Source organism: Daldinia caldariorum (assembly GCF_022478825.1).
Source record: "Daldinia caldariorum strain CBS 122874 unplaced genomic scaffold F4812scaffold_12, whole genome shotgun sequence".
Lineage (NCBI taxonomy): Eukaryota > Fungi > Ascomycota > Sordariomycetes > Xylariales > Hypoxylaceae > Daldinia > Daldinia caldariorum.
The window spans coordinates 1-127,341 of NW_025953048.1; the positions used below are offsets into that span (position 1 = coordinate 1).

The 127,341-nt window shown below is 48.2% G+C and overlaps 40 protein-coding genes across 40 annotated transcripts in view; 19 read left to right on the forward strand and 21 right to left on the reverse strand.

The window, feature by feature from the left end:
- Positions 1-665: 665 nt before the first annotated feature.
- On the forward strand, positions 666-3,530 carry F4812DRAFT_433467 (uncharacterized protein). Its single transcript, XM_047934638.1, has one exon. It carries the CDS (start codon positions 1,246-1,248, stop codon positions 3,079-3,081), a length of 1,836 nt encoding a protein of 611 aa, XP_047788592.1. The 5' UTR covers positions 666-1,245; the 3' UTR covers positions 3,082-3,530.
- Positions 3,531-5,109: 1,579 nt separating this feature from the next.
- On the forward strand, positions 5,110-6,958 carry F4812DRAFT_433468 (Nitroreductase). Its single transcript, XM_047934639.1, has 2 exons — positions 5,110-6,049; positions 6,123-6,958. The coding sequence occupies exons 1-2, from the start codon at positions 5,522-5,524 to the stop codon at positions 6,438-6,440; spliced, it is 846 nt and encodes a 281-aa protein (XP_047788593.1). The 5' UTR covers positions 5,110-5,521; the 3' UTR covers positions 6,441-6,958.
- Positions 6,959-7,813: 855 nt separating this feature from the next.
- Positions 7,814-9,020, forward strand: F4812DRAFT_465635 (uncharacterized protein). The gene has a single exon (XM_047938463.1). The coding sequence runs from the start codon at positions 8,232-8,234 to the stop codon at positions 8,961-8,963; it is 732 nt and encodes a 243-aa protein (XP_047788594.1). The 5' UTR covers positions 7,814-8,231; the 3' UTR covers positions 8,964-9,020.
- Positions 9,021-9,887: 867 nt separating this feature from the next.
- F4812DRAFT_433474 (Metallo-dependent phosphatase) lies at positions 9,888-12,409 on the reverse strand. Its single transcript, XM_047934640.1, has 3 exons — positions 12,110-12,409; positions 10,604-11,973; positions 9,888-10,548 (listed from the first exon to the last, which is right to left on the reverse strand). The coding sequence occupies exons 1-3, from the start codon at positions 12,122-12,124 to the stop codon at positions 10,281-10,283; spliced, it is 1,653 nt and encodes a 550-aa protein (XP_047788595.1). The 5' UTR covers positions 12,125-12,409; the 3' UTR covers positions 9,888-10,280.
- A 1,105-nt stretch (positions 12,410-13,514) lies between these two features.
- On the reverse strand, positions 13,515-17,520 carry F4812DRAFT_460554 (uncharacterized protein; the record flags this gene model as incomplete). The annotated part of the gene is made up of 5 exons (XM_047937705.1): positions 13,515-15,691; positions 15,750-16,676; positions 16,745-17,048; positions 17,102-17,146; positions 17,203-17,520. The coding sequence occupies 5 exons, from the start codon at positions 17,518-17,520 to the stop codon at positions 13,515-13,517; spliced, it is 3,771 nt and encodes a 1,256-aa protein (XP_047788596.1).
- Positions 17,521-17,771: 251 nt separating this feature from the next.
- Positions 17,772-20,406, reverse strand: F4812DRAFT_433477 (CBS-domain-containing protein). Its single transcript, XM_047934641.1, has 4 exons — positions 19,552-20,406; positions 19,352-19,475; positions 19,138-19,287; positions 17,772-19,054 (listed from the first exon to the last, which is right to left on the reverse strand). The coding sequence occupies exons 1-4, from the start codon at positions 19,792-19,794 to the stop codon at positions 18,381-18,383; spliced, it is 1,191 nt and encodes a 396-aa protein (XP_047788597.1). The 5' UTR covers positions 19,795-20,406; the 3' UTR covers positions 17,772-18,380.
- A 2,877-nt stretch (positions 20,407-23,283) lies between these two features.
- F4812DRAFT_72971 (vacuolar protein 8) lies at positions 23,284-25,749 on the forward strand. The gene is made up of 7 exons (XM_047939361.1): positions 23,284-23,400; positions 23,460-23,545; positions 23,602-23,722; positions 23,858-23,971; positions 24,025-24,270; positions 24,331-25,080; positions 25,133-25,749. The coding sequence occupies exons 1-7, from the start codon at positions 23,373-23,375 to the stop codon at positions 25,462-25,464; spliced, it is 1,677 nt and encodes a 558-aa protein (XP_047788598.1). The 5' UTR covers positions 23,284-23,372; the 3' UTR covers positions 25,465-25,749.
- A 166-nt stretch (positions 25,750-25,915) lies between these two features.
- F4812DRAFT_433495 (LexA/Signal peptidase) lies at positions 25,916-26,767 on the reverse strand. Its single transcript, XM_047934642.1, has 2 exons — positions 26,292-26,767; positions 25,916-26,232 (listed from the first exon to the last, which is right to left on the reverse strand). Exons 1-2 carry the CDS (start codon positions 26,610-26,612, stop codon positions 26,035-26,037), a joined length of 519 nt encoding a protein of 172 aa, XP_047788599.1. The 5' UTR covers positions 26,613-26,767; the 3' UTR covers positions 25,916-26,034.
- Positions 26,768-26,968: 201 nt separating this feature from the next.
- Positions 26,969-28,343, forward strand: F4812DRAFT_433496 (uncharacterized protein). The gene has a single exon (XM_047934643.1). The coding sequence runs from the start codon at positions 27,150-27,152 to the stop codon at positions 28,059-28,061; it is 912 nt and encodes a 303-aa protein (XP_047788600.1). The 5' UTR covers positions 26,969-27,149; the 3' UTR covers positions 28,062-28,343.
- Positions 28,344-28,539: 196 nt separating this feature from the next.
- On the reverse strand, positions 28,540-30,272 carry F4812DRAFT_73048 (glycoside hydrolase family 76 protein). The gene is made up of 3 exons (XM_047939362.1): positions 29,992-30,272; positions 29,840-29,944; positions 28,540-29,785 (listed from the first exon to the last, which is right to left on the reverse strand). Exons 1-3 carry the CDS (start codon positions 30,074-30,076, stop codon positions 28,599-28,601), a joined length of 1,377 nt encoding a protein of 458 aa, XP_047788601.1. The 5' UTR covers positions 30,077-30,272; the 3' UTR covers positions 28,540-28,598.
- A 961-nt stretch (positions 30,273-31,233) lies between these two features.
- F4812DRAFT_433499 (uncharacterized protein) lies at positions 31,234-33,269 on the reverse strand. The gene is made up of 4 exons (XM_047934644.1): positions 32,827-33,269; positions 31,924-32,703; positions 31,779-31,866; positions 31,234-31,694 (listed from the first exon to the last, which is right to left on the reverse strand). The coding sequence occupies exons 1-3, from the start codon at positions 32,915-32,917 to the stop codon at positions 31,781-31,783; spliced, it is 957 nt and encodes a 318-aa protein (XP_047788602.1). The 5' UTR covers positions 32,918-33,269; the 3' UTR covers positions 31,234-31,694; positions 31,779-31,780.
- A 428-nt stretch (positions 33,270-33,697) lies between these two features.
- On the forward strand, positions 33,698-35,131 carry F4812DRAFT_433505 (mitochondrial import inner membrane translocase, subunit Tim17/22). The gene is made up of 3 exons (XM_047934645.1): positions 33,698-33,941; positions 34,057-34,164; positions 34,366-35,131. The coding sequence occupies exons 1-3, from the start codon at positions 33,855-33,857 to the stop codon at positions 34,720-34,722; spliced, it is 552 nt and encodes a 183-aa protein (XP_047788603.1). The 5' UTR covers positions 33,698-33,854; the 3' UTR covers positions 34,723-35,131.
- Positions 35,132-35,145: 14 nt separating this feature from the next.
- Positions 35,146-37,447, reverse strand: F4812DRAFT_73092 (glycoside hydrolase family 16 protein). The gene is made up of 4 exons (XM_047939363.1): positions 36,615-37,447; positions 36,435-36,535; positions 35,704-36,373; positions 35,146-35,641 (listed from the first exon to the last, which is right to left on the reverse strand). The coding sequence occupies exons 1-4, from the start codon at positions 36,955-36,957 to the stop codon at positions 35,544-35,546; spliced, it is 1,212 nt and encodes a 403-aa protein (XP_047788604.1). The 5' UTR covers positions 36,958-37,447; the 3' UTR covers positions 35,146-35,543.
- A 2,698-nt stretch (positions 37,448-40,145) lies between these two features.
- F4812DRAFT_73159 (cytochrome P450) lies at positions 40,146-42,450 on the forward strand. The gene is made up of 3 exons (XM_047939364.1): positions 40,146-40,465; positions 40,611-41,051; positions 41,171-42,450. The coding sequence occupies exons 1-3, from the start codon at positions 40,287-40,289 to the stop codon at positions 42,177-42,179; spliced, it is 1,629 nt and encodes a 542-aa protein (XP_047788605.1). The 5' UTR covers positions 40,146-40,286; the 3' UTR covers positions 42,180-42,450.
- Positions 42,451-42,516: 66 nt separating this feature from the next.
- Positions 42,517-44,856, reverse strand: F4812DRAFT_433512 (SKIP/SNW domain-containing protein). The gene is made up of 3 exons (XM_047934646.1): positions 44,103-44,856; positions 43,107-44,020; positions 42,517-43,044 (listed from the first exon to the last, which is right to left on the reverse strand). Exons 1-3 carry the CDS (start codon positions 44,749-44,751, stop codon positions 42,874-42,876), a joined length of 1,734 nt encoding a protein of 577 aa, XP_047788606.1. The 5' UTR covers positions 44,752-44,856; the 3' UTR covers positions 42,517-42,873.
- Positions 44,857-45,021: 165 nt separating this feature from the next.
- Positions 45,022-46,309, reverse strand: F4812DRAFT_433513 (emp24/gp25L/p24 family/GOLD-domain-containing protein). Its single transcript, XM_047934647.1, has 4 exons — positions 46,047-46,309; positions 45,801-45,989; positions 45,476-45,742; positions 45,022-45,426 (listed from the first exon to the last, which is right to left on the reverse strand). Exons 1-4 carry the CDS (start codon positions 46,197-46,199, stop codon positions 45,403-45,405), a joined length of 633 nt encoding a protein of 210 aa, XP_047788607.1. The 5' UTR covers positions 46,200-46,309; the 3' UTR covers positions 45,022-45,402.
- Positions 46,310-46,929: 620 nt separating this feature from the next.
- On the forward strand, positions 46,930-48,982 carry F4812DRAFT_460566 (PhoD-like phosphatase-domain-containing protein; the record flags this gene model as incomplete). The annotated part of the gene is made up of 4 exons (XM_047937706.1): positions 46,930-47,007; positions 47,060-47,071; positions 47,142-48,724; positions 48,775-48,982. The coding sequence occupies 4 exons, from the start codon at positions 46,930-46,932 to the stop codon at positions 48,980-48,982; spliced, it is 1,881 nt and encodes a 626-aa protein (XP_047788608.1).
- On the reverse strand, positions 48,767-51,035 carry F4812DRAFT_73179 (uncharacterized protein). Its single transcript, XM_047939365.1, has one exon. The coding sequence runs from the start codon at positions 50,833-50,835 to the stop codon at positions 49,282-49,284; it is 1,554 nt and encodes a 517-aa protein (XP_047788609.1). The 5' UTR covers positions 50,836-51,035; the 3' UTR covers positions 48,767-49,281.
- A 613-nt stretch (positions 51,036-51,648) lies between these two features.
- On the forward strand, positions 51,649-54,074 carry F4812DRAFT_73253 (Trimethyllysine dioxygenase). The gene is made up of 10 exons (XM_047939366.1): positions 51,649-51,826; positions 51,879-52,040; positions 52,112-52,129; positions 52,184-52,250; positions 52,306-52,366; positions 52,430-52,517; positions 52,572-52,689; positions 52,743-53,361; positions 53,420-53,491; positions 53,558-54,074. Exons 1-10 carry the CDS (start codon positions 51,780-51,782, stop codon positions 53,635-53,637), a joined length of 1,332 nt encoding a protein of 443 aa, XP_047788610.1. The 5' UTR covers positions 51,649-51,779; the 3' UTR covers positions 53,638-54,074.
- A 436-nt stretch (positions 54,075-54,510) lies between these two features.
- F4812DRAFT_460569 (sorbitol utilization protein SOU2) lies at positions 54,511-55,853 on the forward strand (the record flags this gene model as incomplete). The annotated part of the gene is made up of 5 exons (XM_047937707.1): positions 54,511-54,645; positions 54,928-55,021; positions 55,083-55,466; positions 55,535-55,667; positions 55,739-55,853. The coding sequence occupies 5 exons, from the start codon at positions 54,511-54,513 to the stop codon at positions 55,851-55,853; spliced, it is 861 nt and encodes a 286-aa protein (XP_047788611.1).
- An 883-nt stretch (positions 55,854-56,736) lies between these two features.
- On the forward strand, positions 56,737-59,496 carry F4812DRAFT_73453 (Serine/threonine-protein phosphatase 2B catalytic subunit). Its single transcript, XM_047939367.1, has 3 exons — positions 56,737-57,370; positions 57,469-58,058; positions 58,130-59,496. Exons 1-3 carry the CDS (start codon positions 57,184-57,186, stop codon positions 59,045-59,047), a joined length of 1,695 nt encoding a protein of 564 aa, XP_047788612.1. The 5' UTR covers positions 56,737-57,183; the 3' UTR covers positions 59,048-59,496.
- A 442-nt stretch (positions 59,497-59,938) lies between these two features.
- Positions 59,939-61,608, reverse strand: F4812DRAFT_460571 (uncharacterized protein; the record flags this gene model as incomplete). Its single annotated transcript, XM_047937708.1, has 5 exons — positions 59,939-60,150; positions 60,347-60,499; positions 60,616-60,846; positions 60,996-61,267; positions 61,412-61,608. The coding sequence occupies 5 exons, from the start codon at positions 61,606-61,608 to the stop codon at positions 59,939-59,941; spliced, it is 1,065 nt and encodes a 354-aa protein (XP_047788613.1).
- Positions 61,609-62,266: 658 nt separating this feature from the next.
- F4812DRAFT_433551 (HAD-like protein) lies at positions 62,267-63,665 on the reverse strand. The gene has a single exon (XM_047934648.1). It carries the CDS (start codon positions 63,341-63,343, stop codon positions 62,480-62,482), a length of 864 nt encoding a protein of 287 aa, XP_047788614.1. The 5' UTR covers positions 63,344-63,665; the 3' UTR covers positions 62,267-62,479.
- A 283-nt stretch (positions 63,666-63,948) lies between these two features.
- Positions 63,949-65,343, forward strand: F4812DRAFT_460573 (Clavaminate synthase-like protein; the record flags this gene model as incomplete). The annotated part of the gene is made up of 5 exons (XM_047937709.1): positions 63,949-64,440; positions 64,542-64,856; positions 64,914-65,052; positions 65,106-65,195; positions 65,246-65,343. 5 exons carry the CDS (start codon positions 63,949-63,951, stop codon positions 65,341-65,343), a joined length of 1,134 nt encoding a protein of 377 aa, XP_047788615.1.
- Positions 65,145-66,207, reverse strand: F4812DRAFT_73477 (uncharacterized protein). The gene is made up of 3 exons (XM_047939368.1): positions 65,758-66,207; positions 65,354-65,699; positions 65,145-65,227 (listed from the first exon to the last, which is right to left on the reverse strand). Exons 1-2 carry the CDS (start codon positions 65,908-65,910, stop codon positions 65,415-65,417), a joined length of 438 nt encoding a protein of 145 aa, XP_047788616.1. The 5' UTR covers positions 65,911-66,207; the 3' UTR covers positions 65,145-65,227; positions 65,354-65,414.
- Positions 66,208-66,243: 36 nt separating this feature from the next.
- Positions 66,244-70,110, forward strand: F4812DRAFT_73529 (P-loop containing nucleoside triphosphate hydrolase protein). Its single transcript, XM_047939370.1, has one exon. It carries the CDS (start codon positions 66,285-66,287, stop codon positions 69,939-69,941), a length of 3,657 nt encoding a protein of 1,218 aa, XP_047788617.1. The 5' UTR covers positions 66,244-66,284; the 3' UTR covers positions 69,942-70,110.
- A 484-nt stretch (positions 70,111-70,594) lies between these two features.
- F4812DRAFT_73525 (uncharacterized protein) lies at positions 70,595-76,145 on the reverse strand. The gene is made up of 3 exons (XM_047939369.1): positions 73,003-76,145; positions 70,805-72,936; positions 70,595-70,746 (listed from the first exon to the last, which is right to left on the reverse strand). Exons 1-3 carry the CDS (start codon positions 76,015-76,017, stop codon positions 70,602-70,604), a joined length of 5,292 nt encoding a protein of 1,763 aa, XP_047788618.1. The 5' UTR covers positions 76,018-76,145; the 3' UTR covers positions 70,595-70,601.
- Positions 76,146-76,646: 501 nt separating this feature from the next.
- F4812DRAFT_433565 (kinase phosphorylation protein-domain-containing protein) lies at positions 76,647-78,004 on the reverse strand. The gene has a single exon (XM_047934649.1). The coding sequence runs from the start codon at positions 77,796-77,798 to the stop codon at positions 77,004-77,006; it is 795 nt and encodes a 264-aa protein (XP_047788619.1). The 5' UTR covers positions 77,799-78,004; the 3' UTR covers positions 76,647-77,003.
- Positions 78,005-78,240: 236 nt separating this feature from the next.
- Positions 78,241-79,242, forward strand: F4812DRAFT_460578 (MED6-domain-containing protein; the record flags this gene model as incomplete). The annotated part of the gene is made up of 2 exons (XM_047937710.1): positions 78,241-78,666; positions 78,736-79,242. 2 exons carry the CDS (start codon positions 78,241-78,243, stop codon positions 79,240-79,242), a joined length of 933 nt encoding a protein of 310 aa, XP_047788620.1.
- A 400-nt stretch (positions 79,243-79,642) lies between these two features.
- On the reverse strand, positions 79,643-81,341 carry F4812DRAFT_460579 (FAD/NAD(P)-binding domain-containing protein; the record flags this gene model as incomplete). Its single annotated transcript, XM_047937711.1, has 5 exons — positions 79,643-79,914; positions 80,041-80,906; positions 81,091-81,125; positions 81,198-81,235; positions 81,290-81,341. 5 exons carry the CDS (start codon positions 81,339-81,341, stop codon positions 79,643-79,645), a joined length of 1,263 nt encoding a protein of 420 aa, XP_047788621.1.
- Positions 81,342-83,977: 2,636 nt separating this feature from the next.
- Positions 83,978-85,161, forward strand: F4812DRAFT_465637 (alpha-galactosidase A; the record flags this gene model as incomplete). The annotated part of the gene is made up of 2 exons (XM_047938464.1): positions 83,978-84,377; positions 84,461-85,161. The coding sequence occupies 2 exons, from the start codon at positions 83,978-83,980 to the stop codon at positions 84,691-84,693; spliced, it is 633 nt and encodes a 210-aa protein (XP_047788622.1). The 3' UTR covers positions 84,694-85,161.
- On the reverse strand, positions 85,162-86,866 carry F4812DRAFT_73562 (putative 4-hydroxybenzoate polyprenyl transferase). The gene has a single exon (XM_047939372.1). It carries the CDS (start codon positions 86,264-86,266, stop codon positions 85,226-85,228), a length of 1,041 nt encoding a protein of 346 aa, XP_047788623.1. The 5' UTR covers positions 86,267-86,866; the 3' UTR covers positions 85,162-85,225.
- A 118-nt stretch (positions 86,867-86,984) lies between these two features.
- On the forward strand, positions 86,985-88,963 carry F4812DRAFT_433602 (cytochrome P450). The gene is made up of 2 exons (XM_047934651.1): positions 86,985-88,636; positions 88,735-88,963. Exons 1-2 carry the CDS (start codon positions 87,467-87,469, stop codon positions 88,876-88,878), a joined length of 1,314 nt encoding a protein of 437 aa, XP_047788624.1. The 5' UTR covers positions 86,985-87,466; the 3' UTR covers positions 88,879-88,963.
- A 1,899-nt stretch (positions 88,964-90,862) lies between these two features.
- F4812DRAFT_74559 (putative O-methyltransferase) lies at positions 90,863-93,301 on the reverse strand. The gene is made up of 5 exons (XM_047939377.1): positions 92,758-93,301; positions 92,460-92,643; positions 92,273-92,402; positions 92,084-92,207; positions 90,863-91,735 (listed from the first exon to the last, which is right to left on the reverse strand). Exons 2-5 carry the CDS (start codon positions 92,631-92,633, stop codon positions 90,949-90,951), a joined length of 1,215 nt encoding a protein of 404 aa, XP_047788625.1. The 5' UTR covers positions 92,634-92,643; positions 92,758-93,301; the 3' UTR covers positions 90,863-90,948.
- A 555-nt stretch (positions 93,302-93,856) lies between these two features.
- F4812DRAFT_460584 (uncharacterized protein) lies at positions 93,857-95,307 on the reverse strand (the record flags this gene model as incomplete). The annotated part of the gene is made up of 5 exons (XM_047937712.1): positions 93,857-94,152; positions 94,217-94,284; positions 94,361-94,737; positions 94,799-94,897; positions 94,966-95,307. 5 exons carry the CDS (start codon positions 95,305-95,307, stop codon positions 93,857-93,859), a joined length of 1,182 nt encoding a protein of 393 aa, XP_047788626.1.
- A 666-nt stretch (positions 95,308-95,973) lies between these two features.
- F4812DRAFT_73996 (putative alcohol oxidase) lies at positions 95,974-98,512 on the forward strand. The gene is made up of 4 exons (XM_047939375.1): positions 95,974-96,210; positions 96,273-96,616; positions 96,667-97,460; positions 97,528-98,512. Exons 1-4 carry the CDS (start codon positions 96,150-96,152, stop codon positions 98,123-98,125), a joined length of 1,797 nt encoding a protein of 598 aa, XP_047788627.1. The 5' UTR covers positions 95,974-96,149; the 3' UTR covers positions 98,126-98,512.
- A 990-nt stretch (positions 98,513-99,502) lies between these two features.
- F4812DRAFT_74015 (acetyl-CoA synthetase-like protein) lies at positions 99,503-103,570 on the reverse strand. The gene is made up of 2 exons (XM_047939376.1): positions 102,959-103,570; positions 99,503-102,888 (listed from the first exon to the last, which is right to left on the reverse strand). Exons 1-2 carry the CDS (start codon positions 103,247-103,249, stop codon positions 99,847-99,849), a joined length of 3,333 nt encoding a protein of 1,110 aa, XP_047788628.1. The 5' UTR covers positions 103,250-103,570; the 3' UTR covers positions 99,503-99,846.
- Positions 103,571-103,586: 16 nt separating this feature from the next.
- On the forward strand, positions 103,587-105,758 carry F4812DRAFT_433622 (uncharacterized protein). Its single transcript, XM_047934652.1, has 6 exons — positions 103,587-104,080; positions 104,152-104,256; positions 104,328-104,710; positions 104,771-104,835; positions 104,894-105,461; positions 105,530-105,758. Exons 1-5 carry the CDS (start codon positions 103,928-103,930, stop codon positions 105,127-105,129), a joined length of 942 nt encoding a protein of 313 aa, XP_047788629.1. The 5' UTR covers positions 103,587-103,927; the 3' UTR covers positions 105,130-105,461; positions 105,530-105,758.
- Positions 105,759-117,201: 11,443 nt separating this feature from the next.
- Positions 117,202-119,896, forward strand: F4812DRAFT_75121 (uncharacterized protein). Its single transcript, XM_047939382.1, has 9 exons — positions 117,202-117,398; positions 117,495-117,569; positions 117,640-117,672; positions 117,730-117,771; positions 117,824-118,123; positions 118,176-118,403; positions 118,466-118,496; positions 118,556-119,516; positions 119,582-119,896. The coding sequence occupies exons 2-9, from the start codon at positions 117,535-117,537 to the stop codon at positions 119,704-119,706; spliced, it is 1,755 nt and encodes a 584-aa protein (XP_047788630.1). The 5' UTR covers positions 117,202-117,398; positions 117,495-117,534; the 3' UTR covers positions 119,707-119,896.
- A 6,915-nt stretch (positions 119,897-126,811) lies between these two features.
- The window catches only part of F4812DRAFT_74859 (uncharacterized protein), a 1,402-nt gene continuing 872 nt past the window's right edge, over positions 126,812-127,341 (reverse strand). Inside the window, exon 1 of the mRNA XM_047939379.1 lies at positions 126,812-127,341. This exon is cut by the window's right edge and continues 872 nt beyond it. Within this exon, the coding sequence (XP_047788631.1) occupies positions 126,980-127,341 (362 nt within the window). The 3' untranslated portion in view covers positions 126,812-126,979.

Here is a 127,341-nt window from a genome sequence, read left to right on the forward strand (position 1 = left end):
TTAAAATAAGGTAGCTTCTCGTACGCGCGTGTAACGTAATATGTAATTCGTAATGGCCATTGTGGTCAAGGTAGTAGATGCATGCTTAGAAGTAAAAACCACCACGTAGAAGTAGACCACCACGTAGAAGTAAACCACGTTCATACAAGTAAACATGTAAACGTACAAGTAACCCACCATACAAGGTGATAGTTCGAATCTAAGGTTAAGCAAATAACTCTTTTTTTTTTTTTCAATTCAACTTAGCTACTGCTACTGCTATTACTATTACCTTACTGCAGCCAAACCGCAACCTAATGGTATATATTACCTAAACGTCACATGATTTAAGCGTTTGAAAAATTTTCAAACGTTTGAGAATGTAAACGTTTATATATATATGCGTTTATTTTTTTCGTACTGTAATGCAACGGTCATAACACGGTTTACTGGGACCGTTAGATGCTGGTATGGTATCAAAGTTAGGAGCAGCCCTGGAGGTTTACACTGTCTGGCTTCTCTTGCACGTAAGACCCATACAAAGTACTCGTAAGTACACAGTATCCAGAAACCCCGTTCCACCTTTAATTGCTGCAGGTGTTAATCTGACCATCTGATAGGGCTTTTCGCTTTTTGCCCCTTCGGCCCCCTTCTTGAATCCCCTGTCATCATCACTTCAACAAAAAAAAAGATTGAAATACAGCAGATCGACACCTGAACAAGATAATTTCTTATTGACTGGACTGCTCTGATTCTGCAGGGAACCTCGTTTGCTGTCACGATATTATCGTGCACATACACTCTCCTTCTTTTTTTCTTTCCTCTTTAAACTCTTTCTCATAGTTGGATTGAGTTTATCCTATTACTTATTATTCACAGTTTATATTGTTAATCTCGGTTGATCGCTTAACTTCGACATAGTTTATATCATAGTTATATAAACGGAGGTTCCTTTGTACTCCGTGGTGCATTTTAGATATCACCACAACCTCTCTGTGAACCACCCCACATTCCCGTTGTCTACTTCGAGGCGGCCCCCAAGGAAATATTCCTTCCTCGGCAACACGACGCGTAAAGAGGAAGAGACAAAAAAGACAATTATTTCCAATTCCTTGAACCCCTGCCCCACCAATCAATTCCCCGACGAACGGTGTCAAGACTGTGGATTTTGCCTGTCACAGTTTTACTCGTTTCTGGTCGCAGCGAATTTAGTCGAATATTAGTACTTTTCAAAAAGCCGTACGAGATCACCATAATTCGATAACTATGTCGGTTGGAGTCGAGCAGCTAGTCGACCCATCGTCCGACTATGTGTTTGAGGAAGAGATTCGTACTCCTTCTATCGCACCGTCCCTGACGTATTCTGAAGACTCTGAAGATCAAGATGAACCCCAGGCACCAGAGGAAACTTCTCGAAGGCGACGTGCTTCTACAAGGCTAATTGCACAGAGCCCAGCAGACGTGCAGAGGATTACGGGAGAATCTACGCAGCAACTACTCAACCGATGCTGTGGTGGTGGATGCTGTATGAACGCACAGAAGAAAGAGCAAGGAGTCGAATATGAACGAGTTCCACTACCCGACAATGACGCTTTCCGATCTCTAGGCCTAAAGATCGATGAGATACCTACTACCCTAACTAAGGTTGCGGACATGCCTGAGCAGGTCACTTTCCTTCAGTCCATTAGACGTGTCTCGAATACCCCGTCGCCAACTGACTCGGCTGTGTCTTTCGGAAGTCAAGATAGCTCTCCCACCCTTGAGACTAAACTCCAAAACCTTAGCCTCGAGAACCTCGATACATCCATCCAACCTCCTTCTTTCGTCCAGCCTCATCATCCTTTCAATGTCTTCCCTGCGAAAATCCACAGTACCCGTGAACTGACGCGCCCCGGAGCTGAGAAGCGGACGTATCACTTTGATCTTGATATTACCGACTATCCCCATGGAGAAGGCGTCGACTTCAAGGTTGGGGGTGCCATTGGCGTCTCTGCTCCGAACGATACAGCTGCCGTGGACCAGGTCTTCGACTTGCTTTTGGTTCCGCGTTACTTGCGGGATAAGCCTGTTCTACTACGCACTACCCGTGGCCGATGGCCCACTGTTTGGGGCGAAGACAAGGCTCGCGAGCTAGTTACCACCCGACGGGATTTACTGACATGGTGTTCCGATATCCAATCTTACCCGCCCACCAAGTCGCTGCTGCGAGTTCTAGCTGAACACGCTCTCGACCCCAACGAGAAGAAGATACTCATGTTCCTCTGTTCTAGCCAGGGGCAGGGCGTTTTTTGCGACTTCCGCACTGGCCCTCACATCTCTCTTAGCCAGCTCTTGAGTGCTTTCCCCTCCGCTAAGCCACCTCTAGATTTGTTGTTCTCGGTACTCCAACAACTGATGCCACGGTTTTACTCCCTTTCCAACGACCCACACGAGTCCTACGGAATCAGGGATGGAAAGCAACACCGCCTTATTGAAATAGCTGTCACGGTTCAAGAGACTCCTGACTGGCGAGCGGGTACTCGAACTGGCGTTGGTTCTGGTTTCTTCGAACGTCAATGTCGGAAATTTTTAGAGCTCCAACGTGCGGGTGACAGCGCTCCTCAGCTATATATCCCGATGTTCAAGGGGCTTATGGCGAACCCGTTAGCCAAGGAATTTGTGTCAGATGGGCCGATGCTCCTTATTGGGGCTGGCGTCGGCATTGCACCATTCCGTGGTTTTGTCCAGCACCGGTTGAAGAATGCCAACTGTGCGAACAAGGTATGGGTCCTGCAGGGAGTCCGAGATGCCCTTGTGGATGAGCTATACGGTGGAGAATGGGGTGTTCACGAGGAAAGAGTGAAGAAGGTTGTGCAGAGTCGACGCGGCGAGAGCCGTTATGTCCAAGACGAGGTCAGCCATCAAGCAGACCTTGTATGGTCGATCATCAACTCGGTTGACGGACGCGTCTTCGTTTGCGGCAGCTCCAAGGGCATGGGAGAAGGTGTCGAAGAGGCGCTTATCAAGGTGGCTGTGAAGAAGGGCAACTTGAAATATGAGGAGGCCAAGAAATTCTGGGACTTAAAGAGAGAAGTCGGACAATACATCACTGAGACATGGTAACGACAGTGTTCCGCTGTCTTCCAACTGTCTAGACTGGGAGGGTGGACCTATAATGGGGATAGACATATGGTCACTCGGCTGGTCTCATAAAATTCGGGGGACTACAAAAGTCTGTTTTTATTATTCATAGCATGCGGCGTTATAAAATGCCTAGAGGCTGGGCGTTTGCGCAAGCTAGGCAGGGCAGGGCAAGGCAGGTCAGGTTAGGTTAGGTCAGGTTCGATTTACAGAGGGAGGGTATTTCTTTTTCAAGTTGGCGGCTTGGAAGCCTGCATGAGAGGATGCCAGGACCTCCGTGTGTACCTAAGATAAAAGCTGCAAGGCAATGCGATGCTTTACGCGATGCATTACATGATGCCTTTTCTGCCAATGAAGGGTGAAACTGTACATAAAGTTATATCGAGTACATAGATGAGTAAATCACAATATCAACCAAGATCTAATGTGTAGTCCAAGAAGCGCTTGAATGCACTGTGGGTATTAGTAAGAAGCCTAGTATAAATAAATGCTTGTAATACCAGAAACGGGGGTCAGCTCGACGTGGGATAAGCTAGAGCCGAGGAAAAATTACCACATTCGGAATTAGTTATATATATCGAGCTCGTGCCGTAGGATTATACTATTAGGTACTTTGGGTAGTTACCTTAGTTATACTATTGTTATAGTTTTTAGTCAGGCTGCGATAAGGCGTCTACGGAAAAGCCGCGTGATATGCTATGCGACAGAAATAAGGTTATGAAGCGATAGTTCGGCTACTTTTTATTAATATAAGGGTATTTGGTCACAATGTCTTGTAGCCGCGGTTAAATTTGCCGCAAAAGTAAAGTAACGGGCCGTATTGCAGAAAATATATTCCCTTCTGTACGCCAATGCCGAATAGTATACCCATGTGAGAGTAGGACTGCCGCATCGATAGTGCTCCCAACCACAATACTTGCGGCTGTACTCGCCGCCGAGACGCCGATGAGCCCAGCAGAAATTAAGAATATATTACCTTAGCGACGTAACTAAAGTGGTGTAATGGCGATAAAACAAGATGAGTTGTACCCAACTAAGCGCCATATAGCCAATATTCTCATACGAAGTTGCGACGTCAAGCGATTGCCGAACGCGCAAAGGCGGCTAATAAAGCGATAATAGTCGACTTTAGATGAATCGCGGGGTAAAACCGCGTGGTGAGACGGCGCTTTTTGTTACAAGCACTTTATACGAAAGAGCCTCACTTTCTATAGACCACTTATAGTAGTTGCGTCTATACTAAGAAAAGAACGGAAGCAAATCAAGATCAGACAAGGAAAAAAAAAAAGTCAAGTTTAAAATGTGACCAACAAACCGGGCAGCGAATCAGACAAGCCGAGGATGACGAGATCCGTAGGATGCATGGATCAGTAGGGAAATAAATGGGCCATGCTTAATTCAAAAGGAGAAAAAAAGGGGTTTTGTTAGGAATGGATTTCAAATGGCTTGGAAATCAGACCAAGACCAGTGGAAGAGGATTATGAATAAATGTGTAAGCAGTTATAGTTCGGGTCCGGCGTTATAGCATGAGCGGGTAAGGACCCACTCCGCAGCCCCTACCGAAACCTGGCCTTGGTAAGGTAAGTTTTGAACTTCCTGCTTGACCTGCCTAGTTAAACGCTTCACTTACGGATTTTGCGGATACAGGAAGGTGTTGCAACTCGTAAGATAGACTACAACCATCTTTCATGTCTATGTACCTACTCCTACCACTTTTTAGGCTTTATATTCAAAAAATAGAAAGTGCCTAAGGTACATGTAAGTTGGGTCGGGTACATACATTCTTACATCATGTGCCTAGATCACTAAAGAGGTACCTCATGTATTGTAGGATATATACTCTGTAGGATATATGCTTTGTACTACCTACCCACTAGGTACTGATGCAGGCAACCCTTTCTTTTAAGAGTGAACGGCTTACCAAAAGAGCAATTACCCATATAGAAGTGGAAATAGCCAACTGTGATAGGGGCTTAGGTACATTACGTAGGCAACTTCCGAACAGCCACTCTTGCTGGTATGTACCTACCCCTCGGTGAATTTCGTGATAGGATTACTACCTTTAAGGTATCGTGTTGGCGGGGCATTCGACACATGCTAAGGAAGTAGGGATACATATTGGCGACATAGAGCGTAGCTTCTGGACACTTCCTTCCCCCATTGTTCATGCAGCCATTCACCCTTTAGTACATCCGTTAGTACGTCGATTAGCAGCATTAGCACGTTAGAACACGTTTAGAGCACACCTCGCACTTTCTGTTTCCGATCATTAGCATAGGCACTATCTCCATAAGATCATAAGACATACCTGGTTAAGAGGTACCTAAGGCAGGTACAATCCCTTACTACCATACATTAATACAATACATACCTAGGTATAAGTGGGAAGTTCTACCTCCCCTTTTCAAATAAATAAACCACGATGCGCCCGCAGATTGTCACCTCAGCTATCTTCTCCTTCTCCAGATTCAGCACCACCTCGGCCACCACCTCTAAAACATCTAGTCTAGCCCTTAAGACCCTCGCAGCAACTTGTCCGCAGAGAGCTTTATTTACCTCCCAGTGCCCACGTCCTCAGTTGTCACAACAGGCTAACAAGACCGCCGCCACCACCTACACGCCTTCAACTCGCTTCAGCACCACCACTAAAATGGCTACTCAAGTCAAGGCCGAGTCCTTCCTGGACCACCTCAAGAACCGCCGCACCTACTATGCCCTCTCCAAGGAGCTGCCCATCTCCAAGGAGCGCATCCAGGAGATCGTTAAGCAGAGCATCTACGAGGTCCCTTCCTCTTTCAACTCCCAGTCTAACCGTGTCGTCGTCCTCTTCGGCGCCGAGCACGACAAGCTATGGGATCTCACCAGCGAGATCCTCAAGACCATCGTCCCTGCTGACGCCTGGGAGAGCACCGCTCAGCGCATGAGCGGATTCAAGGCTGGTGCCGGAACCGTAGGTTTCTGTCCTCTTCCCCTAATAATCTCTAATACGTTAGCGCAACGAGCATGGCTAATAATACAAATAGGTCCTGTTCTTCGAGGACCAGGAGGTCGTCCACAAGATGCAGGCCCAGTTCTCGCTGTACAGCGACAAGTTCCCCATCTGGGCGCAGCAGTCCGACGCCATGGCCCAGTACGCGATCTGGACCGCCTTCACCGCCGAGGGTCTCGGCGCCAACCTCCAGCACTACAACCCTCTGATCGACGCGAAGGTCGCCAGCGAGTGGGGCATCCCCGACCACTGGCAGCTCAACGCCCAGCTCGTCTTTGGCGGCCGCGCCGGCGAGCCCGGCCCCAAGGACCAGGTCCCCATCGAGGAGCGTCTCAAGGTCTTCGGTGCTTAAACGCGATACTCCCCCAACCAACCAACTGTCCAACCCATACGCATATCGTATATATATGATATGTATCCCCTATATATATCCCCAAATCCAAAACCTATAACGGTGTTTGTGTACGTCGAGAGTTCGTTACGAAATATTTTTACTTCGGAAAGAAAAGAAAGAACTCATAGACACTGGCTATTGTGGATAGAGAGAGAGAGAAAGAGAGCCGGCGGTTTTGTTTCGAGTCCTTCGCCCGCTCACACCGAGTTCCCTTTAGGTAGACTACCTCTTTACAAAGCGTTCAGCACCGATTAGAATAAACACCTAAATTAGTAAAATCAACCAAAACGAAGACTTTTCGTAATTGTTCAGAGTTTTTCGAAGTGATTTTAAAAGGATATATGATAAAAAGATGCCTAACTAACCTAATATGAAATAAAGAGCGAATACCCACCTTCTAGAGTATATAGAGTGGAAAGTTGAGCAGCACATACCTAGTATCTCCCATAGAGAACACCTCTTTATATATAAAAATCACTCATGTCCATATCACCGCCTCGTAAAGAATCGCGGTAGAAGTTAGGATGTTGAAATTAAATTAGTTGCGTAAAATAATCCCTTTTAAGAGCTGCTGTCGTTAGCCTTGAACTCTATAAAGTGGGAGAAACGTTAAACTCGTAGACGCGAGGGAATAAGAAAACTGGGGTTGTCATTACATATACAACAACCTGCACGGGAATGCATCACGGTGTATCATCAACGACGATTTATTGGGTAAGTCAAGGCTTGAGCTGCATTTACGAAGCTGGGAGGTGAGGTACTAACTACTGCCTACGTTTTTCTAAGTAGATACCTCGATATGGAAAGGTTAGAGGTTCGAGGATGATTTGGGGCTTGACGAGTACCTTAGGAGGTAGGTATAGATAGGGAGGTATTTTGAAATATGAGACACCGTCTAATGAATAGCTATTAGTGATTCTATTTTTTTTTATAAAAAAAAAAAAAAAAGCTTTCAAGTCATATGTTTGCTTATATGAGCTGCCTTCTCGATGAATAAGGGTCATTTCCCTCCCTCTATGACTCACCTCCTTCCTCGAAAGGGGGTGCAACCCTTAAAGTTGCACCTGTTCCTTACTCCTGAACATCAAATTCGAGCTGATTATGCGGGTGTGGTAATACGGAATGCAACTAACTGTCCGGGTTATGTCTCACCATGCGGCGGACCCACAATATTATCACAAGAGGGCCCCGAGATTAGACGCAGTCCGGGGTCCGGTTGGAACACAAACAAGCCGGAGCGGGGGACCCGCAAAAGACGGCCCCACTTGGATAAGGAGAGCATTTTTGATCCGATCTGCTTGGTTCACACTTGCAAAATTATGTGTCGTGCCTTCTCGTTCACTCGTTCATGGAAGTTACATGAGTCGGTACAGTGCCTGTCAGGCAGGAATACTTCCCTCCTTTTGAGGGAGGGTAGAAAAACTATAAAATAAACGCAGTCTTGTCCTCTTAGATTGTATTTCTTTTTCTCTCATTCTTCAGGGCTTTATATATTTACTCATTTACTCACTCACTCACTTGTTTGATCACCAGCAGACAAGAAGAGGTCTGTCTCAGTATTCTACTTCTGTAGAAGAAGCAAGGAATAGAGGATTAGGGACAATCAATACATACATACATACTTCTCAAGACACACAAATATCCCCTTCACGATTCCAGCAATACACTCGTTTCTTCTAAGGCCCCCTTTGTCTCTACTACCACCACCATCACCACTACTACTACTACCAAACTAGCATAGCGGCCAACATGTCGGACCGACCAAACAACGTCACCGCCGCCCCCGGCAGCAGCCGCAGATCCAACTCCGGCTTCGACTCCGGCTTCGGCTCTAACTCCAGCTCCAACCACAATGACAACACCCACAACCCTAACAACGCCAATCATAACAATACCAATACCAATAACAACAATGTCAACAATGTCAACCACTCCTCCTCCCCCTCCCCCTCCCTCTCTTCCCCCTCTTCTTCCCCCTCTTCTTCCCCCGCCTCCTCCAGCGACAACCTATCCAGCGACCCCGACACCCAGCCGGCCCTCGACGCGCGCGGCATCCCCACCTCGCGCCGCGTCCGGGTGCAGATGCACGAGTGCGAGGAGCTCGTGACGCTCTTCCGGCGCCACGTGGTGGCGGCGTACGCGTCCCTCTCCCCCTTCTCGCAGACGGGCCTGCGCGTCCCGCACGCCCGCCCCTGCCGCGTGTTCGCCGTGGCCTGCCGGCGCGGCCGCCCCGCCTTCCAGATCGCGCTCGACATGCGCGCGCTGGCCCCGCCGCCGCCGTTGCGCCGCGTCCTCCTGCGCCCCGGCGACGCCGCCGTCTGGGACGAGATCGCCGCCCGGACCGTCGACGGGGTCCGCGGCAGCGCGAGCGGCAGGCGTCGGTTCGTGGCTCTGCCGTGCGGCCGGTTCGCGGTTAGGTTTGTGAGGGTTAGGGCTGCGGATGGGGAGGAGGTGGGTGATGAGGAGTATTGGAATGCGTAGAGGGATGGGTTGGGTGTGGGTGTGGGTGTAGGTGTGTGGGAAATAGGGAAGGAGAGGGGGGGAGAGGGGAAGAAAAAAAAGGGGGGGATGAGAGATGAAAAAAAGGAAAAAAAGAAAAAAGGAAAAAAAAGGGAGAATATGTTTGGGCGCAAGCGGTTAGTATTGCAACACTTTCACTCACCATCACTACTTATCACCACGCGGTACTTACTAACTCTTATTTTCTTTCAGATGATCTTACCATGGAAAAAACCGAAAAACAAAAAAAACATTCAAATTGCTCAGCATGGCCTCATTCACTGCCCTCGGCCATGAATCGATGAATTCAAACACAGCGATCTCAATTCCATCCTACAAGCTAGAATTCGAAGCCCTGGATCAGGAAGCGGAAGCGGTATATCCATATATCTGCTAGAGCTAGCTATAGAGATAGGCACCTAGGAACTGAAAAAGGAACAAGCAAAAAAAAAAGTATTTTTAGGTCCCAAGAAGCCCTTTTTAACCATAGCCCACCTGTGATTGTACTTGTGCCCCTTAACTTGTTGCGTTCGTGAATAAAATAAGTAAACAAGCAAACAAATGAATGAATACAGTCGTAAACACGTTTGTAAGATTGCTCAACCGCAGCGTAGTTTTCGCCCTCCATGCTTCTTTCTACCTTGACGTCCTCGTGATAAGACAAGTTCATCTCTACCGCACGACAAAACGCCGTAGGTGCTTCTTTACATATAACCCTACCTAATCCATGTCAACCGTGAACCACATTCATCAAGAGGACAGACAGTCTGTCAAGGTCAAGTCTAAAAGAAGACGAAAAAAAAACCAACCGCAATCCTTGATTTTTTTATATCCACAATCCACTCGACACCTTATATATATACGCTACCCGCCAATCCCTCAATCATCGTATGTATAATACACGACAATCGGAACACTATAGCCTCCCCCCTTTCCTCCCTATTCAACCACTTCTATAGTCAGCTCCAAAAACGCCCCTGAGCACCCCCCCCCCCCTTTTTTTTTTCTTCTTATTTTTTCCACGTGTACTCGACGTATACACATACACACATACATACATACTGCCATCAACTAGCATCGTGGAACGCCAACCCGATCTTATCATAGACTAGCCCAAAAAAATCGCGAGTTACCTAGCAGTCATCATCCAAGCTCCCCGCCCGACACGAAGAGCAAAGCAGAATTGAGATGGCATTACGTCGTAAAGAGTTTTTAAAACTTCCTTCAAAAAATTTCGAGATCCTCCCGATGATTTAGGACAGGTTAGGTTTGTTTAGGTTAGATTAGGTTAGGTACTTTTTAGCTCTGTTCTTTAGGAGCTATAACGCTACCACCGTCGACGATAATTTGTTCGTCGACGCGAGCTGACGTATCGCCGTATTCGACCCGTTTGTAGGTTGTGATTCGGGCTTCGTTCATGTCGATGTCAAATAAGCGAACCCGACGAATGAAGCCACCATACCCGCCATACCCTCCAAATCCGGCGCCACCACCGTAACACATCCACAACTCGGGCTTTTTCGTCTCCTTATTAGACGAAAGCATGCAATACTCATTGGCATGATCGCTAGAAAGTTCAACGTTAGCAAGTAGTTAAAAAGGGGGGTGTAAGAAATACATACTGTCCACAGCTAAGCATAACGACACCCTGCTCGACCAAGGCATCGCGAAATCCAGAGTTGTAAGTGGGGGCCGTAACGCCTTCCCGTAGTTGACCCACATATTGCGACTCCTCATCCCTGTATTCCGGCAGAGGGATATGAATAAAGGCGATATCCATGTGGATATGAGTATACTCCTTGTGCTTCTTCTTCAGACTCTCGGAAGTATGTCTGAACCAGTCAATTTGGCTCTTTTTGATCCAATCATAGCCGCTCCATTGTCTCTCATCCGGAGAATAAGAGTGGGAATCGAGCAAGTATATCGTAAGAGCGGAATGTTGTGAGCTCCCCTGGGCGAGGACCTCGATAAAGTAATTACCAACCCCGTCAATATCGTCTGGTCCGGCTACGGATAACGAGTATGGCAACTGCTCGATCAGTGCCATCTGCCCAGCTCTGGGTAGTGATCCTTCATCGTCATGGTTGCCGAATATGGATACGTAGGGGATTTTGCGCTTGATGAGTAGCTGTGCATATTTGAAAATGGCCGATTGCGCATCGGGGGCGGTATCTCCATTCACCTGATCACCACTAAGCACAACCAGGTCCGGCTTCTCTTCGTCTAGCAACTTGGACACGAAATCCAAAGTTCGCAGATCTGCCAGGCAGGGTCCACCTGCATACTCGTCCGGAACCGCATCTCTACAATGACCAACGCCCGTGCTCAAATGAAGATCTGCCAGCTGCATTATCTTGAATTTGCCATTATCCCTCACTCGCGGTTGGGGCTTCGTAGGCGCAATAGGGCTTCCCTGGCGGACTGTGATATGGGCACTTGGTATATCTGGGCCAGTCTGAAGTAATAACGGGGTATTCTGTAACTGCCAGCCATCTCGAACTTCGACAGCGTCATCGCCGAAGACAACGTCGACGTCCGTAACAGCCTGCTTCGAGTCGCTCGCCGTCCGCTTAGACGACCTAAGTACCCATAAACCCGCTGAACGGGACTCCCACTTTTCACCCGTCTGCCCTTTAGTTCCTGTCGAAGGATCCAGTCGACCCACCGTGACACCCACGACCACCTTGTCGTCCGCCTCCAGCTCCTCCTCTTTCTTCCTCTGGACGTGGATATAGGCCTTGGAGATCCACGACTGATCCAGATAGAGGTTCTTCTCGACCCTGTGCCATTTTTGAGGGTCAAGCTTGCAGGAAGAAAACAGGTTGACTTTGGAACACTGGGTAATCGTTACGTCGGTGACGACTTGGCCATGGTGATGCTGGGGCATATACTCGTGGACGGAATTCGGGAGGAGTCGAAAGTTCCGATCTAGGAGGAAGATGACGAAGAATGCGAAGACGGCGGCAGCGGCGAGCTGGGATATGGTGCGCACCTAAGCAAGAAAAAAAAAGGGGGGGGGAGGATTGTCGTTAGCTTTTTTTTTTTTTGAGCCGGGTACCTAGCGCTTAGCTAGAAAATGCGGTGAGGCATATACTATGCTTATTAGGACTTATTAGGAATCAACTTACTATCCGTCGCGTCATGATGTTTGATATGAATAAGGTCGGCTAGATTCAGGTAAATACGGTGTGTTAACACAGTAGCGATGTCGTAGTGATGAACGCCAGGGGCCAATCATCTTCAGCCGTGCGCATTTAGATGATATTGTTTTCAAACCTTCAACTTTTACCAAGTCGTCGGTAGGAAGGTTGAAGAATACTATATTAATATGGTGGCGTTGTATAAAATGTTAAACCAAGAAAGTGTTTAAATGGTTATAAAGCAACTTCCGAGGACCTAATGTAAAGGTAAAAGCTGTACTAGGTACCTACACCTAATGGTAAAGCTAAAAAAGCTACCTAACGGCAGCTTGGAAGGAGACAGGGAAGTATTTCCGATAATCTGGGGAATCGCGGCCAAATACATGCCAAGACATGCCTATCCTTCCTAGATCTAGCTTATAGGCGCCTCGTTACACATGCATTTAGCGAGCGTCGGAGCTAAGCCCATTCACATGCTGATAAGACAAGCTCACCACCATTTCCCCTATAACGATACATACCTTAGGAGGTAGGTAAGGTAGGTATTCAATATATCAGATGGAATAATCTAGACTTTGAAGCTCACCAATAAATATCCATCTACTGCGTTGTACAATCCTACCTCTGTCTTGACACGATAGGCAGGTAAGTTTAGGTACCTTAGGTACCTAGGTAATTAATAGATAAAGGCAGAGAGTAAGCAGCTATTAGGAACAAACTCAGTCCGTAAGTGAAAGATCATGGCCACTCGCTTCTGCAGTTGTTATATTAGACGATGAAAGAGGATTGAGTAAGCACCGGGCGTAAATGTCTTCCAATCCACTAATCGGAATTATTCCTTCGATGTATCGTACTCGTAAGTTATAAATACCTGAATATAACCCAAGTACACAGAGTTAACGAACTGCAATGTGTTAGTTACAGCTTGAATAGTAACAACTACAAGTCCTAGGCAAAAACACTATAAACAGGAACAAATACGGGAGACCTTTTTTCTCTTTAGATAAGCCTTCGCCGATATCAATATCGAATAAACGCTTACGTAGAAACATGCCAAAAAAAAAAAAAAAAAAAAAGAGCAGCCAGAAACAAACAGTAATACCAGCCATAATTCTCCATAGTCTATTTACTGATTGCTACCTCCTAATCTATTCAGACGGTAGCATCTTATTAAGAGAAAACAAGCCGCGAATCCCGCACACCTTCCATCCATCCATCCATCCATGCACCATGTCCACCCACTCACCTCCCTAACCCTATTCTAAACCCTATCGTGACCAATACTGACTGACTGAGTATTGCCTTCATAACACATAACAACTAACTCCCCTCTAAACAATCCACTCACTCACTCACTACCTAGATAACTAAGCTTCCCCTAAGCCAGGACCCATTAGCCCTCACGCTTCGCCGTATTATCAAGCATCAAAAGCTCGTCGGTTATATCCCATAGTTGCGCCGTTCTATCGGCGCGGGCATTCGTTCGCCGACTCTGGTTTCGCGCCCTACCGCACCAAAGCCCGTCTGTCTCGGTATAGGGCTTATCCTTACTTCCCGGGACCGCTTGCTTCTTCATATATTGGCGTATTCGATCTTCAATCCCCTCTCGGTCCTGGCTTTCGTCCCCATGCCATAAGCCCAAGCCGCACCGCCCCTTCTGTTCGTCGTAACGGTGACTAGGCCCGTCCACTTGCCCCTTGCCGTTGATATCCTCCTCGGCGTCTTCGAAGACGTCCCCGTCGCGGAGCCCGCGAACCCGCGCTGTGAATTGCTTAAAGACGGCGACTCGCTTCTCTGCCGCTTCGGCCCTTTCTCGCCACATTTTCGATTCTCGTTTTGCTGCCCTGAGCTGCTCGCACAGTCTCCCGATATCCATGTTCTCGCGCGCTTCCAGCTGCCGTCGTAGCTGAGTATTTTCTTCCATGCGGTGTTCGAGCTGCTTCTGCAGGTGGCGAATCTGCGTGTGGAGTATTGAATTGCCACTTCCAGGCCGAGGGCTCGAGGTCGACACTCTATCGTCGTCATTCCTATAACGCGATGCGGGGGAAGATGTATAGGGTCGGCTGAAATTGATATGGTGCGCGATCGGAGGTTCCTCGAGGGGAAGAACCATAGTTCCTAAGCTCGGCGGCTGGTCAAGTTCTCGATCCCGCGCAGGAATCAGATAAGTCTTCGAGCTCTGTGGTGTTTTCCTCGAAGCAGAACTATCGCCTATAGAACGCAACGAAACGTAAGGGGTTTTAGCTGACGTGCTGTCGATATTTGCGCCTGCAAAACCTGGACTGGAAATTCTGTCGTCCACTAATAACCCCGGCGCCATACTTCGGGTTGGTGTCGCCGGAAGCTGAGACCCCCCTCTAGAACCATCAAAAGCGTTTGACGGCGTGCTAGTTCTTGCCGTGTTCCTTGATCTAGGATATTTCGACGGCGAGTTGCTTGCAGAATATGGAGACCGTACACCGATGCAGTCGCGTCCAATTCTACCAGGAAGCATAGTTCTGGAGCTCACCGGAGAATCATAGATGGTATTATCAAACAGCGCAGCTATGGCCTTCACTGATCCTGGCGTCGGCTTCGAACTCGAGCGATATAAAACCGGCCTACTCATCCCCTCGAAGATACTCTTGTCGGGCAATAACCTCGATTTATGTGGAGAAACCGGTTCCCTTGAAGGCCTAGGTCGAGGGGAATTTTCGCATACGCTCTTTTTCTCGGATAAAAGTCCAGCTGGGTTTTGCTTCCTTTCGCTTGGCCTATCTGCGATTTGCTGTTGCCATTTTGGTGTGGATGGTTCCTTGTCTCGTCTCACGAATGATTCCTCGCTCTGTCGAAGACTACTATTGCCTGGACTACGTCTCAAGCGTCTTTCCTTTGCGGATCTTGCTAGAGACTCCGTGCTGGTCTTACTGGCCAGACTTAAAGCTTTCCATTTTCCAACGTAGTCAATATCTTGCGTTGAAGTATGAATATAGTCCCTAGCTTGACTGCTATGATAATCTTCAGTCGACAGGGATGACCTAGCTGAGGTTATGGTTTTCTTTGATGGAGACTTTTCAAGTATTCTAGGCTCTTTGGCTTTTGGTGTAGCATAATCGTATCGTAAAGAGTATCCTTCATTGTCGCCAATTTCGACGATGGATGACTTGACGCTATGAAAAGTTAACTCGCTTCCAGATAGTATATGACTCAATGAGCTTCTGTTGTGGAGAACCGAAGGATCCTCGTGCGCATCCATACGAGATGGCCGCACCCTGGTCCGGACTCCAGCCTCGCTCTCACCGCTACCCGACGCTCTGTCAAGGCCTCGGTTTTCTGGGGCGCTCTCAATACTGTCCCTGAGCAAACTTCGCTCAGCAGACGACGCTGTTAGATGAGACGTTTGACCTACACTTACTGCATATTGACTGGCCGACGGGCTTTCCTCAGCTGTAGGTGAGAGGCAGTTTTCTAAAATCCTACTTGGAGCTTTATGGGAAGCGCAAGAACTGGACGGTCGTGATCGTTGTCGGTTTAGCGATATGGGCTCAAGGTGATTTCCTGTAGTATCTCGATGTTTGTATAAGCTAGCCCCTATTTCTAATAATCAATACACACAACGCTGCAGACCATGAATAATACATATACTTACTAGGCATGGGAGTTGGATTTCTAACTAGAGGAGAGACGCTTCTACCTTTTCGCTTATGCGAAATCACAATGCCGTTCCATTTAGGTGGCTTTCTTGAAGGGAATGAGTCTGAAGCTGAAGAACCTAACTTAGTCTTGTTCGTCCTATGCTGGGCGAAATGATCACGCCTGCTGATCTTCAGGGTGCCAAGGCTCCGCATTTGCTGAACCACCTCCCTCCAATGTACTATTAACATCTCCGTGATGTTATTAGCGACATGTATCTTATCAACCGTAAAGCTAGAGGGCGCATCTTCAGTTCGAGATTTAGATTTCCTATGCTTGTGCCTCTCTTTTCGGGACTTCGGGGCAGATACCGGGAGCAGTACCAGTCCAGCAGCGGGGTCTGCTAAATTCATGCTGTAGGAGTCGATAAGATCATTGATCAAGAGAGGGCCGAATACTATGCTTAAAGCATTATATCCCATCAAATCGGCCGTGGGGAGTGGCCTACCGTTTTCATCTTCTCGAGGAGCATTCTCAGCAGCTCGGCCGACAAGACATAATAAGCCGAATACGGCACATATCAGCTCCCTCTGGTACTGTGATCTGACGGTCCCAATAGCGAGTGCAATCAACCGTGCGCGCAGCTTAGTTTCTCTAGTCTTAGCGAGTTCGGGATCAGCATGTAGTTGGCTGTGAATTGCAACCAAGGCATCGAAAAGAGACAATGAGCCCAGTATGCCTCCAGGTAGCCCTGCCAGAAATCTTTTGAAAGCGGAAGCAATATCATGAGCACTGCATTCAATATGCGAAGGAAGGTTAGGACATCGGGTCGTAATTGAGATGGCATCTGCACCTTTTGCATCCCTATCGGGGCAGTAGTAGTCATAGAGGATGCCCACAACTCGAGCGGAGCCTGGTACCCGGAAAATTCCTCTTGTATCAGCTACCACGAGCGTGGATCAGCTTACGGACTAATATGACTATTGAAAGAATTATTGGAAAAGCCTTTACCTTGTTGTACAAGCGCTTGCGCGAGCGCACGGAAGCAAGTCGGCAGCACCAAGGAACAAGGTGCGTACTCGGTAGGTAAGTAGAATATACTCTTTCCGCATAATCGCACTAGGTCTCGGAGGGTTTCACCTTTAAGCTCGCCCTTTTTGGTGTGGTGTATAAGATTCATAGCAACATCACTGACGCTTCGCCGACGCCTCAGCTGTCGTGAATCCGAGCGGACGAGTATAGTCTGTACTGATTGGCCAGACGATGTTCGCCGTAGAGCTTTCGAAAACCAGCTCGGTCTTCTAGTGGGAAGGGACTTAATGATGTTATTATAATTGGCCATGTTGTTGTATATTTTGCCTTACTTACCGCGTCTACAGGGAAGTCTCTAGTCACGAGTAGCCGGATACCATACTGGAATTTCAGTCAGTTCATCCGTTGACCGAAGACGACCGAACGGAATGCATCACCCTCTTTGCGAGTCGATTATATTCGTGAACGAACTCATCCCTGCTTTCTGCCTCCTCGCCCTCCGAGAGGAGCCCTAACTCGCCGCTGGAAGACGTCCAAGTATTACTCTTGAAGTCAAGAGGATGGTCCGGGGCAGCGAGTGACTGCGTGGAAGTTAACTCTGCTTGTGGTTTGATAAATGTTGATTGCGAGAGAGGGCGTCTTTGTTGGTAAGGAAAAGGGCGTGAAGACGTGGAGCGGTTAGCAGGAGGTGTAGACGCATTTTCTTCCAAGGGAACTGGAGCCGTATTATAATGGTAAGACTGCATCTGATCCATTGGATAAGGAGTAAATTGTAGATATAGAAGACAACGAAGATATTGGATAAGGGGATGGGTATTGCGCAATAGGAAAATGCATCAATGATTGATGCATTTGGTGTATATAGGACTAAGAACCTCTGCATACTTGAAGCGTGCCTATCCTTCCTTGCTTTAAACACAACCTTAGAGGAAGTGACAAGCAATAAGAGGCGATAGTAGCTTCTATTTTGTATACAAATGCGCTATATGAAGGTACGATACATGTTAGGTAGTTAAGTGCAGCAGCAGTTCAACATAGCATTAGGTAGGATATAGAGAGAGACGAGGTAGAGGTGTGTGTAGAATGGCAGACATATACACCTTCTATACCTACCTAATGTAGGTATGTGGTATGTAGCTAATTAGGATACATACAAATACCACCTACCTCAGGTGGTTTAACTGGCCGGTTAGGTAAATGGTTATATCATAAACCTAACCTTTGAATGCTAAAAAAAAAATCTATTGTACTCTTAAATAACGTGCCATACCTGTCTCATGGTTAGGTACCCTAGGTAAGGTAGGTAGTAGATCCCGACATTTTCATCTTCTACCAAGCCGTGCCCCCTTCCCCAATCTAGACCTTGTAATCCCTCCCTTAACCCAAGCGTATTCGTACTCGATTTAGATCAGCGTGAGGATATGGAGAGAAAGAAAACCATGCGGGCTCAAAAGGAACTGATCCTTATCAACCACTTTAGTCTTTCGAACGCCAAACTCCCCTATAATGCCTACTAATAACACACTATCACTCCGTGACCTCGTATTCCGTCGTTTCCAGTTTCCAAGGTATCGTAGCGTCATTACAAAAAGCGTCGAGTTACCCCATCAGCTCGTTACGGCGGTGCGGAATGCTCAATTTCGTCGCTAGTAACGCCGGTAAACAAGACGTACTTGAGGATGTCAGACAGCGAAATGATGCCCTTCAGATGCCAATTATCGTCAATCACTACCAACCTATGCACTCGAGACTGGCGCAGCGTGACGAATATCGAATCAAGCCTGTCATCCTCTTGACAAGTGTAGATCCCTTGGAAATCTTCCGGTCTCTTCGTCAGCGCTTCTCCCACTGTCGATTTCAACTCGTCATATGCGCCTCCCTTGATACAAGGTATAACGTCGACCGCCTCAAACACGTTAAGTACAACATTATTCTTGTCAACAATGGGTACCGCAGAGATGTTATGCACCACCATCAAATTGATTACTTCCAGGACGGAGTCCGTCATCTTAGCGGTTGCGAGATTGGTATACGTTCCCAGCCCGATCTCCCGAACGGGCTGCTTAAGAAGCATAGTATGTTGCTCCGTGTTAACGGCGATGAATTTGAGTATTCGGTACTGTGTAATGACGCTCACGACTGTTTCCCTCTCTGTTTCGTGATCGATATCGACGAGGGGAATACGACGAGCGCGACTCTTAAGCATACGGCTGCACGCTTCGTAGAGCGGCCTTGACGGGTGGACGGACACCGTTTCTAGGGGAAGCACACCAATTGCTTTTTCGATATCTTAAGCAGCTAAAGCGTCAGCGACATACCAATTCAATCCACAAGTCCCTAACTAACACATTCGCAATTCGGGCGCAACGTACCGCGAAGACTGCTCAATCTAAATTTCTCTACATCGTCGATATGTTCGGGGAATTGACAGTAATATTGTATCAAATTTATATAATCAGTCGCGGTAAGTAGGCCGGCGAACCTGGACTGCTGAGAATCCCAGAGAGGCGCGGACACGATTCCTAGTAGCTCACGTTAGGGGCTGTTCGAGCCGTCGCGGGACATACATGCGTGTATTGGAAGTACCATTCTGGATCAAAATGTCCAAGCTCTTTTTGATTAGTAGATCATTGTCGAGTATGATGAGGCGGAAAGATAGCGGGAGGACATCGTAGCTAGTTCTGACTCGAAGAAAGTTGCGCAAGCCTTTCTATAAAAACGGAAAGTCGTTAGCCAATTACCAAGACATAAGGCAAAGACACATATAACACATGGTAACCACTTACTAGGCCTTGCAACTGTTCTTCATCGATGGGACTCGTTGGCATCGTTGGAACAGGAGTTGTACGACTCCGAAATTTAGGTCTAAGATACGATGATGGCTGCACAAAAGGAAGCTCGTGACCTCGAGATAGCGGCGGTATGTAAGAGGGCAAACCCGAAGACATGGCAGGGGCTGGAGCGTTTGGCGCGCGCTGTGGCTCGTCGGCCGGTGCATTGTTAGACTCACGGCTCGAAGGGTCGTCCATTATCTACTTTTTTTTTCCAGGTACGCTTCCTCTTTTGGGGTCGTTGGGGTTCGAGCCAGGTCAAGCGGAAGCTATTGGTGGAACGCCCGTCTTCCCGGGAGGCGTGCGACTGGAAAGTTTGCAGCAGGTGTAAGCTTGGTAAAGTCTTCGGTGTAGGAGGCACTTCTTTTGCTGGGGTGAGCTTGGGGAAGAAGAGGGGGAGGGGGTGGGGAGAGTAAAAAAAGGGTTTTTGTTATCGGGTAAGGGATCCGGGGTTCTTTTTTTTTGGTCTGGGGATTGGAGAATGAGATACTAACTAGGTGGTTTTAAATTGGAAGCAAGCTTGAGAGTTGCTAACTGAGACAAGATGCAGAGACATGGAACATGGGATATGAATAGGAATGGTGACAGGTTGAATCGGTGGTGATGATGGTGATGGTGAGGTTTAACAGCGATAAGAACAAAGGGTTCAAGATAATAGATAATGGATAATGATACTAGGTACCTTAGGTACCTACATAAGGTTAGTAATAAGATCAGACTATCATGGGCCACATTAAATGCCACATAAATAAGCCTCAGGTACTTATCTTAGGTACCTACCTAGGTACCTTCACTCACAGTGGTTTGAACTTTGAAGCAGATGTTAGAGGGCAACTGCAGTCTGCAGTCTGCAGCTTCGGGTAGTACTAACGCTGCCGATAAGCGCGGCTACGTAGGGGGTTTACGCCTATGGAGATGCCTACAAGGTAGCTTTTTTATTTTATTAGTCGAAATAGTCTTAAAATCATTCGGGGACCCTTGTCTCGTATTGGCTGACATAGATAACATAACACCTTAGGTTAGTTTGACCTACCCACCATATCTAACAGGAGGCATAGTGAAATCGGTTGATACATTGGATTGCTTACATGTATCATGATGTATGCATGGTAAAGTTGGAGTATATGCCTCTAGGTAGTAAACAAGTACTTGAGTTAGTTACCTGGATTAGGTAGTTATACTCGCGGAGGTGATTTGTTTGATGTTTTATAATCTGGACCAGCTCATTGTTGATATACATAGTAAACTTGCAATAGAGACCAGATAGATAATTGGTCTATAATTGTAGCACAGTAGTTGCATTCTCAATCATCTTTGCTCCTCTTTCTATTTCTACTTCAACGGAACTATAATAAGACAAGATCGCCCACTCGCCAACCAGCAGTGTAACGGGTCGCATGCACATGCTTGGATACAGCCGAGACCCTCCCCTCCTATGTCTACCTAAGGTATGCACTTATTTCAAGCTAACCTCCAGATCGCCGGAGAAAAACATATTCGGCAACTTTAAATCGATGCATAGGAGGAAGATAAACAATCAAGTGACCTATCATATCGTATTAAAGATGTGATGTAACACCGAGGGGACACAGAGGTGTCATCTAAAGGAAAAAAAAAAGATCTCTGCTTGACGAGGGCTGGGGAATATCAGTCAATCGTCGAGCCAAGGTTTTTCAAATAAGAGGCAAAGGTGTATCATCGCTCGTTCAATCGGCAACCATTATCCTGGGGGGTAATATCATGAAGGCAAAGCCATTGAAGGACAGAATGTCTCATCGAGGTCTAGACTGCCTACTAATTTACTTGATCATCAAGATGGTGTGGAATAAATAATAACCTCAAGTAAACAGTAGCAAAACATGAGGGGCGAAGGTTGTCGTCATCCAGTAGTACGACTGTGGAAAAGGAGCCTAGACATCAATTAGCATAGCAGAGAACATTAGGCAGTTAGAGGTGTACCAGAGGTGTTGGATTGATCGGATATTAAGTACTTTAAATCTCTATCTTTCTAGCCTTAGCTTTTTAAGACGGGGGCAGGACCTTGTGACTCAATCCAAGCAATGCCGGTGGTCATAAGCAGAAGTATCCCACCTATTCTGCAGAGTCAAGGAATGGTTAGCTGCTGAGAATTGGGAATAGCTTCAATTCGCGGGGGGATAGTGCAATATCATGACAAAGATTTGCCTGATCTTGGTTACTATCAGACGGAAAGCTGCAGAGTGGATGGATGGGACGTCATATCTTTGAGACAGAGGGTGGATACTCGCTTTCACAAGCTAAATTAGCGAGCTATAGCGGCAAAGGTACATTACATAGTAGGTATCTTTTGCTATCTGTGGTGTTTGTGTTTAAGCTTATTAGCTCAGAGCTGCTCATAACTGCTCATCAATGAGCAGAGCGGGCTGGGCTTTGTGACCACACCTATGATGCAGAAAAGCTGTCCCAAAAAGGCAACAAGGTGATAATCGGGGTCCTACCTTTTTTTTTCTTCCTTTTCTTCTTCGTAGTGGTAGTGGCTTTATGTCGGTACATCAGCTTGTAACTTTATTTGGCCCAACCGATAAATAGACTTATTAGCCTTTTAAAACGGACGGCCTACCTTATCATCTGGATTTTGTTTGGATCAATTATACTTTAGTACCTAGGTAGGTAGAGTTTGCATTTGAGACTCAACTAGAAAAAAAGGGATAAAGCTAAGATTGAACATTTGTGTACAATATAAAACGACATGCTAGGTATGGAGATAAGCTACACGGATTAAACCGGTCGAAAATGTGCAATTCAAGGTAGGTACCTATGAGGTAAATATAATTGGATGCTATCAGTACCTTCGCAAGCCTTGAATTAGGCCAAGTACCTAACCCGTCTGGTGCTAAAAAGAGGTACCCACAATCGAAAGCTCAGGGCGAGCTTTATCAGCCGAAACCTTCCGGTCCTAGCTCCATGACAAGCCATGAACAACCCCTATGACATGAAGAATGAAGCAGAAAAGGATTAACTTCCCCCCCATTAAAAGCATTAAAACCCACCAACTGCGCCTGCGCCCTTCTTCTACTGTACGCAACCACACAGCGCGACCCGGCCCACCTGCAGCGGAGGCGGCAATAGCGCAGCAATCGCTATCGACGTAAAGGTAAAAAAATAAAAAAAAGATTAGTTAGGAAGGCAGCAACTGGAGCGACTGGGATCGACTGGGGATTTTTGAAGAAGGAACAAGGGTTATCCAATGTCGGGACTTGTCAAATCCTCTACTACGCAACAACCTTTTTGAGCCTTCTCGTGCAACTTAAACTAAGCTGCAACTTCGTAAACATTTCCAAAAAAAAGGAACCCCCAGTAATAATGTTCATTTAACCTCACCTTTCCTTCTACCACAACATAAACACCCACACATACACACATATACACCCACACAACTCACGTATACACACATACACACTTCGGTCAAGATCGACCTTCTCTTCATCGTCCCGTTCCGTCGATGCATGCAATCTGGCACTACTTTCGCCGCGTCGACCTGGACGATATTATCCGCCTGCCCTAGCCTCTCACGAGGATACATCACAGGACCATCTCCAGAGAGCAGCAGGCTTATCATTTGGTCCCGGCACCAGTACTAATCCTACTCATCCCTCCCAGACCTCAACAACCGCGAGCATCCTGAGACCGAGTGCATCAGCTCAGCAGCGTCATCACTTTTTATTCTTCCCGTCGTCGACCGAGTTCAAATCAATCATCCATCACGGTTTCTAGCTCTACTAGCTCTACCCATAGCAATGGGGGCCTGCCAATCATGTTGCGGAGGTAATGCCAGTCCATTATCCTATCAAGAGCATTCTCTCAAAGTGCTAAACATGACACAGGCAAATCTCGCGATGGTCTTTACGAACCAGTATTGGCCGATAGCGAACGGGAAGCTGTCGCCGATCTACTCCAATACCTCGAGAACGTGTGTTACAGCCGATCGATGCATCCTACTACTTATAAGCTAACTTGTTATCCCAGCGCGGCGAGACGGATTTCTTTTCGGGCGAGCCTCTTCGCGCTCTGAGCACTCTTGTCTTTTCCGATAATATTGATCTTCAAAGGAGTGCAAGCTTAACATTTGCTGAGATCACAGAACGAGGTACGTAACGTAACGTAACGTAACGTGTTTAGCGCTCTGGCAAACGAGGGCGTCGGATTACCATGTTATCGAACGATATGGGCCCTATTGCTCCAGTCTTTCTCGAGTCGCGAGTTTTGGCTGACCGCCTTCTAGATGTTCGTGAGGTTGACCGAGATACGCTGGAGCCTATCCTTTTCCTACTTCAGAGTCCCGACATCGAAGTACAAAGAGCAGCCAGCGCCGCACTAGGGAACCTTGCCGTTAATAGTAAGTGCGACTCTGCGCCATTGCTTATCTTCTTGTCTTACCAAGCCACGCAGCCGAGAACAAAGTCTTGATCGTCCAACTAGGCGGCTTAACTCCACTCATACGTCAGATGCTTTCCCCCAACGTCGAAGTACAATGCAACGCCGTAGGATGCATCACCAATCTAGCTACTCACGAGGAAAACAAAGCAAAGATCGCACGTTCAGGAGCCTTGGGTCCACTTACTCGACTAGCTAAGTCGAGAGATATGAGGGTTCAACGAAACGCGACTGGTGCTCTTCTCAATATGACACATTCAGGTACGCATTCAGCTCTTCAGAACACATTGTTACGCATTTCCTAATCACATATTTCTAAAGACGAGAACCGACAACAGCTCGTGAACGCGGGTGCCATCCCCGTGCTCGTTCAACTCCTATCGTCTCCCGATGTCGATGTTCAATATTATTGCACGACAGCGCTTAGTAACATTGCCGTTGACGCCAACAACCGCCGGAAGTTGGCTGCGTCGGAGACCAAACTTGTTCAGTCCCTTGTTACCCTAATGGACTCGTCCTCTCCCAAGGTGCAATGCCAAGCCGCGTTAGCACTTCGAAACCTCGCTTCCGACGAGAAATACCAGCTAGATATTGTCCGCGCGCAAGGTCTCAATCCTCTGCTACGCTTGCTCCAATCCTCTTATCTTCCTCTCATCCTCTCGGCGGTCGCTTGCATACGTAACATATCCATCCATCCTCTAAACGAGTCTCCTATTATCGAAGCAGGGTTCTTAAAACCCCTCGTCGACCTTCTAGGTTCTACCGATAACGAGGAAATCCAATGCCATGCCATATCAACCCTCCGAAATCTTGCCGCGAGTTCCGACCGCAACAAAGCGCTGGTCCTCGAAGCTGGCGCGGTGCAGAAATGCAAGCAGCTCGTCCTCGATGTCCCTGTTACTGTTCAATCAGAAATGACGGCTGCAATTGCAGTGCTTGCGTTATCTGATGATCTCAAGACGCACTTGTTAAATCTTGGCGTATTTGATGTTCTCATTCCTCTTACGCATTCGCCGAGTATCGAAGTCCAAGGCAACAGCGCCGCAGCTCTCGGCAACCTATCCTCGAAGGGTAAGTCTCCCATTCTAATCCTATGAATTCCGTAGTTATTAATATGACGTAGTTGGCGATTATTCCATCTTTATCCAGGACTGGACGGAACCAAACGGTGGCATTCACGGATACTTGAGTAGGTTCCTCGCCAGCGGCGACGCCACATTTCAGCACATCGCCATTTGGACGCTCCTCCAATTGTTGGAATCTGAAGATAAGACCTTGATTTCGCACATTGGAAAGTCGGATACGATTGTGGAGATGATTAAACAAATCGCGAACCGACAAGTCGAGTCAGATAACGAATACGAAGAAGATGACGAGGGCGAGGTGATTAACCTTGCGCAGCGCTGCCTAGAGCTGCTCGGCCAAAGCATGTCAAAGGCGCACATAGAGGGATAAAGTAACCAAGTATTAGCGACCTCACCCCCTTTTTTGTTTTGTTTTAATTATCGATATTGTCAGACTCCCTATTCAAGCGGGCATTCACGCGGATGTGGTTGGTTCCCGGTGTTTGAGGCGTATGTTATATAAGCATGCATGTGTATTTTCGTCAACGATAAGGCTGCTTCGATATTTTATAAGGAACGCATATTCTCATTGGGTGTTTGAGTTGAGTTGTGGGCGGGTGTATTGCAGGTTGCATTTGCCCCAGAAGCTAAGCCTAGTGGAAAGACATTCGATCTCATTTGTACAAGGCGGCAGCGTCGCCGGTTGAAAAGATGACTACTTGACCAATCACTCCCGACCAGTCATGAGCTAACTCGTACGAGCCTCATGCGTGGAGTTGAACTCTTGTAATTAGATTGCCCTTCTCATCGAAATGATATATGGTAAACAATGATTCCCAAAACGCCCCTCGTGCAATGCAAATCGTGGTATAGGAATATAATACAATACAATAGGCACATGACCTTTTTCTAAATCATAGCTGTACTTTATAGGAAAAGGGAGAATGAGTACCAAAGGTAATTATATTTTAGGCTCATCCGATACTGGGTGAAGACCACTTTCTACCTTTGTAAACCAGTTAAACGGCCACCAACCGTTTACCACTACTTTAGCGACCACTTTGCCTTTGATGAGGCCCATGGGAATGGGACCAAAGTCGCGGCTATCCCTCGACCAGGGGAGGTTGTCTCCGACTATGTAACAATGGCCTTTAGGTACCTAGGGGGGGGGGGAACGTCAGCGCTCGCTTCTCTTTCTTTCTTTCTTTCTCTACGTACCTGTATCATGGTATCGGAGCCTACGCCGGGGGAGTTGAGGAGGACGTAGTCGCCGGGGAGGCCGAGGACGCGCTTGACGCCGTCCTCGCCCGGCTCCACGGGGATGGCGTAGACGACGCAGTCGCCGACGCGGACGCCGCGGCCCCGGCGGTACGACCGGTCCGTCACGAACCACTCGTTCGTCGCCAGGAACGTCGGCAGCATCGACGGGCCCCAGCCGTACCCGACCCCGTACCCGTACGTCACTAGCAGGTGGCCCAGGGCCAGGGCTTTGGTTGTGTAGACGAGCACGCGGAAGGGGTGGCCTAGGAGGCTGGACATGGTGGTAGGTGGGAGCTGCTTGCTTGTTTTCTATGAGGGATGATGATAAGGTACCTGTTTGCTGGCTTGCATCTCTCAACGAACCGGGATTGTCCTCAAATCATTCCAAGTACCTTAGGTACTACCTAATTGAGTCGGAGCTTGGCTTGAGTTCCAGTTGAGTTGAGCTCAGTCTTGGCGCGTAGCTACATTCGTACTAGTACGTACCCGAGCCGCTGCCGGGGAAGGTATTATCACATGCATGATCTCATTGGCTATTGAATTCCAGCCCTAGGGAGTACGAAAGTACATCGAAGGTGGGATGGGCCGGATGGCTGTTCTAGCGTCATCTGGTAAAGTTTCTAAAAACACAATTTCTTACTTCCTTGCTTGCAAGACGGGAGAGACTTCTACTTCTACTCTAAAGTTATTTATTAATAGTTCTACAGCGCGACGGCAACCGATTAACAAATGTTAATCCTACCTTCCCAATTGTATAATACTTCCCAAGAGCCATAACGCATCAGGCGCACCAGTCAAGAAAAAAAATATAAAAAAATGGCACACCCGCAACATCTCGCGAGCTCGTCGCCCGCACGAGCTCTGCACCGAGTTCTCGTCTCGAACCTCCCGCCGCGCACACGCACCTCTATATACCTCCTTCCCCCGCGGCTCTTCTCATCCTCTTTCTCCTCAAGCCGGCGTCTCCTCCCGAACAGCAAATCCACAACAACAACATCTCTCTCTTTTATATCACCACCACCGCCGCCGCCGCATTCCCGCGCTCTCTCCACCACCCCTCCCCTCCGGCGCATCGACCCCCTGCAGAAATACCCGAGCAACGAGCGCATCCCCTACGAGTACGTGCGGATCCCGGGCCCGCCGCCCGAGAGCTCGCTCGGCCCGGCGCAGCCCCTGCACGCGGTCCTGCGCACGCTGGACCTCAAGACGCAGGCGCTGGTGATGGTAGCGCCGCCGCCGCCGACCGCCGAGCCGGGCTCGCTCGACGCCGAGGCCGCCATCTGCCGGGTGGTGGACAAGGCGGCGCTCAAGGCGGCGGCGATCGAGGCGGCGCAGCGCGCGCGCCGCAAGGCCGTCGACACCAAGGAGCTCGAGGTGTCGTGGGGCATCTCGGCGCACGACCTGGGGCATAAGCTGCGGCGGCTGCGGGGCTTCCTGGACCAGGGGCTCGCGGTGGAGGTGATCCTCGCGCGGAAGCGGGGCGGGAAGCCGGTGTCGGTCGAGGCCGCCGAGGCCGTGCTGGAGGCCGTGAAGGGCGCGATGGCCGAGGTCGAGGGCGCCAAGGAGACGCGCCGCATGGACGGGCGAGTCGGCGGCATCGTGAGGTTGTTCTGGGAGGGGCCCGGCGAGAATAAGAAGGCGAAGAAGAAGAATAAGTGGGGGGATAAGGAGGCGGAGGCGGAGATGGAGGAGAAGGAGAAGGAGAAGGAGAGTGACGACCGCTGGTAGCGTGTGGGGGTGAGATGAGGGGAGGGGAGATAGAAAAACATCTTCAACCTCTTTTATCTACACAATACCTTGGCCGGGTATTAGACGTTAGAATAAGCTACTCCATGTAGCTTGGCAGATGATACCTGGGGGCCGTCTAGCACGCCAGCCGAGATGTGAATCCCTAGAGCGGTTCTTTTAGATGCATAAATGTAGATATTAGTATAAAAAGCCGGCCCTAAAAATGGCCATGAAGATTAAAATAGAACAACATACATACCTCTTACATATTCTACCTATAGCCGCATACTCTAATGTATTGGGACTTGTTTACCATAAATAGGCGAAAGTTAGGTATTTTATTATTGATATATTACAAAGAAATGCTACCGAAGCAGCTATATACCGAATATGTTTTTACACGCCGCCACCGTCTTTAACATCTAGCCAACCTTCTTCTATATAGGTACCCTGAATTTTGAATATACGGCGCTTAGGTAATTACTGGCTAGGTAATAAATATCCCCCATTCTTTCGTCAGCGGGTGGCACGGGCTGCTTAATCTTTCATCACAAAGACACACGCGCTTAGAACACCGAGTGCGATCGCACTTGTCATGAAGCCGGCCGCTACCTTCTCTCCCGTGGTGATGGGCGTCGGACTGGGCATATACGCATCCATCGGCCGCCCAGCATTGGGATCACCGACGGACGTCCCGCCCGTTGTTGCAGTCAACGGTGCTGCGCTCTGCTTCTTGACTAGCGAATATTGGATAGCAGCCAATGCGCTCATTTGCTCTCCGACACCAACAAGACCGTCAAACTTTTCCTTTTCTGTCCACTTGAAGCCGCACGCTGTACCAGCCGGGCCCTTATATAAGTCAGCTGACGGCGAACCAGAACATTGCAGTGCTGCCGCCCCCGCGCATGACTTGATCAATGGCATGAGCGTATCAAAGGTAAACGGAGCCATTTGCGATGCAGAGGCCATCCATCGCATAAGGTAACCCTTGAAACTTTGCTGATCGTAATCGCAAGAGTTAAAGCCTTCACACGGCCGCTCGACCACGATTCCATTATCGAAGAAATATTCGTTCGTCCTATTCACCAAGCCTTCCACTCGCTGTTTCCAGACATCCTGTTCAGTCAAATTGTACATCATGGCGGCCCCCTGTAGGAAAATGCCGGCGTTGTATGTCCACTGCGCCTTGTTGATTTCGGTACAGCCGTTCTCGACGCCTGCTCCGTCATAAACGTTGAAGTCGTCGTCGATAAATTTAACCTCTGTCATCCAATCCCAGACTTTGTCGGCCCAGTCGGCGTACGTTTGGTTCCCTGTATATCTGGCCAAGCGTGAGGCAATGTTGAAGAAACAACCGTTGGAGATGGAGTTCTTGTAGGTATATCCTTTGTTGAACGTAAACACCTGCCACCGCAAACCACCACCGCATGTTTCCGTCTCCCATCGAGTTACATATTCATTAAAGACGGCCTGAACCAATGCTAACCACTGCGGCTGGTCCTCCGGTGGGTTCGGGAAATTATCCTCGGCGGCAGTCATCGCAGACATAGCCCAAAATCCTTGATCGTCGTTTCCAAGTGACCTCGTCTGATTTTGAGGCATGTAATCTCTATCTTCGCCTGCTTGATGTTGCAACGCTTGCATTGTCACGGCGTTATACGTCTCGTCGCCAGTATAAAACCAATAGTCAACTAACGTACCAAACATAGCACCCGCTTCCCACCCTAGTACATTTATTATAAGTAACAATTATGCCAGAAGAGAAGGGGATCACATACAGAAATAGGGATCCGGTAAGTTACCAGGAGTGTCGCCTGTGTTGTTTCCCGTATAATATTTTAACAAGCCGAAAGCGACGGTACTTGCTGCATCTTTGACGGAATCTAATAGGAGTTAGTCGTGTATCGAAGAGTCCCAATAAATCACGTACCATCGCTATTCCAGTCTACTTGTATGGCTCCGGTTGTACCTGCCAGCAGGCTTACGATGCCTGCTATACGAAGTGATAGTTGCATTATGAAATAAATATAAAAACAGCAGAAGTAAAGAATGGGATGGAGTTTGCCTATGAAAGGCCTAGCTTTCGAGCTGAAAAAAAACCCGTATCTGCTCAATATTATAACCTCATGTCCTCAGGAGAGTGACAAGTCAGGGGAGCGGTGAAAGGCCTCAAATGTGATCTCGAATATTGGTATCCAAATCGTTAGAAGAACTCTCGATAAATTAGACCCCCGAACAGCCACCCAAGATCCACACGCTAGAACACAAGTCGCTAGGACGAAACGAAAGCAATGTAAAAAAGGCTCGACCGGGAGCGAGTACGAAGAGAAAGAGGGTAACGAGAAGGAATGGAAGAAAAAAATTGAAGGAATCGCACGGCGAAACGAAACAAAACGAGAGACTCCGATCTAGAAGCCAAATATAAAAAAAAAGAAGTGAATATGTGAGAATAGGAAAAGACACGAGCTCTCCCCAAGAGCGAGTTTAGGAATACAAGGTGGGCCAATCCATAGTGCAGTCTATAGTAAAGTGTTACTACCAGTACCCAGTACCCCCCCCCCCCTTGTTGGAGGGGATTCGAGGGGATTCACGGACATAGAAAGGGAATACGCCAATCGCCTTCGATCGTCTAAAGCTTAGTCCCCTAGCTAATTTACCTCTTTGCGTACGATGTACGTGAAGCCCCATTTTCACCCGGGAGGCTATGCCTGGGAAATCGGCGTGCTGAAACTGTTCAGGTTGGATCTGTGCGGAGCGCGTCTCGAAGGAGAAGGGACCGGGGGTGATGATAAATGCATGTGAGATGAGACTGCGTCTTCAATAATACCTGTTACCTGACCTATTATTGTAAATCTTATTAAACTAGTTTGTAGATCACTCCGATGGTAACCATGTGAGCAATCACCCAAAATGAAGGGATTTTGCTGATTTCCATCATCTTTAACGTAAGAATTAAAAAACAACCTCTAGATGATGTTGAAGTCTAGAAGTGGAAGTTGAAGTAAGCAAGCGAGCCAAGCTTTGGGGAAATACTTCCCCCTGTAAATTAAGAACTTGGCTAGGCTTACGCAGCACGTACCTGAATACCAGGTATTGTACCGAACCTAGGCTGAACAGGGGTATTAAACGCTGCTGTCCCGGCATCACAATAGCCGTTCGTAGCTTCTTACACTTTCAGTCCGCCTCAATCCTGCTTACATTAGGTTAGGTAGTTATATGTATATGCGTATTTAGGTACGAAGTAGTTCCCCTTTCCCTTTCAAATTCGATTATTGGAAAATGATCTTCCTCATCCCCATATAATTTATTAAGTTACTATAATTCGTCAGCAATTCTTACTTAGGTACCTCCTAGTCATGTCATATTCAAAGATGCGCTTGGATGTGGACGAAAAGTTCCAGTTAAATCAAGCAATGTAAGACGCACAGCCGGCGCCCTACCAGATCTTGGAATCTATTGATAGTCTAAGGCGAAATAATTTTTGGTGAAATACTTCTTGGTATCGAAATCCCCCGGTGCAACTGATTGCAGCTTGTAGCAAACCATTCATTCATTCATCCGTCATAACCGCTCACGGCTCATCGCTCACCGTTCTCTGCGAGAATTCTGATCCCTCTTTTAATCATTTCCTTCCTGCAAAGATAATCATATTAGAAAACGTCACTTCATCTAAAAACATGTTCAAGCTTTTCGCTTTTTAGATGGGGGGTTGGGTACCATTAGCTTTGGGCTTCTCCGTCTGCCATCTCTTCGTCTTCGTCATCCTCGAAGTCAACTTCGCTAATGTCGGCTTCCTGGGCTTGGCCTTCGAAACGCGTCAGCAACCCTCTCTTATTCAGCTTATTATTAGATTGAGACTTACTGAAGTACTTGATGGCGTTAACCCAAAGGTCGTCGCTGATAGCAAGCGCCACTTCTTCACCATCGGGGAAGATCTCGAGGGAAAGAGGGTCCTCGTCGTCATCATCTTCCTCATGGTCATGTTCCTCCTCGGCCAACTTGAGCTCGGGGACCTTGCCTGCAGCTCTGTCGGCTCTCTTCTTCTTCTCTTCCTCAACGGCGAGACGGCTCTCCTCAGCAGAGATGTTCAGGCCCCGGTATCCGAACCAGCCAAAGAAGGAAACGGCACCTAGACCGGTAGCCTCGATCTTCTCCTTCAAAGCCTTCTCATCAGGGGTGTAGTCCTTCTCCTTCTTCAGCTTGGTGCTGTCGGTGTTGGGCTGCTTCTTGTCGTTCTCCCAGACCTTGACGACCAGGTCGAGCATTCCCTGGGTGAGATCCTTGTCGGGCGACTTCCACTTGATGGGGACGGGTTCGCTGACGAGACCCTCATCACCGTCCTTGGAGAGACGGTAGTAGAACTTCTTCTCGAGAACCTTGTCCTCGAACCACTCGTTCTCACCAAATTCTAGCTTGATAGAAATGCTGCGGGGGTCTCCCTGGCCGCCATTCTCAATCTCAAAGTGAGAGACGGAGACCGAAGTCAGGGCGGACAAGAGCACAGCGGAGTCGCTAGGCTGAATATATTGGTCTAACTCCGGGGGTGCCTGCTCAAATACAAGCGCCCAGAAGTTGGGGATCTTCTCAACCAGCTTGGCTCTCCTCTCATACAGAGACTTGGTAAGAGCAACCTGTTGGCGAACTATGGAATATGTTAGTTAAGCGATTTTCCTGACTCAATCCTTGCGTATGCAGCCGCTACTACCGCTAGGTATATCGGACCGTGACCTATTCGAGTCAGGGTCTAAATGTCACGAATACTTACTTATTTCTGTCTCGACATCCTCAAAGTCCCTGTCCAAGTCCATCAACTCCTCATAGGTGGCAATAGCCTGATCAACCTCGTCCATCGACATGATTAAAGTATTTTGAATTTGGTTATATTTGGGGGGGAGAAAGATAGAGAAACTTATTAGAAAGGTGATATCGAAAGAAAACACAAATCAGGCACACGCCGGGATCTCTTATATAAGAAAAAAAAAATTCTTGTCGATCAGTCAAATCTCGTTTATTGGTTGATAAAGTGCTAGCGGGATAGACGGTTGTCATAGGTTGTCACCTTCAGGGCAGTAATCAAGTGGAGAATTTTTCTCTCCGCATAGGTCTTGGCAAGGGTCTACCTGCCACTAAAAATGGTGAGAATTCAGACTCACCCTTCCTAATGAGGAAAAGAATTTTTTTATAGCCAATTATCTACCTTTACCTCCCTTACTCCCTTACCCGATGGTACCTAGGACTGAATTCAAACAAGGGTACATGAATTTTTCTCGTGAAACACGGTGAAAAAGATAAATTTGATATAAAGTGTGCCTAGGCGTATGTGTACTACTAGAACCTGTGTGAGTTATATATTAAACCTTGAAAAATGACAAGGATGAAATATTAGGTAGGTACCTAAGGTATCCTGGCACCGACCAGAAGGTTTAACAAAAACGTCGAGTCTAGGTAGTTTGAAGCAACAAAAGAACCAAGAAAAAAAAAAAAAAAAAAAAAAAGCCTGGTCCCAGCAGACAGGCAAGCTAGGCAGGCCAGACCATTGCAGAAGGTGGGGTGGGGGGATACCGCAGATTTTCGATGGGGGGATAATCCCACCTGATCGGAGAAGGGGGGGGGGGGGGGGGTGGAGGCGGTCGTACCTGGCAGAAAAATAATTATTGCAGATAGCTTTCGTACAACGAAAACAATTTGGTAATCGCAATCGCAAGTCGCAAGCTCGTCGCATCCTACCTAATACCACACTCACTGCCTCTCTTCTCTTCTCTTACCTTACTACGCCACTGTGCCGTCCGCAGTATGAACGGTTTTCCTGGAGCGGGCGTCGGCGCTGCCGGTGCCGCAGGCGCGGGACAGTACGACCCGAACGATCCTAATGTTAAGAGAGTGCGTTCTATCTACACTGTTCCGGATGGGCTACTGCGCGCGGGGAAAGCGCTGACCAGCTGGTTGGCTAGCTGGTTGGCTACTAAGTAACAGGCAACTAACTTTATGCGAGTAGACGATCGCCCTGATGAACGCGACGATGGAATCGTGCTTCGGCAAGGCTGCTATTTCCGGCGTCATGGGCTTCGGTATGGGCGGGTTGTTTGGGATGTTCATGGCTTCTGTACGTTGACGGTGCTGCTGTTGCTTGCTGTTTGCGACTTGCTTTCTTAATACATACCTCCTTATACCTACCTGCCTAACCCCTACCTTCTACCTTCTTCCTTCTCCTTGGAACACCCAACCCGTTGTCGGAAGCAGCGCTATTATAATTATCACACCTCGCTAACCAAACCCGCTCTCTGCGGGACCCACTCCGTAACAGATGGCCTACGACACGCCGTTCCACACGCCGGGGGCCGCGGGGGCCGCGCCGACGCCGATATCGAGCCTGCCGTGGCGGCAGCAGCTGAAGGTCGGGTTCAAGGACATGGGGTCGCGGTCGTACAGCACGGCCAAGAACTTCGGGCTCGTCGGGCTCATGTTCTCCGGCATCGAGTGCGGCATCGAGGGCTACCGCGCCAAGAACGACATGTTCAACGGCGCCGCCGCCGGCTGCCTCACCGGCGGCATCCTCGCTAGGAGCGGCGGGCCCGCCGCCGTCGCGGGCGGCTGCGCTGCTTTCGCCGCGTTTAGTACCGCTATTGATGCGTGGATGAGACAGCCGAAGGACGATGAATAAAGTGGTGTAGGGGTTTTGGGATGTCGTGTCGTGTCGTGTCGTGTCGTGTTGTATTTGGTTCAAAAAGAAGATAGTCCACCCACTGGGTTCGTTGGCGGACTGACTGACTGACTGATTTGGCGTTGGAAGGGAATTGCATAGGATCACGGCGTTACGGTTTCCCGCAGCTCTGTGCGTGGGTATATATAGAAAGGGGGGGCATCACATTCTCCACTTAGAATCTTGTAATGTGCAGAAGATAGGTACGACGGAGCGGCTGCTGATACCGCTTGACGATATACCCATCCACAATAGACTAATGCCAATCACAACGGTTAACTTCTGTGTGAGGTCGTTTATATTTCTATTTGGAACAATCTTTGGATTGACGGGTTACTGTACTTGCGGTAGCCCATAACAAGCCATGCTATACATAAACTATTAGTATACTTGCGCGCGCCAGGCTCATCTCATATATATAAAGAAGATCGATGGTGATTTGAACCGAAATGCGTAAGATAATTGTATCAAATTATATCATTACGCCTTTTCTCCAGTCTCCAGGCCACATACGTACAACCATAACTGATTTAATACATATATCATAATGATATTCCATAAGGTTATACTCTCTTTCGCTTCCGCAGAAATGCGCCTTATGATCCATTTCCCTGCATGGTACAAACCGCTCATAAGCTTCATAAGCCTCTATATCCTGCTGACCCTTCATGGCTCTACTCATCAGTCCTAGTACTAATTCCCGCCCAAAAGAAATATCGAATAGCCGCCAACTCCAAAGATACTATTCATCTATTAACTGGTGTAAACTTCCGGATTATGAATCAAGTCGCCTTGTAGACTTCAAATCTACCGAACTCCCAGAATGCATTGGTAAAAGCATCAGGGTTGTTAGCGACGTAATCGGTGCAGTTGCTCGGGCCTATAAGTACCTATTTAGCAATCAAAGCTCTGGTAAAAGGTAATGAGATAATAATAACTTACAGCCGCTCGTAGCGTACAATGCGCTAGCATACTGGCCGCAGAGATCGATGTTAGCAATGATGCTCTGGTTCTTGAAGTGCGAGCCGATGTCACAGTTCGTGTTGGGGAAGTCGGCGGAGGCTGAGCCCCAGATGCTCGGATCCGGATTCTTGGCGGTGATATCGGTAGGGATGCTGCTCCTGCCGAACTGCCACACCCGGATACCCTCGTTGCGCCACTCCATCGCGATGATGCCGCCCTGTGCGTCGTTGTACGCGCTGCCGTAAGTAGCAGCAGAGCCCCTAACTCCGCAGCCGGCATTGTTATCGGTGGCATTGTAGCAGTCATTTGAGAGGCTTGAGTCACTCATTATGCGCTTCACGTCCATCGTGCAACCGTCTGTCGTGTGCAGCGTCATTTGGTTGCCGTCGGTAGCTTGATTCGCAGCCTCCATTACGTCGATCTCGCCATGGTCCGGCCAGTTGGCGGGGTCGACAAGCCACAAGGCGGGCCAAGTTCCACATCCAAACGGCGTGTGCTTCACGTCGAAGATGAAAAGACCATTTTCGTACTGCGTCTGAGACTCGAGTCGCACGGAAAAGCGGCCAGTCGATGCATCAGGCACGGATTGAGGACCGACAGAGGTGTCAACTCTTATAATGGCCGAATCCTCCGAAGCATACGTGAGGTTCTTTGAGCAGGCAATTATTAGCACCGGCCCGGAGCACCGAATAAAAAAAGTAAGCGCTTACCAGTTGTGTAGCTTGTTCCCTTGGCACATAATGAACGAATCCCTGCGCCGGATCGTATCCAACAAAATAATTGAATTTGTCGAAGAAAGTCGTTCCAGAGTCTATTGGGTATGATCAGTTAGGTGTATTCAAATACAATACGAGAAACAATACGAGATTCGATCCAGCAACTGAACTTACATTCATCTGCCAAGGCGTAATTGAGCTTGGTATAATTCGGGTATCGATTCGCCTTGGTGACCTCGATTGGAACAACTATGACGATAACGAGAATGATAACCACAGCGGCCACAACAATAGCCCAAGTCCTTTTCCTCCAAGACCTCGGATTCCACCAAGGTGCAGCTGATTGTTCGTGCATGTTTCGTTGTGGGTAATTTGAATAATCTTGTCGATAATCTTGTCGCTCGGTAGAATAGTAAGGTGGTGGTCCAGTTACCATCTCAACCGGGCCGTCTGTATCTCTGACCTGAAAGGAAGCAGGACCAGCCTTAGGCTGGGCGGGCGTGTTCTCCCAACCCATATTTGTATTAGAACTTTTGCTTGGCCCGCAAGATAAGCTCGTGAGAAAAAAAAGCTTGGGTACGGCGAATTTCGCTTAGAAACCCGAATGAGGTCAAAATCCGAATGCTGCTGCCTGCTGCGCTGCGATATTTTTTCCAACAACCCAAAATCCGAATTCGAGTGGTAGCTCCGTCTTAAAACAGGTGACTTTTTTTTCTAGAAATGCGTGTGCTTAAAGGGCATATATGTATTAGTTAAGAGGTGGTTGGTACAAGAAGTTTAATAGAGTTGCTTGATGTGGCGCATAAAAGTTGTTCAAGTTGTTGATGGTGGTTAGATTCTTAAATTATTTTATTGAATTTCACACTGGCAATACGAGATAAAGAAAACCTCCTCTTAACTTTCTCAAATCTTCCAGATACCTACCTCCTAAGCTAGCCTTAAAATATTGCAGCAACGGAACTACCAACACCAATGAAGAGGTTGCATATTTGTCGTACCACAATGCAAAGACTGGAGGAAAAAAAAAAGGTGACGCGTTGCGAGTTCCACGTTTTAACGCTGAAGATGCCGGTCTATCTCCCGGCCTAATGTCTAGAATGATTGGTAGCGGTTGCTGCGTATTCGTTGTTGGTGCCAAGGTTTAATACGACATATCCCGCGGACCCGCCCCTCTCTGATATGGTGTTGTACCTCTCCCGTTTAGTCCATGTGTACGGATCCGTAGGTACCTGGAGTTGCGGGTCCCTTATACACACTTGTTTCACTGCAATCTGATCTGCGTTACGATCGAACACAGCCTACCGATGACGTGCGGACAGCCTAATCGATAGACCATCCCGGTTGTGCCGGTACAATGGTACAATTCCGCTAAGCTAATAGTATAACGAATGAAACAACGCGCCAAGGCACAGCCCGCGTTCTAGAATGTCGTATTAGGTCTATCTAATACCTTAGGTACGTCCACTTATAAGTTATACAGCATCAGCTATCAAGTTGCTAAAGATGGGATTTATTGAATAAGTAATCTGATGGTGTATCGAGCAAGGTTTTATAATATTGAATTAAGCCTAGGTAAGTTGTCTAAAATCTGTTGTTCTAGAGCATATATCTAATAGCTTATTAGTTTAATAAGACTAAACCTTACCAAGTGTAAGGGGACCTTAAGTTGGGACGTGGTACTTTGAGTTCGCCCTGTGACTTTTCTCTAGGTATTTCATCTCATCTTATAAGTCTTGATAGAATCAAGTTACCATGCCCTCGTTTCTTAAAGCCTAAATCCTTACACCTTGGTTATCGCCCTTGTGGTAAATGTGACCCTTCTATTACTGCGTGCTAGCATTAACCTAGATCTGTCTCATTAAAAGTACCCTTTAAAATCTAAGTTCCTGGTCTAAGCCTTATATTTTATGTAAAGTCTTTTCCAGGCACAAGTGCTGGAATTCCTTTACACTCTTTGGTTGTTGTCAGAGTAGTGTGCCTTTAGTCCCGTTAAGGTTTCGATTTGTTGAAATACCTACCGGAAGACGTGCATGAAGCGCATCGTGGTCGGACAGTGAATAATATCTCGGGTGCTATTAAAATAATACGGGTGGATCATCAACTGTATTGTCTCTACGTAAGAACGGCTCTATCGAGGCGACAAGATTCATATTTCGTCAGTTTGGAATACCCGGATGACCACCATGGAAGATGAGAGGACGAGAAAATGTGGAATTGGCACTATGGATATCATGCCACCAAGTTACGCCTTGTTGCTTTTCTCGGATATCGCACCCAGCTTGAGTAGTTCATGTTGAGTGGATCAGATATCGATACTTGTAGTAGCTTCGACTAGCCTGCGTTGGTTTTTGCCGGATAGGGGCAGCTTCCGCGGCAGAACGGACTCCAACTCAGTCGTGAATTAGAATTATATCGGATGTCGCCAGTCAGTCAGTCTACATCCTGTAATCTTAAAAATGCTCGGTATGATTCTCTCGAGTCCCATGGTGCTCCTTCTGCACATCATAGGACGTCTCCTAGGCTTTTTCTGCTTTGGCTGAATCCAGTCATATATATGCCAAACTCGTACAAGGACGCGACATGCACGATCGGAATTCCTGTCTCAACGTATCCGTTGTTGGAATCTTGTCGGGTGCTGGAGTCGACAACAATTTTCAAGACCATGAAAGCTAGATTCTCCTATATAGGGCAACCTTCCCCAATAGCCCCGAAATTGTTCGTCTACATCTTAGTGGGGGTGTAGAGATTGATAAGGGGGATTACAAAAGAAGAACTGTACTGATAGCTCACGCTAACGTCAACTGTGTACAGGTCAGCCTACTCTATATTCCCATTCCTCAAGACAAAGTGCTTTTGATATTCTCTAGTGTTAAGGTTATTAATTTAACACAGAGTGGGATATCCATCGAACAGATCCCGACAATTGTGATATTCGTAAAATCTTCTAGGCAGCCACACCGGGCAGAACCAGTGGGGGTGAGGTTGCTTTCTTCAGCACGATGTAGAACGGATGGACGTCATTGAACGCCGCAAGCAGAAAATGTACCATTTGGAATATATGAAGCTTACAATCGAGCGTGAAGCCAAGCCAAGCGTTTCCCCGCTTCAAATACGGGGAAAACACCACTCGATTCTATCCGGTCGAACTCGAATGACATGATACGACATCCCGGTCTTGGATGGGAGTGGGGAAGAGCCCGAGGAGTATAGGAGGACGCACGGCATATTCCAAGATATGAGATGTGCAGATGGTAGATGTAGAGGTGATCCTTGCCAGATCCAGGGGTACAGCATCCGAAGGCCATTGCGAAGGCATTAGAATGAGGGGATTCAATTATCTATTGAGAGGGGGGGGAGAGAGAGAAGAGGGGGTTAGGGTGTGAAAGCATGCACATACAATATTACGGTGGCACATACCTGCGAGAGATCGGTTATCTCGCGACCTTCAAGGCAGTGGAACAATGAAGGGAGTGCTACTTAATGTTGTGTCATTAAGTGTAACACAACCACCATCTTTTCCGAATGCGAATAACAAGAAAGCTTTGGAGGTTGTTGAAATATAATATGACGTGTTACTATGCACTGACGTCTTGTATTACCCGGCAAAGTTGCAAGCTGCAGGAGTAGATGTGATACGGGTTGAACTCGGAAATAAGTTACCTATCACAATGTATGGCTGCGTTAGATGTAATAGATAGAGGTAACCAATGTAACCCCTAGTCTATTGATTTATTGGACGGCGTTATACTCCGATACTATTATATATACCCCGAGCAGGTATACGATCTGGGCTTGATATAGTTTACCTCCCACAAACTCGAATACCTAGGTATCTGAGGATTCACAATGTTGCGCGAACTTATCTACTGCTCGATTGGGCTGGTGCTCTTTGCCTACGCCCTCGATTATGCGTTCAGCTTCGCGGATGATGAGCGGGAGCCCAAGCGTATAAGTCCTAAGGTCCCTTTGATCGGCCATCTTCTTGGAATGGTCAAGTATGGAGTAGTGTACTTTACGAACACGAGGTATGTTCAATGGATTTCAGAGCCGTGAGATGTGAGCACGTACGCCGGTTTTTACCATTATATTCCCACGTATACAAGCCTTGGAGAAAGTTGGGAATACTAGAGTTGGCTCCTTGAGAATGAAGTCTTTTAACACGAATGACAGCAAGCAGACCACAGCCGAGATGTACACGCTCCCCGTACTTAACAACAAGGTCTACGTGTGCAATTCGCTGCGCCTGATGCCATTGATCCAGAAGAACTTCAAGACGGTCTCGTTCCGGCCTTGGCTCAAGACGAGCGCGGAAAGGATCGGCGGCAACTCGCACGAAGCCGTCGAGTTGTTCGGCGGGCCGCTTGTCGACGATTTCGAGCGGATCATCAGGTTGACGCTGGAGCCGGGGCCGTGGCTAGACGCCCAGAATCTGCGCATGGGACAGAGCTGTTCTGCTCTTATAAACTCCCTAGTTGGTGGTTTAGAAGGAGAGGAAGGAAATAAGGTTTGGCTGCTGAGTTGGGTGAAGCACTTAGTTGTGCAGGCTAGCAGCTGTGGGGTTTACGGTCAAGAACACCCCTTTCTAGATCCTGCAATTGTAAAGGCATTTTGGTAAGTGTACAAATACCACTTAATACCTAGAATTGCGTCCCAGGGAACCCGCCCCCCGGGCCCTATCCAATCCAATCTTTTCCTTTCCTTTCCTTCGAAGCTAACAGTTCGGTCACCAGGGTCTTCCACGAGCACATGTTAGCGCAAATGGCAAGCCTGGATTTTTTCCAAAGGTGTACCAAAGCGCGTGAGGTCCTTTATCAAGCCCTGTTGAAGTATTGCGCGGCGCCTCCCGCGGACATCGCGCACACCGTCGTCGAACGGCAGCGCGTGCTTCGGGAGGCGGGGATGTCCTTCGAAGAAGCCGTCAAGCAGGAGATCGTCATGTGCGTCGCGACGTTCATCAACACGGCCTCGACCCTGTACTGGACTCTCTGGGAGCTCTTCTCGCGGCCGGAGGTCTTGGCGGAGGTTAGGGAGGAAGTGGAAGCTCATGCTGTATATCGGAAATCTGGTGAAGAGAAGAAGAACAAGGAGAATGAGGATTTGGAGGAGCAGGAGGAGGAGGGGAAGGAGGGAGAGCACGATGCTGAAGAAGCCGACTTCGTGCTCGACGTAGCGGCTCTCAAAACCCGGTGTCCCATCCTCCTCTCCGTCCTGCAGGAGACGCAGCGCATGCGCCACGTGCACGCCAACATCCGCAAAGTCCTATCCGACACGCCGCTCGACGACGGGCGGTACCTCCTGCGCAAGGGGTACTACGTGATAATGCCGGCCCCCCCGATCCACGCGAACACAAGCGTGTGGGGGCCGTCGGCCGGCACCTTCGACCCGTACCGGTTCATGCCGAGCCGCAATAAAGCCAGCAAATCCGACGCCGGGGCGGCGGCCCCTCCTAGCGGCTTCCTGTCCTGGGGGGCGCCGCCGTATCTCTGTCCCGCGCGGCAGTTCGCGTCCACGGAGGTCCTGATCGTCACGGCGCTGCTGGCCATGCGGGTCGATCTCACGCCGGCGGCGAGCGGCGGGAAATGGGAGGCGAATCCGGCTTTGAACTACAACGAGCTCATTACCTTGTGTAATCCGGCTAAGGACGTGGAGATGCGCGTTAAGCCTAGGGAGCAGGGCGTGGGAAAATGGGCGCTGAAGATGGGGGAGAGTAGGACGAGAGTGCCTATTGCGTCTGGCTAAGGGGTTGTTGGAAGATGTTGGGGGATGAATTATATACGGTACCTCGGTAAGTAGTAGGTAGGATATAATAATCAGCGGTAGGGATGATTCTTATTTAGGAACGATTTATGTTTAGGATATCTATAGTTACTCGTTAGCAATATCTTCGTTCTTAGTTTTATATTAGGGCTACTATTGAAGCCCTACTGAACTGCGATTTCCAGACTCAAACAAAGAGATTATAATATCACTAAGTTATTCTCGGGATCTCATAAAAGCGGACATCGCACTCATCCTCCAATTGCGTAGTCGGGTTGACAAGGAGATGGTACTGAGATTCAGGAGAAACCACTTAGACAACATTCTAATTAGCGTATTCTCATAAGTTGGTGATGTATTCCCTAAACGAACCGTGTACCGAAACTTTGACAAGTACACCACCTTATTCTACTTATCAGGTGCGTATTCGCTAGAACGTCGTTAACTTCTGAATAAACGGGCCCGACTAGTTGTGTACTGGTACCGATTTGATGTGGCAGGACTGCCGTCAAGGACTGGGAGAAAAATAGTGGCTCTGGTGACGAGAACCATCAGATTATATAGATACACGCTATGTAGTAATTCCCCAGCTTTTCTAACCAAATGTACCTAGGTAGGTAGGTCGCATTATACGTGCAGGGACAATGTATGATAAATATTAAGGTATGGTGGCCCTTTAGTCGTCCTCGTCCACTCGAGCACGTTTCGGTTGCCTCGACTCTCCCTCCTGCAATCCATAACCTCTCTTGGAGGAAGAACTCTGGTCCACCTCGGCCATGAATTTGTCCATCTGAAAAGGGTCGGTGCCAGCTGTATCTTTCTCGAATTGAACCGGTCCTTCCCGTACCTAAACTCAATGTAATTAGTAAAAGCCAACAATGGATGCGAATTGTGTGGTATATTACTGACCTCTGCGTCTCCAACCCCTTTAAAGGTCCCTTTACCCAGTACCTCGCCAAAACGACTCGTTTTCTGAATCTTAGCCATCTCTCGGTCTCCAGCCCCTTCATCTTCATAATCGTCCATATTCTGGCTTGGTCGATAGATACTGCTTATGGCATCTTGTGCTGCGAAGAGCGGTTTATCGTACGGATTATCTTCGTTGATACCACTGTCGAAACCGCTCGACTGGTTGAATAAACGTGAGTCGTACATAGACTCGGCTTGTTGTGTGGGTTTTGCCAGGCCAAGCGCAATCTTTTCAGAAATGTCACGGCCCTGCTCTCTTGCCATAACTTGGATCCGCCTTTCTGCACCCATGCGAGACTGGCGAAGTTTGCGTTCCTCTTCCCGCCGTTTCTCTTGGCGGGCCCTTTCTCTTTCGCGGACGTCTGAATCATCACTTTCTGAGCCAGAATCCGAATAACTGTAGCTGCGTGACCGGGACCTAGACCGTGAATCGCGGGAGGTTCTCGAGTCGCGACGTTTTGACGCGCTAGCACGCTCTTCTCGAGCTTTCTGCGCAAGCATACGTAGGTTCTCTTCCTTCTGTGCCTTCTCTTTTTCGGCAAGTCTTTGTTGCATAAGTGCTCGCTGGCGGACTTCTTCTCTCGCATGTCGGTCTGCCATGAAGAGCGCCTCTGAGAATTGCGCGAACTTGTCGTTGATTGTAACATCTTGTAATCCTCTGCCATCCGCCGCCAATCGCTTATCGAGAGGGACTGTGAAACCCTTGGGATTCTTCCAATTCGATACTGGGGGCGGGATTTTCCACATTTCTTGGTCTTCGGCGGTCAACTTTCTTGGTGGTGAGTGCATCACAGGTGGCGGAGGGCTAGGAGGACCACGCGGGATCTTCTTGTGCTTGAACTTAGGCGGTTCCACTGTAGCATATGAGGTTAGTATTTACGACGTATAGGTGTAAGATAGATTCGGAACCAAAAAAAAGAGAAGGGATGTACGTACTGGGATCCTTTTGCCTCTCCACGATCTTCATGATTCTGTCCTGCTTCTTCGAGTTATCTCCCATTTGATTTGCTGGCGTGTAGCGCACAAAAGTAGGGTCTTTTCGTGATCCAACATTGACGTTCTTAGGCTTCTGGGCTGCGACGGCACCGCTAACGAGCGCGGCAAGAGCTTTTGCTGTCCGTTCTTTTGTGTCCGCTACCTCTTGCTCGCTAGGTCTCTCTAGATTAATCTCGCCTGCATCTGCACGTTGTCGAAGCGGAATGAGATCCTTAAATGACGAATGAACTATCCTCCCCTCGCCGTGACCCTGTCTCGCGATAGCATCGTATTTGACCTTTCCAGAGGCATCGACTTGAATTGCCAGAGCATTGCTTTTACCAGACTCTTTGCCCATCGATAAGGGATACTGCGCGATGGGAATCTCTGGGAAAGCACCTCCATCCCCAAAATCTTCCTGTCCTCTTGGCCGCCATCCTGCACGCTGACCGTATGGGGGCGGACCGGTTCTTCGAAGAACTATTTGCGATTCGTCTATTTGACCAGCACCGACAATTCGAGGACCACGCTGCTGCGCGTGAGCTGGTATATCTTCATCCTCGCCAGTATATTTCGGCTTTGGTAAAGCAGCCGTAAGTGAAGCCGCCATGGTGAGGACTAGAAATGATTATGATGGTTTGAGTGTGTTATTGGAAAAAATAAAAATTGGCTGGCCAAGTTTGTAGCGTCTAGCAAGTTTAAAGCCGTAGATGCGTCGCGGTTCTGCAAGTCGACCTACTAATTAAAGTGGAGAACAGTCGCATTGTGGCTGGGTACCTTACACTCGTAGATGTCAGTTCATGTACCGAAGTACCTACCTAGGAGGCATATCATAGGTATTATGTAGGTATGCATCTAGGTAACGCTAAGTACGAATTATGTACAGTGTTATATTCTCATAAGTTACTACGAGAATGTATAAAATGGCATATGACACATGCAACTACCTAGGTAGGTACCTAGGTAGGTAATAAACCTTTCAGAATGAGGTACCTTATGTAGTCTACATGTATGTCACTTACACAAAAATTACCGACTCATCTCATGTGTGCTCAGGTTCCAAATCATCGTAACACGTACTTCTAAATTCTGGGATAGCCGGTATTCCTTTGTCTTAACCGAAGTACTTCTCGCCCGATTACCCCCGACAATTCTCACTTCATTTTGACTCCTATGATACATAACGCATGAGGTGCCAATGCTAACCGGTGTACCAATACGCCGTAAAACCAGTTTTGACATAATACTTCAACTTCTTCATTTACACGTAACCCTTGCGTGCGCCCTAGAATATTATTAGCAGAAGCATAGCGACTTATAACCAAAATACGTACCTTGAAGAAGAATTGGACGACAAAGACCTGCAAAGCGCCCATGCAGATTACCATAAGGCACTGAACCAAGCTGAAGTTGACAATTCGCGATTCCGTGCTTCGGACGGTACTAAAGTTTCGGTTCTCTCGAGTGCGGAAATATTTTTGGTTTCGTGCAATAGTAGATAGTTGGCCTGATATCTTGTATATGGATTCTTCAAGGGCTGTCGTCTGTTCGGGAGTCGATCCTTGCTTAGAGGGGAGCTGAGCCCGTACTTCATCCTCAACCTGGTGGAAACTGGGTTAGAACTGGCATTTGCTGTTGAACGGCGAGGACTCTACTCACAGAGATCTCGAAGTCGACAAACTTCTCCGAGTATGTGCTCATCTCATTATCGAAGCAGAACTTGTACTCGCCAACCTCATTGGCTGTGAAAACGAAATCGCCCTGACGCTCCTTCTCTCCATCTAAAATGACCTTCTCTCCAGGGCCGGTTACCGCGTAGTTAATGTCGAAAGAACCTCCCGATTGGACCTATAAAAACAGCCAGTCAGTGGGATAGTTAGCAAGGTAATGCGCATAACAACATACGGCGAAGTAGAAGGCAATCTTGGAGCCCTTCTTTTCAGCTAAAGCATAAAAGCAGGCCTTCTCGTTAGCGCCGATCTTGTAAGTTAAAGCGGTCGCTGAGACCATAGAGAAAAGGCAGGCAAATAGCCCAGCCGAAAATAATGTTAACTTCATTTTGCGTTGTTGTGCGCAGTTGGAAAGTTATGAAGTTAGTCGAAAGCTCGGGGGACCTTCTGGACAGCTTGTCGCAAGCGATAATTGATTTACCTTAGGTACTAGGTATTATGTAAGGACGGGAACATTGAATTCGAAGGGACCTGGGCAACCTTGGAACTTGACCAAGAGTCAGGGGTCGGGTTATTACCTGGGCCGACCGAATAGATGTACCAAGGTACCTACATGTAGCTCGTACAGAATTTGAATCCATCAAATTCGATTGGTCCCAAGATCAAAACATACCAGCGGGGATAGTGGAGAGCTTCAGCCACATTTTACAGGCATAGATGTAATGGTCACTCCACTGTCGTCACAGATAATAGCAGCTTACCTTATAACATAGTCCTAACATAACATTTAATGCGACAGGAAGTTTGTTCGGTAACTTGCGACAGAAACCCTACCTCTCTATTCCCTCTTTCGCCCTACTTCCCAACTTTCTATCATACATGGCCATTTCTTACCATCTCTTCCTGACGCCATCATAGGCTTCCAACTGCGGAGGTGTTCTTTTCAATCTTAACTAGATCTATACTATTTCTTCCTCTTATTCAGAGCATATATTAGGTAGATTAGGTTAGGTACTTTCTCATCTCATCTCTAAACAGCTACTTTAGCGAATAGTTCGCCGTATAGGTCGGATTCAACTTGCCTTCCTTTTCGATTACCCCAATTCATTAAGTTAATGATGGGGGATCCTACGAAGAGAACAGCGGCGATCACGTCCATAGGCATTCGAATCGCCTCAATTGTATTTTTAAGATGGGTAAGAGCCTTTACCCCTTAACTCTGAAAATGTACTTTACTAACGACACCAGGTCCCTTTACCCGTAAGTTACCCTGATTACTTGCGTCGTCTACGCGATGTCGTCGCCTATTTAAATTCACTAACCGCAATAGCCCTTCATCCCGATAATTTACACATTATTTGCCATCTATATCCCATCCTTCATCACGACTTACGCGACCGAATCTAAATACGACCTTATCGATGAGGTCGATGTAGTTCTTAGGGAGGATATCTTGAATAAAGATGAAGTGGCTAATGGAACAACTGACGAAGCTGTCGTAGTTGAAGAGGTAGATGTTAAAGAGACTGCGGCAGTCGTGAAGAAACCTTTAAGGCCACTTAGCACGCTCTTAAAAGGAACCCCGAACCCGAATAGCTTTCTTCTGACAGCGTTGACATTCTTGCTCAACGTCGCCTGCGTCGCGATGGTTACCGACATGGTATATTCACCCCGCTGGTTCCATCCCAGCCACGACCTTTCGTTTGCCCGCGTTGGATATGTCTCGGATAATGAGGCGAAACTACTGATCCGCGAGCCCGATCAGACCAAAATGCCCATTACTGTCCAAGTTCATATCAAGGATGCGCAACCACCGTTCGACAATCCGGTATGGCAGGTAGCAGGTACCGTTCTGTCGACCACCAACGAGACCGACTTTACTGCAGTGGTCAACATCCCCTTAAGCAATTCCAAGCAGCGGGTATACGAATGGGCCACCTCGAACAACCATACCGGTCAATTCACGTCTGCTCCTAAAGCCGGTTTCCTACCGGAGCTTTTTGATGGGAAATTTACTTTCCTATCTACCTCGTGTATTGTCCCGCGCCTTCCTTACTCTCCGTTAGACCACCCCTTAGCTATCCCAGGTATGAAGCACTTGGCGAAGGTGTTACCAAACTTAGGCGCACAGTTCATGCTATTCCTCGGCGACTTCATCTATATCGAAGTACCTATGCGGTTCGGCGAGTCCGTCGAGAATTATCGACAGAAATACCGACAAGTCTACGCTTCGCCCGACTGGCCAGCTGTTGGACAGAATCTTAGCTGGATCCATGTTCTCGACGACCATGAAATCTCCAACGACTGGGATTCGAAGTCAGCTGGTGTATACGAAACGGCCGTGGACCCCTGGCATCATTATCAAACCGCAGTCAATCCTCCAGTGGCTAAGAAGGCTAGGGGACAGGGCATTGCGTCGCGCAAAGGGGCCACATACTTTTCCTTCATTCAGGGCCCTGCCAGCTTTTTCATGCTTGACACCAGAACCTATCGTTCCAAGAACTCGGAACCGTTCGATAGTGAAAACAAGACAATGCTTGGCGACACTCAACTTGAGGACTTCCTTGATTGGATTCGCCGCCCGGAACCCAAGGGAGTCAAGTGGAAGATTGTCGCCAGCTCTGTCCCATTCACGAAGAACTGGAGAGTGAACACTAAGGATACCTGGGGCGGCTTCTTGTCTGAGCGTCGGAAGATTCTCGAGGCAATGTGGGATGCCAGCAGCCACGGCGTCGGTTTTGTGATCTTATCTGGTGATCGTCACGAATTCGGTGCTACGGCCTTCCCGCCGCCAAAGAATAGCACATGGTCTGAAAGTGCAACTGTTCACGAGTTCTCGGCTAGCCCTCTAAACCAATTTTATTCACCGATTCCTACTTATAAGCAGACAGATGATGAAGATGTTGAGCTCAAGTAAGTTACGACATAATCCTTCTAAATTGGCACCATATTAATATCAGCAGGTACATAAACGTAGGCAACTCCAAGTTTGGCGCGATCACTATCGAGAAGTTTGCGGAAGGTGAGCAGAGCAGCCTGAAGTACACCGTCTACATCGATGGCGAAGAGACATGGAATACAGTGATCTTGTCACCGGAATCGTTACACCCTGTGAAGGCGACAGGAGGATCCTTCTGGGATAGGCTTCGTGAAATCGGATCCCAATTATAAGCGATCTCACACATAATACACACACACACACACACACACACAATTAGCTATGTCCCTACATACGCTGGGTTAGGCATAGAATCCGCGAGGCATATGAATAAAATACTAGGTACCTGTTTTTAATGCAGAAAACACAGTGGTTATAAGATACAAGATGTTGAATGTGAATACATGACTTTCTCCTTTATTCCAGTTACACCTATTTGTATACTCTAGCCGTTCTAGTTAGGTACCTATGTCATATTTCGGCCGTAATATCCTCCCCCTGAACAGTTTCCAATACCATCTACACTACATAACTAAAACTCGCTATCTAGGGTACTAACGGTAATCGCAGAGCCCGCCGTCGACGGCGGGCTGACAGATCTTTCGCCGCTATCAGTCGATCTTCTCGACTCCCTCTGGTCCGACGCAGAGAACGCCTTTCCCGGTAAATCAACCGACGCGCGTCTCAAGCGGTCTAACTTGCGTCCCCTCAGCAACTCTTCTTCTTCCAGGCACGCTTCGTCGAGCAGCTGCAATAACACCATGCTCAGCTTCGCGATGTGTCTCCTCACGTCGTCCATGGTCCTAGGGTTCTCGCGTTGTTTCGGCTCCTTTTCTTCGCCCGCTAGATGCGGGCTGGCCTTCAACGGTGCAGGAGGGGTCGTTTGGGTTCTTGGGCCGCTCTTGTCGCCGTGGGGCATGCTTCGTTTTGCGGGCGAGGCTGCGGCGAGGGTCGGCTGGTGGGCGAGGAGTATGTACAGACAGCTAAGCACCCCCGCGAGCGCGCGCTGGTCGCTGCTGTCTGGTATGTACGCCCAATGGATCCGCGGGCCCCCCGGGGGCCCTGCGCGCGGATATTCCGCCATGGTTGCTCGTGATGGGGGTCGGGGGTCCCGTGGCCCGTTCGGCTTTGCGCGGGTCGGGGATATGGTAGCAGCGGGATGGCTGGGAGTCGGGAATGACCCGTCTACGGGGCGGTTATCCCCTTGGGGGTCTTGATGATACGCAGAGGTCTGGGAGCGGTGGTCTCGAGCTCTTTCAATGTCCCGTGGGTCCTGCATGCGGTCAGCCGCCGGTTTACTCGCACCCATTTGCTCGTATATCCATGCTCCTACATTGAACATAGCTTGCAGGTTCCGAACGCCCGCCCCACCTCTACGGGGATCAGGACTGCGAGTATAGTCACTTTGCCGTACCCCATTGGGTATCGTATGGTTGGGTTGCGGGGGGTTATGATTAGAGCCCGAACCCACTGGACGACGGTGAGGCGGCCAGTCAGCTCCTCGTGTCGATGTGATGTTGTTCCTGTGGCTATAATACGGTTGCCCTATACTCACCTGCCTCGGTACTTCCTGATCTTCGAACCTGGCCAGCTCAGCCGGGTTGTTGGAAGTCCCCGGCGGAGGAGGGGGAGGTGTGGAAGGAGGAGGCGGGTCTAGGTTTGGCTCAGGTTCGTCGGCGCTATCGTCGTCGCTGAGCTTTTCTATGATTAATTCGCAGCACCTCTTAACTCTATCTTTCCAAGTTCTCGCCACGGGAGCAGGTCGGTCTGGAGCATTGGGACCTCGCGTGAGGGGAGGGAAGCGCTTGAGGCGGTAAAGGTAAAACAACCCTATCCAGGCGAGGACCAAGAACACCAAAAGCATAGAAGAGATTACGATTACTGGGTCCCGTGGCAAGGGCTTGTTATAGGTGACAGTTGCGACGAGGATTCCACCAGCAGATAACAGGACGAGGCACACAATGAAGCACGGTAGGACTTTGTAAGTGATATCCCGCACGTAGCTGACTGCGCGGGTGCTTTTAGGCCTCCCCTGGCCTCTTTCCAAGTCACTCGGGAGTTCGTCTGCCGTTACAACAGCGGCCATGGTGGTTGAGTTTAGGAGGTATGTATATCATGAGTTGGCCATGGTCGAGCCAACCATGCTCTATTTGAATAGGCAGGGAGATAACATGGTAGATGCATCCCGAACAACCGTGCAGATTCTGAGAATATTCCGGACCGGTTGTTATTCTAAGTAGACTTACAAAGGTAGTTTACTGTAGGCTTGAGAAAACAATAGAATGCATGACTTTTGAAGCTTTCGATGTAATAAATTGGTATAATAGTAGGTGTTTATAGCTATGTTCTTTGAATGGGGTCATTCATAGCTTACTCCACGCTAGATAACAATTGCTGTAACAGTTACAAGTAAGAAAAGACTACCTTAGGTACCTACCTACTTCTAAGTAGCAAAGTAATTAGAGCATAAGTTTTTGAGGTTTCCGAAAAGCATATTGACATCGCTAGGCATATGGGTTTGTTCTCGGGTGTCCAGGTGTTTGATAGAAGACACTCGGATAATGATATTGAGTAGTCGATGTAAAACACAACACATGGCTATGTGAGACAAACTGGATTATCTGTCTCGTTTATATGGTTTCAGTATTTCGGATCCGTAATAAGCGTCGAGTGAAGCTTTGTGACCAATTAAGATAATATGTGACTTTGTATTGTTGGATATTCGTCTTTTCGTTTAAAGAGATTAGGTACCGAAGGAAGGTGCTTACCTCCTAAGGTACATGTATAATAATAGTGTAACCTGATATAGTCTGTGGCGCAGGAAGAATTAAAGTTCCCCTAGCCACATCTGCTAGTTGGGAAAGGGGTTTGCTTGTTGGCTGTGAAGAAAGTCCAAGACTGATTCCAGTCATCATGTTCTCTCCACTCTTCAAAGAAGCCGCTTAAGCTTTAATTCGTAGGTTACGGTTTACCCCTGACACCGATAGCAAAAACGAATCAATATTCGCGTATGTTGCATCAGGAGCCAAGATGGTCTTTGGCTTTACAACAATAAGATCCGTTCGGCATTTGGCGAGGTGAGTTAGTTGAGATTTATAGCTCGAAACGGCTGAAGACTAATAGTACTAGGTATAGTCGGACGACCGGAATTCAATCCAACCTTTTATCTCTACGTCACTTGCAAGCTAGAACATTTGCAACGACTCCCGAGAAGCCTCTCGTATCAAGTTTGAGTGGCCATGTCAAATTTTCATACCCTAACAATGCCAATAACTTGAAACGGTCTTCACTGTAAGTAGTTGCCTTCACCTGGCTACAAACATTGACATGCTATTGAGGTACCAATGGTAACACTTGGGAAGCCCCAACATTTGGTTAAGGTACGTGGATTCTATGTGAGATATACCATATAGCTATAAAGCTCATCTTGCTAGGGACAATTGCCGATGTACCAGCTGTGTTCACCAAGATACCATGCAGAGGAACTTCAACACGTTCGATGTATGCTAGTCTTCCCTACTAAATAAACAACTATGCTAATGTATACTTACCCAAGATACCACAAGATATTGAGCCCTCTCAGATTAAAGCAGATCGTGATGGAGTCAAAATACAGTGTAAGAACCAGCTCATAACTTTTAGTAGGTATCCTTTGACAATTCATATACTAATTTGTGCAGGGTCGGGAGATGGACACGAAAGCTTCTATCCGTGGGAGTTTCTTGAATTCTATCTGAAGTCTGGCAAGAGAGCACCAGAGCCTATTGAGTATGCCTTATCTCAATCATAGAAGTACCGAGAGAAAGGCTTAACACGCTTTAGACTGGAGTATTTCGGAGCGAAAGGGTCACGGGGCTCACAAAATTGGCCTCCATCTTTAGAATACGGTGAATTTTCCGCGAATGAAACCGAAGCTGTAGGACGTTTAACGAACTATATTGTAAGTCTTTTGCTCGGCCTGATCAAAAGGATCTGTCCTTACGATGTTCTCAGAGACGCAATGGCTTTGCATTTGTCACCGGAGTGCCAATCAATTCTGCCGAACCAACCGAAAGACTACTTGAAAAGATTACTTTTATAAGGCAGACGCATTATGGTGGCTTTTACGACTTCATTCCTGATCTTGCACTCGCCGACACAGCCTATACCAACATAGCACTGGGAGCTCATACTGACACGACTTACTTTACGGATCCTGCCGGACTTCAGGCCTTCCATCTCCTTTCTCATACGGACCCTGGCAGCGAAACTTCACCAGGTGCAAATCTTGGCGGCCAATCTCTACTTGTCGACGGGTTCCACGCTGCAGATATCCTTAGGAAAGAGGATCCCAAGTCATTCCAGGTGCTCAGCCAAGTCAAACTTCCCTGGCACGCTAGTGGCAATAAGGGTATTACGATATCGCCCGATAAACTGTACCCTGTTCTCGAACTAGATGAGGCCACTGGTAAGATGCATCGAGTTAGGTGGAATAACGACGATCGCGGGGTTGTCCCATTCGATAGCGAGCATTCCCCTGCTGAGTGGTATAAAGCTGCGAGGAAGTGGCACGATATTCTAAGAAGAGAGTCTATCGAGTATTGGTTTCAGCTCAAGCCGGGAAATCTTTTAGGTGAGCCCGTATAACTCTAAGTGAAATACCTGGGTCAGTTGCTCATATCAACTTGTAGTTTTCGACAATTGGCGGGTTCTACATGGCAGAAGCGCATTTACTGGAGTGCGAAGGATATGTGGTGGATATAGTAAGTTTGATATCTTTTACATCTGCACTGTCATACTTTTATTAGACTAACCAGTCTTTTCCGTAGTTAACCGCGATGACTTTATCTCCAGATGGAGAAACACTAATTACCCACGGGACGAGATCCTGAAGCGAGTTATAGGCTAACTTATGTTGCGGGCACTACTCGGCGTAACCTGTCTTACATGGGTGGAAATGTCCGTTAACATTTTAGCGGCACGACCTGAGTATCGCCGGCGTACCTTCGCGCGGCTAGATATTCTATTGGCCATTTACTATATCTGGTATCCCGTTAGCCTGGCTCACGTTGATCTTGCGTTATATTTATAAAGCAATGCCGTTATTCGACTTGTCCAGTTTGTGCGCCAGCTGCCAAGTAACACACCCTCATTGCGCTATTGCCTGATCTACCTACCCTAAAGTCTGAGGGAGGAGGCCAAGTGATCCACGCCTTTTTATAATGTGGCACATGACTTAAACGTGCCACGGAAGCCCCCAAGCTGGGAATTCAGCTGGCGCTTATTACCAAGGCTATCCAAGTGTTGATATGCGACTAGACCATGAGTTTGCGTTTGGCGCCATGAACCCAATGTTGTTTTAGGCAGTCACTTGAATAAGAGGTGCAGTAGGTAGTCAAACCCAGCTGCCCAGCCGTTGGAGTTGGTTGCACTCCGCGGTAGGTACCTCTCTACCTAAGATCAGGTATGCTTGCAGGGCACAGGCTAGCAGGGGACCCTTTCCCTGCACCTGGACGTCATCTTCGGTCCGGGTTCATCATATCGGCGCAATTCAGTAATCCCGTATAGGACCTGCAGTTTGCGGGATACTACCGTCTTTATATGTATAATGAATACTAACGTTCTCTTCCTTTCGCCCTGCGTCGCTTGGTATATTAATTCTCCTTGCCTCTTTTCTGTTATTTAGACCCAAGACTACCATCTCTCTCGATACTCCTCAGTTTGCTGCATCTTTCCCCGCGTTCTAGGCCAGATATAACGTCTTATAGACTCAACCGCCAAGATGGCTGATATGAACACTGGCTATTTTAAACATGATATTACAGAGGCTCCTAAATCTAAAGCAGTCTTCGACTTATTTTCCCTCAAGGGCAAAACAGCAATCGTTTCTGGCGCTGGCGCTGGAATTGGTCTCGCGGTAGCTCATGCGTTTGGTATGAATAGCGTTTCTCTATCTTGCTGTATAAGTCTCCATAGCTGCTTTGCTATCATATGTTGATGCGACCTGATCTGTAGTTTTGATCTTAGGCTAATATAGAATAGTAAGTGGATGCTACATTACTATCTCAGTGCTCTCATAGCACCGCAGCCTTTATAAGTCGCCTCTAGCAACAGAGTGAATATCTATAGCAGTTGAAAGCCGAAAGGTTTCGAACGATATTCAACATATGTTTTTCCCGGGTAAACTGATTCCTAGTAGGCTGAAGCAGGAGCCAATGTGGCGATATGGTACAACTCCAACAAGAAGGCTCTTGAAGAAGCTGCCAATATTGAGAAAACGTATGGCGTTAAGTGTAAGTGACCCATTTTGGACTTCGAAGCTCCAACATATCTAATTGAAACCTCGATAAATAGGCAAGGCTTACCAGGTTAATGTGGCGACGTGGGATGCGGTCAAGGATGCGGTTGACGAAATAGTTGAGGAATTTAACGGTAGGCTCGACATTTTCGTGGCGAATTCGGGTATCCCGTGGGAGGAAGGGCCCTTCATCGACGGCTCTGTCGAGACGATGCACAAAGTGTTCAAGATAAATATCGACGGCACTTTATTCTCGGCACGAGCCGCCGCGTTGCATTGGAGACGGCAGAAGAAGGAGGGAACGACTATCGACGGCCAGCCGCTAGAAAACTATAGCTATGGCAGCTTCATCGCCACCTCCAGCATGAGCGCGCACATCACCAATATCCCGCAGCAGCAAACCGTGTACAACACGTCCAAAGCCGCGGTCAACCAGGCCTGTAAGTTTTTCAGCCTTAGGTCAGGTACCTGCTATACGTGTGGGATTCCGTGCTGACACGAGTTGCAGGCAAGTCGTTGGCCGTTGAGTGGGTTGGCTTCGCGCGTGCCAACACGATATCTCCCGGCTACATCAAGACGGACATCTCGGCCTTCATTCCTCCTACGACTAAGAGCCTCTTCAAGAGCTTGATTCCCATGGGGTAAGTCCCTACTTTGCCTGATCGATATCCTACATAGGTACCTAGATTCGTCCCACTGACTACGATTGTAGACGCGAGGGCGAGACTCACGAATTGAAGGGTGCATATCTGTACCTGGCCTCAGACGCATCTTCGTATACGACCGGTACCGACATCATAGTTGACGGTGGTTACTGTGTGCCATAGATAACGGGTCGAGATTGCGATTGGTTTTTTCTTGGCGGAATGGATGAGAGCTTCTTTAGCGATAAACTCGTAGTGGTGGTGGTGGTGATTAGTAGCGTTTGGCATTTTTATAGAAATGAAGCTTAAGAGAAATACCCTCCCTTATGAAGTCATCCTCAAGGCTGAGGATTACACAGTCATGATTCGGGAAGTGAAAAGCCACACCGCAGATGCCAGGTACAATACCTTAGGTATTACATGTAAGTACCTACTCAGTAAGATGTACCGACCGGTGAGCCCCGTACGAACAGAAGCATGTTCTCGGTGAAGGTTGTTTGATACTGGTGGTTGTGTAATGTCTTACAGCAGCCCGTAGCCGATAGAACAAAATGTCTGCATTTATTGGTACGAATTATCTAAGCTTACGGATTAGATAAGATTACCTAACCAGCTAGGTAAATATTGAAGCTTTTTACCCCTGGGCATGTGCTGGCATGGGCGAAGGAGATGCTCGAGATTTCAGGGATAGGACCCTTTTAAATCATTTTAAACCACACCGGGAATCGCATAAACCAACCGTATTGAGTTCGGAGGGTTTTACCTCTTATGTCATATCACTTTGCCGGGGAGGGTTTATCTTAGGTACCTACGTAGGTACCTCCTAACACTATGAAGTCACATAAGATATTGTACTACCACGTAGCTTAAGGTCCTAGAGGCCTAGAATTCCAAGTGTTCAGGTCTAGGAGGCACTTCTAATCTCGTACTTCGTACCCCACCCATCCCGTATCGCACCGCACCGCACCGCATTGTACATTGTACATATTGTATTGTACAGTACAATACATATTTCAGCTTTCAGGAGGTGTAAGAACAGGTACATAATCTTTAGCGCAGCACACACAGCACACACATAGCACGTACCTAACGAAGAAAGTCAGTTCTATGTAACACACACACTTTCTCCCACCTAGGCAACCTTTACCTAAGATTCGATTTCGTCTGGTGCCTTGCTAAATCCCAATCCCGCCTTCCACCGCCTAACTTTTAGGTACTAACCGTTGCTAAACTAAACGTTGTTAAGGTAAAGTATCCTTGCTAACCTGGCTAACCTGGCTAACCTAAACCCTTCATTTTCATTTTCATTATTGTTCCTCTTCCTCCTTTCCGCTCTTCTTCTTCAGTAGCATTCAACACACCCACCACCATCAAGACCCTGAATAGACCTCCCAAATTAACCTAATTTTATTACCCATCTATTGATAGACTTTTTACTGCCTGCAGCGCTACTACAAGCCGACCTTCGCAACGCAAGGCGCATCCATCATTATCATCATCTAAACATTTCACTATGGACGCTGGAGAGGGCCAGGCGCCTTTCTCCCCCCCTGCAGGCCCGGTAACGGATCAACGCAATGTTCAGGTCGACAATGCCATTCGCGCCATCAAGGAGAAGAAGCCTCTTCCCGAGATCGATTTCAGCATTCATACCATGGAAGATGGCACGCAAGTTAGCACCATGGAACGGGTTTGCAAAGGTACGTTGGCTCAGACTCGAATCCTTAGGAACTACCCCGCCACTCAGACAGATATGGTTGATGATCGAACTTGACTGACTGACCGACTGTCTATCTAGATGTTCAGGCCCCCGCCACATTCAAGCCTACCGACAAACAGTTCTTCGAGGATGATACCCATACGAAACCTGATATCACCTTTTTGAAGCAGCACTTCTACCGAGAGGGACGATTGACCGAGGAGCAAGCCTTATGGATCATCAAGACCGGAACCGAGCTCCTACGCAGCGAGCCTAACCTATTGGAGATGGATGCCCCCATAACAGTTTGCGGCGACGTCCACGGTCAATATTTTGATCTTATGAAGCTTTTTGAAGTCGGTGGCGACCCGGCCGAGACTCGATACCTCTTCCTTGGCGATTATGTCGATCGAGGTTACTTCAGTATCGAATGTGTTCTATACCTATGGTCTTTGAAGATACATTACCCGAAGACTCTCTGGCTGCTGCGTGGGAATCACGAGTGTCGTCACTTGACCGACTATTTCACTTTCAAGCTTGAATGCAAGCACAAGTACTCTGAGGCTATCTACGAAGCTTGCATGGAGTCCTTCTGCTCCCTTCCGCTCGCTGCAGTCATGAACAAGCAATTCCTCTGCATCCACGGAGGGCTCAGCCCCGAGCTTCACAGTTTGGACGACCTGAGAAATGTAGGTAGCTGAGCATAACCTCTCAGCCTTGTTGCTGGTGTAAGATATAATCTGTGGCTGACCTGTGATAGATTGACCGTTTCCGGGAACCACCCACCCAAGGATTGATGTGCGATATCCTGTGGGCCGATCCCTTAGAAGATTTCGGCCAAGAGAAGACTAACGAATACTTCATGCACAACCATGTCCGTGGTTGCTCGTACTTCTTCTCCTACCCTGCCGCATGCGCCTTCTTGGAGAAGAATAACTTACTCTCCATAATTCGGGCGCACGAGGCTCAAGACGCCGGTTATCGAATGTATCGTAAAACCAGGACCACCGGATTCCCTAGCGTCATGACCATATTTTCCGCACCCAACTACCTCGACGTTTACAACAACAAGGCTGCGGTGTTGAAGTACGAGAACAACGTGATGAATATTCGGCAGTTCAACTGCACGCCTCACCCGTATTGGCTTCCAAACTTTATGGACGTATTTACTTGGTCATTGCCATTCGTTGGTGAGAAGATTACTGATATGCTGATTGCTATCTTACATACCTGCTCAGAGGAAGAGCTTAAGGAAGAAACGCCTGCGTCGTCATCACCTGGCCCGCAGTCGCCTCCCCTCGGGGGCCCTTACTCGGATCCGGATTCGATCGAATACAAGAGACGAGCCATCAAGAACAAGATATTGGCCATTGGTAGACTGTCGCGAGTATTCCAGGTACTTCGGGAGGAATCCGAGAAGGTTACGGAGCTCAAGACCGTATCCGGTGGACGACTGCCTGCGGGTACGCTTATGCTTGGCGCTGAAGGAATTAAAAACGCCATCAATACTTTTGAGGATGCCAGGAAGGTCGATCTCCAGAACGAGAGGTTGCCACCTAGCCACGACGAAGTCCAAAAGCACCAAGAAGAGGAACGGCAGCAGGCATTGGAGAGGGCCTCCCGAGAGGCAGAGAATGATAAAAAACTACAGACTCTTTCGAGGAGGCTAAGCACGTAAGTATTGATTTATTTGCAATCCCAGTAAACATCTGCTTACTGTTAGACAGTGATCGAAAGCGATGATCTTGTGCGCGTATATATCAGCTGATCCTTCAGGTAGCGAGTGGACGTCGACTTGATGATCCCATTTATGATGGCAGTACGTGTGATGCGTATCTTGGCTTAGCAGATTAGAACATCCTATCGAGGCAGTAACCTTTGGTCATTCTTCGAAACGATAAATATCTACCTAGTTGAAGCCGTGCCTGGATTGTTGTTCAGACAATACAATAAATGGGAGGTATATAAGACCAAGGATCCAAGGTCCAAGGGGGAGGGCTCTAATAAGATAAGCTGGACGATACGGTTTTTTTTTTTCAGGTGGCTGACGCAGAAATTAAAGACGAATACGGTATTGGGGAAAGAAAAAAGGGATGTCCTATCATGATAGTTGGCGAGTTTCTAATGAAAGTCCTGCAACTGTGCTAGATGCCCTAGCATGGTACTAGCCCTCAAATATCTGACCTTGATCTCCTGTCACACCGCCCATTTTGTCTTCTGGTTACGTCGTCTGTTTGTTCAGCAAAGTTAATAGGTTTTTCACTGTATGTGACAGCGCGTAGATATGGGATTATTTTATAGACCGGATGAATGGCGCACAAACGAGACTGCTGTTTCGTCGTCCTGACCAAATAGTATAACCCCTCTATCTCAAGTTATCATCCCAGGTTCAATTTCGTACATTTCGTAGATCCAACAACCACGCGACGCAGATACGTATACCCTCATGAAACAATCCCTGTTACTCTCCAAACTTACCTACCTAACCTAGGTACTCAGATAAACAGGTATCTACCTAGGTACCTAAGGTAACGCTTTCCCCTTTTCTCCCTTCCACCTTCAAGGGCCTTTAGAAAATGGCGAGTATGTTAGGCGGGCTAGCAACGCCGCCGGGGACGTTGCACGGCTCGCTGGCGACGAAGAAGGACCAGCGCCCGCGGGCCGCGCAGTGGGCCCCGAGCTTCTCCAGGTCGAACAGCTCGCCGATCGGGCAGCCCCATCCCGCGAGCAGGACCTCGTGGAGGATGTGCGGGGAGGTCGGCGGGGCGGGCCAGCTTTCGACTGAGGCGGTGGGTAAGGAGGGATGGTTAGTTGGTTGGTTGGTTGGTTAAGAAATAAAGAGGAAGGGGAAGGGGAAGGGAAAAAATGAAAAGGCGAAGTAAGGAGGAAGGGAGGGAGAGAGGGAGAGAGGGAGGGAAAGAGGGTGAGGGTGAGATTTCAAAAGAGCGGAAAGGGGGAGAAAAAGGACGTTACGGACAGGACGGCTGGTCCCCCGCCACCGCGGAGAAGCGCTCCCATATCCAGCGCAGCAGGGCCTCCGAGCGCTCGACGCCGCCGAAGTGGTGCGGAACGACGGACCGGTAGGCGGCGAGCTCGGCGTCGGTTTTCTGGGGGTATGTTGCTATGAAGCCTGTTGGGTTGGTGGTGTTAGTAGGTTAGGTTAGGTTAGGTACCTATTTTTACTCGGATTAGGGGGTCAGGGGGAAAAAAGAGAGAGAAAAAAATTAGGGGGAGGGGGCCGAGGACAAAATAGTAGGTACGAGGTATGAGGTATGTACGTCCCTGAGCGGATGAATAAGATATCCCCGAACTTGACCTCCGTTCCCTGCGCGGCGAGACACGCCTGTAGATCCTCGAGCGGGATCGCGTCGCTCTGAAACGGGTCGTAGGGCTTGCGTTTGTCGGCGGGTTGTGCGAGGCGCCAGCTGTGGTAGTCGATTAGGACGCCGCGGCCTACGATACCTTGCTCGGCCCATGCTGTTGAATATGTAAGTTAGCTCCTATATACATAGGTACCTTATATATATACCCATCACCTCCACCCCGTCTTCATCTTCGTCTTCCTTCTATTCCCCTCCTCCTCCCTCCCCCCCCCCTCCCCCCCACCTGCTGTTTTAAAAACTCACCATGAATCCCATTAACCGTAGTCCTCCCACCGTCCTCGCCGTCCTCGCCGGCGCCGTGTATATCGTCCATCGTGACGCCGTTGTAGAACCGCGCCTCCTCCTGGTACGCGTAGTGCCGCAGGCCGTCCCACTGCGTCGACACCTGCGTATTGAAGGTCCAGACGTCGTCGTTGACGACGCGCGGCGCCTTCCGGATCAGCGTCTGCGAGAACACGTGCCGCTGGAAGAAGGGCTTCTGCCGCTGCGCGTTGAGGGGCCAGTTTAGGGAGATTCTTGGAGGAGGAAGAAGGGGGGAGGTCAGTTAGTAGGGTTGCGGTAGGAGAGAAGGAGAGGGAGAGAGAGATAGAGAGACAGAGACGTGGAGAGAGAGGTAAGGGGGGTGGGTAGGGTAGGGTAGGAGGCATGTAGGCACCTACCTGTGGCCCGTCTTGATCTCGCCCTTGGCAGCGGCAGCAACGAGCTCGTCGGTTAGCCGGTTGAGCGTCCCGAGCTCGTCCTTGTCGCCGTATAAACCCCACGCCGAGTAGTGCGGGTCCGTCTTCCGCAAGGGGAGGTCCTCGAAGTTTGGGATCCCGTTCTCGTTAAGCTTGAATCCGGGAGCCGGCGGTGCCATCGTTATTGAGTACAAGTTAAGTGGAACGTTTCAATTTACGACTAGTTATGGGATCTTTAATCAATTGAATAGGTAGGTACCTAGCACGTCTAATAAATAGGGGTTATCAACTAATGGTATCGGTAATCATGTATTAGAGGCGAAGGTAAGAACTCGGTACTATGTGTCCTAATACATTAGGTGGTAGGTAGAATGATTATTTTATTATTTTCGTTGCGGCATTCATGATGAAATAATGTCGTCCCCTCTCTTAACCTTAATACCTCCCAGTGTCACAACGCGTTCGGGATAGGGACACAGGGACATGATGCCGATCGCAAGTTGTTGAGTCCCCCGCACTCGGATACGTTCCACGGTTGAGACGTAAGTTCGAGGTTAACCCAGATCTTTATTTCGTCTTGGGGTATAGTTGTATCTCGATTCTCGATTGCCGTTGTGCTTCCCCACACTGCAAAGGATAGTAACAGATTTCGCTTGGCGGGTTAATATATAGCGAACCCTCTCCCGATACGGGAACTGGTAACGTTAGCGCGCATATTGGTGTGTCCCGAGGTTACAGATTTGACATGATGTCTGATCTGATTAAACAAGCACTCAGGATACGCGATCATCCAAAGTAGCGGTTCGATAGAAACGTGGGGGGATGGTTTGTATGGGAGGAAGAAAGAGAGTAAAGAAGACAAAAATCATATTTTGATATCTATAATATCTATAATCTCGGGGGATAGTATCATCTAGTCTATTGCCATCTAGCATTTTCCCAGCGGAGACCGGCGGAACATTTCTTAGGTATTGAAAGACCAATGCAAACCGCCCAGTCGTGAACAGGGTATAGCATCATCCACTTCCCATGGACGAGCGATTCGTTCCCCTAGACCAAAACGATACCGAACTTATCATAAGGGAAATCCTCTAAGCTGACAAGTTGCTCGGCCCAGCCGTCGTCGATTGCACCTAGCTGCTCGTCATTGCCAATCGGAAACAACGCCGTTCTCCCAGCAAGCACCTCTTTCTCTTTTCCCTTGTACTCGGCGGCGAGGCCAGCGTGAGGAACCCATACAGCCCTCATGCCTGCTCTTCGGCCTGCCTCGACGCCTAGAACGCTATCCTCAAAGACCAAGCACTCCTTAGGCGTGATCTTAGGGACTCCCTCAGGTAGGGACGAGTTAATCAGTTGGAGAGCAAGCAGGTAGATATCAGGAGCGGGCTTGCCGCGCTGAACCCTCGGATCGTCACCTAGGACCCGATGTTCCTCCGGGATAAGATCCAACACGGCTTTCGTTTCCGGCCGTGAGGTTTTCAGCTCGTAGTTCGCTCTGTGGCTGCTGGTCGCGAGGGCAATCTCGACCTGTAGCCCCTGCGTAGTCTTCGCGCTTCTGAGATGCTTGAGGAGCTTCTCCACCCCGGGGAGGGGTTTGCACTCGGGGAAGTGGATCTGGTGCTGCTCGGCTTGCTCCTCCTTGAATTGTTCCCGAGAGATGGGCAGCTGGGCCCAGCTATGGAAGGTTTCGCCATGGGATGAACCGGGAACGCCCATGAGCTGGGATTTAATGGACCAGGGGAGACGAGGGCGTCCGTATTTGGTGAGGACTATGTCGGCGCAGAGCGTGTACAGATCCTCGGTGTTGATAAGGAGGCCGTCCATGTCAAATAGACACGCCCGAATTGGGGGTAGGGTCTGGGAAGCAACCCCGGAGACAGACTCCGGACCCTCATCTTGATCCCCCGCCACCATGATCGGAATATATTAGGTATCTAGGTAGGTAAGTAGTAAAAGGTGACAATGATTCGGAGTCTTTAAGATCACTTATAATTGGCTAGAGGTAGCAGCGATTCGTGATATGCATGCAGTGCTAGATAGGTATACATTAAAAGGTGAAGACGCGTGATTGGGATCCGACTGCTCCCGTCGGGATTGAATGGCTTTGCTCGTTCAAGTTAGACTTGGCCCGTCGGTGGCCGGAGGAGATCGCCTCAACTATTTATCCTAGCCTTTTAGTTCGACCAAAAGCATGCCACCAAGATGAGAGAGGTACGGAAGGGAGCATGAAGAACTAGAAAACAAATTAGTTACCTACCTATTGGACCTATTGGACGCCATCAGCTACAAATATTGCGAATCACAAGGGGTTCCGTCTCGTTATTGGACAATCTCCAAGCTTCTGCATAAGAAACCCCACTCAATTATCTCACTGCTCTTTCTCTGCTGAGGTGATTGACTTCGAGATTCGAACATATAAGAAGCTTGCGAATTATTGCGTTACATTTATTCGGTACACGTAGATATTTCCTGATATTTACCTTGAGAATCTGGGAGCTTTGTACGAAATAGGTAGTATAATGGCTGGAGTTACAAAACTTGAACTCCGGACAGCTCTTGGTCCAGTCTACCGGGACGTACTGCCAAATCCCCCTCGGGACTGTACGGCAGATGAAATCCCAATTATCGACCTGGCGCTTATGTTTTCTGAAAAGCTGTCCGACCGTCAGAGTGTCGCCGCTAATATCAGATCGGCCGCAACTAATACCGGCTTCTTCTATATCAAGAATCACGGTATACCGGAAGAGGTCATTGCCCAATGCAAGAGGCAAGTAATCAATTTCATGAGACAACCATTGGAGAAGAAAATGCTAGTGGATTCCAGGACGCATAGCAAGTTCTATAACGGATATCTTGGAAACCGGAAGGCCCAGATCTCTCGAACAGAGAGCGCAGACGTTCGAGAATCGTTTTCGTTTCGGTATAGCCCCGAACTTGATCCGGATCACCCAATGAATATCTCCGACCTCCCTGAAGATGTGAGATCATGGATCCGTGCGGAAGACTTTGTGGTCCGTCTATCCATATCTTATTTATTTTCTCCTTGGGTTTCATGTGATTCAGTTACTCAGCTACGTTTTTGAGCGATGATTAGCTGACCTCAACCTTATAGTGGGAGGGGACAAAACATTTGCCAAACTTTAAAGAAGATAGTCTCGCATATTGGAAGAACTGCTTAACTCTAGCCAGGAGGCTAGTGAGGTTGTTCGCTCTTTCTCTAGACCTGGAAGAAGATTATTGGGACGATAAAGTCACGCATCCAGGAGCAGATGGCGTTTTCAACTACTATCCCCCAAGGACGGTAGAAGAAGTTGAGAGCAAGTTTGTTGGGTTAGGAAGTCATACAGACTTGCAGCTATTTACGCTCTTATGGCAGGACAGCGTAGGTGGTCTGCAGATACTATCCAAAGAAGGGCAGTGGCTGAGGGTAAGACAAGATGCGGGTTTTATGAAGAGTTAAAACCGATGCTGATAGTTTTTGAAGGCACCTCCGATTGAGGGAACGCTTGTTGTCAATATAGGCGACTTCATGATGCGGCTTTGTAATGATATTTATAAATCCACAGTCCATAGAGTGACAAATGAGTCAAACGAGGAGCGTGTCTCTCTACCATTCTTCTTCGGTACGTCGTTAATCCATTGCTCTTCTTGACATATTCGCTTACTGTCCTACTAGGTCTCAATTTTAATTGTGTCGAGGGTGTTGTGCCTTCATGTACGTCTGAGAAGAATCCGGCGAAATACGAACCCATTTCTTGCGGCGACTGTGAGTCTCTACACCCATCCTAAAAAAAAACCCTAATTGACCAGCTCTAGGGTGTCAGAAGAGATTCAAGATTGAGAGGGATGAGTTTCTCAAGAACCACGAAGCAAAGAAGATACTGGCTCCAAGTGCTACCGTAGTAGCTATATAGGGTATCTCACTTTGTTTTACCGGATATTATCTGAGCTTGGATAACCTTTGCTTATTCGGTTGCTTGGCTGCTTATAAGACCTTTTGAATAAGCTCGAGCACATCAAAGAATGCCTCGCGCTCGGGCTTGAGGGCCTTTAGGCCTAGGCCAACAACAAGAGTACGGCGTTCATCCGGGGTTTTCCTTGCTATATGGCTAGCGATTTGAACGGCATAAAGCTGCGCTAAAGATTCGCGCTCTTCGCCACCTCCACCAAGGAGTGTCTTTGGTGTTAAGTGAGACAGCGGCAGCAAGCTAGAATTTGCTAGGGCCATGTCTACGCTTGCTGGCGAAGATACCGACAATGGTACTTGAATCTATTATGAGATAAGCGTTAGAAATTGGAGTATCGCCTTGGTTTTTGTAGTAATTTACCCATTGCGACAATCTGCCTTCCTGAGATAAAGTGAGAAGGATCTTGTCTGAGAAGTAAAGAACAGAAGCCTCGGTCGTAATTCCGTCTATAAGTCCAGTGAAATTTCTTGATTGAGCCGGGAATGGCGCTTCAACTACTTGAGAAGAATCCATAGGTTTAACTCGTTCAAAAAATGGAATTAGAAAAAAAGACAAATAAAAAATCACTCGGCTTGAAAGATGAAAGATGAAAGATGAAAGATGCTAGGTTTGGCGATTTCGATAGATGCACCTGCAACTTGCTACATAACTGTGGCTGTTGGGCTGTAATTAAAGCATTGCCCCTGTGGCTTGCACTATTTGGGACTGCTAGGACGGATCTTACAGCTTATAAAGTGGGCCCGTTACCACTAAAGTGGCACTAATAGACCCCGCGCTAAGCCGATTCAACCCCCCAGAACAAATTCTGCCAGGCGGTCAAAATTTCAAAGTGCCGTTTCTCTTCCAGGAACATTCTCTCATTCTTCACTCATTGACAACAGTTAAAAATGCCAAAATTCGTACCGCGCCAGAGGAAACATAAGGTTCTTGCGCGCGAGAAAGCGCGACAAAACGGCGTTCAAGATGGAGGGGACGCATCTCCACAGATGGACAGCAATGCGCTGGAAATTCTTCCAGACGCTCAGAAAGCAGAACGGGAAGCCAAGAGAGCTAAGCTGAGAGATGAACTGAAGGGTGAAGTCAAGGTTAGCGGCAAGAAGGCTAAGCGACTTGAGAAATATATCGACAACAAGCTCAAAAAGGACGAGAATCGGGTTTTGCTAGCCGAGTTAGCCAAGAATAAGATAGACACAAGCTTATTCTCGAGTACTCGGACTCTCGGCCAAGGAAAAGAAACGAAGCGCCAGGCACTTAGTCGCGCCTTGAGAGAACGAAGAGCAGGTATCAGTCAGGACAGTGATGACATCCTCTTTGAAACCAAGGATGTTGAGGATTTAGATGATGACGCTGAAGCCGACTCCGAAGCCGACTCGAAAACCACTCGTTCTAAGGGCCAAGAAAGCAAGTTTTCTCAAAATGCTACGTTGACAGCCAATGATATTTCTGCCAGCGATGCTAAAATTGAGTTACCACAAAAGCCAGTGGTGACTGTTGGCTCTGGACTGAAACGACCTCTGGAATTAGATGACGAGGGGCGGCCAGTTATACAAAAGAGACAGAAACGTGGTGGCGTAAAGTCGAAAGTGCATGCGAAGCCACAAATCATATTGCCTGAGATATCACCCGATACTAACGGAGAACGCATGGATGAGGATGATACTAGTGATGATGAGTGGAACGGGTTTAGCTCCGACGCATCTGCTCGCGAATCAGCCGAGTCCCAGAGTGCTTCGGAGGATGAGTCTGATGAAGGGGAATCTACAGATCAAGAGTCGAGTTCCGATGACGAAACGTCCGAAGAGGAGGAAGACGACTCAAAGAGGAAAGAGAGGTCTTCAGCGTTCAAATCCTGGGCTCACGAACAACGCAATGCGGCCCTTGGATATCAGCCGGTCGACAGTAATAGTTCAGTCTTAAATATTCCGGTCCCCAAGGATTTTAAACCACGGCCATTGGAGCAAGACCCATTACCCCTGGAGTTACTGCCGACAAAGGACAGTGGGAGAAAGGCATTTAGTGTCCCAGTCCAGAGGACGCCTGAGATACAAGAGGCGCGGCTTAAGCTACCAGTTGTAGCTGAGGAGCAGAAGATCATGGAAGCTATTCATAACAACAATGTCGTGGTAATTTGTGGTGCCACTGGATCAGGAAAGACGACACAAGTGCCCCAGTTCCTGTTCGAAGCTGGATATGGCTCACCTAATTCACCTACACCGGGCATGATTGGAGTAACACAACCACGAAAGGTCGCTGCAGTTAGTATGTCAAAGAGGGTTGGGCAAGAACTGGGTGATCGATCAGATGCTGTGGCATACCAGATTCGATTCGAGGGCACAGTTGATGACAAAACATCTGTTAAATTCATGACCGATGGTGTACTTCTTCGTGAAGTCGCCAACGATATTTCCCTTCGAAAATATTCCGCCATTATTATCGACGAGGCTCACGAGAGGAGTGTCAACACGGATATTCTTGTTGGGATGCTTAGCCGAGTCGTAAAGTTACGAGAGGAGATGTCTAACGAAGATCCCAAATTAGCCCCCCTGAAACTAATTATTATGTCCGCTACCTTGCGAGTTGATGATTTCATAAAAAACAAAACGTTATTCCCAACTCCACCACCGGTTCTTAACGTTGAGGGCCGTCAACATCCAGTTACTATGCACTTTGCTCGGCAGACTCACCACGATTACGTTGACGAAGCTTTCAAGAAGATTATGAGAGGACATCGTAAGCTCCCACCAGGTAGCTTTCTTGTCTTTCTCACCGGACATGATGAAATACAAAGGCTAAGCAAAAGGCTCAAACTTGCGACCGGTGCCATGAATCCCGCTGTATATCCAAAGGTTCGAATATCCGCTAACGACGCACCTTTGGAAGTTGAAGATATCGATTTTGGAGAGACTAATGATGTTGGGAACGATGATTATGATTTGCCATTTATTGATGAGGAAGAGGAAGATGCTGAGGACGATGCCGAATTTGATGTCTCCGACGAAGTTGGCTCAGGGCCCCTGAAGATGCATATTCTGCCCTTGTATTCATTATTACCTACGAGAGAACAAATGCGAGTCTTTGAGGATCCGCCCGAGGGCTCTCGTGCAATTATACTAGCGACTAATGTTGCCGAGACAAGTTTGACGATACCTGGTGTTCGCTATGTATTTGATTCGGGGCGGTCCAAAGAGCGAAAATACAATAAAGAAACTGGCGTGCAAAGTTACGAGATTGGATGGATTAGCAAGGCTAGCGCAAACCAGCGAGCTGGACGTGCTGGCCGAACTGGACCAGGTCACTGCTATCGACTATACTCTTCCGCCGTTTATGAGCGGGACTTCCCCGAGTTTGCAGACCCCGAACTGCTGAGGATGCCTATTGAGGGTGTGGTGCTGCAACTGAAAGCAATGCGCTTGCAACATGTAGTCAACTTCCCCTTCCCTACACCACCAGAGCGGCAAAGCCTGGCTAAAGCAGAAAAGCTGCTTCAGTACTTGTCAGCAATCACCGAATCTGGCCAGGCGACTCAAATTGGTCAGACTATGGCAAAATTCCCTCTGCCGCCTCGGTTTTCCCGAATCCTTCTCGTTGGACACCTCCACGATTGTTTACCGTATACTGTGGCACTTGTCGCAGGGCTATCTGTGGCCGAGATATTCATCCCAGAAAGCCAAGCGATACCAGCTCTGGCAGCAGACCATGAACACGACTTCCGCACCAACCAGGACGTAGCTGCGGAGAACCAGCAAACCCAAGCGCGAAGAAAGTATAACGAAGTTCACCGAAACTTCTGCTCGCTAGACGATAGTTCCGATGCCATCAAGCTCCTCCAAGTCGTCGGAGAATTCGCACACGACCCGACGGAACACTGGTGCGAGAACCACTTCGTGCGGTTCAAAGCGCTCCAGGAAGCCCAGAAGCTCCGCCGGCAAATCACAAACCTGCTGCAAAAAGATATACCGGCATTCGCCAACCTGACTTTTAAGGAGAAACTCGACCGACCTAGCCCCAAGCAAATCACAGCCCTCAAGCAGATGGTCGCCGCCGGGTTCATAGACCAAGTTGCCATCCGCGCGGACTTGGCCCCGACCCCTCCCGAAATCTTCCGCAAGCCCCGCCGCGCCATAGACGTCCCGTACGTGCCCCTCAAGCCCATGGACGCGGACCCGCGCGACCCGCTCGCCGGCCTCGTGTACATCCACCCGTCGTCCTCGCTCGCGCACCGCAGCCCCCAGGAGTGCCCCGAGTACATCGTGTACGCGAACCTGCAGCGCGCCGCCGCCGACCCGTCCGGCCAAAAGACCCCCAAGACGCGCATGCTCGCGCTCACGGATATCACGGGCGCGCAGCTGGCGGCGCTGGCCAAGGGGACGCCGCTGGTGTCGTATGGTAAGCCGATTAAGGAGGTCCCCAAGTCGGATAATACTAGGGAGTGCTGGGTCGTGCCTTATTTGAGGGCTGAAGGGGCCGGCGGCATGGGCTGGCCGTTGCCCGTTAGGAAGGTTATGCAGAAGAAAGTCCCTGGGAAGGGCTGGGTTACGGAGTGATTTATGCGAGGGTAGCCACCTAAGTATGTACCTCACCTATACATTAGGTACCTGGCTAGAGTTACATAGGCTAGAGTTGGAGTTGGAGTTGGGTTATGCGATGCGATTAGTTTATATTAGAACAAGCCGGATTCTTTAGAAGTAAAGGGTAGAAAAAAAAAAGCGAATTTCCATTAAGCCAACCCGTTCCAGACAAGTATTCATAGCGCAGAACGCATCATCTATTACGCAAAGTGGGCCAGCCATCTATAGCAACTAATCAATCAATCAAACAATGGTTGACGGAAGGTCCCTAAGGGGCTCTCATCTACTTACTATACAGCTAATTCCTTTTGAGAATGCAAATGCTCTCTCCTCATCTCGACGTAATACTCATTGTGTTTCGTCTATGTTGCAAGTGTTGTAAAAAAAAAACCTGCTCATGCTCCCTAACGCCTCAAGCAAAGGAAAAGAAAAGAGAGAGAATAAGAAAAAGCAAAAACAAGAAAAAAAAGAAATTGCCAGCCAGAACCGTTTTGCTATCTAACTTGGGGGGTGATGTTATATCTTGGTCCCAATTTGCTAATTTCTGTCTTGCGCGCGAAAAAAAGGATATGAATGATACCCTCGGATCAAGTGGGAATGGTCGTCTATCCTGTCTCTACTAATTCTATTTTCTTACTACTCTCGGTATGGGGGCGGCGCCGTTGAAGGTCCGGGGACGGCGGGGAGCGACCGCTCGTTGGCTGGAAGGGCCGATCCAGCTCTCGCTAGTTCGGTTGTCTTGTACATCATCTTAGGAAAGTATTGTTGAATAAATGACTCACTATTTGAAGTTAGTATATAACCCGAAAAACCTATTCACATAGCTGAAGTGCACTTACGTGTAGTAACTGTGGTCTGAGTTATGCAGTTGAACAAGGTTGTGGGCCAACTCATGGGCGAGGACAACCCACCACCAGACAGCTGCCGCAGCTTTTCCTTCCCCTGACAGATTCTCTGCGTGTAGTTGCATAAAAAAGCGTAGATTGCAAAAGATGCTACCATCACGGTTAAAAGCAATCGTACCTCCCTCCTGGTCGTAGAAGATGTGCAATGCGGAGCGCTTGATCGAGTAAACATCGCCCACTTCGGTCAGTATTGAAGCAAACGAGTTGATAGATCCGTGGTTTGTCGTAAGGAACTGGGCAGGATCAAGATTAGGTATCGTTCTAGATACAAACACCCGCATTCCGTTCGATGCTTCTGCCACGAAATTGAGATCCCTTCCTATAGTGTCATCGCAATACGTGGCTTGTTCCTTGACCTCTCGAGTTGTTGGTGGTGAATAAACTTGGGAGGAATCGTGGGCTCTTGTAGACTTAATGGCATTGAGAAGGTTCTGTTGTATTATAGCGGGATTAGTGACCTTGCCATCGTCTTTCGTGCCTGACTTTGACCCCGATGAGGGCTCTGGTGGCGGTAATTTCGCTGGCTCGGGATCGGAGTTCATCAAGTTCCTCAGGTCATCATCCTCACTAGAAGTGTCAAAACCGAATCTCTTGGAGAAATTCGAGAAGAAGCCTTTGCTCTTCCTATTCTGTGGCTGGAGTGTATCCGTTGGTGGCGGTACGTCGTTGTCATTGGGGGACCCGAATCCACCTGGCATGCGTGGCGGCGGCGTCCTATTCCCGTTCCTCGCGGCTGCTGCGGTAGTAGCAACTTGGGCGTGTCTTCTAAATTCCTCTTCTCGTTCCCTAATTTTGGCTTGCTCAGCATCTAACGCCTTGCGCCTTTCTTCCTCTGCAATTCTAGCTTCGGCTGCCTTAGCTCTAAGGATACGATCAACGTTGTATCCACGAGCTCTCAGATCTAGTAAATCAAGCTTCAGGAACGGCTCGAAGAAAAAGTACGCTTGCTGACTTGGTCTGTTCAGGATAAGCTGGCATACTGCTTGCCCTACTTGATACATATCAGGGCGAGAAGATTCGGATGCAACGTAAAGGATCCAGCCATTGGCAGCTTTCAAACTCGCTGCTGACCTCTTTTCAGTGTGCGACTGACTTTGGCCACGAAGTGACCGGCGAAGCGAGACTGACCGTACAGCTTCTACAGTAAGATTTTTCTCGAGCCATCTCGCGTCATGTTTGATGGCATCCCGCGTGTACCTGGCATACTCATGAATGAAGATCTTTGAGCGTTCAAGCACGTGCTTCCGAAGCCAAAGCGCACCCTCCTGCTTCTCACTCTGCGGTCCAACCCTGAGATCCTCTTGGACAATGGTGGAGAGAGTCTGAGAGCCAAGAGCAATATAGAAAGCCTCTAAGCTGTCTTCTTCTGGCGCACAAATTAAGTGATCTTTAAATAGGCGGTAGCTAATGTAATCATCCAGAATTACAATGCTGGCTGGGATCGCAAGTTGGTACTGTCTGATTGGCGCTTCGTCTTCCTCGGTTTCTAATGCTTTTTCTTTTGCGGGTGCGCTTATCTCTTTAAATGCTAGGAGAAACGGTGAAGATCTCATCTTCCGCCAGAGTTCCTTATCTCTTTTGAGAGTTGCCATGTCTTCAGCTAAGAGTCTCAAAACACTTAGGTACTTTTCCGAGCTTTGAAGGACACTAAGCAGTCTGGCAGGTTCACCTGCTGCTAGCTGAGCAATTTCTAGCTTGGTCGGCTCGGTTTTTGAACCACATGCGGATAGGAAAGCATTCGCAGAGCTGCCGAAGTCGACAAAGTCGAAAATATCTCCGTACATCGTTGAACTACCTAGATAGCACTGGCGAGGACTCAAATGGACAACATTGCCTGCTTTACCACCTTTCTCTGTCGCCATGGGAGAGGCTGCCAGATCCTTTTTACGCACTACAGGCACGATCGGAGCTTCCCGAAGTTTGACGATCGCGCTTCCGTTGAGCTCATTCAGGCGAGTAGCGAAATAGCCAAACAATGAAACGGACTCCTGGTGGGTTTGGGGAGGTTTGGCTAGCAGCTTCTCGACGCATTCGTAAATAGGGGGGTCCGCGACGACGCCGAATTTCTAGGATACGGTTAGCGAGATCTGTGCATAAAACACTAAAGGGCAAATCAATTAGTTGAGACTTACAGGAGCGTGGGGATGGAGATCACTACGCAAGATGTGAAACCCCAACATGGCAGCCGCCTCATTTGTAAAGCATTGAGAGGGGCTCGCAAGCTGCTTATTACTTCCCTGCAGCGGGAGGAAAGCTTTGGACACAGCTCCTATATTGGAGGATGCGTAATGATTACTATGATGATAGGAAATAAAATAGTTCATGGCATTGTCCCTCAGCTTCAAATCGGGCGAGGCCATCATATCGACGAGTACGGACGCTGGCGGGTATGGACGCAAGCCAAGGTCAATCAAGAATTTTCCTTCCGCACTTCCAGGACGTAAGCTACCACCCGGCCACTGAATGAGCTTGAGACCAAGCGGCCGAAGCGGCCCTTTAGGCTCGTAGAGTTCAGAAACTTTGTACAGTTGCGAACTCGCTTTAGACGACTCTAGACCATAGGGACCGGCTTCCGCCGGACATATGCGTGACTCCTTGAGTTTTCTCAAATCGTCGTTCGGAATATCTTGTCGTACAGACGCCAAATATTTGATGAGTTCGACGTGACTCCATTTTGCTCTTCCAGTATCCTCTGTCTCTGTGGAAGGATTGAGCAACCGTGTGAAGATCGTATCTAGATCAACGGTTTTTCTGACGCCGATAGCAGTGAGAAATTTGTCCTTTAGCGAAGAACATCCCTCAATAGTTGGGAGATCATCAAACAATTTTACACTCTGGAAAAACGATTCCGTCGGCTTCTTCATACCTAACTTGGTAGGCATAACAGTATGACTCTGCAGCAATGATGTAACAGTTGCTTTAGAGCTCTGGCTGAGATTGTCCCAGCTTTTTGACAATACAGTAAGGATTTGTATCGAAAACTTAGGAGACTTGGTCAGGTTTTGCTCATCTGGCCTCGTTGAACAGGTTCCAATTAGGAAGTGAAGCCAAGGGACAATCTCAAGGGATTCCCAGCCCAGGGCCTGCAGCTGCGTTGAGCTGCAGTGCTTGGTGAACTCGTACGGTAGTGTAGTTGGTGGTATGGGCAAACCGGCTGGTATCTTGTTTGGACTTATATAGTTTTTTATGTTTCCTAGGGCGATAATGCCACCATGCTCATCAGCCCCCTCTGTGACAAGGCCTACTGCCACATCAAGAAGCCTGTCTCGACTCGGTAGGTCAAGTTCACCCTGAGAAGCCTTCTTGCCGGCCCAATCTATAAAGCTGATAAGTTGGGCCTTGTTGAGTGGCTTTCCGGACAGCTCTACCCGGACATCATCTACAGTTATAGGAGAAATCAAATCGAATTCGATCAACTTCTGGATGAAGCCAGTGGCGGTAAGCTCGGGTGGAATTACAGGTATCCCATCAACAAAGTTGGCAAGCTCTTCCAAACCAAGTCGGACTTTGTTGGTGGGAAGAACTCCTCGGCTGCTGTAGACTTCTACAAAGGGTTTTTTGTATGACGTCCAGAATGCTTCTTCGATTATCTGCGAAACGTGCCCACTAGGCGTAGAATCTCCGAATGTAAAGGCTTTTAGGGTATGTAATGCTTCGGGCATATACTTGTCAACCTCTTTGGATGTGATGCCCGCCTTAGAAGACTCCGCTGCCCGCTGCAATTTGGTTTGTAATTCGGCCATCTCATTCGAAAAAGCAAGCCGAGTCATGATGCCAGCAGCTCGGAGCATTTCGATGTTCCATGTCCTAACCCACCTTGCATTTAAATCAATAGCCTCCCGTTCTACCGTGGGTATGACTGAAGGGGCTGAAATATGAATACCAGCACCGGTCGTCTGGGTAGTTGGGAACCCAATGAAGATCCGCCCGCCTTTTTTGCTCGGCAGCACGGAGGCAAATACATTCGTGGCCTTAGAAACTGCTTTGGAGCTTGTAGAACTTTGTGAGGCCTGCGTTTCGTCATACGAAGAAGTCAAGATGGACAATTTAGCTAGCTTTGGGGGAGGCTTTTTGGTAGCCCTCTCCAACTCCGCTGAAAAATTAGCAGGGACTGAAGTCTTTATCGCAGCAGTAGTCACCCTAAGAAATATGCTGCTTGAGGATACTAAGGTTATGTCTTCGGATAAGGTCTCTTGGGCAAGCTTCTCTTCTTTTGCCGCCTTGCTAGCCTTCGTCGAAGCAGAGTTGGCGGTGAGCCTAGAAAAGAAACTGCGCAAAGACGGCATTTCCGAACTACCTAACCCGTAGGCTTCGCTTTTTGCCGCCGTTGCCACTTGGGGTTTCCATCCGATGGCCGCCATGAATGAGGCATCTATCTGTGCGCTCGCACGCTCAACACTCTGCACCTTCATAAGACGTTCCTTGGTTGTAGTTTCGACATCTTTCGACAGCGCAACATCGACGCTGGGGCTGGTTTTCTTTTGCAGATGGAGGATTTTGTAGTCATCGATCCAGAATTCAATGTTCTGGAGCGCTACGAACGTTAAACTTGTGGCTAGGAACTGGCTGACAGAGAGCAGGTTTGGTAATGTTGTCGTCGTATTTCGGTAATCTAGAACAAAGGCTGTATCTGAGCTGCGTTGATCCTCGGGAACCTGTAGTTTCCTTGTGAAAAGAGCATTCCCTTTCCAGTAGAAGGCCATAGCTTCATGACCTGAGCTGACAAAGGGTTCCTCACAATCCGCAAACACGCTATAAAATCCTACACCAAAAGCCCCGATCTTGGTTTCGTCAGGGTTGCCCTCGGCAATCCTTTTCAATCTTCCCCAGTCGGTCTTCGTAAATGGTTGGCCATTATTCTGCACGACAAGTCGCTTTAGGGTATGGTTTGCGATTATATGCTTCAGGATTTCGGAGCGGTCGGTTGTAGAAGGTAAAGGGACTTGTGTCGAAGGAAGAGTTTCCCACTTGATCTTCACGGTCGTAGCTTGGGCGTCAGCAGCATTCTGAATAAGCTCTCGCAACGTAGTCCACTCGCCAGAGTATCTGGCTAAAACTTTGTCGATCAAAGCTCGAGTGTCGACGGTTACGGCCTCTTCATCCTCGCCATCCCGTAGGGCGGCAGCTCGGAGCCTCCCATAATCCATCGTTACGGTTAGAAGAGTAGATGGAGTACTCAGTAGGACATGATAGTATTAAGACAACGTGATTGTTATTTTAACTTGGGCAAAAGGAAAAGAAAAGGGGTAAATAAATTATTTATTGACTCGAGAAAGGTATCACGAGAGGCGCGTCGTTTGGTTGGTAGAAAATACGTAAGTATTCATCCAATTTACGAGTGGCAATTGCTGAGGCTGCAATTATGACTGATGGATGCAAGGACCCGCGTAAGGCGTCAAGCTCTTAGGCAAGGTCTAGAACTAAAAACAAACGCATAAATGGACAAATTTTTTTGCTGACAGTGAATAAATGCAAGCACGAAACTTCAACTTCGAAGGTAAGAACAAAGGTAGTAAGTCCGTACCGTACCTGCTTCACATACACCGCGCTCTTTGGTAATGATGCACGGCTTGCCCCACGCCTACTTGAATGGATTGATAGGCTGGGCACGCATAAGTACATAGGTTAGGTACGTAGGTACCTTACATTCATCTATCTCTAAACTCCACCTAACTCCGGACGTTCATGTACAATACATGCAAAAGCAAGGTACACGAATTAGAGGTAGACTTTGACGGGTCACGGTGGTCCGTGGAGTCGTGGACGAAAAGGTACCGAACTACAAATCGTACATTAAGTTACCTAAGAGGTACCTAGGTAGATACCTAGTACTACAGAACGTTGGTCTAACATTTGACATTAAACTCCCTATTCAGTAGATCCCATGCGAATATTCCATTGGAATTTGTGCTCTTTTTAAGCATATAATACCTGATGAATTCGAGAATTATTCCATAGATAAGTACCTTAGGTACCTGTAATGAAGATATCTCGTGGATAAACTGGGTATTTCTATCTATCCAGATTGTCTTGTACTTTGAACTCTAACATGTCCTATTACACCTACCCGCTAACCCGAAATGCACACTTAAATAAGATAATACAGCGTATAATCATAGCTCATATACTTATTTTATGGCCGTCGATGATGATCATCTGGGGAACTCCTCCTCTTGCGCTGCTGAGGGCTTCTACTTCGCCTTGATCGCCCATCTCTTGATCTAGGTCTAAAACTTTCTTTCCCGTCTCTTCTCCGCTTGGCTCTCTCCGGACTCCGGGATCGGCTGTGTTCTCTTCGGTGTGGCCTTCTGTGTCTATGGTCATTCCGTTCGGGACTGTAACTTCTTTGCCTCCGATGATGGTCATGTCTGTCGTCTTTTTCTTCCCTTGATCTATGACTATGGTGGCCGTCTCGTCTTCTTGGTGATCGGTCCCGGTGTCTTTCTCGGCTGCGGCTCCTGCTCCTATGTCTCCTCCGGTGGTGCCGTCCAGAGTCGTGTTGCTTGGTGGATGTCTGCCGTGTATCGTTGGGTAATTGTTTGGTATCTCGTGAAGTTGCGGTAGAATTATTGCCGCTATCCTCAACACCTCTTCCTTCGCTCACATGTACAGCATTTGCGCCAGTAGCATTTCGGGGAGGAACGGGCAATCCTAGCGCACGAGCTATCGCATCTTCTTCCGCCTCTTTAATTCTTTTGAGCTCTTCTTTCCGCTCCCGAGCTGCCTTTTCCTGCTCTGTCTCTGTGCTTGTTGATGAATCGGCCTTCGCATACCAAGTAAGATCTTTGCCTTTTGCCCAACGTCCGACGGGGGCTTTCAAACTGTGACCCAGGTAGTTCTCGCGGTGAGTTGAAGTGGCGACATCCTCCCAATTGAAGTTGACCCCACCGCGCGAGCCCGTCTTGCGGATGGTCGAGACAAGATCCATAACGGTTGACTGGCTGATAAAATAATTCAATTAAATTGACTTAATTCTTCTGGTAAGTTTTGCGACACAATTGAACGTAGATATTATTAGCGACAGAGTTCAAGAAGAGTTGAGATGGAGAGGGCGTGGATGGATGGATGATGGAAGTTGAACAGAATTAAATGGAGAAAGGTAGCTGTAGATTAGGTACCTGAGTACCTATCCCAGCTGCCCAGGTAGCACAGGTACCTTACCTATATTGAACTAACAGCCCCACTTGCAGCCACTAGAAATGCTACCTACCTCCACTGCGGCACTGCGATACTCAGAGGTACGGTACATGTCATTATCTTGCTCTCCACGCGCGTGGCTAAAGTTCCAAAGTAATCCAACTTCTATCTTTCCAAGCTTCATATTACCCCCATATCCTAACTAACATCTACTCACCGGAAGATCGACAAAGATGGCAACAAGTAACGAGCCATTAGACGAGATTCAATGGCGACATCCAAACTACGCCCAGAGCCTGGGAGGTCTGCATTCCAATAATATACTCTTCTACTTCGCAGAATCGCCTTTCTTCGACCGTACTTCCAACAATGCCGTACTCTTTACCCAGGCCACCTTCAATGAGAATATGAAATTTATACTCTCTACCCGTGAACAATTTGAGGGTCGCCTCAAGCAGATGTCAGGGTTGGAGTATATAGTCGCTCAGGAACCAGCCGAATCGGGTCCTGGTATGGGCACTGGCGTCTGGGTCATCCACAAGCAGACACGTCGGAAGCGGGATCCCGAGGACGAGATCACTGTCCATGCTGCCTACTATGTCATCGGAGAAAATGTGTATATGGCGCCCACGCTCGCGGATATCTTGAGCTTCCGGATGGTAATTATCCCATATCAATATATCATTCTACTCGTTCACGAACATTCAAGCCTAACGGTTGTTTCGTAGGTCACCATCTCATCGGCATTGAGCAAATGTTTCGCTGCTGCAGATAACGCACGAACCTGGTCGCCAGCCCTCGGGCATATCTACAAAACAGCACCGGGTACTACAAGTAATAGAGCACATGCATTGGAATCGAAAGGAGCGACGCCAATGCCCGAGGCGCAAGGAAGCAAGGCAGCCCCGGAATCAAAGAAGCCGATCCAGTCAGCCGTAGACTCCCGTTTAGCCGAACATTCATTTATGATACACATGCAGTACGGAGGAGACTATATGGATGAGAACCCCATTACCGGCAAACCCGGCGAGTTCCATCTCACCTCTACGGGCCGCAAAGATAAACTTCAAACATTAGCTTTGCCAAATCTTGATACGTCTTTCAAGAGTCCCACCATTACTCAGCCGGATAAGAAGGATACGAAGGGCGACAAGACGCCAAAGACACCTACAGGGATGCCTTCTAAACCCAGGCGAAAGAAGAGTAAAGCTGGTGCTACCCCAACTTCCGCATAGAAAACCGAAGATGGCAAAGATGGTGGAAAGAAACGGAAAAAAAAAGTCTCATTTACTGGATTAACAGGGGACGGCGTTTAGAGGCTTGGGAAACGGAATATTGATACCCCTGCTATAGGTACAGCTATAGTTACAACTATAGGTATTTGATTTCAACGACAGACTAATCCTAGTCCCAGATCACTCACTACCTCCTTGGTGAATATTTCGATATTTCATCAATTTCAAGTTGTCTCGCACGGTGTTGTTTCCTGGTTTTAAGTCCTATTATTTTCTATTAAAACTGCAGGATCAAACACGAAAATCAATGTTACGATAATAAGCGATGAGTAAATCTTCCTAGACAAATTATGCTTTATTTACAGTTATTTAACAAGATTTCAAAGGTTGGAAGTTAACCCTACTTCACCTGCACGATATTATTCGGTTTCCCCACGTCACCACTCCCATAAGTCATCCCTCTCTTCACCATCGGGCTTTCCGTAATCTTAGGCCCGTCGTGCAACATAAGCGAGTTCACCTCACTTAACTGGACCTCCTCGGCAGCCCGGGGGCGCATCTCGCTTTCGTAGATGTCGATCAGTTCGGCCTGGGATCGGCCCTCTGGGTTCGTCAGTAGTTTGACGAGGCTAAAGAGATCGACTAGACCGTGGCTTAGCCCTTGTCCACGATCTATGTGAAGCACATCACGTTAGTATCTAAGCCTCTCTCTCCAAGGACAACTATGGGAACGTCTCCGTACAAGTTTTAAACGGTGACAACATAGCAGGTATGAAAGGGGATAGGGAGTCTACTTACGAAACGTCATGGGGTGCGCGGCATCGCCCACTAGGGTGACGAGACCCCCGTGGTTATCCCACTTGTGCTCCGGCAAGCTCGGGTCCCAATTAGACAGGCCGAACCAATATACCTCCTTGTGGTCGTCAGGCAGCAGCTCGAAGCACTTGCGCAGGGGGTCCGTAAACGCTTTGCTCCGCTCCTTCGCCTGGCGCAGGCGGTCGCGAATGCTCATGCCTGCCGCGATCTCGGCGGCCTGATCCTCGGGGGTGCACTGCCACGCGACGTAGAAGGTGAAGCGCCAGTTCTCCGGGTGGTCCTTGTCGATGCCGTCCATGAGCGTCAGCGCCCCGCACATGTTGTCCGGGTGCGGCCACAGGCTGACGAGCGCGTTCTTGGCGATCGTCCGCAGCGACACCGCGTAGTCCGCCGGGAACGAGGCCGTGATGAAAGTCGCTACCAGCGGAAGCCGCTTGACGGCCGCCCGCTCGTTCCCGAGCAGTTCCCTGCGTACGCGGCTCTGGCTGCCGTCGGCGCCGACGAGGAGACGGCCCGTCTCCGAGGTCCCGTCCGCGAAGTGCGCCGTCACGCTCTTCCCATCGTCCGCGTACGATATGCGCTCGAGCTTCTTGCCTAACCGCAGGTCTGGAAGCTCTTCGGCGGCGAAGGTGCGCAGGCGCGATCTCAGGACGCGGCGTAAGTTCTCCACGGGTTTCTTCGCCAGGAGCTCGCCTGTTTTGCCGTTGAATATGGGCATATACTCGACCTTCTCGGGTTTCATGTAGGGGTCAACCATCGCAAAGTCTTTGTGCTTCCATCTTTCTTCTCCGATGAGGGACTCGAGTAGCACGGTAGCCCAGTGCAGACCGATTCCCCAATCTCGTCCACTGTTGTATTAAAGCACATGGTGTTAGCTTCCACTTAATTCTGCTATTCTTCAAATTGGGAATCCCGCAGGGGAGTAACAGCACACCAACTATTAATAATCAGTTATCATGAACAAGACAATGGAGTAATTAGATGTGTGTAAACAGAGGTTAGGCCATCAACACAATTTATTTCCATACATACCCTTCTTGCAACAATTTGTTCGTCTCTCTCGAAAACTATAGCCCGGATACCATTCTGGTCATCTGTTAGTCGAAGCGGCAGACTTCCAGAGCAAGATGGGAATTTACCATATGAAGGGCATGAGCCAAAATCAACCCATTGCAACCTAGTACAGTATATATCAGTATTCTTATGATATCCTGGGAATGACTTCACTTACCACCACCAATAATGAGAATGGGTAGGTCTGTCTGCTGATTGTTTCCTGCCATTTTATATGTATTGGGCCGCGCAAGTTTCCTATTGGTGCCCTGAGTGGAATATCTAGTTGTAAGTCTGATATTGGGCAAGCTTTTGAGCAGAATCCCCGAATAACTTATAAGTTAAGAGAGCTAAGCCAAGAGAGCCGAACGAATATCACCCGCAACTCGATGCGTAGACAATAGGAGAATCTATCTCGTCCATCTGAGTTCTCCTTAATATATATTCATCCAACTGCGTCATATGCCATCTTCATAGCCGAAATTTCTTTAGTTAGTTGCCTTCAGCAGCGCAACCGTGGGGTTACATCCGATTCCTCTAATCCAGCCCACCGATCACGCTCGTGATCCGTACGAGAACAAAAGGCAACGTGGAGTTCGCCGTCGATCCGTACAAATAGCATTACCATCCAATGAGGATCTATCTCTCGCTCTTCGCATCTTACCGTCAAGCGCGAGCGCATATAAAAAAAAGATAGAGAGTGATAAAAGAGAGGAGAAGAAGAGGCGCACTCCTCTTCGAACTCCTCAGATCATTAGCGAAGCGAGTCTGCTGCCACCAGATCGAACGACCGGGTTTGGCCTCGAATCTACGATGGGACGAATGAGGTGGGGTACATGTCGTTCCGCAGACCAGTCACGGTTACAGCTGAACGGGCTGCAGCTATTCGCAGCGAAAGATGGTTCCTCATTTGGATAAACCCGTAGATCAAATTATCACTTATGGAAAGACTCGTGCCCTGAGATCAGGAGAAAAAGCTTGACTTTTCTTTTTTTAAAGGAAGCCCCGAGCTTTGTGGTTGCATTTCCAGCTGTCAAGTCAACGCATGGAATACCATAGATTTAATTTAATCTATGGTGTTATGTACGGCTGTTGTTAATATGAGCCCTCAGACTAGATCATGCGTATGATGACGCCGGAAAATAAACCAGTCACAGCTTCAGATAGCTATACCCTGATGGATCTACGTTACGTCAATGACATGTCTCTCTATTAAATCTTGATCGATCATGGCGATCGATTATTGAGTGGGTTTATATACCTAAGCATTGCCGTTAAGTCCGAGGGTGACAAATACGATGCTGCGTACAAGATATCGGCTTCGTTTCGCTGTTTCGCTTCGATACCTATCGTCAAAGATGAACATCTTAATTTAATGGGCAGGTTTTGCCGTTGCTCCTCTTGATTAGGTACAATGATACTATTCATAGTTGGTGCATATCGCTTCATATTTATATCCCAAGGACCATAGTTAATATGCTTTATTATCAAGGTACCTAAGCTGTCCTGGGTTGAATCTTGAATATTACCATAAATAATTACAGGACTTCCCGGTGAGGCTTAATATCTTTTATCCTCTTGTTCAATACCTGATATAATGGGTTTCATTGCTAAATGTAAGGTAGGCATACCTATAGAGATTTATGGTAACATTCGCAATCTACCTCGGTACCTAACATATCTATTAGCGCTTGCCCCTTGAAGCACCTTCGAAGAAGCTACGTGATCTTATATACTATATACCCCTCACAATATGATAGAGCATTCTGATTCTGTCTTTAGGTATGTCCACGGGTCTGCGACTTTATTCGATGTGCGTTCAATATGCCCCGCAACTTGGTAGGATCTGTAGCCTGTCTTCAGTGGCCAAGATTTTCAAATTGTCTACAGCTCAGATAGAGCAGCTGGAAATATTATCCCTACGGCCTTTACCTCATTGGTCGGGGGAATCCAGACTGACGGGTGGTTATATCCCTGAAGAGCAGGTCCTTTCAGCGTTTTAGCCACTGGCCTCCCCCCATCCTGTTTCAATTCAGGAGTTAGAAAAATCCTTTCAGAATCGTCGCACATGTCTCAAGGCAACTTCGGTACTCCCATGGTATAACCTGGGCAAAGCGAGAATCGAATATGGTATCAGCTGCGAAGGATGCCGAGATGAGCTGAACGATCTGGATGAAAAAGTTCTCAGGGAAGGGTTGCTTAGCTCACTTTTCTTACTGCATAGATGCGCAAAATATATGAACCCAGGGGTCGTATCGACCAGAGGTGAATACGATACCATATACAGCACCTATATGACGACTTAGTTGGCTATGATGGCTGCCTATACAAAGGGTACCTAGCCAGCTCCCTTTCAAGAGGATAAAAGGCCAGACGTTACTAGGTTCACTTCAATACACTGCATGTATGACCCTGACAGTCACTCAGTAGGTATATTACATCCATGACGAACCATCATATATGACCGCTACATAAGCAAATTAGGTCCAGATGGGTTACCAAGGTAAGACCTACGACGCGGGATTCAACGTATCAGACGACATTGGATTAAGATTATATGCTGTCTAATATTAAGTACCTGACATTAAATAGTTGGCTGCTATAAGACCACGCGATCTAGTAGACATGGCCTACTAGCAACTTACTCCTACAATTGAGATACACCCCCTTTCCCACGAGCGATTAGCCATTGGCTAGGGTTAAAGTTAGAATTGATGCAGAAACACAATTTAGAAAAGAAGAATGCCAAGTCTAAAGTCGGCTGAGGTAAGGGATAAACCCCTATATCTACCTGAAATACTCGTGTTGTTGTGACCTAGCTTGTTTCGGACCGCCAACTCTCAATTTCACTTATAAGACAGCTATAATGGAATCGGTTCGCGTGCTTGCTATGGATTTACCTACAGCTGGAAGGAATGTCTACCAGTACCGTATACTAGTAAGAGCCGATATCAAATATGTTACTGTTGAAGCTGGGGCTCTCGACGATGATTTGCTGATAGACATGGCCTTAAACTTTCACAGAATCTTTCGTCTAGAAGATTTCCATTTACTCAAGTGGAACGAAGCGCGCGTTTCTCGGAATGCTGTATCCGGCGCATTGTTAAAGCAGCATTTCGCGAGTAAAGTACCCGGCGTAGAAGCATTATGGCATCCGGAGATGATTGACTTCCCCGACATCGAGACGGAAAAGCAGCTCAGCCCGCTAGTCCAGGAATACGAGTGGAAGGAAGCCTCGGTGACGGACTACCGCCCGTTGGGACGCCGTAAAATGCCAATACCAGTTGCCGAAATAGCCCGACCCCGTTCAAGAGTGAGACGGAAACCCGGATCTACCAACTGCTATAAGGTTCCGACGTCGCGCCGAAATACCTTGGTCACATACATGAAGAAGGCAAGGTGAATGGCTTTCCCTTGGAAAAGGTGGAAGGCCGATCTGCCGGCTCGGACGATTTGGAGATCTGCGAGGTAGCCTTGCGGGAGCTTCACAGCTTAGGAATTCTGCACGGAGATTGCAATCGCCACAACTTAATCATCGATTATACTGGTAAAGCTACAGTTGTTAATTTCGAAAAAGCCTAGGTCGGCGCGGACGCAGAGACGATGGAGAAAGAAGTTGCTGGGCTACGAGAAAAATTACAAGACGCAGGAGAAGATACCGACTGCGGTGTATATTCGGCACGGTAGTGACCTTTCAATGGAGAAACTTTTTTTCTTTTCGAGAAAGGAACATGCACTAGCTGCGTGCCGAAACCGGGTTATTTACTCGGACACGACGATTGATGCGATTGTCGAGGCGTCACATGGAGGCTGCTCTAAACCTACCTAATGCACGCCCTGCAGGACTTACGTGCCACTCATACACAACGTTGCATACACCTCATGTGTCTCAAGCTAACGATGCGGCTAACATGAGTAAGACATGTATAAGACAAGAGAGACTGAATCATATGAGTATTTATATACGAAACTATTTACTCCCATAGATAGGTACCTGCCACTGAGAGACAGGGAAACTCCAAAAATTTGTCTTACTACGTAGCACGCTTCCTCTCGGCAGTCAGCAGTCCTACATATTCTTTCTTCCTTGCAGCTACCAGGTAAATTTAGGTAATTATGCCCGAGCCGCTGCAGCATCCGTCACGCGGCACAAATACTCAGCCGTAAACCCGGCCATCAGCGCGCCACCGACGATCCAGAACTGGTCGTGGAACCAAGCCCCACAGCTCTGCGGGCTGCTCAGGTCCACGCTGTAGATGTACCAGGTCATGGCGGCCGCGACGCCGCCCACCGTGCCGACGTAGTACGGCGCGCCGCTCCCCGTCCACACGCCGCACAGGGCGAGCAGGGCGACCATGACGACGGCGAGGGTGGTCGAGAGCAGCTTGGTGTTGTTGCGGAAGCGCAGCGCCATGCTCTTGACGCCGGCCTTCTCGTCGTCCTTGACGTCCTGGTGTGCGTAGATGGTGTCGTAGATGATGGTCCACAGCACGTTCGCCGCGAACAGCGCCGACGTCGGCAGCGCGTACGCGCCGAACGGGTCCACGCCCAGCGTCGCCGCGCAGAAGAATATCGCCCACGCGAACGGGAACCCGAGGAACACCTGCGGGTAGTACGTCACGCGCTTCATCAGCGCGTAGATGAAGAAGAGCACCACGCTGATCCCCATGTGCAGCTTGCACCCCTCGGGAAAGAACGTCAGGATCGGGTAGATGGCGGCGACCAGCGACGCGGTGAAGATGTGCGCCGCGGTCGTGGACACCGCGCCCCGCGCCACGGGCCGGTGGCGGCAGCGCTCGACTTGCCTGTCAAACTCCTGGTCGACGGTGTCGTTCCAGGAGCAAGCGGCGCCGCGCAGGAGGATGTTCATGGGCAGGTAAATCGCCGCGACCTTCAATACCTCCAGAGGGTTGGGGGCAGTGGGAGCGATGCAGGCGGCGTACGCGAGCCCGATCAGATACGGGAAGTAGAAGGCGTATAGACCGGCGGGCCGGTCAATACGCATGAGCTGGGCGTAAGGGATCCACGCGCGCGGAAGCCATGACAAGAAACCCGTCTTCGGGTCCTCGTACGGCGGGAGGTCGGCGAAGGGGTCAGGGTTCTTCTCCTCGGCCTTCTTAGGCACGAGGGGAGTCTTGGAGGAGGTGACAGCCATAAGTGAATCCCCAAGGACCTAAGAACCTGTGAAGGTTGAAATCAAAGTAGGAGCTTTGGTGATCTCCTCTTGAGGTACAAGACGAGAGAAACGAATAAGTGTGAACTATCGTAGGATTTTACGAAGTTGAGATGTGTTGGTTATAGTATAAGGGAGTTAACTAAGAAGAAATAGAAGAAGATATATAGAAGCTAAATACCTAGTCCTACCTAGAGGTAGATAGTAGGGTTACCGCCTCAATTTTGAACGCCGACGGTTAGTCTTAGCTTAACTCATACGGACAGCGATATAATAACCCGCATCCTATCGAGCATCCAATAACGGATAGGATAAGCATGTTTATCTCGTGCATAGTATAGTAAAATGCAGCCGATGGATAGATCATAACTCTATGGGGCCGATACGTGGGTATGGATGGCCATCGAAGGATTGGCGCTTAAGGTTGCAGTGGGTTATGTTACCTTGTTGAGCTACCGTATTCCCACCAGTCTGGTCCACTTGAACCTATTGGTCATAAGCTAACATGCCTGTTACTTCTTGTGGGTGAGTGCATGTACTATAGTAACCGATTTTACGACTATCGTCATGTGAAGGACGAGGTACCTACCCAAAATATTCAAAGCTCCATTATTATCTTCCTCTTGGGACCTACACGTTGGTTGTGTGGGGGAATCCACCTCTGCAGGCTAGGTACCTAAAGTGAATGGTTCGATGAATAGCTCGGATCATGATATTACAATAGTATGTTCGTGTTTTTTCAGACCTTAATGATTTGGCCAATGATAGTATTAATAAAAATGACCTAGACACCAACCAAACCCGAGAAAAAAAATCATACACGAAGTTAGCTCATCATCAGTTATGCCCTCATTACTGCTACGATGAGTGCCGTCGTAAGCTTAAACCTTGTGTATTACGGGCTTGCTCTCGTTCTAGGAGCTATCTGTTTCGCTGTCATAGAATTCTTTAGGCCTGTCGACTCGAAATTACTATCCAGCAAGAGACGATGGAGAATGCCACCAGGGCCACCAGGCCAGCCAGTCGTGGGAAATCTACTGCAGATGTTCCAAGCTCGACGCAGTGCTCAGGCTCTCAACGAATGGGTGAGTACAACTGCTGCTAGTCTAGAGACAACAATTTGCTTTTTCTCAATACGTATCTAAACTATCCTAGCTTAATTCCCTGAGAGCGTATGGCGAGATGGCGACGCTACACATGGGCTCCCGAACTTGGGTTGTCCTGAACTCAGAACGGGTCGTGTCCGAGCTCATCGCCAAACGCGGGAAGATCACGAACGAGAGGCCTCATATGCCGATTGCGAGCGATCTCGTTAGCAATAGCAAACGCACCGTAATCAGACAAGAAGCAGAGTGGAAAGAGGGACGCAGAGTAATGCACCAATTGCTTAGCGGCTCGAACCTCAAAGTATACGCCGGCATGCAGGAGCTCGAAAGCATCGATCTTCTTCGCCTGTATCTCCAACAGCCAAACTTATGGTACGCTCACAACTATCGCTATTCGACGTCGGTTCTCCACAGGGTTGTCATGGGTTACCCTCTAAACAAGCCGAAGGCTCAACTCGACGATTACCAGCGAGTCACGATCGAGTTCGTGAAGAGCATCAACGAGAGCTTTGTGGATTTCTTCCCGGCCTTCAGCAAGCTTCCTCACTTCCTACAACCGTGGCGAAAGTACTGGGCGGACATGGGCGCATTCCACCGTCGCGTGTTCCAAGAATGGTGGGACCCTGTTCGGACGGCTGTGAAAAACGGCTCAGCACCGCCCTCTTTCGTCCGCGACGTCCTTCTGCACCCGGAAGTCAGGTTCACAGGCGACGACGAGGAGGCCATGTACCTAGCCACATCCGTGATGGCGGCGGGTGGGGACAACACTCGTATGAGCATCAACACGTTCGTCATGGCCATGATCTCGCGGCCGGGGGCCCAGGAACGTGCGCAGCGCGAGGTCGACCGGGTCTGCACAGACGCGGACGGCAAGACGCTCAGACTTCCCCAGATGACCGATCTACCCGCGATGCCATACATAGCCGCCATGATTAAGGAGGTCTTGCGCTGGCGCCCGACCGTCCCCATCATCCCGCCCCACCAGCTCACCGAGGACCTCGAGTTCGACGGCTATCGCATCCCCGCCGGCACCAGCTTCCTGATCAACTCGATCGCGCTGTCCCACGAGTTCGACGACCCGAACGAGTTCCAGCCCGAGCGGTGGATTGACGGCTCGGAATCGAACGCTACGGCTAACTTCTGGGGGTTCGGCGGGGGTCGCAGGATTTGCGTGGGCTGGAAAGTCGCCCAGCAGGCTCTGTTCCTCGCATTTGCCCGTTTGATATACTGTTTCGATTTAACGCCGGTTCGTATAAACCCCTGATCCCTGAAATTAGATGCTGGTCTGCCTACGTAAGGTGGCTAACTAGTTAACGTTACAATACTGACATGTACAACTCATAGAACGGCCCTGTCGACGATAGGAGACTAAACCACCAGACCGTCGATGAGCCATTCCCAGTGAAGGCTACCGTTCGCAGTGCCGAACATGCGGCGCTTATCGAGCGGGAAGCATCCAAGTATGAGGCACAATTCTCTCAATTCTAAATACTATGTACTAGTTTAGATAGTCAACAGGGTTCTCAGAGCACCTAGTCCATATCTCAGAGTACCTAAGCTTTGTAGCATGACGTGTAAATCTAGACCCTGTTCCAAAAAAAAAAAAAAAAAAAAAAATAGACACCTAACGCCTAATTCCTAATGCATTCATTCGTTCATTTCCCCATCTTTCTCTTCGAAAACAGCGCTCAAACGACAACAACACTCTAAGGACCTAGTCCAAAATAAAATAGACTTGGTGTGCGCGATAATACCTACCTAACAGCAGCGCCAAACCGTATGATCCTTTTACTCAATGTGTTACGTACACCCAAAGGGATGCCGTTGATAGGTTAGGTTAGGTACAATAGCTAACATACACTTTACACGCTACTGGCTGTGGCTTGAAGGATTTGACCTGCATAAACGTTAGACAAGCGGAATGTTACCCCACCAAGGTTGTCAGCAGTTTGTATTGTACAACCAACTGCTTTCCACTAGGTTAGGTAATTGAGATTTTTTTTTTTCCCGCATAAGACCAGACTCAAAATGGTATTCCGAGAAATCAAGAGTTGATGATCTTCTTACTGCTGTGCTGTTATCCTTCTTTGTTTATCACTCTGTCTCCTCGCTCGTATGGTTGTTGTTTGTATGTATGTACCTATGTATGTAGGAACGAATACTGTTCGTCACACCTGCATCCTTGGTAGGGAGGCTGGGTGAAGTCCGAAATTGGGACGGGTTTGGTTCAATTCTGTTCTTGAGTGGAGAAGACTAGGTATGTTACCTACGGCCACGATGCAACAACACTTGGCCGATTACGTGTTAAACTATTCCGTAATAGCTTTTCTTTTGTACTTTGGTAGGTTATTGCCGCAACCTTAGTTACTAAAGGTTAGGTACCTACCTAACTACTATCTTCCCGAAACGTATAGTCCCCTAGCCAATAGCGTTCAACGAGAACTTGGAATATACCCAATTAGGAAGGCACCGTTACGTCTGAGCCAATCAAAATCTTAACTGACTAGGGGGTTTGCCTTTTTCATGGCCTGCGCTACCGGAATTGCCTTGTTAGTATCATAAACCTGGCAGGGTCCGTCTGTTGGTTGTTGGTAATATTAGTACGTACGCGCTGTTCGGTCCGCATGCCCCCTTGCGTCACTAGGTTGTATTCCTTGCAGCCGCATTCCGTTCCTCGTACCACAAACGGACTCCAATGGATCCCAGGGTTTATTGTTATACGCAAGGTTGTCCTGCAGGTAATGCAATATTGTTGCAAGAGTACCTGCCAAGCGTTCACCATACTACTATGTAGACCTATAACCGTGGAGGGGTTGGCTATCAAGCTACACTTAACCTAAACTAGTATTGCTCACGACGTCTTTTCAAGTTCCGTTACTTGAGTTAGGAGCATTTTAAAAATATAGGATCTACCTAACTTCAAAATGCCTATTCCATTTGTGCAAAAGCGTAACTGTACATCCCCGGCATAGGTAGGCCCAGAATCTAGTACTCCAAGCTAGTACTATACCCCTCAATCATTAGCTTGTTCTTTCAGATTTACCGTGCTATACAATCCATCTAGTTCATCTAGTTAGAACCTAAAGCTACCTCCCTAAGATACCTAACTATAAGGAATCAGTCAGAACTTTCTTTTCCCCCATTAACTTAGGTAACTAACTACCTGTGTGAGGCAAGGACTACCTAGGTAGTTTATCTATAAATATTTTCAATCTAAGAGGAGACTTAAATTCATAACTTGCATTGATTTCATTCAAACGAGCAGACCTAAGTAGCTTGAGATCAGTGTCCCATGTTAATAGAGGGGACACATGTAATCCGAGGTATGTAGGTATGTACATCGAACCACAGCACACATCGCTGTGCCAATAAATGGTTTTCTTCATAGCACTACCTTGTAGTTACCCAGGATCCTTGCGCACAAACTGCCGATATATCCATTCATCTTACGATCGGCGATTAGGTTGTCACCATTTACTACTAGTTGCAAACCGCGGTCCGCTTGAAGAAGTTCAAGTTTCCTCAAAGATTACCTAAGGTTAGGTAGATAGATAGATTTCACGATTGTGACTCGTCCACCTCGGCCTCGACCAAGCTCTCCTGGCCAGACTCGTAGGTGTAGATCTTAACAAGCCTGAACCCTGCCTTTTTTAGTAGCTCGACTAGGTGCGCTTCGGTCCGCTCCTGGATGGCCGCAAGTATCAGCATCACATGGTCCATGGAGGTGATCGGCCAGCCGGCCTTTTGGGGGGGCACCACGATCTCGTTGATGAGCAGCCTGGAGTAGCCCGGCTTCATGGCGGGCCTCAGCTGCCGCAGTATCTTGACGCAGTCGTCGTCGCTCCAGTTGTGGAGGATCGAGTGGAGATGGTACGCACGGGCGTGCTTGACGGGCTGGGCGGTGAAAAAGTCGTGCGAGAGCGCCTCGAAAACGCCGCCGTCCTTTTCGGAAAGGCTGGAAATCACCGCCTCCCGGTCCTGCAAGATGAGCTTGCCAGGGAGCTGCGGGTGCTTCTCCCGGAGCTCATGCAAGTCATGGCCCTTGCCCCCGCCGACGTCCACGAGGAGGACATCGCTGTACTCGGGGTTGAATCCCTCGACGAGACGCTCAGACACGGGATAGAATCCGGGGTCGACCCAGGATGGCTTCCCGGACCGATAAGCTGACATGTAATTATTGAATGCCTGAAGGTAAGGGGGAGTCTTGTCCAACCAAGCGAACGCAGTTAGGTCTGTTTTGTGCGCTGCTTGGAATGGGCCATCTGTTACGCTTGTTGGCAGCGCATAATTGGTGTTTCTGAGGTACTCGGGTAAGTGTTGGAACGATGGGCGAGCAACATCGTAGCTATAGTGGAAGTTAGTTATCCCGTAAATTATACAGGGAAAAAAAGAAGGGTAGAACAGGGGAGGGGGGGAAGGGGGGCAAGCAGGATGTCAGGAGTCTCACTTGAGACTCCTTGGGAACAAAGGAGATGATAGGAACAAAGGAGATGATAGGAACAAAGGAGATGATAGGAACAAAGGAGATGATAGGAACAAAGAGGATGTTTGTATGTAGCTCTGGCTTCAGAGCTACCTTATTTAGAGTTCCTTGGGAAACAATTCGTTGTTTCCCCTACCATATGCTCTACGACGTGACATAGGAACTCTTAGAAGAGTAAGAAATCTTATGTGATATATGAATGTCACTAACAGGAATAAGATGCCGTCTCTATATCTGGGCTCCGAAAGAGCGTCTGACAGCGTGGTATTGGAGTACGTATTCTCGCTTTTCTCATTGATTACGTTCATGGCAGCGAGATGCCTCATGATTCGTACTGATCATTCATAATTCGTCAGCTCTTCTTGCGCTTACGTTAGGTGAGACATGGGCCGGCTTTACAAATCAGGTTCTCATCTGCGCTGGTCTTTAGCGCAAGCTCCTTCGCAGTAATACCAGCTTCGCCACTCTCTTTCAAGTGATCGAATATCTTGAGATCGATTGCCGTGCGGCAGTTGGCCGCCTTAGCTGGCTGAAGGGGTTATATTAGCGAAGTTCCATCTTCACATATGCTGAAACAAGAACTTACTTCAGCCCATCCCATTCGCATGATAGACTCGCTAGGCAACTCTAACTTGGAAATCAGGTCATAGCTGAGGCTCATGAGCTTCTCGCGGGCGCCTGGCGTGTTCGCCTTGTATGAAGCGCCAGCTGTTTGAAGCTGCGAGAGAATGGTATCAACCTGGGATGGATCCTGGGCCATTTTCGTTATGCTAGGATATGCTATGATGGAATTAAGTGAGTTCCTATGAGTTCTGATATTGACAAACAAATATTTAGGTATTGTTCTAGTTGTTTGAGACTTTACATAAATAGTAAATACCTACCTAAGTGGGTAAGTGCCGTATCCAGGTTAGATTCGGTACCTATTTAGTAGAATCAAATATCGTCAAGGGCTCTCTACATAGTATGTAGGATGGTTACAATATAGGTATTTTAGCGTGGCCAAATGCATGGCTGCACGGCTGCATGGCTGCATGGTAGAATACCGATAACCATTTTGGTCCATATCAACTAATGAAAGGGTGCGCGCGAAAGGTGAACGCCGCCTTCATGCATCTAAGATAGAGAGATATGATATTCATATACGATTACCATATTCTTTAAGACGTATAAGCGCACATGATCTATATAGTTGTAAGATAACGCCGAAGGATAATCGGCCTAAAGCTTACTTTAGTTAAGACGTATCCACTACCTACCTCCCAGGACTCAGGAGGTAACTATGGTGAAAAGAGCTACGGGTTAGTGAGGTTACTATGTAGTACTTGGTTGCTGATGGCGCAGTCAGATACCTGTCGAAGGTTGCAACTTGCAAGAGAGCCCAGATCCATGCCCGACCCGGCCAACCTGGCTGCTTGCGCCAGCTTAACCACTCGTTTTTTCTTCCCCTGTCTCTTTCATCTCTTGAGCTTCCTGAGACGTCTAGACTCGAAAGAATAGAGAAAGGCACAGGTAATTAGATGCTACTTTAGAACCCGAGAACGAAGTGTTGCTAAGATAGGTAGGTAGAGGTAGGTACCTAATGATTCAGCACTTATTAATTTTAGGTAGGTACCTAGGTATCTATCTTAGATTTGTTGAGAATTCCTGGTAAACCTAACCACGGCCGTTGTCCCCATGTGCCGTGGAGATCAACGTCATGCCATCGCCAAAGCAGTAAGAACCATTCTGTATAGAGTTCAAAATAGGAACAAGTCTGTGAGGTAGTGGGTATATCATGTAAACAAAAAAAAAAAAAAAGCTATAGCTAGTGTTCGTTAGTCTGTTCGCTGGGTATCCTATATTTACACAAGTGCGAATATTTTTACATGGGCGTTTCGAAGTCGCAAGGTAGTAACTTTTAAATAGTTTCGCCCCCAAATTCTTGGCATTTGTAGATCTTAACAGTTTTCCGATATCGTAGATCCAAGATGCCGCGATTTTTCAGTCGTCTATTCGAACCCAAGCCCCGTTTCTAAGCTCATGTCGGGTAAGTTCGACTTCGTCGGTTATGTGGACCCCAGGTCCATGGATCGCACCGCCCCCAGAAACCGATATGCTGGCGCTATGAAGTTGTGATGATACCTGCCCGCCTTTTGTTCGGCCGTATGGCAGCGAACTTCTCACTGTAGAACTTGCAATGTACCGCCGGAAAAGTGGTCCATATGTTGGAATCGAAGCTGCGAGGATACCAACGAGGAGCTCGGCAGCAGATACGAATCCTGGACGGACGTTATCCCCTTAAGAAGAGATTAGACATTTGCGATTCAACAGAAATATAATGTTGTTCCGAGTTAGACTTACAGCTTACATCTGCTGTCGAACTCACGACCAGACTATATGCCAACCTGACCACGCTGACGATGCAAGCACTGTAGACAAGAGAGAATGTTAGAACGTGGTCATTTATCAGAAAAAAAATATATCGACCAAATAATCATATCTTACCTGCTGCCCGTGGCGAAAATGAAAACCAGCTGGATCCTCTTGTTCTTCGTGACTTGTAATCGCAAGATCATAGGAATAGGTAGAGCAAGGATGACGAAGTCCGTTATAACGTTGATCACACCAGCGACAAGAACCAGCACCCCATAGTTGATGCAAAATCCGCCTTCAATAGACGTATCCCAAGAAAATTCGATCGGAGTACACTGGAATATCGATACGACGGTTGCCGAGATGCACCAGGCAGCGACGAATGCAGACACTAACCAAAGAGAAATTTGGAATCGCCTGGAAGAGAAAATTGAGCCGTAGAAGCTTAGAATGCTGAATTTTATGAAGCCTATGCAGACGTAGTAGAAGACTTCGAGGATGATGCCCCACTGGATCGGTGTTAGTTAGTTACCTGTTAGTTTGGACTCGGAATATTTATTCGCAACTGACAATACGGAGTTTCCTCGCATCCGTAATGAAGAGGATATGTTTCCCTAGTCCGTACACTGCCCCTAGCGAGAAGCTGACAAGAGCACCGATATAAGCGATCTTTAACGAAATAAAGAGTTAGTCTTTAAAAATTCTTCGTAGAAGATTTCGAATTGGGTTATACGTACCCAGGCTATCGTCATTAACCAGTCGCTTGTTTTTAACGCTATGTGGCCGTGTGCTACATAGCGCGCCCAGAATCGAAGAAGTAGGACAAAAACGGAAGCGACTCCAGTTACTATGCAGCATGCATATATGTTGGCTACAAGACTGTCATCCTTATGCTCCAACATATAGGCTATGTCCTCTTCCGTTAATGGTTTCGCCATGTTGGACTGAAAGACAAGGACGACGACGACGACGACAACGATAACAGATTGGAGTCGACGTCCAAAGTCCGATGATGGCTGATAATATCGAGGTGAGACGGGATACTCTTTCAAAAGTAGATTACTCGGGGGGAAGCGCATGTTACATAAGAAGAGATACCGAAAAGGCCAATAGCAAGTCTTAAGTCAGCTTACGGACTAGCTGGGCGGGATGATGGTGGATGATGGCGGATGATGAGGATGGCATCACATAGCCAGGTTTCATCGCTGCAGAAAATTGTCATGTCAGGTACCTATTCAGGTTTAGGTATTAAAGGCTTATAGGACTAAAAATGAGTTTGCTCAACGATGTAACGGTTTACAGGATTCAACTCCATCAGTACCCATACCGCGTGCGATAGGAATATGCCTACCTAACCCCTAACCTATGGGAGGAGACCTATAAGAATCTATGGGCCAGGTACCCACGTGTATATCTATTTGAGGAAAATTCATTGCTGTTGGCCTTTTTGTTGGTTGGCGTCGTCGAAGTGGGTAAAAAATAAGCCGAATAAAGCAACTGTAACTCTGTTAGAAATATATTTGCACACCTTGCAGCCGGGGGAAAAAAAGGTGGCAATGAAGGTGACATGTAAAATAAATGTTAACTAAATAAATTCTGAACTTCCATTTAAATGCGGAAAGTTGCGTAAGTTAATTTGCATTTAAGATTCTTACCTCCGTACGAAGTATTCTATCAGTAAAATCCTCCCTCTTACTCCCAATATCTTAAGTTCCAACCCATCTTATAATCCTCACTGGGACTACGTAATTGGTGTTGGCTAAGCTTAAAGTCGATCATTGCTTTTATTTACCTAGGGACCCTCCCACTGTCATACTAGGATCTTGGTAACCTACCTTACTTAACTACCTGACCTACCCTTAGGTATCTATTATTAGAGTTATTCATTGCTGTTTCTATTCATCAAACACCGGGTCTCAATATGCCGTTATACACTCAGCTACCCGATACTATCCAAGAGGTGGATGTGATCGTCGCTGGAGGTATGATTGAAGCCATTCGCAGATCTTTAACGGGGAATTAAGTCAATTGACAAGGAATGTAGGTGGTACTGCCGGCTGTATCGTTGCGTCTAGACTCGCGGACAAAGACCCCAACTTGAGTATCTTGGTCATTGAAAGTGGACCGAACAACTATAATGAGACTCTTATCATTCACCCGGCCTTTTTCTTCGCCAACTTGGCGCCTGGATCAAAATCGGTCGCATTCAAAGTGGGCAACAAGTCTGAGCATCTCGCCGGCCGAGAAATCGTTGTTCCTACAGCCAATATCCTTGGCGGTGGTTCTTCCGTGAACTTCTCGCTATACAGCCGAGCTCAACGTACCGACCTCGACTCTTGGCAGACCCCCGGATGGTCTGCAGACGAACTACTGCCATACATGAAAAGGGTATCTTAAGCGTCTCTCGCATGGATGTTCTAAAAAGCTAAAGGTTGCAGATTGAAACATATCAAGGTCCGGACTCGAAAGGTCTACATGGCACTGATGGCCCAATTGTCGTTTCCAGTGGCTCGTACCGCGCCAAACGAATCGAAGATGACTTCCTCGACGCCCTGAAGGAGGTCGGCTACCCCGAAGTTGAGGATATGAACGATCTGGATACCTGCAACGGCGCGCAGCGTGCCATGCGCTACGTCGCCCCAGACGGAATGAGGCAAGACGTTGCTCATTCATACCTTCACCCCAGACTTAGGGACGGAAAGCACCCTAATCTCCACGTTCTCGTCGAGTCTACAGTGGTGCGACTTGTACTCGAAAACGACCGCGCTGTAGGCGTCATTTACCGACCGAACTCTGCGTCATCCGCCGCCGAGGATCGAACTATCAAAGCCAAGAAGCAGGTCGTCCTCTCTGCTGGGGCTTTCGGCACTCCAGCTATCCTAGAAAGGTCTGGAATCGGCAACCCTGAGATATTGAAGAAAGCAGGTGTGCAGCCCGTCGTGGATCTTCCTGGCGTTGGAATCGGTTACGAAGATCATCATATCGTCGGATACCCCTACCGGTCGAGCTTGAACCCGGACGAATCCCACGATGCGATCAACGGTGGTCGATTCGATATGGAAGACCCCGAGACCCGTAAGCTTCTGGGCTGGAACGCCGCAGACATTACCTGCAAGCTTCGGCCGACGGAGAGCGACGTTGCCGCGTTGGGTCCCGACTTCCAGAAGGTGTGGGAGAAAGAATGGAAGCATAACCCGAACAAACCCATGATAGTCATGGCAGCCTACAATGCGTAAGTCAAAAAGAGGAGAAAAAAAAAGTCGCCGATATATTGCTGTTACGATTCTAACAATAGCTAGCTTCCCCGGAGTACCCATTGGCCTCCCCGTCGCGCAATACTTCGGCCACAACATATTCACACCTTACCCCTTCTCGCGCGGCCACGTGCACATCACGGGGCCGAACCTAGAAGACAAGATCGACTTCGAGTCCGGCTTCTTCGCGGATGACGGGGAGATCGACATCAAGATGTGCCGGTGGGCGTACAAGGTGCAGCGGGAGATCGCGCGGCGCCGGAGCGTGTACCGGGGCGAGGTAGCGCGGGGCCACCCAGCGTTCGCGGCGTCGTCGCAGGCGGCGATCGTCGAGACGGAAGGGCCCCTCCCCGCGCCCGTCCGCAACATCGAGTACACGGCGGAGGACGACGCGGCCATCGACCGGTTCCTGCGCGAGAACGTCCAGACCACCTGGCACTCGCTCGGCACCTGCAAGATGAACCGGCGCGAGGACCTCGGCGTCGTCGACGCGAGCTTGAACGTCTACGGCGTCGGCGCCCTCAAGATCGCTGACCTCAGCATCTTGCCCCGCAATATCGGCGCGCACGCCGCGAATACGGCTATGGTCATCGGCGAGAAGGCCGCCGACCTGGTCGCCGACGAGCTAGGGCTCGCGCAGTAAGTACCTAGGTACCTACCTAAGTGAGAAAAAAAAAGGGGGGGGGGACAACTTTAGGTACATGCGATAATGCGCCTAGGCTTTAGCTACAGCACATCTTAGGTACAATACCTTTAGATTAGGTAGTTGGTTGTTGTTAATCAACACACTGCGTTAGAGGTGCAACTAACTAAACCAACCAACATACTATGTACCTAACTTACTGTCTTTTAATTGTGATGGCGCGATATACATTAGCTACCTAAACTACTTGGCTTTGATAACCGGGTGTTGGAATCCTACTGGTACTCTACGTTGCTTTGCATAAACTGTAGTCTTGTCTGTAAGGTTACCATTCCGGGTGCCTGCCCCCTTCCCCTCCCTGTAATAGAAGAATCATTATGATTGTTGTTGCTACCACCTCGGAGATGCGATGAAACTCCAGCGGATAATTCCGAAGCGGATTGATTTTGTAAGGGGTTGGGTGGTGTTTGTAAATTACCTATGCGACGTGCATACTGACGATACCTCGGTTTACTTGAATTGGGTACCTACCAAGGTAGATACCTGGGTAAGGACCTAAGGTAAATATTGACTTGTCTAGATAGGTACCTTAACCAATATATATTTTGTTATTCGTACGCACTCGGTGACGGTTCTTGTAGGTAATAGCACTACTAGTATGAGGTTATATCAATCTTCATTAAGATGATTGCCTTACCTTACGTATCTAATTTATTCTCCTGTACAGAAATAAGCTAACCATTTTTTTTTAAAAAAAAAGGGGGGGGTTTCCACTAACTACTATGACCGCATTGTATCTCTTTATTATTCCGCGAAAGGTATGTGGTAGGTAGTAGCCATTGGCCTACCGTAACAGGTATTCTCCAATCGAATATTCCTAACCTAATTCCTACGACCATCCGTCCATCGTCCATCCAATCCATACATCCTCGTGCGACGGAAAGCTGAAAACATTTTGAAGCACTGCAACTGCAACCCAACCTCGCTGCCTCGACGAGTTTAGTGTGACTTTCTAGAAAATTGCGCCGTTGCATCTCGTCATATCGCTTAAGCTGGTATTCGCTTATGAGGTACCTAATGTGTCTTTGCCCTATCCTGTCCTGCTCCTGTGCCTTACACCATTACAACCTCACCCCGCATATACTATCTGCCAATAGGGTGTCCGAAGTGGGAACTTCGGAAGCGACTTTTTTGACGCAGGCTGAGCTTGCATGTGCGTGTACTTTGTATAGTGTGTATGTGTATGGTGTTGTATCGAAGGATCGCTGCTAGCCTGGTGTAGGCGGTCATGTTATAGGCAACCCTTTTTTTCTTCCCGAACTAACCGCGATCCTCCGGTTGCATCTCACTATTTCCTACCAAGATAGAAGCTATACTCCGTACGGAATAATCACCTAAAGATGCCATACAGAGATAACAGGTTTCCGTTGTTATATAGTCCGGATAGTGTCCCTAGTTAGTGTAGAACTACCGAAACTATTAACCTAGTAACCTCCCATATCTGGCCCGATTGGCAAATGGATTACTGCCTAGGGTGAAGCTAGCATTATGCATATTTCCATAGTCTATCCTTCGACGTCACGGCGGTAAATCCTCCAAGATCCAGGGCTAAACTCAAATAGTTAAGTTCTGCTTATCCCGGGGTACCTCGTAGGCTCGTACATCTCTCTCCCACGCTGTAGGTACCGATGGCAGACCCGACAAGCATTAATTCCAAATTTCTACTTGTGCCAAAGCCGAACCCACCTCTCCACGTCCTGGCGGCTGATGCTCGCGGTCTGTTGTAACGCGGCGCTTGCGGAGATAGAGTTCTCCATCGCAAATTCGGGGAACACCTTTCCCGCGAGGTAGTCTTCGTAGAAGTCGATCAGTCTTAGCGCCGGGCTAGCATCATCATCGTCGTTTTTGTTGTTGTTGGCTGCGCCCTGTTGATCGTCGGCTTGGCGGGCCTCGAGCTTGTTAGCGGATTGGCGAAGTCGTTGCAGCCACTCCTCGCGGGAGACTACCGAGAGCGGGGTATTGCTGACGCTGACGCTGGCGCTGGAGTTGGTGTTGGCGTTGGCGTTGGCGCTCTCGCGTCGATCCGACCCTAGCTTGTTGTAGTCTTTGGATACTTCCACGATCGCAGGGAGCAGATGAGCCCAGGTCGTGCGCTTTGGGTTCATGAGATGGTAGACTTGAGGACGGCTCAGCTGAAGCTCGTCACTTGATATAGCAGCAGTAGTAGTAGTAGCCCTCTTCAGTAGAATCTCAATTATGGCGTCCGCGAGCACGTCGACGGGAATCCAATCGACATCTTCAACGTCCGTGTCGTACGCCCCTAAGGAGTCCGGAATGGCGCCGAGACGCATAGAGCTAACAATGAGCCGCGGGATCCACTCCTTGGGATTCCATCGTCCCGGGCTGCGAGTTGCACCGCATACCTGACCAATTCGCGCTACTATGACAGGTACGTGTAGCTTTTCCGCGGCGTGTTTGAGCACGCGCTCGGCAACGTACTTGCTCTCTCCATAGCCAGCCGCGGCCGGGACAGACAGGCCATCGAAGATCTCCTCTGGGACCGGTTTTCCAGAGCTGATGGCCAAGTCCATGACGGCACTTATGGAGGACAGGAACATGACCGTCGGACGGTGAGCGCTTCGAAGAGAGAACTTGTATAAGTTCTCGACGCCTGCGAGGTGCTTCGCGAACGCGGGCAAGGGGAGGTTGAAGTCGACGGACCAGGCATTGTGGATGATAAGCGTAGCCGACGAAGATAGGGCCTTGACCAGTTCCGGCTCGAGATCGAAAGTCTCGTGAGACAGGTCGGCTTCGATGAAGTGGACAGTTTTTGGAAACTCCGTGGGCAGTTGAGGGTCAACTTGTGCGTTATTGATGCGCTGCCTTGAGGCCGAGTCGGGGCCACGATTTAAACAATAGATAGTACCAATGCGATCATTCTCCATGAGCGCCCGTAGGATGTAAGCCCCTATAGAACCTGTTGTTCCCGTCACAATACAGACATGAGAAGTAATTTCACCTTGCTGTCCACTTGTCGCCTGGGACTGAGTCCCAGCTAAATCGTCGATACGGCGTGTGAAGAGATCTATGGTTTCTTCCAGGCTTTCTCTACTCTTATCCTTCTCGCCTGCGTGATGAACATGTCCTTTAGCTGCTCTCTGGATTGCTTTGGCCAATCCGATAGGCGTAGGGTTCGAATAGATTGTAACCGGTTTCAGATTCTCGACATTGGTTTTCGACCTAAGGTTTCGGCATAACCGTAAGATCTGAAGGGAGTCAATACCGCGAGCCAAGAGATCGTCATTTATTCCTATTCCGTGAAGTGTCGTAGATTCTTCGCAGGCGTCGCGCACCGCGGCGAGTACGGCCTCTAGATCATCCAAATCGATTTGACTGTCCACCTTGGTAGAAGACCCGACGTCCGTAGATTCGAATTCTTTATACAGTTTGTTGATTTCTTCGGTGTAGAGATCGAGGGTGGCCTTTCTCATCATAGTGCCCTTAGGTGTTCGTAGAAACGGTTTCTCGGGCTTCGAAAATATGACGTGCGTTGCTGCTATCCTAGCATGCGACGGTGCTTCCTGGTTGGCTTGTTCGATCGTCTGCCATAACTTCTTAACCCATTCTTCCCTATCCTCGTGTGACAGCGCCCTTTTGTCCTTAAGCTCTATAAGCACTCCGGCCTCAAATCGCTGGTTTCCGAATACCACTGCTCCTTCGATATCCAGGTGCTTGCTCAAGTGACTTTCATATGAAACGGGGTTTGTCTTTTCGCCGTTGAGGAAGACAATAATGTCGTCTGCCCGTGATGCATGCGCCCACATGCCAGGGATCGTAGGGTGCTGCTTAAATAGGTCACCAGTGTGGAACTTGCTTTGCTCTGGGTATCTGTCAAAGACAGGCTGGTAGGGTAGGGTGGCCTCCGACTTCTCTATGACAAGTTCGAAAGTATCCTCGGTCAGAGGCTCAAGCACGGCGCCAATTGTAGGATGGAATCCCATATACTCCCAGTCCTTCGCCTTGTCCAGCTCGTTCGGATATATAATTGGGAGCCCTCCGGTTTCGCTTGATCCTAAAAAGCTCGCCAGTCGGAGCTTCTTTGCGATGATGTCTCCCAGCACTTTCGGTAGGGCCCCTCCAGCAAATACAATCATCTTGAGTCGAGAAGCAATCTCATCCAACATCGCCTCGTCTTTAGCTAGTGCTTCCAAGGTAAACGGTGCCGTCATCGCCCAATCGGCTTCTACATTGCGTGAGATAGCTAAGAGGCTCTCGACCGAAGGGGGACCTAGCCATGATGGGATGACCACAACACAGCGGTTATAAATGGCGTTGATAATGCCAAGCTGGACACCTCCGGGGTGGAAAAGAGGAAGTACGAGAATATGCGTATTATGGCCCATGTAAGATGATAAGGGCGTATAGCCACTTGGAGGCTCAAGCAAGATCGTCCTGGCTATTCGCAGAACAAATTCGTGAGTATAGATGCACGGTTTTGGGATTCCAGTGGTGCCAGAAGTATGGCAGACGAAGCACCCATCCCGTTTGGCCTTCTCCAGGGTCGCCTGGTAGAGATACGGCTCATGAGGATGGTTAAGAAGATGTTCCATTTCAGCCATCTGCAACACCCGCATCTCTCTCTTCTGCAAGATTTCATCTACGGCGGGGGGTTTCGCCCCGGACACGATGATCTTGTTACATTCTAGATTTTCTAGTAGCGACAAGTGCGCCACCACAGTGTTGCGGGGACTGGTAAGAAATATCTAGGTAGGTATGAACATGTTAGCATCAGACTGGTAAACTTCAGTTCTTAGACTCTTGGGTTATCCCAACCTTATATCCTGCCTTGATAGCGCCTATAAAGGCGAAGACGTAACGAAAGTCATTAGGCCCGATATACGCGATGGTAGGCGTGCGCACTGGATCCCCCCGCCCAACTTCGTCCTCCAGCCATCGCGCCACTCCATTTATAGCATTGGCTAGTTGACGATATGTGACATCTTTAAACCCGGCATCATAGTTTGACGGATCAGCTGGATATTTTCCATAGAGCGACTCTGGTTCCGTCGCAGCAATCTCATCGACGAGGTCGGGTAGAAGTTTAGGGTCCTCTGGGTGAGCCATCGTTTTGTTTTATATCGCGCCTCTTCCTTGTTAAGATATCGGCGGGGGATGATATACTAAGAGGTAGACTTCACTACCCAACTGCGGATTCGGGTTCGCAACTTGTCTCAGATGCCGGTAGGCTAAAGCCGACGTACTATCGGCACCTATGCGGCCTATCTGATCCTTTTCCTTGTTGTAGGATCCTAATTACATACCGGTGGCGAGCACTAACGTACGATCCTGCACAAAAAGGCCAGGCACATTTACCTACCTAAAATAACGTAGCCAAGAATTATAAGCCGTGGGAGCCGTGGGGCACTACCTGCCTAGGTTGAGGTATATATTATATTAGGTACCTGGTATTATATATTACACTGCGAATCAGCTTACACACTAAATCCACATGATGAATCTTATGATACTAACGATAATAATATCATCAATACAATCCTTCTTGCATTTGCTTCATATTTGTAAATACCTACCTCTATGGTGGCTTAGATTTAGATAGGTCTTCTCCGAACTATTCCTAATTTTTATTTTATTTTATTGATTTTTGTTTTCTTTTGCATAATACCCTTTTCTCCCCCCCCCCCCCCCCCCCCATAATGCAAAATTAATAACTGTCAACAAGATGTCGCGATAGCCTTAATCTGTTTATTTTCATGTTTGCGCGTTTCTGCTTTTCTCGTCGCCATGTCCGAATCACCTAGCTTAGGCCCTTTTTTTGAGCGCATAAACATAGCCTTTATCACGGTTGCAGCTGTCTCGTTTGCATTGAGGGCATATGTACGGATATTTCTTATAAAAGCGTTTGGGCAAGATGATTATTGGATGACAGCTGCATTGGTAGGTTTCTTCCAAGTGCCGCAGACTGCAGCCCCCAATGTGACGAATCACTGGAACTAAGAGAATGCTAGGGAGTTTATATAGCCAACACCACACTCGCTATTCTAGGTGCGAAGTATGGGTCGGGACAACACATATGGCATTTGGATGACGAGCAAATCGAAATGGCCCTAAAGGTTGGCAATGATGTTCTATGCTGCTCCTCAGGAAGCTTACCTGGTTACCTGGTTTACTAACGACGAAATAGTTCACATACCTGACTGAGATAACGTACGGAACTACGATGATACTTACCAAGATGTCTATTGCAGCATTCCTGTTACGAGTAACACCGGATCGCATCCATCGAAGGATAATATATGTTGCCGCAGGCTTCACCTGCGCTGCCGGCTTGACGTTAGTGTTCATCGTCATGTTTCAATGCAAACCAGTATGGTCATTCTGGGATAAAAAAGGACCTGGGTCATGTTTGCCCACAGACGCGATTCTCACCAGCACCTACGTCTATAGCGCCTTCGCCATCCTGACTGATTTTACCTTCACGTTTCTGCCCATGTACCTCATCTGGAAACTCCAAATGGACATGAAGACCAAGCTAGTTCTCGTGCCGATCATGGGCATGGCGTTCATGTGAGTACATGACACGCTGCAGGTCTAGTTAGCGATCATCCTGGCTAACGAGTTCCAAAGGGCAAGTCTTGCTGTTATCATTCGTCTCCCTTACGTTCAGGACTTCAAGAAGGAAGATTTCCTGTGTAAGTTCATGTTGCCAACTCATCCCTCCTTACCGAAACGTTTGCTGACCGACGCCAGATTCCACCACCCACTTTGGGGTGTGGTCAGCAGTCGAGCAGAGTCTGGCGATCACGGCGGGTAGCTTAGCTACGCTCCGCCCGCTGCTGCGCAAAGCAACCGGCCGTTTCAAGACCTTACTGCCGTCCTTATGGAATAGCGTAGATGCCGCAACGCCCCATAGTATCGACTCTGGAACGGCGCAACTCACCACCAACAGGCCCGAGGGGTACAAACTTCAAAGTCGAAATCCGTAACTAACTCATTCATGCTGTTGATCTCCCTTTCTTCGGTCCCTTTCGTGATTCGTGACTTCCATTCCCTGGATTATCGAAAGGACAGTTCAACTGGGTAGGGCGTTTGCTTGTCTTCTGTCAGCGAAGAAGTATTCAAGGCCGACGCGGGTTTATGAGTTTATGACACCAGCTGTCAAGAACGAGCCATTGGGATGATAGAAACGCATTGTCGATCGCATTCCTTCGACCTAACGTGGTATCAAGAGCAGACTGCACCACCTTATCGTGGCTTCCCACCTCCCACGTAATTGTAGTATTAGGTAGAGGCGAAGTCCAAGTAACGTTGGATTAGGGTGAGTGGGCGTCCCGTATTACTTCTCGCGCTAAAGATTATTAATACGTAGTGAGCACAAGAGAACAGACTCCATTGCGGCCGTGCAAAAAAAAGATGATCCCCTACCTACCTACATTGGGGGTCATAACACACGGGCCTTCTCTCATGGCGGATTGTCAGATCCTGACAAGGTCCCTAGTCTAGGATCTCAACGGCCGAATAACCCCATCAATACACAACACAAAACACGTAAGCGGATATTAAATTATGTACTATGTATGACGGAGAATTTGCAGACGCCCAATATCTTTTTTTTGTTCCAACCCTAGCGTCTAGTGGTAGTGTACCGCAGCAAACCTCGACGTATCCCGCACCAATCCCCATCCACACGTCGGCCCTACAGCAATCAGGTCTTCGTCGGCGTGGCTCTTGCTAGGTTAGGAAACATTACAGGCGCTTACCTTACCTTACCTTACACCCCGTCAGGCACTTACAATGCACTATTATTCCTCCGATTTTCCGATGGAACGCGCTTCTTCTTAACGCGACTTGTAAAGGGGGGTATACGTCAAGGCGGTGAGGCTTAGACTTAAGGTTTTCCCTTCCTCCCTCGCCGCAGGCTTCCGTCATGGCTGCTGATATGTATGAAGCACGAGGAGGGGAACGGGTATGTAAGAGCGAATATCGGACCGGTCATCTTTTTGGGTCCGGGGATATCAACCACGCGACGTTACTTCGTTTCTTCTGCCGGTATCTTCGGAAGAAGGAGCACACTCCGGCGTCCCATGTTATTATTTTCCATACGGCGGCTCGGACCCATCCGTCGTGCATGGCATAACTACTAACTAGGTAACTACATACATACTACACCAACTGAACATGGGCATGGGCATAGGCATAGACGGGCGCAAGAAGAAAAGATATCCACATCTACCGCATGCCATTCCCATGAAACGGAGACATGGGTGATGAGCTTACCATGGATTCGCCCAAAATAAAGATCTTACTCTAGAAGCTATGGAGCCCCCTTCCCTACTACTGGGGGCGTCAACCAAAACCAAGCCCTAGATGTCGATGCTTATCCCCTGAGCTGTCTAAGTCGCACGCAAATTGCCGTGTGGTATATTAGTGGGACGGTATCTGGGCTGGGCAGGATCCTCAGAATAATAGTGAATACGAATTCAAACGTGGCAATAGTGTCTGATCTGATTTGGGTAGGATAGAGGCAACCTATCTCCCCTAGGACCAGGTAGAACAACCTTAATAAACAGAATCCCCTTATTATAGAAATGGGCTCCCTCTTTTAAGCACCGGGTAGAACCGTATTCGTACGTCGAATTTCCAGATATAGCATAGAGATCTCTGATACGGTTAGGTATACGATATATGTATCTCATATTTCGCTAAATTTAGGTGCTTAAAGTAATAGGAGTTACAGACAAGATTGTACACGGGCTCAAGATAGGACTTGTAGTGACAAGAACACCTGGCACTGCACTTAGTTGGTACACTGTCACCATCGTTCCCGTCGAGGTCGGTACAACGCAGTACAAACCAACTCGTCTTTGGCTACTTCCATTAACTACCTACCCCCTATGTAGTTGCAGTCTCAGACTAGCCAGTCAGGTACTTACTGACATAGTGTATAAGTTCAATCTCACCGTGATTTTCAAACCCCCTTAGTTTAGGTACGGGCTTAAACACATAATCAGATAAAACACCGATGTGTGGTATTTTGTGGGTTGGCTATGCCATAGTGCGAAAATATGTACCTACGAATAGCCTATCTCAACAACCTTCTTGAGGACTACCCCCTTTTGCATTTTGGTACCAGTACGATAGACTCACTATGTATTGTTTCTTCCCATGAAAGGGGGAATACCTACATGGTGCCAGGGCAGGTCTCCATAGCCAAGAGTAAGAAAGGCAGCTAGATGCTCTGGCACCGTACGAGCCCAACCAATTCCTCTAATCATCAAAGCCCTACATACCTACCTAGGTAGTGTGTATCACATCCAATACAGATGGGGGGCTTCTCAACTGCCGGTCAGGGGGGAACAACTAGCGACGGGGAACAAAGCCTGTCTCCTCGGAAAGCATTGAACCTAGTAGCTCTTAGAACGACCGGCAATCAAGGTCTTGGCAATACTAATTCGCCTCTCTAGGTATTTTGTCGTTGATTGCATTGGGGACAAGGGGAAGACAAAGAGTGACTTTTTACATTGTGTGGGAGGCCGTATTCATCTGATCGATAACAGACAAAGGCCGAGAAGACTCCTGCGGCTGAAAAGTCTTCCGTAGGTGGGAGAGCGCCTCATTCGACAAGGCGAAACCTTATGACCTTTGCCGTACCCAGCTTCTACCTACCCCAGGTTTTAGGGGAAGAAAAAGGAAGGGTCCTTCCCGAATCACGTCCATACATACCAATCGGGGTTTGTAAAGCGGTGAGATGTGATACAAGAAAAAAGTCCGCCATCGTGACATTCTTTTGTCAGACCATAGATGGTTTCTTACCTCAGCCAGGCTCGCAAAACGTGAGCTCTGGGGGAGATCGAACGACAGATTCTACCATGAAAACTCGATTGGAAAAATTTTGCTCCAATTGACGTAATATTGTCGATGTGGAAGAGTAGTTCCGTGGGTTGCAATAGTACCATTATAACTAAAGTGGTACTTCCAAGTAGGCTATTCGAAACGAAGTACCATACCTCCGTTGAAATTTCGGTGATTACCCATCGTACCAAGGCATACAACGCGCCAATGTAGTAGTATATCGTCACGTCGTATGTATATGGTTATGTATATGGTATGAACGGTATCGACGCGTCGAGAACTTGCATAGGTAGCAAGGGCCCAGATGGAATAATATGGTGCATCTCCTGACCAGCTTGCCCTGCAAGGCGACGGTATTATTGGTTCCACGACCAGCTCAGCTCTTCTGCATGAATGCGATAATGGTAGGAAATTTAAGGATTGCCAGCTGGTGATCGAGAAGGCAATATTCAGAAGCAACTAGCCGTGGCCAGATCGGCCACCGGGTGTCGCGCAAAACGCTGGACGACCATCCTAGTTTCCCCCCTTTCCTTGTTTTCTGGGCCGAGTGAGTTAATGGTTTGGGGAGTTTTCACCTCGTACAGCATGTTAGCTTCATAAAAGCGACTAGGTATGAATTACATTGCCGTCGTAGAACCAAAGGTATTATGCCAGGCACATCTTTTTTTTTTCTCCGGAGGCAGTGTACTTGGAACAAAGATTTGACTAATCGTAACGTTCGTCCCGAGGTTCAGGAAAAAATCCCAAAGCAAAAACTAGATGCTAAGGTAACGGATATGTCCGGGTATTCCGGGCTAGTATTCAGATTCTGTCTGCTAGAATAGTTCACTAAGAAGCCATCGTGACTACTGACGAAATACGTCCGAGTGATAGAATGATACCCTTGTATACATACCTTGTAACTAGCCTCCGAGAGGCTGGACAGCCCTAACTATATGGGGAACTTTGGCCCTACGGAACACTAATAGATCAATATTTTATGTACGTGGCCAAGATGTCGGCCCCAGGTATTTTTGCTTACACATTGAGATATCAGCCCTTTTGGGTGGGTTTCTTTGCCTTGATATTCCCACTTGGTGTTCTAACTATACTAACCCTACCAGGGGCTAAACCGGGCTAGGTATTAATGTGTGCTCATTATGTATAATAGCGAGTTTCAGGGCTGTTATGCGTGACATATCTTAATCTGCCCAAGTACCTAACCTCGTAAGCTTGAGTTGTTGTCATAGTTACCCTCGAGTACCTAAGCCGGCGTACCATGTAAGACAGGGGATTTGCCTTAAATATGGCCGGTTGACTTTGACTGGTGGAAGAACGAGTTGAGTACAAAGAAAGTTGAAGAGGCCGTTGAGTTAAACGTCTAAGATGAGAAAGGTCCCGCGGATCTGGAGGAACGATTGCCGTTCCATGGAAGACGAATATGGCGCTCTCTCCGCCAATTGAAAATTGAGTTTACTTAGGTACCTTGAATGACAAGATGCCATGAAGGTGGTAGAGCATGCATGTGTAGTGGAGGATCATTGAACTATTAGGTGGTCCTAATCCCAGTCAGTCTCTTTAGTGGTCCTGGGCTGAGTCCACTACACTGGATGGTGCCGTATTAGGACCAAAGCGTAAGGGACCACCAAAAAAGGACCGCCATGGAAAAATAAAGGAAAATGGAAAATAAAAGACAGAAAAAAAATTAAGATGAAAAATTGAGGGTTCAATACACTAAAAGTTTAGTCAGCTACCTACCCGTAAGTTGGTCACACTAAACAGGCGAACATAGGCAAATCTAAATATAGTTGCGCCGAAGGTTAACCGACGAATCGGCTGCTTGCGCTGGTGTCGTCATGGAAGGTCATGACAGCAAGAACGAATTCGACGAAGCATTTTTCTGTTCTTTCTAGTCTTTCTTCAACCCTTCTACGCCGCTCCACTTCGGTCCCACCACGGCCATGTGGATATGATCTGATGAAGTTTGAGGACCTAGGCATTTATCGATGCATTCCAGAGTTGACCTCTCACGTGGAAATATTCTAAATAATTATTTTTTCTTTGATTTTTTTCTTCCTCGGTACTTTCAGTTTTCCGGTATTGGTGTTTTTTTGAGGAGTAGGCTTTGAAGCAAACGCCCCTCTTTCCCCCCCCCCCAATTTACTTTCACAGTATGAATAATATCTGACCCCCAAAAATTAGACTGCTGAGGGATTTGGGGAATAACATACCTTAAGGTATATACAGCGTAAAATATGGAGACGACATATGTAGCTGTGATTGGGCTGTTCATGTAAGTGGTAGGCAGGCTAGCCATCCAGGGCAAGCAGAATAGTAACCCTCTCGGGCAGTGTACAGACAAGCAGACAAAATAAGGAAAAGTAATAAATGCAATAAATGCGACTGTGTTGCGTGTGTGGCTAGACCCCCAACGCGTTCAAAGCAAGCTGTAAATTCATCATTGTCCTGCATGCAATTAATTACTCACCGCTTCTGGCCACCCTAACTGGTTGACGGCGCGCAGAAACATATTCCAATCCCGTCGAGGTTGACACCAATCCGCGATACGTGGCGCAAAGGACTGATCTTCAGGCTAAGGGATTGAGATGAACAAAAATAGAGCATCTCAAATGAGCCACCCTCGACCACGCGCATGGCTTATGTTGTGCTATGTGCGGGCGAGAAAAGCAGCTCGCCAATAGTCAAGAAAAGCTAAGGAACGAGTAGAACCGAGTCTCCCGACGATATCCTCACGAGATGACCGCAAGATCTTCGGGGGAGCTGCATTCCCGATGAGATGGAATCATGGGTGTGGTGCCGGGCAAGGGACCTAACCGACCCAGACGGTGGATAAACCTGTACAGCGGCAACCGAATGGGGTTAACTACCTAGTCGCCAGCGGTTGAAGGACCTGGCTTATAAACTACCTACCACCTAAGGTAGGTAAGGTATAGTGAGGTTGACCGGCCAATGATCGACGGCAGTGGCACAGAGCCTTCTCCTATATCTCTGCCTGTATTATTGCAGAAAAGGAGGGGATCTCGCAAAAGATAATGAAACGTTGTATTTGGTGAGGATCAGATCTCAGAACGCATATCAGATAAACACAGATGACATGCCGAAAGATGTACATTAGGACGTCAGGGCGTCGGGGCGCAGGGCTTAGAGGCCCGAGTGTACTTTCCCACGCTGTTTGCTGGGTCGCTCATTAGGTATGCGCTCCAGTGAATATCAAGCACATTATCCCCTAACTTGGGACCCTATTAGGTTACCTTAGGTTAGGTAGGTACCTCCTAAGCCAACATCCATGGATGTACCTATTTTGTGGAATACCTAGTTGGTACTGTGCTGACACAATAACCAGCGCCGAAAATGTGTACTTGTGTACCTACTTGTAGTGAAAGTGTTCTCGATCTTTAGCTAATACAGGGTTCATGCTAAAAGAATGCTTCTAAGAATAGGATTGTGCTAACTTGTATCTGGTTAGGCTTAGGCTCGACTAGAGGTAAGTAACCAAGTACCTACGTAGTACACTATCGCTACACTATACATAATATTTCTTGACATACGAAAAGTGTATGAATATTCACAAGCTTATAAGAACCGATGTTTTACCAAATATTATAATAATTTAATATTTATGACTCGTTCAATTTGGAGGGAACTTGGCCATCACCTGCAGTTATTGAATGTTGGCTGGTCTCTTAAGGTACCTAGGTACCTTAAGCATGTATCTTCATTTGGCCCTTGCGTCAATGCCAACGGCACCTCTCCTGTGGCTGAGCTGGCACACAATCATAAATTCATTTGCTCATGAGGACCTATGATATCCTATGGGTTTCCTGGTAGCACTAAAAAAGTTGGCTGGGCTTCAATAAAAATGGCGGCATTTAAAGGGTTGCACGTCACACAGCTGCTATCGTGCGGATAATATATAACTACCTAAAGGTATGTAAGTAGAAAATGTACAGTGTATCTGTACAGATGGAGTATATACATGCATCTCAATGGAGTCGAGCTCAATGATCTGAGCCCTGGATGTTCTGAAGATCGTTGATTATTGGGTCTGGTGCTGCACCTATGGTGTCGGGTCTCGGCATCGATGATCACGTAAACCTCAGCTGCCGGACCCGTTGACATCGACGTCGACCTATCATCTCAGGAGAGCACGAGATCCCCCAGTCCCTTAAGGCGTCAGCGATTTTTTTGACGTTTCTCCCACGCGAGGAAATTGTCAGTCGGGGTTTAACAACAAAAATGAGGCTGTGCTAACGAAAGAGGGTCGTGATAAATTCACCAATCAATCAATGTAAGAAAGACGTCGGAGCAGGTGGGTACTTAAAAAGCAATATGGTTCGATTCCCCCCTTCACCGCTGACCGAGGCGCTTTACTAATTGAGGTCTCTTTCCTCTTCGGAATAGGCTATTACCATGCATAGTATGTTACGTCAAGGAGTGGGGAAAACGTCAGGGACTCAGGGCTCAGGGCTCCGGGGCAAGACAAGGGGGGGTTAAATAAGGGCGGCCGGCTAGGAACCCTTGTCGGTTCACACGTTCCGCGACGAGCCTATTACATAGTAGAATGCCGTCAGAATAGATGTCTTAACACGGGAATCTACAATATGATTTTATTTATAACAATTAGATAGGTTATGAAATTAAGAAGAATACTATCTAATATTGAAAACAATTTGAATTTTACTTTAGTTTTATTTTAGTATTATTTTGTCAAATTATACTTAATAATAAAGCGAAGTCATATTCATAAGAAATTGATCTCTGTGTTAAGTAAATGGTATCTGGGTTTGACTGGGTTGTGCAGTCTACTTCAGATTGGCTCCAAAAATGGACACGAGAAACCGCTGTTTCAGCCAACCGACGTTGAGCCTGTCTCCCTCAGATCGAACTTTGCAGAACACCCCTGTCGAATTCCCCTCATCGACCATGGGAAAAACCATGGCAAAGCCAACGATGATGACTGCACTACCATTTCTACACTAGGTACGCTATAGGAATGTGATGAGCAACGATGGACGAAGAAGCTACTTGCTAAAAAACAGAGCTTATCTTACTATAAATTTATTTGTCTTCTAGCAGACTTTTACTTCCATGTGGAACTCCACAAAGCGGAGATGGGATAGGATTAAGTGCCTAACCTAATAGCAGTAGTAATAGCTTAATAACTAATGCTATCAAACTCCCTTAGCTACCTACCCAAGCCTCCCTAATCTACTGATGCAACTGACAGACCCGAATATCTGCCGGACAAGATAGTATCATTACATCATGCCTCGCCTATTTTTCTCCTTATTTTAACCTGCCGAGGTCTTTCTAAAAAAAATCTCAACGAAAATTAGACAAGGCTCATCTTGGCAAGATGTTAGTATAGCGCTGCTGGCCCCGTCCCCCGAGAATTGTGGATGCTCCGCCCGGAGCGGGACCTAAACGTTCGGGTATATACTCCGTAGGGAGTAGGGATCTGGGCTCTTGTGTGATGATCCAACTTATTAACACCTGTGTCTTTATGACCCAAGTCCGTCGCCAATGCTTGTAAATTGTGGGCCGAAGTAGGATAAGTGGACGGAACTCGGATTCTCTTCTTCTTTTATATTTTCCATCTTCGACATCGAAGAATTCCATACCCGCCCTGGGCTTACCTGATACGTACGTGCCCTCGGGGTTCTTGTCCGTTTGGGATAGCGGTGGCTCGGAGCTGCGCACAGATTAATGCTTTCGCCTTGTGGATCTCATAGCCGGCACTTTCAACCTTTTAAGGAAAATAAGAGAAAAAAATTAAGTTGACATGACGTTGCTAAGACCAATTCTGTTCGATGGTAGACGCGTTTGGTATAGGTAGACAGTTTCTTCCCTGTCAATTGACACAGGGATAGACCATGTCTCCTGATAGAATATGCATAGAACATGCAACACCTGGTTGATATTCGGTGGTGATTTTGGTAGGCGACTCGACTAGAAACAAAATATTGGAGCTAGTTACTTTTCGCGAACTTCGCGATCTTGACTTCATCTCCCGGTATCGGGATTTTTTTATTACCTAGTCCCCTTGTTTCAACTTAAAGGGGCAGAGGGGCAGAGGGGAAGCAAAAGATTTTAGCCACTGGTTCAAGTCAATAATTCTCAAGCCGCAACTCAGGTAAATGGGGCTTGGGTGTCTGTTCTTTTCACCTGAAACCCGCTGTCTCTTTACGTTTAGGCGATTTCTAGGTCAACTCCCCCTTTTAGGTCACGGGCAAGATCCGTATGGTTTACAAAGGAGTTATTTGGTCATAGGTCACGTCTATCTGCTTTGTTTATTAGTTAGCCCGAGTGTTGAAGAAAATTGCACAAAGGTCGGGGGCTTCTTTTTATGATATGTATGGTTGCTGGGTAGCTGGTATGTCCGGTATGTTACTTCATTGATACCTTAAGTACCTACACTAGCTACCTTCTACACGCATGTATAGCACTACTCAGTCATGCCTCGCTAGTTTTTAATATGGTGCAACGGAATTGGACGTGAGAAATTGATTTCCTCCTCCAAACACCGTGGCCTACTGTATCATGTGCGGTCCATGTACCATAAGGGCATTGCTAGTGCGCCGGATGACTTGGTTCGTCCTCTAAAGGATCTGGAACATGTCGGTATGTGGCATAGATACAAAATATACCAATGGAAATATATATCATATATACCTGCTACCTACCTATGTGTTGATTCCTACAGACTAGGCTTCCATATAGACCAGTGCTGATGCATGCCACCACACCAGGCTGATTGAGGGCTAGCGCACCGTCAAGGTTGTCTTGCAGGTTAAAGCATTAGGGATGCTGTACTGATTTCATCTACGTTCTTACCAACATTTGTCACGCCGCCACGTTTGGTGAGACCCGTTGCTTCCTACAAGATCGCAGGTCATAACGTTAAAGCTTACATAGTATTGGATCTTGTTTGCATGACAATACCTTAACCATCCATCATGGCTGTTCTGGGATCCGAGTGGAGTCGGAGATTCTTGACAGCCCCGCCACGCTGACATGTCCAACAGCCAGTCGTGGGCTTCGATATTCGTCGAGTTCACCTAATGTCGCATGGCCAGCACAGAATCGACGAGAAAGCTCCGACGATATGATATGACAAGGAAAATAATCATTAGAGGTGTAAGACGCCGTTCGAGATAATACACGTGGGTAGGTTTTACCGCCGTCGTCCGCGGGTCATACCTCTTCGTCTCTTCGGCGTCAGAGACGGGTTTGCGGATGGGATGGATGATGGGACGATGCCAACCCAAACGCGGCACACGCAGGATAATGCCCTGGATACGCCCTGGATATGTCCTGCGATAGCGCGACAAGACATGGCCGATGCAGCTGCTGACTTTGACCACTACCCAGTGAGCTGGAGGATCCTGTCCGATAGGGCCGAGCAGTTGGCTTCGCCTCCGTCGTCTCTAAGCCAAGAAAGGTTTAGAGACACATGCTACTTGTGTACACACGTCTGTACGTAGATGTCCCCTTGGCAGGGATCAGACTGAGATCATGGAACGGTGAGAGAGAGCTTAGCGGACGATACCACCTCTTACACCCAGTTAACTCCTCAACCCACTCCCACTCCCTCTTGACGATGATTCGCATCACAATACACGTCCGTGCCAGCCCCGGTACTAGTAGGTAATAGCAGTCTGAGCAGTCTGTTCTCTGCAGTGGAATAACATTGTGTACAGTGTATAAGGAATACGTTTACTGTAGCACGCTGTCGTTGTATCCTATCCTATCTTGTGAAGAATACCGAGGGAGCTAGCTGCGAGGCGAAGGTCGCTTTTGGGAGCTTGACTTTTTTTTTTATTAATACCCAAACCACCCTTTTCGCTTCATCATGCAAAAAAAAAAAAAAAAAAACCTATTGCGCTGCCGCACTGCCCTCTGTTAGTGTGCACAGCAGATTGGAAGGACAAGATCCAACCACCGAGCGCCCGAGATGTCGGGCTCCTCGGTGCCAGCAACATACATAGTATCATTTAGTAATGTATAGTAGCATTGCGGTAGCATTGCGGTAGCATAACTCGATTGATGCAGTTGCTGCAAATTAATTTTTATTTATTTTTTGTTTTCCCTTTCTTCATATTATTACGCTCAAAGCTCCAAGTAGGCTATGCCCGAGGAAATAGGTACTATGACATGTAGGTATCGTGGGTACATCATGTAAGAAATACTATTACACTATGCGATGCGTACCTACCTACATGCGCTAAGGGGTTATTGTACAATAGGTACAATACAATACGCCTGCCTGGATAAGACCTAACCTACCTCCTACAGGCTACTAGACGGTGGGCAGAAGTACCGACTTGGTTCCCCCTGTAGGTTTGGTTAGTTTAGGTAGGCCCAGGCACCTATGTCTGTGTACCTTTTGCTCCCCCACAGTAACTCTGCTAAGTAAGGTGTTCCGTACTGTAGAGAGGTACTTGGACGACTTGAACAATTTAGGCGACAAGTATGTCCCATTAGCACCCAACCTCTCATTGCCCCCACCATTACAAGCGCCATAGAAAGTCCGCCGTGGATGTACACGATGTACCGTATTTTCCTCTTCCGGAAAGTGAAACAGTCCCAAGCTGGTGCCGGGCACGGTGTACATCCACCTAAGTTCACCAAGCCCACCAAAATGCTGCGCCTAACGTCGCTGTTCGGGTAGTTTAGTTATTTAACAACCCTCCAGTCCCCCGTTGATTTTCTCCATTTTGTTAGTTTCTCATATCATCACCGAATTTAAACGTGAGCTTTGCTCTAATCTCAACCACACACTCGCTTTATCCTACCTCCCCCTTAGGAAGTCCTCGTTGGCTCCTGTCATTCGCTTTTTCCTTTTTTTGTGTGTTTGGAGATTTGTACTCGAAGGATCCCACCGTCAAATCGTGAACTCGACCTCGTCTCGCTGTGTCATCTCAAGTCATCATCTCAACCCATCTCAACGCCATAAAGCCGCTGATTAAAAAAAGAAATCACTTGACACCGCTCACCCCGTTCCGCTTGACCAAGTACTCCGAGTCTCGAGAATATATTCAATCGCTTAAAACACCTGGAAGGAAACGACCAGCAAAGACCATCAAATTACCAGGCTTATCAACGACGTCCCGCATCTGTCTTGTGTGTATGTGCGCACCCTGTGTAGATCCCCACGAACACCGAGAAACCTTAGAGATCCTCGAGAGGTTTTAAGACAAACGCAGCACACTTGGTCTATGTCGTGATATAGGCGTAACTGTTACCCTCGCCTTAATCATATCCGTCCAAAAAGAGGAGGCATATAATCTATATCTACCTCCGCCGATCGTCCAGGAAGGTCCAGGAAGGTCTAGTTGACTAACGCCAATCCCAAACTCATTCGCTCGCTTTCGGCACGAAGCTATCTTGTGCCTTGATTCACGTATGTTACTATTCCCTTGACCGGCTTGGACTACACTCTTCGGAGCCGCCTGCCGGACACCGAGACATCGGTGTTGGTACTGACCTAGTGTCTTAGTTCTTTCGTTCTACTTAATTATTGTAATACAGCTTTTACAATGGCTGGCCCAGGTGGTGGTCCCCCGCGACGCAGGTTTGTTCCCCCGAGCAAACTAATCTTTTTTTTTTTTTAAACGTTCGGTGTACTGATTGTTGTCTTCCAGTCACACTAAGTCGCGCAAGGGCTGCGATAATTGGTATGCTCGTTTGACTTGTAGCAGTCATAATCAGACGGGAAACTAACTAGTTTGTAGCAAACGTCGGCATATCCGATGTGATGAGAACTTTCCCCAATGGTCGGTATAATCCTTCTCTAGAAACACATGCAGCTTGCTAACCCCTGAGCAGCCGTAACTGCACCAAGCACAAGGTCCGATGCCCGTACAACGATGTGCCTGTTCCTGATGAAAGGGCAGCCACTCCCGATAAGCCCGATCTGATGTGGACCCCTGAGATCGAGGCCGCCGTCGAGCAGTGGCAGCGAACTGGAATCTTCCCGTTCCCGAGCCTTAACATCTACCCAGCGCCGGCACCTCAGTACTATTCGGTTGAGGATCTAAGGCTGATTTTCCACGTTGCTGCCATCTGCAATGAGATGAGTGCCATGGATGCCAACGGGTTTACCCTCTGGACCCGTCAGATTCCAACGTATGTCTCCGCTCCAGATTTCAAGATTGTCGCGCTAACTTGTGCCGCCAAGGATCATTAAAATCGGTGCTACCCACGGCTACGTTATGCATGCTCTGCTCGCTTTTTCGGCCGAGCACATCGCTTTCTTGACAAACTGTCCTCATGTGGGAAGCATGGCTTACGAGCACCGTGGAGTCGCCTTTAAAGGATTGCAGGAAGCCATTGGATCGTTCTCACGTGAAAATTCAGACGCCGTTCTAGCTGCCTCTCTCGTGCTCTCGTGGCAGGCGACAGATTGGTAGGCAATAAAATGCATGTATCCGACAAGCAAAGGCTAACCTCGAGAAATAATAGGCGAAGCTGGACCCAGTTGATGCAAGGGACCTCGTCCGTAAGTCACAAACCTGTCGCTCAACCTAGATTAGTCGTACTGACAGCAGCATTTAAAAGGTCATCGATGCAATGGAGCCCTGGAAGCACGAGTCCCAATTTGGAGAGTTCATCGCTGAAAGCAGCACGTTCCCTACTGCGCCCCCGTCTCCGACTCCGGATCACAAGCCTCATCAACCACGGAAGGAGGATCTTGATGCTTTCCAGCGTACTATCAATCAGATCACCAAGGTCGAAGCTCATCTCAAGCAAAACAAGGAGGATCCTCAATTAGCGACCCAGCTAGTCTGCTTCCTTAAAGGCGCTCGCAAGGTCAGCCCGATCCAGTCGATTGAGGATCAGTTCGATCGTCTCCGACCTCTCCGAACCTGGCTATTTTGGCTTCCCGTGATGTGCTTCAAGCAGAATGGCACATCTCCAAGTGCTTTGGTCGTTGTCGCGCACTACTACACTGCTGCGATCATGATGGAACGCCTCTTCCCCGAGATTGGTGCCGCATACTTCGGTAGTCTTGCCATTGGACCGGTAGAGGAAATTGCCCGACGACTACTTTCGATCAACGTTTCGGGGAGCCTCGATGGAGATTCGCAGACGCCGCTCACGCTCATGGAATTCCCCATCGACACCGTCAATGAATTCCGATCTCGCATGGGTTGGGTCCAACCGGTTCGTACGCCGTCATTCCCTCAATTCGACCCTCCCAACTTCTACATGAGCGAGAACGTGATGCAAGGTACTCCTCCTTCGACGACTTCGTATCTGCCGTATGGGGACAACCCAGCATTCAGCTGGAGCACTGAGGATCTTTCCGTGATGGGTCCTGAGCAGGAGTCCGGCAACGCGGTTAGTCCTTTGGTCATCTCTTCGCCGTTTCCGAGCCAGCAGTACCTCAGCATTCCGTCGCCTTCGTACGGAGGCTACAGCCCGGTGTCTTCCACATTCGGAGAGGGTTCCATCGCATATAGTGACCACGATGAATTTGGCTCGTGGGATTCTGGCATGACGGCCTATCCGCCTCTTGGCTCTGCAGGGCCCAGCAACTTTGGTGTCGGGTTCGTCTCTCCAATCCAGACCGTGTGGATCTAGGCTCTGAAGTCCCACATTGGCTCTCCGTTTTGACGTGGAAGAGGATAAAAATGATTGACCATACCGCTCAGGAACACCAATGCTCAGCATCCACCATCTTCGTCTTCAAATTACCTCCCGTTTGAGGTTCCAATGCAGCAGCAGGACTATGCACCTTCACCATTTCTCAAACCCGATCAATGGCACGGATTTCCTACGGAATCGACTACTCCTCTTTCTCTCTCGGCGCCATCACCTAGCTTCATGACGCCTCAAATGTTCCCACATCATCACCACCGGCAAAATTCCTCGGTATCATCCGCCCCGATACCATTCAAGAGAGAACGCGAGGAGTGATCAGATCCATCTTCTTCACGACTACGCGCAATGCCCGACGCCCGATTCCTCCCCGAACTAAACTTTAATATCTTTTTTCCGACTTTACCACAGACGCAATTGTACACCACACTCCTTTGACTGGATTCAAAGACACACACCACACATACACAAGTCTATATCGACACAATGATACCCACGGTCCTTATGTTACACGAAACGCATAATACATATTGCATAATGAACAAGCTTACGACGCTCCTTATGATACCATCGAAGATACCCAAAATTAGACGCTCCTTTCGCAAGATATCGCATTATATAGACCGACCATTTACGTTCCTTACGACTCACGACGATTTCTATACAACAGTAATAGAATCTCAGCCGCTCCTTTCGGAAAATGCATTGTTTTTAATCAACAGGATACCCCTCCTCCCTACCCATCATCACCCTCAACCAAATTGCATAGCGACTGTTTACAACACTTCATCCGGGAATAAAAATCCGACGACCTCACGGGCGGTCATCACATGCATTGGGACGGCGTTATTTGTTTTTTGTTATTTTTATTTTTTTATTTTTGGAATATGATTTTTTGGAATAGAGAAGATCACATGTTGGGATAACAGTGGAGGCTGAAGATCTAAGAGCGGCATAGTAGCAACGGAGGCCATGGAGCTGTTGCGAAAAAAGGGAATAATTGGAGTTAATGGCGTTGTCTTAATTGGACTGATTCTGAAGCGAAATCACTATCAGAGGAGGAGGGATGTGCGAACTGGAGGTTCGAAACGGGAGCATATAGTCATCGCTTGCTGCTCCATGGCTTGGAAGACATGAGGGTTAATACCGGCAGCAACAAGCCGATCGTCGGATCTGGCTTGGATGCTCGCAGACGGCGACATGGTTTCGCCCACTCGCGGATAACTAATATTAATTGTAATACAAGGAAACGCGGTGCTTCTAATACCAATATCATTTTTGTATTCTCAATCCTTTTTTGAATATTGAATTTTGCCGTTATTTGGTGTTTTGTGATTTTTTACTACTAATCAATATGGGACTAATATGTGTGGAAGCCAGTAGCATGTCTGTGCATCCAATATTTCGGCGGAACGTTACAATCTGATCCGAGCAGATGCTAGAATAGGTACCTAGTCACGAGGCATCCCCAACAAGAACTCGGTCCCCTTAGACTCGCATTCGCTTAGCATTCAGTTTTAACCCTACGTAGAAAACAACCTCGTCATTCGAGTCGGGACGAGCCGCATTATGTCTCAGACAACCAAGTCAGTCTTGGGACTTTGCTTACTCTTCCTACCCTTGAACGGACTGGGCATCCTATCGCTTAGGCAGGTCGGCTAAGTTGTCCCGAACGCGTTGGATTCGTTGGATGAGTTAACTATTGCAAGGTCTCGTGCCCCCGGCAAGTTTTACAACGACCCTGACTACCCTCGTCACGTTCTTGACAGCATTCGATCTACCAGTTTTGGGAGGCTGAGCCAGACTAATCGGCCGGACCCTGATTAGGCTGGACGCCGGCATTATCAGCATTGTTCATAACAGAACTATCCTAAGCCTAATGACCAATTATATGCTGCGCTCAGGGGGTCAGCCGCGTTATACGAGGTTTTGCTACGAGGCTATCTATTCTTAGACTAGGTGCCTTTTATTTTATTCTCGCATTTTTACTACGTAATGTTAGGTACCTACTGCTCAGAACAAAGGCACGATTCAGCTCAGCCCGCGGCGCCACTCCATTCATGTTACTTAGGTGTGTTGTCGTCCCATTATGTCACAGCATCATGACAAAGATCATTAGATCATCGAGGTATAAGAGGAGGGGTTATGCAGCCCTATGAGACGTTACACTCGAACGACTTGCCACAACTCGCCACGCCGTTAATCCAATCTGCAATTGCAATTGCAATTGTCCAATGCTATTTTTGTCGGCGGTGGCTTATTGCGTCACATGGCTTACGCTCTAGATCCTCGCCGTCGTCGGAAGGCCATAGGGCTTGTGATATCGTGCGTTTCGCCGTTGTCGTGAGGTGACGGAAGTGCGGAAAGGGCCCAGGTTCTTCCAAGTTATCATTACCGCTTCGGCGTCTGCCCTTCCGGAGCCACCCACAATTTCCTCGCCGTGGCGGAACAACTTATCGGGTATGCCGGTTCTACAATATCCTTTACGCCGATGCTATCCTCGGCGCAAGCAGGTTTCTCTTAGTCATAGAAGCCGCTGCCTGGGTCTTCAACTCCTAAAGCGAAGAGTAACTAGAACAGCGAGACTAGGCGCCTATGGACACTGTATGCATAGTATTTATCTAGATGCATAGTTCTAGGCCTCGAGCAGTTTACAGGACCTGAACGGAGTGTGTGCCCTTTAGGGCTTTGGGCATGATTCCCATTGGACAGTGGCCAACCTCTCATTCACTAAGCATGCTATCGTTTATCGAGCTTGCTAAGATTCAGGAAATAGGGAGTTGTGGGATCGATCTACCCAAACCATCGAGCATGTACCACCCAAGACTACTGATACACAGCTTAGTATTGCGGTGCTTTCCCTCCGTCCCAGTTCAATACATGGCTCTAGAACGCTGCACGATTGTCCAGTTTACATAGCGGCACGGTCTGTTCTTCAGGCACTGTGGACAATCACCAATCATGGTGACCCTTACTAGGCCTTGAAATGGCTACGATAACCCGTCTGTGCAGTAGTGTTTCCATGAGCACATATATATGCGCGCCTCTTACGTTCAACTTACCATGACGATCTACAGGCCGCGATGGCTCGATTATCAGCGCCCAAAATCCCCTTCGTCTCTTAGCTGAGGCGAACCTATGGTTTCTCAGGGGTCGATCTATGATGCTATCAACACCTGCACTTTTCTCTCCCCCCTTTAAGCCCAGCGAGATCGACTTCCACCTCGGAGCTTTGAACAGCCTATCTCTGAGTTTAGAGTTGTATAGCTTCTCTACGACGTCAACTCAATTTCATACCTACCACATAGGGATAGGTACGGCAACCTTCGCAAGATACCGGAAGACGACAGGACGAGAAACTAACGGTGGTTAGTGTTAGGAAGCAGTAGCTATCTCCATAGATCAGCCAGTTGCCATGATTTTTCACGACTAGTAAATAACTAGACAAGTACCATTTACTCTAGTCGATGGTAGGTACAAGTTATCGGATATGTATACATACTGCATGATTCATCCTTGTCCCAATAAGGACGCTGCTGATGTGACGCTGCGTCTCGCCTGCAGATAGATGGTGCATATGTGGACAAGTTATACAGCTTCTATTGCATCTTAATAGAACCAATCCATAGGCTTACTGACAGGCACAGTAAATACCAAGACAAATAGGGAGGCAAGAAACCCATCCTATAGTAGAAGTTGAAGTTATACTCAATTTTAATCAAAAGTTCTGCCCATCTCGACGAATTTCTTTTTTTTTTCTCATACCAAGCGAGACAATCCGTTCCTTGTGCTACAGACTTATTTTTGACGCTTGTTACCTGCTCGTCCAACCCCCAGCCTCCGATGATATTTGGTGGTGACCAGAATCTCGTATTCGCTAGCCCCATAGGCGCCAACGGCCCCTGTCAACCCAAGCACGCAGGCTCCGCTCCGAGGAACCCCCCTAAACCCCAATGGAGAATATACGCATCCATTGGGTAGGGAAATAGCCCGTTCTTGTTACATGGCACTGCAGCCACCGGTAGAAATCGAGTATAAGCTGGACCTTTGGGGGGTGTTGTGTGCGGCTGGCAGGGCGGATGAGGAGGGGAGGGGACAGAACAACTACTTGTAAGTCTTACTACTGCAAACCCTGTGAACGGACTCGAATGGTAAGGCCTTAATGCTTGAGTTAAGACATTGTAGCTTCATGGGTTGTTGGCTATTAAGCTATCCTATGTAGACATCAAGCAGTATCCGTCTTTGGTACCGTACTTCTTTCCCCTAAGGTCGAAAGACAAATCAGTGGTACGCCCTACCTAGGTAGCCGGACCATTGAATACTGGGGAATCTGAAGACGTGTCTCACCAGAATCTATCGGTAGATCTTCCTTCTTCCCCCTAGTGTTCAAAGGTTAAAAGTAACCGGCCCGGGAACTACGCGGTTACAATACATACCTCCTACCTACTTAACGTTACTTTTCTTTTTCTTCTCCTGTCGTTACTTCAAGGCTACCAAGAAACAAACCAGTTACACTACATGTTTTCGACGCCCGTCGCTCCTCACCGCGGCAAGTTGTATTCTGGAAACGGCAATAGTTCCTGCGTCAGGATAATACAGCTTTTGCAGCGGTGGAGCTAACTAATGACAGACCTGTTAACTCAAACCGAATAGATTCGCCTTTCGTCTACTATCACCCCTTGAGGTACTCTCAGCGTTTTCTCATGTATCTACTTAGACCTACCTATACACCCAGCAGCTTGCTCGAGAAAAACCACGAAACAACTCTAAGGACATGCGCTAGGTACACAGCGGCGAACTACTGCCCATTTACTATCATTCTTCCCAAGCGGTATAGTTAGTTGCCCAATCGAGTCTTGGCCGACAATTCGCAATCCAGTCTTTGCCCTAGGGATTCCTCCTGCCTTAGGTTAGGTCATGTACCTGGTAGCACTTTATCAGTTACCTAGGAGGAAGAAAAAATATCAAAGAAAAAAAAGTTTCCATCACAACGTTGCTTTTGGCTAACACACGTACGACACACAGGGTACCTATCTTGATGTGCTACGAGTAAACAAATACTTGGGGGAAATATCCCAGGTTGTGCTCCTGCCTAGAAATCTAATCTAGGTTAACAATTTTGTCATATACCGAAGTTAATTTGCGTTGATAACCTGAAGAACAGAAGATTGCAGTCAACTCGGAGAGCCAAGGTGGAGCATATCACATGGCTAACGTGTATAGGATGCATTGAATGTATATTACCAAAGCTCCTTTTCACCACCCTTTTACACAGGTTACCAGGTACTAGGTATACCACACCCCCCGAGGATATATTTACGAGACGATATTCCAACATGTGCACTCGGGTATAAAAGCCCATGCATGACCAATGACCCATTCCTCCCGAATACTCATTGACAACTAAACACACTGCAAACCTTTAAATAAAACAGAGAACGACCAGGAGAAACTGATAACAGAAAGGAAAAGGGAGATTCTCGGCTGTGGAAATAAAATTAGGTGTAAATGATACAACAAAAGGCATGGGCCCGCCAGCGTCTTATCCCATCTATTACGAACTCAGGTGAGCCTTCCAAGGAGCAGTAGTTCTTTACAGAGGAAGAGAACAGTCTACTTATCACCCAGTCCCTAGAAATATATAGAGAAGTATAGGTTTAGGTATTTCTCCATAATACCTATCCCCCTATCTCGCGAACATGGGGAGAAACTACCTCAAGAGGTATCTAATGTAAAGTAGCTGACGACTTTCACATTCTCTCAGACTAAGGAGTTTCACAGTAGGTACTATCAAACTTAGATGCAGTGGCCAGTGTTATTATTTATCAAGCACGAAATTAAATACACCATAACTCAGAAGGCGCTGGGCCAAGAGTTAATACTAGGTAAGTTAGGAGGTAGTCAACCTTGTAGGGCTGGTGGATAGTCTAAGTAAACGCCTCAAACACACTTATTAGTTGAAGTTACCTATAGTAGACTGCCCACCGTGATAGAGAGGCTCTTATAGGCCTGTCTCGGCTATACCATCACTTCTTATGTACCATTCTCATCCGCCATTGCCCCAAGACTGATCGTATCCAACTATAGCGAGCGATACCAAAAGAAAATGAATAAAATAAAACAAAATAAAGCTTTTAGGAAAGTCAATAGCCCATCATCTATGCTACGCCATCACTCGCAGATTCTATACCTTTCCGCGCGCTAGCTACCTCTTATATTGCCACACCAGTTGGATTCTTCTTTTGGTATCTCGTTACCTATCCCATTAATTAGGTACCTAGAAAAAAGCGATATCCTCCTCCTTACGCCTCCTAAACCGAACCGTCGCCTTGCCGGGCGACACGAAGCTCTGTCCGCGCAGGCGGGTTTCCGTGCGTGTCCCTTGCGCCTCGAAGTCGTAGTGCGCGATGATATACGCCATCATGAGCTTCGCCCCGGCGGCTGTGATAAAGCGGCCGGGACACGCGTGAGGCCCGTACCCGAACGACGTATATTCGGCGGTTGCATGGGACCAGCCGCCCTGCCCCTTCCGCTGGGGACTCGTCGGTGTTGCCTAGACAGGTAGACAAGGTCAATGTCGGGTGATATTGCTTGAGCAGTGAGCTGTATTGTTGATAATCATTGGGAGGTTATTAGATGTGGTTATGAGGTAAAAGAAAGTAGATGAACATGAGAAACCATTGAATTCTTTAAAAAGGTACCTAACCTAGGATGACCAATTTGGAGTAAGAAGTGAAGTTTAGAAAGTGCAATACCATGCTTAGATACTGCCATAATAACTTGTTTTACACCCCTGAATAAGTACATCAACCTAACATGGAAGTCTTAACCCGTGCCTTTTCCTTTTATTTTCCCTTGCCAAAGTCCTACCTACCTAACCCAAGGTAAATGCCATAGAACCAGAACCACCCTTTCCATTGTTGTACAAATCCATCCTATGATTTCCCTCTTATGCCCGCCAACAAAACCACCCCAGATACGAATCAAAATGCGACAACTCCTAGAAAACTTCCCCCCGTCCGGCGGAGCTAAAAAGCAGACCATCCCTAATTAAACCCATATCCTTATTCGTAACCTTTGGGGAAACCCCCCAGCTGTACCCTCTCGTGACTAGTAGGAAATTCGTACCCTGCGACCCGTAACAGGTTGTTACCATAACCATAACCGTAACCCTCTCTCTTAAGTAAACCCAACCCCTCCCCCCGGGAGGACAGTGGGGATTCTGACCGGACCTGATCCACTCTTATCCGCATCCGGGGAGAAAGGGGGGGCGGGGCATCCTTCTCTCCCGTCATAGACACTGGAGTTTGTCTTTGCGCGACTTAGATTTAATATAATATCAGACCCATCCATCGACCTTTCCAACCCCCCCTTCGCCCCCTACCGCTCCTCCAGCACCGCCTTCACCCTCTCCAACCTTCCCACCGCCCCCTCCAGGCGATCCAGACGATCCCTCTTCTCGACATCCCTGCGCTCCAGCACCAAAACCCGCTCCTCCAGCAGCGCCCGCGCCCGCCGCTCGCTCGCCACCATCTCGTTCGCCTGCTCGAACAGCGTCACGCTCAGCTCCTCGACTTCCTTGCTCGTGTCCCGGAGCTTCCCCTCCGCTTGGGCCCGCAGCTCCCGCTCCCGCGACAGCGCTTCGAGTAGCTCGTTCGTCTGCCCTCCGTTGCCGTTCTGTATAGCTGTTGTTGTTGTTGTGGCGGTCGGTGGTGTTATCGCTGCCGTGGAGATCGAACCCC

What these genes read in the sequence shown, in the direction of transcription:
- F4812DRAFT_433467 (XM_047934638.1), top strand. Translation starts at nt 1,246, where the DNA reads ATGTCGGTTGGAGTCGAGCAGCTAGTCGACCCATCGTCCGACTATGTG.
- F4812DRAFT_433468 (XM_047934639.1), top strand. Translation starts at nt 5,522, where the DNA reads ATGCGCCCGCAGATTGTCACCTCAGCTATCTTCTCCTTCTCCAGATTC. An exon ending in TCAAGGCTGGTGCCGGAACC is followed by an intron (nt 6,050 to 6,122) that starts GTAGGTTTCTGT and finishes TAATACAAATAG; the next exon opens with GTCCTGTTCTTCGAGGACCA.
- F4812DRAFT_465635 (XM_047938463.1), top strand. Translation starts at nt 8,232, where the DNA reads ATGTCGGACCGACCAAACAACGTCACCGCCGCCCCCGGCAGCAGCCGC.
- F4812DRAFT_433474 (XM_047934640.1), bottom strand. An exon ending in GTTATGCTTAGCTGTGGACA is followed by an intron (nt 10,549 to 10,603) that starts GTATGTATTTCT and finishes TGAACTTTCTAG; the next exon opens with CGATCATGCCAATGAGTATT.
- F4812DRAFT_433477 (XM_047934641.1), bottom strand. Translation starts at nt 19,794, where the DNA reads ATGGACGACCCTTCGAGCCGTGAGTCTAACAATGCACCGGCCGACGAG. An exon ending in GGACATTTTGATCCAGAATG is followed by an intron (nt 19,288 to 19,351) that starts GTACTTCCAATA and finishes GTGAGCTACTAG; the next exon opens with GAATCGTGTCCGCGCCTCTC. An exon ending in TAGATTGAGCAGTCTTCGCG is followed by an intron (nt 19,055 to 19,137) that starts GTACGTTGCGCC and finishes TAGCTGCTTAAG; the next exon opens with ATATCGAAAAAGCAATTGGT.
- F4812DRAFT_72971 (XM_047939361.1), top strand. Translation starts at nt 23,373, where the DNA reads ATGGGGGCCTGCCAATCATGTTGCGGAG. An exon ending in CTGCCAATCATGTTGCGGAG is followed by an intron (nt 23,401 to 23,459) that starts GTAATGCCAGTC and finishes AACATGACACAG; the next exon opens with GCAAATCTCGCGATGGTCTT. An exon ending in CGGCAACCTATCCTCGAAGG is followed by an intron (nt 25,081 to 25,132) that starts GTAAGTCTCCCA and finishes AATATGACGTAG; the next exon opens with TTGGCGATTATTCCATCTTT.
- F4812DRAFT_433495 (XM_047934642.1), bottom strand. Translation starts at nt 26,612, where the DNA reads ATGTCCAGCCTCCTAGGCCACCCCTTCCGCGTGCTCGTCTACACAACC. An exon ending in GCTCCGATACCATGATACAG is followed by an intron (nt 26,233 to 26,291) that starts GTACGTAGAGAA and finishes CCCCCCCCCTAG; the next exon opens with GTACCTAAAGGCCATTGTTA.
- F4812DRAFT_433496 (XM_047934643.1), top strand. Translation starts at nt 27,150, where the DNA reads ATGGCACACCCGCAACATCTCGCGAGCTCGTCGCCCGCACGAGCTCTG.
- F4812DRAFT_73048 (XM_047939362.1), bottom strand. Translation starts at nt 30,076, where the DNA reads ATGCAACTATCACTTCGTATAGCAGGCATCGTAAGCCTGCTGGCAGGT. An exon ending in AGTAGACTGGAATAGCGATG is followed by an intron (nt 29,945 to 29,991) that starts GTACGTGATTTA and finishes AACTCCTATTAG; the next exon opens with ATTCCGTCAAAGATGCAGCA. An exon ending in CTTACCGGATCCCTATTTCT is followed by an intron (nt 29,786 to 29,839) that starts GTATGTGATCCC and finishes TAAATGTACTAG; the next exon opens with GGTGGGAAGCGGGTGCTATG.
- F4812DRAFT_433499 (XM_047934644.1), bottom strand. Translation starts at nt 32,917, where the DNA reads ATGTCGATGGACGAGGTTGATCAGGCTATTGCCACCTATGAGGAGTTG. An exon ending in GGATGTCGAGACAGAAATAA is followed by an intron (nt 32,704 to 32,826) that starts GTAAGTATTCGT and finishes CATATTCCATAG; the next exon opens with TTCGCCAACAGGTTGCTCTT. An exon ending in TAACGCCATCAAGTACTTCA is followed by an intron (nt 31,867 to 31,923) that starts GTAAGTCTCAAT and finishes CGCGTTTCGAAG; the next exon opens with GCCAAGCCCAGGAAGCCGAC.
- F4812DRAFT_433505 (XM_047934645.1), top strand. Translation starts at nt 33,855, where the DNA reads ATGAACGGTTTTCCTGGAGCGGGCGTCGGCGCTGCCGGTGCCGCAGGC. An exon ending in ACGATCCTAATGTTAAGAGA is followed by an intron (nt 33,942 to 34,056) that starts GTGCGTTCTATC and finishes TTATGCGAGTAG; the next exon opens with ACGATCGCCCTGATGAACGC. An exon ending in TTGGGATGTTCATGGCTTCT is followed by an intron (nt 34,165 to 34,365) that starts GTACGTTGACGG and finishes ACTCCGTAACAG; the next exon opens with ATGGCCTACGACACGCCGTT.
- F4812DRAFT_73092 (XM_047939363.1), bottom strand. Translation starts at nt 36,957, where the DNA reads ATGGGTTGGGAGAACACGCCCGCCCAGCCTAAGGCTGGTCCTGCTTCC. An exon ending in GGGAACAAGCTACACAACTG is followed by an intron (nt 36,374 to 36,434) that starts GTAAGCGCTTAC and finishes GCCTGCTCAAAG; the next exon opens with AACCTCACGTATGCTTCGGA. An exon ending in ATTGTACGCTACGAGCGGCT is followed by an intron (nt 35,642 to 35,703) that starts GTAAGTTATTAT and finishes AGGTACTTATAG; the next exon opens with GCCCGAGCAACTGCACCGAT.
- F4812DRAFT_73159 (XM_047939364.1), top strand. Translation starts at nt 40,287, where the DNA reads ATGTTGCGCGAACTTATCTACTGCTCGATTGGGCTGGTGCTCTTTGCC. An exon ending in GTGTACTTTACGAACACGAG is followed by an intron (nt 40,466 to 40,610) that starts GTATGTTCAATG and finishes CACGAATGACAG; the next exon opens with CAAGCAGACCACAGCCGAGA. An exon ending in GCAATTGTAAAGGCATTTTG is followed by an intron (nt 41,052 to 41,170) that starts GTAAGTGTACAA and finishes TTCGGTCACCAG; the next exon opens with GGTCTTCCACGAGCACATGT.
- F4812DRAFT_433512 (XM_047934646.1), bottom strand. Translation starts at nt 44,751, where the DNA reads ATGGCGGCTTCACTTACGGCTGCTTTACCAAAGCCGAAATATACTGGC. An exon ending in GGAGAGGCAAAAGGATCCCA is followed by an intron (nt 44,021 to 44,102) that starts GTACGTACATCC and finishes CATATGCTACAG; the next exon opens with TGGAACCGCCTAAGTTCAAG. An exon ending in AAGGGGTTGGAGACGCAGAG is followed by an intron (nt 43,045 to 43,106) that starts GTCAGTAATATA and finishes CATTGAGTTTAG; the next exon opens with GTACGGGAAGGACCGGTTCA.
- F4812DRAFT_433513 (XM_047934647.1), bottom strand. Translation starts at nt 46,199, where the DNA reads ATGAAGTTAACATTATTTTCGGCTGGGCTATTTGCCTGCCTTTTCTCT. An exon ending in AGATTGCCTTCTACTTCGCC is followed by an intron (nt 45,990 to 46,046) that starts GTATGTTGTTAT and finishes CTGTTTTTATAG; the next exon opens with GTCCAATCGGGAGGTTCTTT. An exon ending in TTGTCGACTTCGAGATCTCT is followed by an intron (nt 45,743 to 45,800) that starts GTGAGTAGAGTC and finishes AGTTTCCACCAG; the next exon opens with GTTGAGGATGAAGTACGGGC.
- F4812DRAFT_73179 (XM_047939365.1), bottom strand. Translation starts at nt 50,835, where the DNA reads ATGGCCGCTGTTGTAACGGCAGACGAACTCCCGAGTGACTTGGAAAGA.
- F4812DRAFT_73253 (XM_047939366.1), top strand. Translation starts at nt 51,780, where the DNA reads ATGGTCTTTGGCTTTACAACAATAAGATCCGTTCGGCATTTGGCGAG. An exon ending in GGAACTTCAACACGTTCGAT is followed by an intron (nt 52,251 to 52,305) that starts GTATGCTAGTCT and finishes TACTTACCCAAG; the next exon opens with ATACCACAAGATATTGAGCC. An exon ending in TGATGGAGTCAAAATACAGT is followed by an intron (nt 52,367 to 52,429) that starts GTAAGAACCAGC and finishes TAATTTGTGCAG; the next exon opens with GGTCGGGAGATGGACACGAA.
- F4812DRAFT_73453 (XM_047939367.1), top strand. Translation starts at nt 57,184, where the DNA reads ATGGACGCTGGAGAGGGCCAGGCGCCTTTCTCCCCCCCTGCAGGCCCG. An exon ending in CATGGAACGGGTTTGCAAAG is followed by an intron (nt 57,371 to 57,468) that starts GTACGTTGGCTC and finishes CTGTCTATCTAG; the next exon opens with ATGTTCAGGCCCCCGCCACA. An exon ending in GTTTGGACGACCTGAGAAAT is followed by an intron (nt 58,059 to 58,129) that starts GTAGGTAGCTGA and finishes GACCTGTGATAG; the next exon opens with ATTGACCGTTTCCGGGAACC.
- F4812DRAFT_433551 (XM_047934648.1), bottom strand. Translation starts at nt 63,343, where the DNA reads ATGGTGGCGGGGGATCAAGATGAGGGTCCGGAGTCTGTCTCCGGGGTT.
- F4812DRAFT_73477 (XM_047939368.1), bottom strand. Translation starts at nt 65,910, where the DNA reads ATGGATTCTTCTCAAGTAGTTGAAGCGCCATTCCCGGCTCAATCAAGA. An exon ending in AAGGCAGATTGTCGCAATGG is followed by an intron (nt 65,700 to 65,757) that starts GTAAATTACTAC and finishes ATCTCATAATAG; the next exon opens with ATTCAAGTACCATTGTCGGT.
- F4812DRAFT_73529 (XM_047939370.1), top strand. Translation starts at nt 66,285, where the DNA reads ATGCCAAAATTCGTACCGCGCCAGAGGAAACATAAGGTTCTTGCGCGC.
- F4812DRAFT_73525 (XM_047939369.1), bottom strand. Translation starts at nt 76,017, where the DNA reads ATGGATTATGGGAGGCTCCGAGCTGCCGCCCTACGGGATGGCGAGGAT. An exon ending in ATCTCCATCCCCACGCTCCT is followed by an intron (nt 72,937 to 73,002) that starts GTAAGTCTCAAC and finishes ACCGTATCCTAG; the next exon opens with AAATTCGGCGTCGTCGCGGA. An exon ending in TCAGACCACAGTTACTACAC is followed by an intron (nt 70,747 to 70,804) that starts GTAAGTGCACTT and finishes AACTTCAAATAG; the next exon opens with TGAGTCATTTATTCAACAAT.
- F4812DRAFT_433565 (XM_047934649.1), bottom strand. Translation starts at nt 77,798, where the DNA reads ATGGATCTTGTCTCGACCATCCGCAAGACGGGCTCGCGCGGTGGGGTC.
- F4812DRAFT_73562 (XM_047939372.1), bottom strand. Translation starts at nt 86,266, where the DNA reads ATGGCTGTCACCTCCTCCAAGACTCCCCTCGTGCCTAAGAAGGCCGAG.
- F4812DRAFT_433602 (XM_047934651.1), top strand. Translation starts at nt 87,467, where the DNA reads ATGGCGACGCTACACATGGGCTCCCGAACTTGGGTTGTCCTGAACTCA. An exon ending in ACTGTTTCGATTTAACGCCG is followed by an intron (nt 88,637 to 88,734) that starts GTTCGTATAAAC and finishes TACAACTCATAG; the next exon opens with AACGGCCCTGTCGACGATAG.
- F4812DRAFT_74559 (XM_047939377.1), bottom strand. Translation starts at nt 92,633, where the DNA reads ATGGCCCAGGATCCATCCCAGGTTGATACCATTCTCTCGCAGCTTCAA. An exon ending in TGCGAATGGGATGGGCTGAA is followed by an intron (nt 92,403 to 92,459) that starts GTAAGTTCTTGT and finishes TAACCCCTTCAG; the next exon opens with CCAGCTAAGGCGGCCAACTG. An exon ending in AGAGACGGCATCTTATTCCT is followed by an intron (nt 91,736 to 92,083) that starts GTTAGTGACATT and finishes CTTCCACTATAG; the next exon opens with CTACGATGTTGCTCGCCCAT.
- F4812DRAFT_73996 (XM_047939375.1), top strand. Translation starts at nt 96,150, where the DNA reads ATGCCGTTATACACTCAGCTACCCGATACTATCCAAGAGGTGGATGTG. An exon ending in GGATGTGATCGTCGCTGGAG is followed by an intron (nt 96,211 to 96,272) that starts GTATGATTGAAG and finishes CAAGGAATGTAG; the next exon opens with GTGGTACTGCCGGCTGTATC. An exon ending in TACTGCCATACATGAAAAGG is followed by an intron (nt 96,617 to 96,666) that starts GTATCTTAAGCG and finishes TAAAGGTTGCAG; the next exon opens with ATTGAAACATATCAAGGTCC.
- F4812DRAFT_74015 (XM_047939376.1), bottom strand. Translation starts at nt 103,249, where the DNA reads ATGGCTCACCCAGAGGACCCTAAACTTCTACCCGACCTCGTCGATGAG. An exon ending in CTATCAAGGCAGGATATAAG is followed by an intron (nt 102,889 to 102,958) that starts GTTGGGATAACC and finishes ATACCTACCTAG; the next exon opens with ATATTTCTTACCAGTCCCCG.
- F4812DRAFT_433622 (XM_047934652.1), top strand. Translation starts at nt 103,928, where the DNA reads ATGTCCGAATCACCTAGCTTAGGCCCTTTTTTTGAGCGCATAAACATA. An exon ending in ATTGGATGACAGCTGCATTG is followed by an intron (nt 104,081 to 104,151) that starts GTAGGTTTCTTC and finishes AGAGAATGCTAG; the next exon opens with GGAGTTTATATAGCCAACAC. An exon ending in ATCATGGGCATGGCGTTCAT is followed by an intron (nt 104,711 to 104,770) that starts GTGAGTACATGA and finishes CGAGTTCCAAAG; the next exon opens with GGCAAGTCTTGCTGTTATCA.
- F4812DRAFT_75121 (XM_047939382.1), top strand. Translation starts at nt 117,535, where the DNA reads ATGGCTGGCCCAGGTGGTGGTCCCCCGCGACGCAG. An exon ending in GATGAGAACTTTCCCCAATG is followed by an intron (nt 117,772 to 117,823) that starts GTCGGTATAATC and finishes ACCCCTGAGCAG; the next exon opens with CCGTAACTGCACCAAGCACA. An exon ending in TGGACCCGTCAGATTCCAAC is followed by an intron (nt 118,124 to 118,175) that starts GTATGTCTCCGC and finishes TGTGCCGCCAAG; the next exon opens with GATCATTAAAATCGGTGCTA.